General features: G+C 39.5%; 2 protein-coding genes and 1 long non-coding RNA gene across 3 annotated transcripts in view; 1 reads left to right on the plus strand and 2 right to left on the minus strand.

Annotated features, from left to right (window-relative positions):
* Positions 1 to 6,860: 6,860 nt before the first annotated feature.
* Positions 6,861 to 53,110, minus strand: NUFIP1 (nuclear FMR1 interacting protein 1). Its single transcript, XM_082435396.1, has 10 exons — positions 52,652 to 53,110; positions 50,288 to 50,370; positions 49,033 to 49,131; positions 48,237 to 48,299; positions 47,505 to 47,581; positions 31,278 to 31,370; positions 27,373 to 27,566; positions 17,418 to 17,534; positions 8,505 to 8,737; positions 6,861 to 7,164 (listed from the first exon to the last, which is right to left on the minus strand). Exons 1-10 carry the CDS (start codon positions 53,061 to 53,063, stop codon positions 7,048 to 7,050), a joined length of 1,488 nt encoding a protein of 495 aa, XP_082291522.1. The 5' UTR covers positions 53,064 to 53,110; the 3' UTR covers positions 6,861 to 7,047.
* Positions 53,111 to 53,169: 59 nt separating this feature from the next.
* Positions 53,170 to 82,744, plus strand: GPALPP1 (GPALPP motifs containing 1). The gene is made up of 9 exons (XM_082435403.1): positions 53,170 to 53,372; positions 60,856 to 60,988; positions 61,954 to 62,055; positions 64,655 to 64,760; positions 71,982 to 72,116; positions 72,557 to 72,721; positions 75,637 to 75,735; positions 80,703 to 80,921; positions 81,545 to 82,744. Exons 1-8 carry the CDS (start codon positions 53,285 to 53,287, stop codon positions 80,919 to 80,921), a joined length of 1,047 nt encoding a protein of 348 aa, XP_082291529.1. The 5' UTR covers positions 53,170 to 53,284; the 3' UTR covers positions 81,545 to 82,744.
* A 45,069-nt stretch (positions 82,745 to 127,813) lies between these two features.
* The window catches only part of LOC309647780, an 11,588-nt gene continuing 11,062 nt past the window's right edge, over positions 127,814 to 128,339 (minus strand). Inside the window, exon 2 of the long non-coding RNA XR_014256288.1 lies at positions 127,814 to 128,339. This exon is cut by the window's right edge and continues 1,505 nt beyond it. This is a non-coding gene — a long non-coding RNA (uncharacterized lncRNA).

The raw sequence follows: 128,339 nt of genomic DNA on the forward strand, positions 1-128,339 counted from the left end.
AGGGATAACCAAAGAGAGCTAGTAAGAATACAGTAAAAGTCCTGAGAACAACCTGAGTTAATCTCTAAAAACTCATACATATATCCTCAACCCACCACCTTAGAAAATTCTAGAAAACACAAGAATAGCCAAGCACATAGTGATGACAGCATCACACATTGTGTAGCCTTTGGGAAAGCTCCACTGTACTTTCATAAAAGAAATGAGAGTGAAAAAGGCAAGTAATGTCTTAGCATTAGGAAAATAGTTTCAATTTCATAGCCTCCACGAAAGTGTCTTAGACACCACCAGAGGTCCCTGGACCACACTTTGAGAACCACTGCTCTAGTATAACACTGAAAGGGCATAAAGTAATCCATTTCTCTTATTTCAAGTTTCAATTCTTTTTAAAACATATTTTTAGTATGAATGTAATTTGATACAGCCTTTTAAAGGTCATTTGATTTTTGATCCTAACGCTCTTTTCCACAGAAGTATCCAGAGGTGCATACATATACCCATACACACAGAGTGTGTATCACTGTGAATTCAGTAGTGTTCACTGTAGTATCATTAACCTCAGAGAAAAACTGGAAAGAAATTTCCCCACTGGGGAATGATTTAAAAAGTGAAAGCATATGTATACATACATACATATATATATATGCATATATAAAAATACGTGTATATAAATACACACGCACAAACATTTGTGACATATTGTCAAGTGAAAAAATTTGCAAAGCGTTATCTATGATTTTTCCATTTAAACACAAAGTTTATACAAGCATATTTAGATACTTACATGTGTTTTAAATGTCTGGAAATACACACCAAACAGTTAACAGTGGTTCTCTGGGGAATATAAGGGAATAGGACAGAACAAACCTCACTTTCTTATCTTATATACTACTGGATTATTTGAATTTTTACAATGAGCATATTACTTTTGACATTGAAAAACAACAACAATTAAAAACAAGATAACTAAGAGACACTGCGACTAAATGCAACGTGGTATCCTGGATTGAACCATCAAAAAGGACATTCTTGGAAAACGAGTAAAATCCAAATAAAGCCTATAGTTTAGCTTTACAAATTAAATAAAAACATAAAAATAATCAGAAAAACATATAGACACTAAACTGCAAATACTTGACCCAGGAAACGATGGCATTCGCTGCTAATAACCAGAGATGAAGCTGCCAGAAACTGGAATGTGGGAACCTTCACACAATGGGCAAAAGGTCCTGAAGCGAAGACATCATAGTTTCTCCAGGGTGTGTACAAAGACTTGTTTAAGTCGGCTGGGTACGGAAGATCGATAGAAGACACTTGCTCTCTTTATAAGAAGACCCAGAAAGTGTTCCAAGCATGAGCCACGACCGGTGTTTCACAGGATGCACTGCACGGCAGGGCACACAGTCTATGGCAACAGCTGTTAAGAACAGAATTTCAATTTGGGGTCTTTTCTCTGTACTTTCTGAGTATCTGTCTTCTTTATTACTCCATTTAGTCACACTTACTGATGCTCTCCTCTTCCAGTTTTGAGGAAGAAATAATCATTTGTTCCCTAAGCCACTCCCAAGCTGCCTCCAGGTATGCTAACAGGAGACTGTTCTGGAGCACGCCTGCCCTCCAAAGCTCCGCTTCCACCACAGATGAAGTGGCTCATTCCCTCCCGGTGACCACGCAGTCCCTTTCAGCCTTGTAAAAGAGGCAAACAGTCACTGGACAAAGGAAGTGAATAAGGCAACTTTCAAATGCTAATTCAGAGTGTGGGCTGTGGAGGTTAGAAAACCACCAGAAGAAAACCCACCCTGGCCTGTTCCATCAGCCGGGCTCTCTCCTCCCCTCTCCCTGAGGACTCACTGAGCACCTAGCGCCCAGCAGCGGAGAGCTCTACTGCACCGAGCACCACCACTTTCACATTTAAATTCAAATACTGATACATTGTCCACCTCAGAATTTAAATGGCTGTTTTTTAATGGAAAAGAGGAAGGTGTTAGTAATAGTAAATACAAAATTAGGTTGAGCTTTTAAATATGTCCAAAATATAGTCTTCCAACATGGCACTTTTGATATACAAAACAAGGCACAACATGAAATATACAGAATGATCTTAACTATGTTATCATAAAAAGTTACAAAAACTTAATTTGTCTGATTGGACAGTTGATGATCTTAAGGAATTAATTTGTAACGATAGGTGTCTTTTTTTAAATCCCTATCTTCTAGAGATGAATGCTAAAATATATAGGGATAAAATAATAAGATGCTTGAGCATTTGCTTCAAAATAATCTCAGGTGGAGTGGGGTGGGGTAGGGTAGGGTAGGTTGGAATGGGTGAGGTATAAATGAAAACATGATTGGCAACAAACTGATAAAGTGTTGAAGCTGCACGATGGTTGGGAAGAAGGGTATCATTACATTATTCTCTTTTTACACTTCATATACTTTTACATGTGCTTGAAATTCTCCACAATAAAATGCTTTTTTAAAAAGCCACAAAAAGGAGAAAAAAAAATTAAACAAAGATGTTTACCAAAAAAACTGAGGACTATAATGAATAAAGAGATTCAATTAAAAGTCTGGATTAAAACAATCAGGGCTTCCCTGGTGGCGCAGTGGTTAAGAATCCGCCTGCCAATGCAGGGGACATGGGTTCGAGCCCTGGTCTGGGAAGATCCCACATGCCACGGAGCAACTAAGCCCGTGCACCACAACTACTGAGCCTGCACGCTACAACTACTGAAGCCCATGCACCTACAGCCCGTGCTCCGCAACAAGAGAAGCCACCACAATGAGAAGTCCGTGCACCACAGTGAAGAGTAACCCCCCCTCGCTGCAACTAGAGAACGCCCGCACACAGCAACAAAGACCCAACGCAGCCAAAAATTAATTAATTTAAAAAAAAACAAACAATTGACTACTCTCTCCATATGCTCCAAATTCCTTGAAATGATATTTGTAAAAACAACTGAAGATTTACAACAGGGAAGAAATACAAGATAAAGGAGGATATCAGGAAGCCAGTGGTTTTGAGAAACTCCTATAAAATGGTTCTCAAAATGTGGTTCCCCCCAGACAAACCTCATCAGCATCACCTCAAGCTTGTTAGAAATGCAAATTCTTAAGCCACATCCCAACTCCCCTTAATCATAACCTATGAGGGCAGAGCCCTGCAATCTGGTTTTAACAAGCCCTCCAAGTGATTCTGGTGAACCCAAGTTTGAGAACCACTGAAAAACTGATCAGGCTGACAAGAAACAAGAGAGGAAGGCCTCAGCCCAAACCAGCCCCAGAGACAGCAATAGGAAAGGTAAAAGCAATTCCAGGGATACTCTAAGCTGAGTCCACAAGTGACAGAAAGCTGGAGGCCTCTAGCTGCAACAGTCAAGTGCTAACCTTGCCCACCTCCAAAACCAAGTGGTTGGTGGGAGTGGGAGATAGTTCTGCCCGGGATTAAACCTCAGATTAAAACCCTTTGTATTTTGGCAAAGAGATGGGAGTGAGGCCGAGACAATAGCCTAGATCTCTCGCCCACTCCCCATCCGTGTATTCTAAAAATTCTGCGTGAACAAGCTCCCTTTTCTCAGTCAAGGTGAACATCTATGGGAGCAAAGACGGTTTTTACAAATGTGGGAAAAACCCATACCCACGACCAACCCATTAATCAAGTGAATCTCTTTCATATATAAGAGTGATCCTTTAAGGACAACAAATAGTGATAAAGATAATTAGTAAACTGAACAAACAGAACAACTGACAATCAATGGGGAAAACAAATAATTCAAGGAACAGAAAGTAACATGAAAATTCTAATTGATATCTTTAGAAATGTAAGGGTACTACACCTTTGAAAAAAGCAATTAGAACACGAAAGCAATCTTGACTATTTAAAAACAAATTACTAAACTTAAAAACTAAACAGAAAAGCTAAATGATGTAATGGACATGCTTGAAGAGGGAATTAGTGATCTGGAGGATAACATTTCAAGAAATCTTTCAGAATAGAGCAAAAAGACCAAGACAAATTATATAAATCCAGTGAGAGGATCAAGTCAGGAGGTCCCATATTCACTTGATAGGCAGTCTAGAAAAACAAAAGGCAAAATGGAAAGAAAATAAAGAAATCATTTTAGAAATTGCCCTTAATCTAAGAATGGTACAATTCTTCAGAGTGAAAGGACCATTAGGTAAGCAGAATGAATGACATATATTATATTCCACATACCTGGGTGCATTACTGGTGAAATTTTAGGACTCCAAGCATAAAAAGAAAACCCTGAAAGTTTTTCATGAGGGGGAAAAATAAGTTTTTACCAATAAATAAAGAGAGAGAATCAGATTGGTGTCTGACTTTTAAGAAGCAATACTGGATGCTAGCAATCATGTTATAGCTGCAAAATTCTGAAGGGAAATGATTTCGAACCTAACACCCTAAACTGTTTTTTTTTTTAATTGAAATGAGGATTCAACATTTAATTACTTGATGATATGCTGCAGTAAACCAAAACTAACCCTGGGATGAAAGAAAAAGCAGTGAGAAGGAAACAGTGAAACTTATAGCTGTCTAAATAATGATGCATAATATCAAGACACAAACACACACACACACCAAGATAACAGAGATTAATCTAAAACAAATCTCCATGATTACACCAGGAGAAGAGGTCCAGGTGGGGAAGTGACAGAATGCTAAGGTAACTGACTTAATCGGGGGATGGGTGGGAAATATGGCTACTGATTAACTGTAAATATAGGGAAAAAAGGTAACCCTTAAAGGAACAACAATAGGTTGAATTATTTCCAAAGCACTAAGAGGAAAAACAAGGAGAAAAAAAAACGACAATCAATCAAGCCAATAAAATGGTAAAATAAAAACAAGCACGATATTCAGAAAATACAAAATACAATGGTAGGAATAGTCCAAACATTTCAACAATTTCAATTAACATGAATGGATTAAATTTCCCAGAGACTCTTAGATTGAACTTCCCCAAAGCTGTTTTGACTATATTAATTGGGGAAAATAGGAGCCAATGCAGAAAGTATTAAGGACAAAAGAGAATATCTCAGTTATAAAAGGCACAGCTCACCAACAGTCACATAATGCTTTCACATCTCAGAAATCAATTCATTAAACGGACAATAAGAATGTAGAAGGTCTGACAATTAAGTTAAATCCAAAAAAGAACAGGCAAGCCACCCCTCCCCCCGCCAAGTAACTCATAGAATATTTACAGATATTGACTATGCATTCCATAAAGTAGAAACCATACAGGTTACACTCTATCTGCTTGGAAATTTTAAACACATTAAATAATTCCTGGTTTAAATATAAAGGCAATTGAATCTGAAATTACCCACTAGAAATAAACAACAGTCACCACAGCTTAAGACTGTCAGACACAGCCAAGGCAGTACTCAGAGGAGCACTTTCAGTCTTAAGTACATTTATTAGAAAACAAGAAAGATTGAAAATAAAACATTGCACAATACACCTTAAAGCAGTGATTGTCAACATCCCTGGAGATAGAGTGGTTCTTCGAAAGTAGCCTAGGAGTCTGTGAATTCCTTTATATATTTAAAAGCCTATAGAATTTGCATGCTAACCTGTGATAAAACTGCAGACCAGTCAAAATTTGAATATTAAGTCAGTTTGTAACATTGGTTACTTCATCCATCCTGATGAGATGAATTGGGTTAAGGGTCACATCTTTGAATAATGCAAGGCCTTATTCATTTTTCTATCTTTAATCCATTGAAGTAGTATACGAACTGAATTAATTAATGAACTGGACAGATAATTTTCCAAAATATGGGGCTCCCTGGAGGAATAGAGTAAAGCAGAATAAAAAGGTCTGTATGGTGGTTACCAGGTTGGGAAACACTGACTTCAGTATGAATCTTAATCTCAGGTCTGTGATGTCACGGTGTTTCGTGCCTGGTGTTCCAGGATTTGGGATGGCATCTTACAGATGTAGAGGAACAAGAGGGCAGAGACCTGCTACCAGCTTTCTTGCCTTATTTCTTGAAGGCAAGATTCATGGATTTCAATAATCACAATGTCAGATGAAATTAATTTTCCAACTACAACAAGAGACTAATTTATAAAAATCCAGTTCCTTTGGCTGTACGTCAAAAGGGTAGAGCTCTAGCACCAGCTAGCACAAATGACTAGAACATAAGACCAGAACCTCTGGTATTATAGGAGATAAAAAGATCTTAGCAGCTATTTATTTAAAACATTTTAAGAAGGTTCAATTACTATCTTTATAGGACAAATTTTAATTATTTAAAACTCAGGTACCATGATTTCACAAACTAGTGTTTATGCTATAAGAAACTAATTGAACCTCATCAAGTACTATACTTTACATACTTTTTCAAAGGAAAAATTTTTTAAAAGGTCCAATTCTGAACCATACCAAAAAGAAGCACTTCAACTGAATTGAAACACACACAGAGGCCATATCTATAATGTTTCAAATGATCAATATTTGAGCTACTTAAATGCCAATAGGTGAATTTCAAAATGTCCTTTGAAATAAACAGTGAAAATTTAAATTTCAAGACCTTCTCATTATATTAATTTGCTCTGGTTTATTTTTAAAATATCCCCCTTTGCTGAAGTTAAAGAATGACTCTTCCTCTCCCGTATTAAAAACAAAATGACTGTATTTCTCTCCCCAACCTATAGCTCTGCTCAGCTGAATTAAAAAATTTTTTAATTTTTTTCTTTACCACTAAACCAGTACCTTCAATTCTTCACTGGCCCAAGGGCAGACTTCCTTACATGACAGCAATAAATACAAATAAAAAGTAGAATTCTGCCAGCAAATATTATGTATGATCCCAACAATACAGACACAGTCTTAAAAATCAGTTATGTATTTATTTGTATAGAGTCAAACGAAAGACTTGAAAATCCTACATAATAGCCCATGAGGCTTACAATTTAATTACTAATCCAGTTTAAAAAAAAAAAAAGGTTTTCCTCCACAAACTTGAAGATGTTACTATTTTACATGCTTCAGATATGTGTGCTAAAACACCAGACACCTATTCATCTTTAGTTTTTGCAGAAGTAGTATTAAGTCCAAAAAAGTCTTTTTTGATGATGTACCGAACACACTGCAAAATCACGTTTCTTTCACGTCGAATGTCTGGAGCTAAAAGCTAAAAAATGATAAATAAAAAGATTAGCTGGTAAATAAAATACATCCAAGAAACACCATCTAAAATAGCATGTGTGCCTTCTCTATATAAAGAACACAGAACAATAAAAATGTGTATTATATTTACTAATTATTTTACTAAAACACAATGCAAGAATATTTCCTTTTAACCAAAACTACCTAGCTTTAAGCACAAATGTTCACATTTGAGGCCCTTTCTAGGACTATCAAGCAAAGGACAGGAAAAATAGGTTTAAAAGTCTACAATTCTTTAAATCTAAACATCATGTCAAACAGGATCCTCCCAAACCCAAATCTATAAACAGTATAGAAAGTGGTAAGGAGATATGGTAAATATAGTAATAATGAAACTAGCAGTAAAAAAATCCTAACACTGCTGGTCTTTCAGAACTGCCCATTTTTGTGCTTACTGTAATTGAAAGAAAGCTGAAAATCCCTGGTATCTAGAATACATAACCAAGGACTTATATGTGATTCGCCAAAAAGATTTAATGTAACTACTCATTTTACTTCTGATGTCATTAATGTAGTTCAGAAACACCCACACCGGACCTTTCAGTAGAAAGATGATTTAATATACCACTTATAAGGTAAACATTTAAAAAATGCAATTTACTTCATATAGCACCAAAATTTACAAAACAAGAGTACATTTCAGATCAATTTTATTAAGAAGCAACTGTGTCTACATGTATTATAACATGTCATAGAGTGTAGTCACAGAACACTTCAGCTACAGCAGAAGCATATATCTGACCAGGCAAAATCAGACTTTGCACAGAATGTCAATAGATAGTTTTACAATTCCACTAAAAATTTCAGAGTATTTCTATCACTCTTAGATATGAAAGTCTTGGATCTTTGAACAGCTTCGTGTCCATCACTTAGAATCAAAAGAGGCATTGCTTCTTTACAATTTGAAGAAAGATCATAAATTTTTGAGCACATCATGCTGAGAATAAAGCCAATAATGCACAGAATAAACATAAAACCCTTTCTCTCCCTTCAGCCTGCACTGTATTTAGCTGTGCTTTCAACAGGAAAACTTTAAAAAGGTCAGTACACTTCAATACATATTTCTTTACCAACCACTTAAACCTAGATTCCTTTATTTTAAGCAGTTTTGAAAATTGTAATTATTCCACATTTACCGAATATCAGCTATATTTCAAATGCAGCTTCAGAATTAAGATACATAGATAACTCTTCAAGGAGCATATGTCTCTGGTAACCTTAAAATATACACACACAAGCCCAGGAGCTCTATCTTCAAGACACGAGAAGAACACAAAGATCAGAACATAAAGAAAAATCACTTACCATTTCCAGGAGATATGGATGGTGTGTTCTTGGTTCAAATAATGTTTGACAATTGCGATAATTCTTTTTCCTCTTAGGATTTGTGTTTTTAAAACTTTTCTTTTGGCTCTCATACTTGGCTTCTGAGAAATTTCTAACAGTTGCTTTAACATCTTGACTTGGTTTCTTAGGAGTACTGCTATGAAGAACCTGGTCTTCTGCCAGAATGTCTGCTTCAGTCTTGATGGGAGCTTCTAAATGTGATGAAAAGTAAACACAAAAATAAAAAACAAATTAAAAAACAAGGAAAACTTCCAAAGATAACAAAAAAAAACCCCATAATATTCCCCTTCCCCAGCCATAATACTGGCTACTTATTAGTTAAAACTGAGCATGTACAATGTATTACACAAAATTTTTCAAATTGTGAGCTATGACTGCCAATAATTGAGGAGATTACCACAAAGAGCTACAGAAAATGATCCCTATGAAAGAAATAATACCAGATGGAAACTTGGATCCACACAAAGGAATGAAGAGTGCCAGAAAGTCAATATGTGGATAAATACAAAAGACCATTTTTCTCATTTGAAAAAAATTTTAAAGGTAATTGACTATTTAAAGCAAAAATAATAATAACAATGTATGTGGGGTTTATAACAGCTATAGAATTAAAATCTAAGATAACAATAGCACAAAGGAAGGGAAGAGGAAAATCTAAATATATTGCTGTAAAATTCTTAAATTACAGGAATACTTCATTTTACTGTGCTTCGATTTAATGTTCTTCACAGATAGAGTGTTCTGTATAAATTGAAGGTTTGTGGCAACATTGAGCAACTCTATCAGCACCATTTTTTCAACATCATTTGCTCACTTCATGTCTCTGTGTCACATTTTGGTGATTCAATATTTCAAACTTCATGTCTCTGTGTCACATTTTGGTGATTCAATATTTCAAACTTTCACTGTTCTTAAACTTGTTACAGTCATCTGTAATCAGTGATCTTTGATGTTACTACTGTAATTGTTTTGGGTCACCACAAACCATGCCCACATAAGACAATAAACTTAATTCATGAATATGTATGTTCTGACTGCTTCACCTACCTGCCATTCTCCCATCTCTCTCCTCCTTCTCCGCAGGCCTCCCTATTCCCTGAGACACAATATTGAAATTATGCCCGTTAATAACCGTGCTACAGTGGCCTCTGAGTGTTCAAGTGAAAGGAAGTGTCTCACGTTTTTCACTTTAAGTCAAAAGCTGAGACAGGCCAGAAGTTAGGCCTCTTGTACCAGTTAGCCAAGTTGTGAAAGCAAAGGAAAAGTTTTTGAAGGAAATTAAAAGTGCTACTCCAGTGAACACACAAATGATAAGAAAGGGAAACAGCCTTACTGCTGATATGGAGAAAGCTGTAGTGGTCTGGACAGAAGATCAAACCAGCCACAACATTCCCTTAAGGCAAAAACCTAATCCAGAGCAAGGCCCTAACTCTCTTCAATTCTATGAAGGCTGAGAGAAGTGAGGAAGCTGCAGAAGAAAGGTCTGAAACTAACAGAGATTTAAAAGAAGCCGTCATCATGACATAAAAGTGTGAGATGAAGCAGCAAGTGCTGATGTAAAGCTGCAGCAAATTATTCAGAAGACCTAGCTAAGACAATTAACAAAGGTGACTACACTAAACAACAGAGTTTCTATGTAGACGAAACAGCCTTGTATTGGAAGAAGATGCCATCTAGAATTTTCATAGCTAGAGAGGAGAAGACAATGCTTGACTTTAAAGCTTCAAAGGACAAGCTGACTGTCTTGTAAGGGGCTAATGCAGCTGGTGACTTAAAGTTGAAGCCAATGCTCCTTTACCATTCTGAATATCCTAGGGTCCTTAAGAATTATGCTAAATCTACTCTGCCTGTGCTCTCTCTACAAATGCAACAACAAAGCCTGGACGACACAGCACATGTTTATGACATGGTTTACTGAATATATCAAGCCTACTGATGAGACCTACTGCTCAGAAAAAGATTCCTTTCAAAATATGACTGCTCACTCCTGGTCACCTAGGAGCTCTGATGGAGACGTACCAGGAGATTCATGTCGTTTTCATGCCTGCTAACACAACATCCATTCTGCAGCCCATGGACAAGGAGTAATTTTGACTTTCAAGTCTTATTATTTAAGAAGTACATTTTGTAAGACTATAGCTGCCATAGATTAGTGATTCCTCTTATGGCTCTGGGCAAAGTCAATTGAAAACCTTCTGGAAAGGATTTACCATTGTAGATGTCAGTAAGAACATTCATGATTCATGGGAAGAGATCAAAATAGCAACATTAACAGGAATTTGGAAGAAGTTGATTACAACCCTCATGGATGACTTTGAGGGGTTTAAGACTTCAGTGGAGGAAGTAACTGCAGATGTGGTAGAAAAGCAAAAGGATCAGAATTAAAAACAAAGCCTGATGTGTGACTGAATTGCTATAATCTCATGATAAAACTTTCACAGGGGAGGAGCTGCTTCTTAGAGATGACCAAAGAAAGTGATTTCTCAAGATGAAATCTACCCCTGGTGAAGACTGTTGAATGACAACAAAAGGTTTAGAATATTACATAAACTTAGTTGATAAAGCAACAGCAGGTTTTGTAAGGACTGACCTCAATTCTGAAAGAAGTTCTACTGTGAATGAGATGCTATCGAAGAGCACTGCATGATACAGAGACACTGTTCATAAAAGGAAGAGTCAATTGATACAACAAACGTCACTGGGGTCTTATTTTAAGAAACTGCCACGGCCACCCCAGCCTTCAGCACCCACCATCCTGATCAGTCAGCAGCCGCCAACAACAAGGCAAGACCCTCCATCAACAAAAAGATTATGACTCACTGAAGGCTCAGATGATGGTTAGCATTTTTCAGCAATGAAGTATTTTTTAATTAAGGTAAGTACACTGTTTTTTTTAAGACATAATGCTATTGCACACTTAACAGTCTACAGTATGGTGTAAACATAACTTTGATATGCACTGGGAACCAAAAAGTCTGTATGACTTGCTTTATTGCAGTGGTCTGGAACAGAACCCACAATATCTCTGAGATATGACTCTATATATGCAGTGTTATAGTATCATTTGAAAGTATATTGTGATAAGTTAAAGTTGTATCCTATAACCTGTAGACCAACTCCTAAAAAATAAAACAAAGAGATACACCTAATAAACAAATAGAACCAAAAACAGATGAGACAAATAGAAACAAATATTGATAATTACAACACTGACTATAATTATTTGTTTAAACACCCCACTTAAAAGGTTAGGTGGTATACAACCCAGCAATCCCACTACTGGGCATATACCCTGAGAAAACCATAATTCAAAAAGAGTCATGTACCACAATGTTCATTGCAGCTCTATTTACAATAGCCAGGACATGGAAGCAACCTAAGTGTCCATCGACAGATGAATGGATAAAGAAGATGTGGCACATATATACAGTGGAATATTGCTCAGCCATAAAAAGAAATGAAATTGAGTTATTTGTAGTGAGGTGTATGGACCTAGAGTCTGTCATACAGAGTGAAGTAAGTCAGAAAGAGAAAAATAAATACTGTATGCTAACACATATATATGGAATCTAAAAGAAAAATGGTTCTGAAGAACCTAGGGGCAGGACAGGAATAAAGATGCAGATGTAGAGAATGGACGTGAGGACATGGGGAGGGGGAAGGGTAAGCTAGGACGAAATGAGAGAGTGGCATGGACATATATACACTATCAACTGTAAAATAGATAGCTAGTGGAAAGCAGCCGCATAGCACAGGGAGATCAGCTCGGTGCTTTGTGACCACCTAGAGGGGTGGGATAGGGAGGGTGGGAGGGAGACACAAGAGGGAGGGGATATGGGGATATATGTATACGTATAGCTGATTCACTTTGTTATACAGCAGAAACTAATACAACATTGTAAAGCAATTATACTCCAATAAAGATGTTAAAAAAAAAAAAGGTTAGGTGATCAGACTGGTAAACAACAACAAGACATAATGTCTACAAGAAACCAACCTTAAATTGCAGGCAGTCCTTGCTTTGCACAATTTGAACTGAGATTAAGTCTCAGTTACCAAGGAACAATGCAAGGTAAGGACTGCATATATAAAGTCAAAGGTTGAAAGTAAAAGGATAGAAGAAGATACTGTGTATACAGCAATCATAAACCTGGAATGGCTATATCAATAGCAGACAAAGGAGACCTCAGAACAGGGACTATCGACAGCGATAAAGAGGGACAGTTCATAATGATAAAGAAGTCAATTTGTCAAGAAGACAAAACAGTAACACCTAAAAACAGAGTTTCAGTATACATGCAGCAAAAGCTCACAGAACTGAAAGGAGAAATAGACAAGTCCATTATTAAGGTTGGAGACTTGAATACTCTTCTCTCAGTAACTGAAGAACAATGAGACAGAAGATGAGCAGGGATATGAAACACCTGAGTACCATTAACAACCAATTCAAACTGACAACACTTGACCCAACACACATTCTTGTCAAGTTCACATAAACATTCACGTTGTGTTGGGGTATAAAACAAATCTCAATAAATTGAAAAACTGAAAGCATACAGAATATGTTCTCTGACTATAACAGAAGTAAATAAAATCAATAACAGAAAACTATCTTTAAAAACCTTCCAAAAATTGGAGCTGAACAACAGACTTTTAAATAACCAGAGTTAAAGGACATATCACAAGAGAAATTAGAAAATATTTTGAAATAAATAAAAATGAAAACAAAATGTGTCAAATTTGCGGGATGCAGTTAAAGCAATGCATGGAGGCAAATGTATAGCTCTGAATACTTACATTAGAAATGAAAAAAATCTAAAATAACTTATCTAAGTTTCTACTGTAATGAGGTAGAAAGTGAGGAGGAAAGAAAGAGTGAAAGTGTGAAAATCAACTAGAAATAGACAATAGAAAAAAATCAACGAAGCCAGAAGGTAGTTCCTTGAAAAGATTTATAAAATTAATAAACACCTAGCAAGATGATCTGATCAAGAAAAAAGGGGGAAAACCCCCCAATTTATAGTATAAGGAATCAAAGAAGGAACATCACTATAAATCCTACAGATATCACAAGAAAATATCACAAACAACTTTATGCCAATAAATTTGACAATTGGTCAAATTGAAACAAATTCTTTTGAAAAATACAAATTACCAAAACTGGCTCAAGGAAAAAATAGAAAATCTGAATAGTGCTATACCTATTAAGGAAATTTGATTAATTTAGAATCTTCCCTCAGAGAAAATGCCAGGTATAGATGGTTTCACTACTGAATCCTACAAACAAGAAAAAATTGCAGCAATTCTACACAAACCCTTAAAAGAGGAGGAAACAGATCCCAACTCATCCCAAATCCAGACAAAGCCTACAAAAGAAGAAAAACACAGACTAATATTCCTCAAGAACACGGATGCAAAAATCCTTAATAAAATATTGGCAAATCAAATCCAGTAATGTATTAAACAGGTAATACACCAAGACCGAGCAGACTTTATCCCAGGAATACAGGGTTGGTTTGACATTTGAAAATCAATCAGTGTATTACACCATATTGAGGAAAAAAAAAACAACAACCATATAATCAGTTGAAAATTCACAAGTATTAAGATAGGAATTCCCTCCTCTCAGCCCCAAATGGTTTTTCTATATTTTTGATTACCATGAATTATAGGCTGATGTGATATAAAGAGTTCTATTCTAGAAGTCGGCAACTGAGTTCAATTGCCTGGACAAGAGTGTAACAGGCTAATCATATGCCTCAAAACCCTCAACATTCAAGCATTACATAGGACTGAATGTGGACATTACATTTGAAAGGAAGTACAGGGTAAGTGTTAGAAGCACAGACTCTGTTACAAACTGTTAGGTTCAAGTTCTAGATCCAAGACTTCCTAGCTGTGTGACGTTGGAGCAGCTACTTATCTCTGCCTAAATTTCCTCATAAGTAATGGCACCTACTTCATGAGGTTACTGCAATAATTAAATGAGTAAAGCACATTAAACAGTGCCTGAAACAGAGTAAGCACTATATAAGAATTTGCCCTGATAGTGATTTTAATGTGCCTTCAAAGTAATGGGGAAAAGAGGAAAATAAGAGAAATATAACCATAAAACAATGGAGCTAAGAATTCACAAGTGGTTTGCAGAGTTCATGGGAATAATAATTCAAGGCAAAAAAGAAAAACTAGGGCACTATTTTCTATTATTTCCTTTCCCTTCAAAGTATTGCTCTCCCAATCCAGGCATAAAAAAGTCAAATGAATCAGAGCCTATATTGTCAATTCCCTGCTAAGGAATGAGGAACTGGGACCATTTATATGTTTCTTGAGGTTCACAACATTTTCCAGCTTAGTATCATACTTTAATGTAATACTTATCAATCCAAATAGATTTAAAACATAGCCACTGAGTTTTTTCAAACCTAAATCACTCTTTTTTGGTTTGTGGCCTTTTGAATCAGTTTTCAGTATGGAGGTCCCTCAATCATAGCCAAACCTGTTTGAAGAAACACAACAATTTTGGGGAGTTGCAAAACTGTGCTTAACTTCTCATATGGCGCAAACAAAAACAAAAAACTAACATGCAAGACCCAGGATAGATAAAACGTTTGGAAATACTGCTCACTGAAATTTTCTTTCCTATCTATATCTTAATGATTCTGACAGCCCCAGAACCAAGTATATAGCCTCTTCTTTTGCTCAGTCTTTCTGGAAGGACCCTTTCCTTGTTTAAAATTCATTCTGGAAAAGCACTATTTATGCTTAAGATCCTCTACACGCTTCTGTGTTAATTCCTAAGTTAAGACAGGTCTTAAATATGAAAATACGGTCGTTAAAATCTGTGAGAAAGAATCAGACTGCTTCTCTCCATTTAGAGCCCACTTAAATAAGCAGCCTTCTAGATGCTATTTCATGGTTCAGAGAAGGCTCACTTTATTTCCTTGCTTTATTTATTCTGAAGTCCCTCTGTGTCAATATCCTATCCTATCCTATAGCCCAGAATTAACACTGAAAGCTAGAAATTTGCTAGTGACCTGGATGGCTTAATAAAGCTGAATTCAAATTACATAAAATAATTCTTAAGGCTTAGGAATGTGAAGCAAGGACTTTTTCCTTAAGGCAGGACATTTTAGACAATTAGTCAAAATGAATTCATACAAAATCAAACATATCTTTTAACAGACAACATCTGTTATGTACTAGAAAAGAAAAGCTATGCATTACTGTGCAGGAAGATAGCAAATGCCACACAAAGAAAGACTAATGGAAGGCAATATAGTTGGCTTCTTTAGACATTTAAGTCCCTAAACCTAAGCTTTACACCAGCTTTGCCATATACTAGCTTTGCAAACCTACCCTCTCGAAGCTTAAGGGTCTATAAAATGGAGGGTTGAAATCTCAAAGATCCCTTCCAGTTTCCTTTCTTCCTTCTAATTTAAAAAATAGTGGCAGCCTCAAAATGAAGACATGAGTATAAAATGTTTTATCTTAGGAATGAGAGAAGAAAGCATTAGTACAGCTTGTTTTTATGGGATTCAGTAATCTGGTAATAGCTTTCTTTGCTATCACCTGTCATAAATACAAATGATAAGCAGGAAATGTAATATGTGTTTAAAGAATAACTTCATCTTCATATCAGTATAATGGAAACAAGAGTAAAGAAATAAATACTGTTTTTCTGAAGATTAAAAAAAAGAAATAAGAAGAGGCAACCATCTGCTAAGGAATACTCTGATAAAGCCAAAGTAGTTTATATTTCAAAATTCAACTAGCTTTTAGCCAGCTACCACGGTAAAAGGAAAAAAGGAAAAAAAAAAATTCCTGTTAGATAGATCTAAACCTTAACTTTCGTATTAAAGCCCAACTCTTCCTTCAACATCTCAACTACACAAACATTGATTTTCTCTAGCCTAGCCAACATTAAAAGTCCTGCCATCTTCATCCAATTACATTCAAACCTTCCCTTCATCCTACATATTCACTTTTAAGACCCTCTATTCTTATCTTGAGTACAGCCCCTACTGTGATTACATATCTGAGACACAAACTCATGAATTCTCTCATGGTTGGTTGGTGAAGCCTAGATAAAATGACCATGCAGAGCCAGGTACACAGGCACAATAGGACACATGCTTATTCACTAAACAAATGCTGGATTACTGATATGAACCTTGGGTTAAGAACTGCCATACTGCCAAGCCTACTCGCAGCTCTTTTAGGTGGCCCTAAAAGAGACGCTAGTGACTGAGCTGGTTTATTATCACCTTTAAAGGTTAAGACATGTATCCTGAACAACGTTAACTTCTCAGAAAGACTATCTAAAGGATTCCGTGTCTCTCAACCTTTAAAATACATACACAGGCGAATGCAACACAAGTATAGGGTTACTGTGTTCTCCAAATGTTCTCCAAATTTAGATAAATGAGCTCTATAAAGAGCAATGCCCCATATACATGTAAGGAATGTTATTATCCTCTTTGTCCTAAAGGACCTCGCTCCACCTACTAAAGGTGCAAAACATGTTAAGACAAGGGTTCTTGAGAGTAGAGAGAAGTAATTAACCTTCTTCACTATATCTTTTAGAATCTTCTTTGATTTCACTAGTGGATATTATCTCTTCCCCTTCCTATTCTTTCATTATATTATTTTTGCCCTTTTCTCCTAGAGGAGCAATACATTTCCCCATTTCTCTCACTTCGCTTCATCCCATGTTAACTTCTGAATCAAATGAAGAAGGAACCTGAGGATCACAGAATGTGCATGACACATCTGGTCCTCAGACACATACACATGAAAGGATGCTATTGATGCGTAGTGTACATCCAAGGCAACGAAACAAACCTAACTGTAACAACTGAGGCCATGACTTACCTTCTGGCTCACTCTCTGACCCCGAGAGGCTGCCATAGCTGCTCATTAGGGAGCACAGGGCTGGTGTCACTTCCTTAGGTATGACAGCACTTTGTGGTTTCTCCTCTTTATCAGACTCTGGAATAGAAAGACCTAAGAGTAAAACTGTATACCAAAAATATCTACCACCATAAAAAAGAAAGCTGACAGCCCCCCACTCCCTCATGTGTTAGTGAAAAGAAAGTAATTTCTGATCATTTCCTCAATCTTCCCAAAAATGAAATCCAGGAGACTCGAAAAATGTCCCCTTGGTTTAAATCTTTATGGTCAGATAAGCTATCTGCCCCAAAGAGAAAACAGAGGGGCAAATGGAAGCTATACACGACTCAGTTTCTTACCATGCTTCACAGGTTATGGAACTTGGGCCTTCTCTAAATTAACTAGACAGTCTTTGTTATTAATTATTTTATTTTATTTATGCTATTAATTAATTTTATTAAGGTAGCAGGAAGGCCATAAATTTATTTGACTTCACTGGATTAGGATCACAGACTCTGAAAATTAGATTTAGAATAAATAAAATATAAAATATCCACTCTTTTTGTTGTTTTTAAGACTGGTTTAGAGGGCACATATAATATTTCAACCATTCTATAGCTAAAGGCACAAAGAGTTACACTGAACTGAATCTGCCCAAAACTTTTATTATTTAGAACTTCTAAGAACTTAAGTAAACAAGCCAACTATGAGAATTTACCAAGTACTAAGAGCCTGCCAAAGGTAAAGTATTTGATCAGAGCCCAGTAAGCCTAGCTATAGCCCCCGGACACCACCTATTACATTTATTTTTGGCAGCTCTCAAAATGTATTACGTCTATTCTAAATAAGTCAGTAATGCCTGACTGAAGAATGAAGACAGTAAGTAACTTGTCTGTGTAATGAACCAACTCAACCCACAACCAATATGAAATGTTTCAAGACAGTACTTAACGTTTACCAAGTCAGTCTAAGGGAAACCAAAACATGCCAGTAGGCAACAGGAGTAAACTTTTATGTGAGCATGGAATTACCACCTTCTGGTGGATGAAGTGAAATCCTCTCTCCTCCACCAACCCACACTGCCCAGCAGCAGCCCCTCCAAAAACTGCTCCTTGTTGATTTTTAGCTAACTTATTACCTTTTCTCCTGAATTAATAAAGGGAAAGGAAAATATGCAGTTATACATATATAAATAAGTTACTAGTGGATAAAACAGAATCTGTAACAATATTAGTATAGACACTGGTCATCTCATTGTTTGAATGATGATGTACCAAAGTGTAGTATTTCCTTCTAAGACCCAAAGAGAGGCACCAAAAAGTACAATACAGCTGACTATATAATGCTCTTTAAAAGCATGAGCTCATTTAATCCTTTTGAAGTATCACCGTCACTATTTTTTTTTTTTTTTGGCTGCATTGGGTCTTTGTTGTTGCGCGTGGGCTTTCTTTAGTTGTGGCGAGCTGGGGCTACTCTTTGTTGCAGTGCGTAGGCTTCTCATCACGGTGGCTTCTCTTGTTGCAGAGCACGGGCTCTAGGCGTGTGGGCTTCAGTAGTTGTGGCTCGCGGGCTCTAGAGCTCAGGCTCAGTAGTTGTGGCGCACGGGCTTAGTTGCTCCGCGGCATCTGGGATCTTCCCGGACCAGGGCTGGACTGTGTCCCCTGCATTGGCAGGCAGATTCTTAACCAGTGTGCCACCAGGGAAGCCCTGCCTTCACTATTCATTACAGGTGATGAAACCAAAATTCAGAGAATCTGAACTGGATGATCCTTCAGGTAACAAATCTATAGAACACATGGGTCAAATTTAAATTCTGGCTATCTGATTCCAAATACCAATTCTTAACTAGTGGGCTAGAATATCTCCTACAGATATATAAAGTCCTCTTCTTAAAATTAAGTCATCCTACCAAAATGTCTCTATGGTCAAGAATGTTAATAAATGTCTTCCAGCTATAGCCCATTTCTCTGTTCCCTTTCACAGCAAAACCCCAGATAACTATTTATATAATTCACCAGGGAACACCCGGGCCTGAAATTTCTTACAGCTATCTGACACACTCCAGAATCTACTCCAATCTGTCTTTCAGGCCCACCACACCAGTGAACTTTCTTCTTCCAAGTTCACTGGATTCCTCTGTGTTGCCAAAGAGGAATACTTGTTGGTGCTCATCTTATTTAACTTAGTGACGACATTTGACAGTCCAACTGACCCTTGAACAACACGGGCTTGAAGTTCATGGGTCCACTTATACACAGATTTCTTTCGATAGTTAATACTATTGAAACTGATCTGCAGTTGGTTGAATCCATGGATTCGGAACTGTGGATACAGAAAAACTGCATTACGTGGGAGGCAGACTACAGGTTATACTTGAATTTTCGACCACGTGGAGGGCTAGTGCCCCTAACCTCCCAAATTGTTCAAGGGCCAACCGTAGTCATGTTTTACTTTTAAAAACATTTCCTTCACTTGGCTTCCAGAACCCTTTCACTTGGCTCTCCTTTCCCAGTCTCCCTACTAAATTCTCTTCATTGACCAACTTCAAAATTCTTGAATGTCCCTGGGTCCAATCCTCAGCATCCTTTTCTCTTTATGCCTTCTCCTCCTCCTCCTGTTATGATCTCATTTTATCTCAAATCTTAAAGTACTATCTAGATGCTGGTAAATCACAAATGTATACCTCCAGCCTTCAATTATCCCCTAAACTCCGGAATAACCTAACTGTTATTCAACATCTCTACTTGGGTATCAAACAAGCATCTCAAAGGTTAACACGTCCAAAAACAAGCACTTGATTTCTCCTCCAAACATGCCTGCCAGTAGTTTCCATCTCAATAAACGCCAGCTCTTCTTCATGGTTACGCCAAAACCTAGCAATCACCCTTGACTCTTCTCTTTTGCACATACCATATCCAATCTAGCAACAAATACGGTCAGCTCTATTTTGAAAATATATCCAGAATCATACTCCTCCTCATTACTTCACTTCTATAACCCCAGTCCAAGTCAACATTTCTTACCTGGACAGTTCTAGCAGCTTCCTAAAAGAACACCCTGATATGACCCGCCCACCTATGCAGTCCATTCTCCACCTTAACACATCACATCAACTCTCTGCTCAACCTCGGAGTAAAGTCCCAAGTCCTTTCCTGCCTACAAGACCCTACTTGATCTGGTCCTACACCACTTTCTTCCTGGCTTACTCCACTCCAATCTTGCTGTTCCCTGAATACATAAAGCAAGCTCTCACCATGGGGTGTTCGCACTTGTTGCTTTCTCTGCTTGGGAAACTCTCCCCTCAGGTCTCAGCCCCCAATTTTACTCAGATTTCTTAATGTCGCCTTATCATACAGATGCCATTGCTGATTATATAAAATAGCACACCCCTTTCTCCAACTGCCATTCTCTATCCTTTTCCTTAGCTTTACTCATCGTTATGAAGGATATCAACCCCTATTTACTGTAGCTGCCCCAAGCAGAACATAAGGTACAGGAGAGAAGAGGTTTGGCTTTGTTCAGTACTGTATCCTCAGAGCCTAGAACAGTACATAAGTGCTCAAAAAATATTTGAAGAACAAACTCTTGAATGAATGAGTTAAGGACAAGTTCAAAAATGCTAACTGGTACAGAATGATAGAGCTATGCCGAGGTGGTGCCACAAAAGAAACCTGATTTTATCTGGATTCAGAGCTTATTCTTTTTTCTTTTCAATAAAATGATTCCATTCTTCTCAAAAAATCACATACATGTGTATAAGAAAAATATTGAAGGACATAAAACAAAATGTGAGCAGTGGCTGTCTGTAAGTAGGTTGTTTTTTATTTTATGCTTTTCCGTTTTTTCCTCACATTTTCTGCATTATTTTTGTAATCAGAAATGAATAGAAAAAGAAAACATAGGAAAATAAAACCTGGAGGAAAGTGTTTCCTCACAATTCAATTCAAGAAGTGGACCACACAGCTTTAACTGGCCTACGTATCACCCCTTTCTTGCCTCCCTTTTTTTCTAAACTTTATATTTTGAAACAATTTTAGATTTACACAAGTGTTGCAAAGATAGTACCAAGAATTTCCATATACCCTTCACCTAGCCTCCCCTAATATTAACATCTTACAAACCACAGTACATTTACCATAGCTAACAAATTAACATTGGAATAATACTACTACCTAAACTACAGACTGTAATGTAATTTCACCAGTTTTTCCACTAATGTCCTTTTTCTGTTCTAGGATTCAATCCACCATATCACATCACGTTCAATCACCATGACTCCTTGATCTGTGTCTTCTCCAAATCTGTGACAATTTCTCAGTATTTCCTTGCTTTTCATCAACTTGACTGTTTTAAAGACTACCGGTCAGTTACTGTAGAATATCCCTCAGCTGGGTCTGTCTGATGTCTTCTGATGATTAGACTGGGGCTGTGGATTTTAGGTAGTGACCTTCTCATCACATATCAGGGGGTACATCTCAACCTATTACTGGTGATATTAACCATGATCACTTGGTAGTCTCCACCATAATGTTATTATTCTGCTCTTTCATTATTCTATTTCTAGAAACAGGTCACTAAGTCCAGCCCACATTCACGGGGAGGGAAATTAAGCTCCACCTCTTGAAGCAAGGAATAGCAAAGAATTTTAGACATACATTAAAACCACAACGTGAGTGGGTGGTGTACTCATTATGAGGAGTGTCACAAAGTTCACTACACTTAACTGCCTTCCCAAGGGTAAGAGCTAGGAGTTCATACAAATGAACACCTCTTTTCCTATTTCGTCCCCCTCAGTTATGTTTTGGGGACCCACCACATGTAATGACACTTTTGGCACTATCAAAACATCCTCTATGGTGGCTCTTCATCTCAAAAACAGAAGGCTGTTCACAAAGACGCTCAGATCTACTTGGCAGTTCTAACGTAGGCATTTCTAGCAGCCATCTTGGAATGACTATGCCATAGGCAGAGCTGATAAAATAATACTCAAGAAACTTCACCCACGTTTTAATAAAAACAGCCAACAAAACATCTCTCTAAACTAAAAATACCAGTATATTTGCAGCAACATGGTTGGACCTAGAGATTGTCATACTGAGTAAAGTCAGAGAAAGACAAATATCATATGGTATCGCTTATATGTGGAATTTTTAAAGAGTACAAATGAGCTTATTTACAAAACAGAAATAGAGTTACAGATGTAGAAAACAAACTTATGGTTACGGGGGGTAAGGGGGGGAGGGATAAATTGGGAGATTGGGATTGACATATACACACTCCTATATATAAATAGATAACTAATAAGGACCTACTGTGTAGCACAGGGAAGTCTACTCAGTACTCTGTAATGACCTATATGGGAAAAGAATCTAAAAAAGAGTGGATGTATGTATATGTATAACTGATTCACTTTGCTGTCCACTTGAAACTAACACAACACCGTAAGTCAACTATATTCCATTAAAAATTAAAAAAAAAACAGAAACCATAAAAAATAAAAATAAAATAATGAAAAAGATCCCTGAGTAATATTTTAAGGTCTTATACAATTTAATATTAATGTGTGATAAAAATTTTGATGGGCCTAATTTAGGATAATAAAAGTTTCTATAATTGAAAAAAATTAAAAAATTAGGAAAAATTTTAAAAACTTAAAATAAAAATACCAGTACAAAAATAATAGCAATGAAGATTATAAAATCAAACCTTAAAAGCATTATAAATACCAACTCCAATAATATCTCTTACTGTTAAAAAAAAAAAAATAGTGACACTTTTCTTAGGGTAAATCTCACCGCTCTCTCTCATACATACACATCATGTTCCCAATGACCAAAAATTTTTTTAATCTAAAAATTATCACTAGACTATGAGTTTCTTGAAGGCAGGGAAAGACTTTACTGAATTATAGGGCTGGGCAAGCAAAATGTAGGACCTCAGTAAATCCCTATTGAAATGAAAAAAAACAAACTGCCCTTTGAATGTCTTACCCAACTCTAAACATTAGAAAAAGCTTCTCATCTGGCTTCTTTCTACAACTTTTTTATTTGTGCCACCCTCCTCTCCCACTACTATTTCCTATTGCCTTTATGGAACAAAGCACAATTATATGCTGTAACCCCAAGATGATTTATAAATTCTCACAAAGAAAAAGCTATATATTGAAAAAGTCACTCTAAAAAAATGCGAACTTTGGTTTACAGTTTCCAAACCTCAAAACCAGGTATTTAACATTGGAAATTCATGATTTCTGATGTGCTAGGCCAGCTTACTTTCTTACTTGAATGCCTACCTTTTTAACAACAGAAGCCATCTAGCTTACCTCGATGCATAGTTAGACTGATGTCCCAGTGTTCTATGACAATAGCTATATTTGTTATAATGAATGACTAACAAACTGGATCCTTTCTGTTTTGTGGACACTGAGGCACTTTAGTCAGTGATGCTCAAGGACACATTACTGACCAGCTCCTTTCCTTCTAGCCCAGACAATACTTGTTAAAACCACGCGCCAGGAAAGCCATAGAACCTGCTGTATTTAAACAAGAGCAGAGCACCACCAAGCAAATCTAGTGACAACAGGCCATACTCAAAACTCATAAGTTGAGAGACTCCAAATGACAGGCTTTCCTTTTGAAACAATGTCAATTCCCAATTTAAAGCATCGGCACAGGGACTTCCCTGGTGGCACAGTGGTTAAGAGTCCACCTGCCAATGCAGGGGACATGGGTTCAATCCCTGGTCCAGGAGGATCCCACATGCCGTGGAGCAGCTGGGCCCATGCGCCACAACTACTGAAGCCCGTGCGCCTGGAGCCTGTGCTCCGCAACAAGAAAAGCCACTGCAATGAGAAGCCCGCGCATGGCAACAAAGAGTAGCCTCTGCTCACCACAACTAGAGAAAGACCACGCGCAGCAGTGGGGACCCAATGCAGCCAAAAATAAATTAATTAATTAACTTAATTTAATTTAAAAATTCTCCATCTTTAAAAATAAATAAATAAAGCATCTGCACAATTAATGAGGGTTCACAAACTACCAACTACCATCAAAAAAAGGTGGGCTCAGGCGTGATTTTCTAAACATGACATGAGGTTTATAGAGATTCTCAAGAACTACTATCTTGTCTAAATGTGAATGCTGCTGTCTAGATAAGGTTCTAAGCCCAAAAAAGGCAAAAATAAAAGAAATTGGGATCTTTATTTTCAAAGTGAGCTTAGTGCTGAAAAGTGTCAACTGCCACATTGGAGCATGAATAGGGCCACGTTGTCACAATGCTGCCCTGCCACCGACAACTTGAATAACAAGCACAACTAGATCTTAATGAAGGTTGGCCGGCTCTGGCCCATGTAAAGGAAGCTGCCTCCAAACAAGGTAAAACTGATAAACTGCAAAGTCGAGAAGCTGAGAATATCTAGGGCATGTGAAAAAATGGTACATATGGTTTTCTGTAGCTATACCTGGAGTGGAAAGTTGAAAAACCAACACTCTGAAACATTGATTTGGAAAATGTGAAAGTCCAGAAGAAATCCCAGGTAAAGAATAACATAAATTTAAATGGAATCTTTCCTACAAAATTAAGCTACCATAATTTGATTGTGGGTATTTTGGTTTCCTCAAAGAACAATATTATAAATTTACAGCTTACTTTTAGGATTTTTATATTCAAGACTTACATTTTCATCTCTGACCTTCAGAATAGGTAAGAGTTTCAACATTAAGCCAAAACAAAATTACTTGCTACTCTCATTCAACTGCTCCTAGATCTGACTGAATGCTTTCTACCATGAGGATGAAAGGCATTTAACTATTGTTTCTCAGGTCTAAGGTGTCCCTTGAAGATCTAGATACAAATAGAGGCAAGATATACTCATCTTTTTGTTAGTGTTTCACCAGATTGACACACTGAAACACTTCTTTAAAAATGAGAAAACAGAATAACCCAACCAAAGCTAACAATGCAAAAACAGAGTATTCAGTATTACAGAATCCTTCAAATGTTCATTTAGAAAATTGCATAAAGGGAAGAATTATGTAATTTTCAAATTAGTAACACTGTTTATAACAGTAGTCTTCACATTTGTGTTTCAAGTATTTTAACAACATGGAAGTTTATATTTAGGTACAGATTGTATTTCATCATCAAGGTCACAAACTGTAAGTTTGAAGAAGTATGTGGGCTCTATCCAACATTTTTTGAAGGAAAAAAAATCAGTGCCCAAGAGTAAATTCAGCCCTGGCCCAAAATGTCTTCTGTCTTTGCCTTGCTAGCAGCAAGGATAAGAAGATGCCTTTTTAAAACTCTCTCCCACATCTCAACTATCCTAGACTCCTACAATATTTTTTTGGCCAAATGCAGACTTCACGTGTAGAGGTAGTATAGTATACGAGGAGTTAGACACCTAAGTTCTAATTCTGGCTCTGCCATTAACTAGCAGCATGACTAAGGTAAATTACTCACTCTAAGTTCCTTGGTTCGAAAATGGAAGTAGCATCTGTACATAAGTAAAACGTTGTCATGAGGAAAAGAGCTAATATATACAAAGCATTTAGAGCACAGTAAGTATTGGGTTGGCCAAAAAGTTCGTTTGGGTTTTTCTGTAAGATGTTACGGAAAAACCCAAACAAACTTTTTGGCCAACCCAATACCTTACTCAATAAGTGTTAGTTGGTGTTAAAATAATTTATTATTATTATTCCTAGTAAATTGTATCTTGTCACTCTTAGCCCAACATTCCCTTATGCCAAGATCTTTTCCATCCTGATTTAGTCAATGCAGTAGTTATCCCCCTGTTTCTTCCCATCCATAAATTCAGTCATCTGCCACGGGGCTTCCCTGGTGGCGCAGTGGTTAAGAATCGCCTGCCAGTGCAGGGGACATGGGTTCGATCCCTCGTCTGGGAAGATTCCACATGTGGCGGAGCAACTAAGCCTGTGCGCCACAACTACTGAGCCTGAGCTCTAGAGCCCGCAAGTCACAACTACTGAAGCCCACGTGCCTACAGCCTGTGCTCTGCAACAAAGAGAAGCCACCATAATGAGAAGCCCGCACACTGCAACGAAGAGTAGCCTCTGCTCGCTGCAACTAGAGAAAGCCTGCGTGCAGCAACGAAGACTCAACACAGCCAAAAATAAATAAATAAATTTATAACATAATCTGTGATTGTCGTAGAAGCTGCTTTCCCCCAAGCTGAGCAGAGCCTGCTAGCAAACCTGCAATGTAACATCAATAACACCCCTTTGCAAAAGAAGAATCACTAGCAACTGGATAAAGCCTCACATCGTTATTGGAAGGAAAGGTGGTAAAATATTTACATAAACATTTTTATTTTTCAGAAGAGAAATGAAGCCTTAGCGGTATCTTTCTGTGACAGCAACATTTTGGTCCTTTAATTTCTCAACTTATAAGCAACAGTAAACTTATCTCTTAAATTCTAGAAGGAATTTAAGAAAAAACAATAAACACACATAAATATATTCTATGCTCTGAGGAAGAACAGTATTATTTAAATATATGGAATTAATATTATTTACCCAAAGAGACCATGTTCATGCTGAGCAGCATAAATACTGGCTTTCATTGGAATTCCTGCTTTCTAGGTGGGAAAATTCACATAATGGTGCAAATATGAATCTACAATATCTATACATTCAAAATAATCTTAAGAAAATTTCCAAGATTATATGATACTAAGGAAATTATCCAATAAATATAATCTTTTTCCCACATTCTGCCTGCCTCATGCATTCATTCCCAAGATTCAGAAAAAATTTCTTTAAACAAGGTTTTTGACAAAACACTCCTATTAAGAACAAAAGCATCATTCTACCTTTTTACATTTTTGCCATTAAACTCTCCCCAAACAAGGATGTGAAGAATCAATTTCTGCATCATTGGCTATACTCTTAAAAACACGGTGTTTTCTTATTTAGCTTACCGGAATCGGTGTTTACCAAAACACCCAAAGGGTCTGAATTTGCCTCGGGTGTACTTTCAGGCTTTGAATCACACAAGGGATTGCCTGACTCAATGGCTGCTCTCTGTCCAGCACGACCATTTTTCCATTTGTGACGTTTGCCAGGACTTCTGATTTTTGCCATCTGTGAATGTCTGGCCATCCCCTTCATCTTGCTGGAGTAAGAAAAATGCAATTCTTAATATAAAAGGCACTGACCTTTCAAGAAAAATTTGAAAAAGATTACTGAATGCAAAAGAAACTTAGCCGTCAAATAAATCACCTGTCACCTAGTACATTAAAGAGACCAGAAAAAAATAAATTCAATGACTTCCAAAGTAGAACTTTAAAAGGATAACATACCACAATATACCATACTTTATCAATTCTAAATTGCACATTTCCTCCCATAATGTAATCCCTCTGAAACTGGGCTATGTTGTACAATCAACAGCAAGTGAATTTAATTGGCAGCATTCTTTCATTCCTATTATACATTAAGATAAAATGTTCCTTAGACTTTACAAAGTGCATTAACTCTTATCTTGTTAATTGTAAGTAGTCTTAAAGTTTCTGATGCTTTTACAAATATGCTACCTCGTTTCTTGTTTAAACTTCATGGTAACTCCTTGAAATAGATTAGACAGGTATTATTCTCTTCACATTACAGGAGGATAAACTTAAAGATCATAGACCAAGCACAATTTCACAGCTAGCTCAGATCAAGCGCCCTCTCAAACCACAGCAATTACTACTCTTAGGAGGAAAACAAATACTTATGTGAGCACATGCTTATGTAAACTATGCATAGGAAAACAAAGACCATTTTAAAAAAAAGGTTCATTACGTATACTCTCAATGGACAATAAAACACAGTAAGAAAATAATACCAAGGCACATAATAATCAAATTGCTCAAAGCTAGTGAAAAAGAGAAAATCTTAAAAGCAGCCAGAGATAAAAGGTATTTTATATAGAGGAACAAAATGATGACAGCAGATTTCTCTTGGAAACAATGCAAATAAGAAAACAATGGGGCAACATCTTTAAAGTACTATAAAATTTTTAGAAAACTGTTAAGCTAGAATTATGTATCTAGCAAAAATCTTTCCAATAGGAAGGTAAAATAAAGATCTTTTCAGACACACAAAGCTGAAAGAAGTCATCTCCAGCAGACCCTCACTATAAGAAATGTTATAGGAAGTCTTTTAGGCAAAAGGAAAATGGTATCAGATGGAAAGATGGATCTACGCTAAAGAACGAAGAGTGCCACGAATAGTAACTATATAGGCATCCCAACCATCAGCTAACCAACCCCCAGCTGTGACTAAGCCTTGTCAAGATCACCAAATAACCCCCAGCTGACCCCAGATATCTGAGCAGTTAAGACTATCATATGGAGAGAAAAAAAAAAAAGACACCTATTAAGGGTAAAAAGGCAAGCCACAAATTGTAAGACTATATATATCTGCGCTACCTATACTCTATGCAAAAAAGGATTTGTATCCAAGTAAATAACTCCTACTAATCAAGAAAAGCAACCCAATTAATAAGTGGTCAATAGCATTTGTGTTTGTTTTTGTTTAATTTGTGGACAAAGACTTCTAGACAGGGGCAAAAATAAATCCTCTTTTGCAACCCAGAACTCATTGTTCAGTATGAGTTTTGATACAGGTAAGAAGGAACATGATACCTAAAAGAGAATCAAGTGCTGGGGGTGCACTGATAAACATAAAGATTGCTTCCAGGACTATAGAGCTGATAATTTCCCTCATATCTTAAGCTTTTAAATTATCAGCTGTATTGATTTAGTACTCTAATTTTAATGTTGACATGAAACAAAGATGGCTTCTTTTTTTAAGCTTTTATTTTGAACACAGTGTCTGGATTTTAAAAACGTATTGGCAGATCCCAATGATCTGTACTGTTCTAGGGTGTGATGGCTTAGGAGTGAATATGATTTGAACCTAACACATTTTTAGAGGATGTCAAATTCAGAACCAAGCAGATCCATCTCCTGACCCTAAACACTGTCCTAAAGCAAATCGCTTGAGGAAACTGGATCCCAAAGATTACAGGTGTGGAATTTTGAAGTGTGTCCATATTCCACTGGAGATCAAAGAAGCCCAACTAAAAGAATTGTGGGCTAACATGACAACTTCTTTTTGAAGGGCTATTTTATCTTGAAGATTATGAGTTTGGAGGAACTAAGGTGATTGGCAGTGGAAAGAATCAGAATACATGAAATTCCTTAAAAATTTATTGACTTAAATAATTTTGTCTATGCTACACATAATTTAAAAAAAACCCTTTTAAAAAAAAAAGTGGTCTAAGACTTGAACTGGCACTTCACAAGAGAATATCAACATGACGGATAAGCATATAAAAAGATGTCCAACATCGTTAGTCATGAGGGAAATGGTATAACATGAGGAAAAGATATAACAATACTATGCATTGACCAGGACACACAGCAATTAGATGCAGAGTCAGTAGGAGTATAAATTAGTACAAGTGTTTTGGAAAACTGTTTGACTGTATCTATTACAACTAAATATCTAGTATGACCTAGTGTGTGTGTGTGTGTGTGTGTGTGTGTGTGTGTGTGTGTGTGTGTGTGTGTGTGTGTGTGTGTGTGGTCAATGTAAACAAGAAACAAGTACTTATGTCCACGAAAGACACTTAAAAGAATGTTCATAGCAGCTTTATTCATAAAAGCCCAAATTGGAAACAACCCAAATGACCAATAGTAGAATGAATATGTAGTCTCACACTTAAGTTCTATATAGCAATAAGAATGGATTTACAGCTATACACAACAATACGGATGAATCTCACAAGATAATTTTGAGCCACAGAAACTACACACTAAAGAAGACACATCAATACTATATGATTCCACTTATACAAGGTTCTAAGAACAGGAAAAATAAATCTATGATGATAGAAATCAGAAAGGAGGTTACCTTTGTGGGGAGGCATGGAACTAAGGAGGGCCTAAGAGAGAAAGCTTTGTGAGGTAAAGACGTTGTACATATTATTAATGTGTGGAAGTTACATGGGTATGTAGGTATGTGAATGTATATAAATTCATTCAGCTGTACACTTCAGTACAAAACAAAATGGAAAAAATTCTATGAAGGTGAGGCATTGGGGAAAACGGGATGTCTCATATACTGCTGGTGGGAGAGTAAACTACAATAGCTTCTATGATAGGCATTTGGCAGTTAGCTATCAATATTATAAATACACATGTCTTTTGACTCAGCAAAACCACTTCTAGGAGTCCATGCTCAGAAATATCTGCACATGTGTAAAATGTATGTACAGGGCAATAATGGCAACTTTTTATTAGTAAAAGACTGGTGAAAACTTAAATGTCTGTCAGTAGAGAATTGTTTTTTTTTTTAAAAAAAAGACCCTGTGGGATATTCTTATGCTTCTTACACACCCTCAGAGAATGAGGAGTCTTGTTTATATGTCAACACAGGACAATCTCCAAGTATATTATTTGGCTAAAAAAAGCAAGATGTACAATAGTATCAAAAAAGGAAAAAAAAGACTATTATCTATGTGCTATATAAAGATGAAATATCTCTAGAAAGATAAAATGGGTTGCCTCTGGGAAGGAGAACCGTTTAGCTAGGAGACAAAGACAGAAAAGACTTGTTACTGTAAATCATTTTGAAAACCACATAAATATAGGGTACTACTTATTTTAAAATATAATTTTAAAATTTTTAAGTAAAAAAGTTACAAAAGCAAAGATTTCAGAATTGAAAGTATAGAGGTTTTAGGATTTGGGTGTATGCTCTTTTTTATTATTTATAAGTACATACATTCATTTAAAATAAGCATTGAGTGTACAAGCAATTTTAAGGAACTTACCCATACTGTGTCGTTGTCAACACTGCTCCTCGCTTTTCCTTTTCAATTTTTAACTTTTTCTTCCTTTCAATATTAGCCAGAGTTGGGTAATTTCTAGAGAACAATAAAAGTCCATTATAAAAGGGCTTTTAGAGTAAATTTTAATTATGCAATCAAGCAATTGCTGCATTTAACAATTTTTGTTTAATGACTAATACAGTAAATTGATAAAAACTTTTAATTCCTTCTAGAATTTTTTTAAGGGTGAAAAAGTAGACTCTAACAATGCTACTCAAAGTGTATACCAGCTGCCAGTCCAAACTCTGCTACCAGTCTGTTACCAAGTAAGGAGCTTACAATAGAATTTAAATCAAATACATCATATAATGTGCTGAAACTGATATACAGTTCATTTATTTGGCACATACCCGTAAATACTATAAGAAAAAATGTATTTTCTTATGCATCTACTTATGCAAATACATACTAGGAGGTATATCCAAAGTTACCAAAATGAGGAAGAGACAGTTCTTAAAAAAAAAAGCTACAGTCTACCAGGAAGGTTAAGAAAAGCATGGTTATTTCTAAAGACTAGTTAAAACAAAAGACAAAATATAATAAGCACCCTAAGGAGTATAAGGGAGGGTAGGAAGGAAAGATCATATCTAGATGGAGAAATCCACAAAGAAAGGAACATGAAAGACACTGGTCTTAAATGGTGTTAACAGACAAAAATCTGATGGAAAAGCGTCAGCATGTGCTTTTTTTTTTTTTTTGGCCGCGCCACATGGCCTGTGGGATCAACCAGGGATCGAACCCATGCCCCATGCAGTGGAAGCACAGAGTCTTAACCACTGGACTGCCAGGGACCTTTTTTTTTTTTTTTTTTTTTGGTCAGAGTGTTCTAAGCAAACAATGCAGACAAACCAAGGCCTCAGAAAGTGTGAGAGAATGGCAAGTGGTTCATTCTTAAAGAAATAGTTACAGGCAATCAGACCAGAAAGGGAGGCTGGGGCCCAAATGTGCCTCGAATGCCAGACGAGAAAGCTTATTTTTAATTCAGTGGTGTTGGGGAGCCACTGAAAGTTATGAACAGGGAAAGATATGAACAAGGCAGTGAAAAAAATTAAATCTGACAGCAGCGTGCAAGATGAATTGCTCTGACAAAGCTTTCTTTGTTCCTTAGCACAGCTGTGTGGTGATGGAGGCACCAAACTTTGGTGGTGAGAGGAACAGATCCGAGGAGCATAAAAAGCACGAAAGGAGGGGAACACAGACAGCCCTCTACCACTCAGCCTGGCTGCTCATTAGAGTAAATTTCGAGAAACATCAACACATCACATTCTGCCATCATTTCGAGGACACTGTCTCTACCCCCTTCTTTTTTTAACATCTGCATCACGGACTGGGATAGCACAGACAATAGAAGCCCATGGGCTGGGCACACTGGAAGATAAGAATAGAAATGACATTGAGTAAGTGGTGAAGTAAGCAGAAAAAGAAGGCAATGAATTTCAGTGAGGACAGTGCAATGCAATCTATCCAGCCAAGAAAAATAAACTCTACAAATAAAAGATGATTAATGTGCAAGTTATAAATAAACATAAGAGGAAAAGATCAAGGTCACAGGAGATAAAAATCTGACAGGCAGTCAGCACCACACGAGTACAGTTTTGGAAAGCAAACATAATCTAAGGTGATATGAAATGGACTCTGGCACAGGTACAAGTGTGAAATCATCCCCTCATGACACTCAAAGGTGATCAGAAACTCTCAGGGCACTGCCATCCAGTTTTGTACTTCTAAACTGAAAAGGAATGTTAAGGAAAAATAAAACTTGGAGGGGATTCAAAAGAGACTCAAAGCTGATTAACAGGATGAAAAAAGAAAACCTCTGACGAAAGATGAAAGGAACTGGAACTATTTGCAGCCTTTAAAAGAGGAAGAGAAGTGACAAAAAATGGTCTTACAGAGAAGATGGCAGCCAGCTGTTCTCAATCTGAAGACAAACTACACAGAAGAAGAAATGATGAGGAAAAGGTGATGACTTTCACAGGCACCACAGTGTCTAGACGTGTAACTCACAGCTAATCAACACTCTTCACACCTCTGAAATTCACTTATTCTTACTTATTCTTAAAAATGTTAAAGAAACACAAAATGTGTTTCTTTAACATTTTTCTTCTGAGTGTTACAGACCAACCCTTAACATGTTGGGCCATATGCTAAGCATAAAGACTTGGTCCTACAGTGTTTCATGTATAAGCAATGAGCTATGTAAATGCTTCTCAATGATAAGGAATATAAACAGTTTGTTACAGCAAGTGGATTTTAGGTGAGATATAAGAAAGAATTCCTTAAATGAGACATCAAGAATGTTGTGGAAACTCCTTTGGTGGAAGTCTTTTAAAACAGCTCACTTTTTCTTTCTGGCTGACTAAAGTATCACTTTCCTAAAGGTAGGGGATCTTTATATCCCTTCCAAAGTTATAAGATTCTATTTTTCAGTGCTTAAATTAATAAAATTTTCTTGCAAAAGTTATACCATTCTTATTTACATAGAACCTAGAGACTAAAAACTAGGGAAAACAAGGGTACCAGAGAGCAAATTATCCCCCCAAATGGGAAACCAGAAACACAAGACCTAGTTATACATACAACAATAATCAGAAGCCCCTTCCAGCAACATACTAGTGAGATACAAGAATCAGGAAAAGTCTGGATCTTTGATAAAGGACACAGTTCAGGTTTCTAAAGTACGCAAATCCAGAGAAAACTGTTGAAAAAAATCACAAATTGTCTTACATTGCACAATACATACCAATAAAATTTAGTCCAATACCTCCTGGTAGAGAATGGATGTTATAAAGCTATAAAGACTGTGACAAGTGGTATTTTCACAGTTGGTTTCTCTATTTTTATCTGCTAAAATCACTTTTCTCCCTACTTCCATCTTTTCCCAACACCCCAAAAGGAACTGGCCCTGAAACCGTATGCTCTTTATCTTGCTCTCTTCTCCCTCTTTCATTTCTTGCCCCCTCTTTGTCTTCCCCTTGCCTGAGCCTTAAGCCTCCAGTGACAATCCTTAAGCCCCAGAGTCAATAAATTGGCAACACGGAACCAACCATTATCTTAGCACATCTCATTCTGGTTACCTTTCTCTTTCCTTAGCCACAAATCACCACCCACTCCTTGGCTTTTCCCTTAAGCCTCTTCTGTAGAAAAACACAATCCCTCTTTATTCTCCCTGAATCACGGCTACTTCAACACTACTGCATTTTTATTTAAAAGTCTTTCCAAGCTTCAAAAGGATGTAGTATTCTTTAGGAGCACAGCCCCTCTGCTGGAATTCTGAAAGAACTGGGGACACAGCAGTAAAGTGTTTCCTCAGAGCCATGGTAACCGCAGTATTAAAATAAATGACACAACTACTCCACCTAGTGGACTCCCAATCTGCCGTGAAATATGTTTCAATGCCTCTAAAATAGAGCTTTGGGAAACGAACCTCTACCACTCATTTTTCCTAATGCCAAATCATACAGCATTTGTACCCGACAGGACAGGAATTAAGAAAGAATCACTACGGGTTTTTTTGGCTAGGGTTTCTTTTTTTGCAGGTTATTAGGGGAAAGGCTTAAAGTTCTTAATTAAACACAACTATGGATGTTTGTCAGAACTATGCATTAAAAAAGAATAAACATCACCTTCAAATAAATTGGGGGGGGGAGGGGTGGCACGACCCCTCTCACAAGAAGCCTTGCAAAACGAACCGATTGCCCTGCCTTCCAAAGACGCCAGCTGCCCCTTGACCAGACCGTTATCCCCACACAGCAACAATTAACGCTTCAGTTGCCTGTGCTCTCATGGCCACCTATGGGTATTCTTCCTACGCCTCCCACTACAGTGAGGGTCTTAAAGGCAAGAGTCTACTCCTATCTCTTCTCAGTAACCTTGGCCATATATAAAACAATCTTTGCCTTTTCAAATACTGAATGTTCACCTCTAATTTCAAGCTAAACTCTTGTCAGGAAGTTATTCAAAGCTATAATGTACATCAACATAAATTCAAAGGTGGCTGAGATTTCTCGATTACATTACAAAACCAAACTAGTCTTCTACCAGGGACTTTATAGAAACACGTACTACCTAAGCTAGTTTGCATCTTCAAATGTTAATATTCCTTAAGTTTCTCTAGCCAGTGGAATTTTTTCCTTTAAAGCGCTTGTTGCACAAAACCACAAGCTGGCAGAGTTCACGTTCAAATGGGGAAAGCTACTGTAGAAAGTAATACATTCAAATACAGATCAATTTGGTTTGTCTTGGTGATGATCTGTTCTATGTGGTGAGAATTTATTGTTCAAAACCACAGCAATTTAAGTACCATTAGTTATATTACTGAACTCCAACTACAGTTATTAATCAGATCAACATTGCCCAATTTCTTTAACAATGACAAAGGTATAGTTTAAAACATAAATTAAAAATATGAATCTCAGCAAGATTTCTCCAACCACTTACTTGTATATACCAAAATAGAATTACACCCATAATAAAAATATTTTCAAGCCCCATTTACATATATCAACATTTATAAGCATCCCTTCTACCTATGGCCCCATGGGATATAAACAGTCACACAAACCATGGTTCTTACATTTCTAAAGCTTGTAATTTATTTTTTTTAAAAAGACACATAAGCAAAACAGTTCATCAATAGGACCATAATGAGGGGCAACTACACTAAGGAGGCAGAGGGGATACCACATTCAAAGAGGGACAAGATATCCCTCTAGGCAGATAAGGAAAAATACTCCCAAAATTTCAGTCTGGCAGGATTTCAGTTGGACTAAAGCAGTGAGCAGAACTTCAAGGATGGAGAAGGGAGGATTTTCTGGAAGCAGCATGATCAAAACTGAGGTTAAAAGTTCAAAAAATTGTTTGGGATATGAAAAAGAAAAAAACCAAGTCTGGCTGGAACAAAGAACTCCTATAAGCAAGTAATGTGGGATTAATCAGGAAAGATGTGTTAAGCCCACATTACAGTACCCTGACTGTCAGTTCTAAGGTGCTGTTTTCACTGGCATTTTAGCTGGCTAAAATAAAATCAGTTTAACAAATTTATTTTTAAATTTTATTCTACATAGTCACCTATGTAACTAAGAAATACATGCATACTAGCATCTCATTTTCATTTTGCATGAAAAAAAACAAACACAAACAGAATAGCCTAACCTCATTGGTCAAAGTCAATTCCTTAAGTGTGATCAACACTGCTGAGCATTCCCCTGCAGAGTGTACTTCAACTGTGTGGTTTTCTTGAACAACACTTAGCAACTGAGCCAGAGCTGAGATTTTGCCAGGTGGGTGTAACGAAGGGCAATGGGATGAGGCAGCTGAGCTGCTGAGAGTGGTGGAAGTGACTTAAACTTGGCAGAGAAGCAAAGACGGAAGGGGAATGAGAGAAAAAGAAGGTAAAGGGCGTAAGAGGTGGGAGGCCTCAACTAGTCCGGGACCAGGTACAGGTGACAGTGAGACAGTTGGATGGAATGAAAGTTATGACCAAAGAGGAGTAAGCCCAACTTCAAAATTTCTGGGGCAGAAAGTCCAGAAGATAAGATCCACAGGGTGGCCATGAAAGTAAGTGGCAGAAACTGCATGGAGGTAAAGGACACTGGAAATCGGAAGGTAAAAAGGTGCCAGATGAAACTCTTTATTGTAAGCTGTGAGTCTCAAAAAGTCAGCAGAATTCAAAGGATATACACTTCTGTTGGACCATCTATATATATGCCAAGGGCAGGGTGGCAAAGGCAACTGCAATCCGTCTTGTTAAGAATCACGGGGGAGGGACTTCCCTGGTGGTCCAGGGGTTGAGAGTCCACCTTCCAATGCAGGGGATGTGGGTTCGATCCCTGGTCAGGGAACTAAGATCCCACATGCTGCGGGGCAACTAAGCCTGCACGCCGCAACTACTGAGCCTGTGCACTTTAGAGCCCACACGCCACAACTAGAGAGCCCACGTGCTCCAACTACTGAGCCTGTGAGCTCTAAAGCCCATGCACCACAACTAGAGAGAAGCCCGCATGCAGCAACAAAGAGCCTGCGCTCCGCAACAGAAGATCCCATATGCCACAACGAATATCCTGCTGCCGCAACTAAGACCCAACGCAGCCAAATAAATAAATAAATATTAAAAAATAAAAAAAATCATGGGGGAGGCTGTCAGAGCTGCAGAGAGGTGTGGAGACAGATGGCAGGAAACTCCAAGAAGAAGGGCCAAGGAGCAATCATCTGGAATCCACGTCAAGGGGGCCCTACAGGTCACAAAATCAGTCACTTTTTGTTCTTGTTTTATTTGACCTTTCCACAGCAATCTGCACTGATAATCACATCTTCCTTCTTGAAATCCTCCCCTCTACTGGCTTCCACGACAGGTCATATTCTGAGTTTTCTTCTACTTCTCTGGCTCTTGCTCAGCAGGCTTGTTGGTTTTAACTCCCTTTTAGGCTATCTTCCCTTTCCACTCTACCCTCTCTCTGTGGGGAGTATCTTCTGCATTCATGGTTTCATGATTTTAAAATATCTATCTCCAGCCAGTCTGGTCTGAGTCCCAGTGCTTACACAACATCTTCAAATAGTTCTCTCAGAATCTCCTCATACTCAACGATGTCCTAAATCAACACCTCCAAACCTGATTCTCTTCCAGGGTTCCCTGTCTGAGTAACAGGCACCACCTTTCACAAAGGTGCTTTCACAGAGGAACCTGGACATCTCCTCAAAACCTCTTTCCTCCTCAACCTCACAACTGTCCAATTACCAAACAGTGCCCATTTTTATGTTCTATATCCACCGAGTTCTCTCTGTCCCCACAACTGCCATCTTTCAAAAAAGCTTCTATCATCTCTTACCTATATTCAAGTTCCTATACTCATGCCAATCTGTCTGTGCACTAGCCCCTGCCTTCCCTTATTTCTTCCTAATTAGGTCTAAGTTCAGCTCAACTGCCCTTTGTCAAGGAACACCCCACTCCTCCAGACTAGATGAGGTCCTTCCTCTTATATGCTGAGGAGGGTAGAGTGGAGGATTGTGGGAGAGTAAAACAGTTAGAGACATAGTAGAACAGAATCACTGAAGCTGGCTACCATTAATTTAATAGTGGGTCCAATTTTCCCAGTTTATATAATGACTTAATTTAAACACTCGTTAGATATAAAAGAACCAAAGTTGGTTAATCAGGAACTCATTTCAGAACTTCCCTATTGCCTTAAGTGAACTCAAAACTTGAGAGATTAAACAGCTTACTTAGTTAACTTCTCAGTTGCTTTATAATCATTGCTGACTAGCAGCCATCATCATTCTCCTCAGAAGAATTAAACATATACAACAGCGGCTGGCACCACTGAGCTGCAACAACTTCCAACTGACCAAAGTCAGGGCAAAGTACCAGGGAAAAACCTTTGCAGGTAGGCAATTTCCAATCCATCTAGCAGGAAATAATCTTCAATACTGTCATCACCAGCTCTTTAAAAACTATCAGGAAGTGGAGCTAACTCTTCTTGTTTGATTATTCCTCTGTGCAAAATAGTAAGAAAAAGATACACCCAACAGATAAAAAACAAACAAAACAAGAACCCAGAGTGAAGTGGAGTCATGAGAAGAAAAAAATTGTACCTGTAAAGAAGCCACCTAGAGGCAAGGAGCTTTATATGAACTTCTTCGAATTCTTCACTAAGTCAAATCACGTCACGGTCCCAACTCCTTTGACTTCTAAGTTTGACCATGCAATTGGCTAAGGCTCTTTATCAATGCCAAGACTGGTTCTTCCCATACTGCACCATTTAACAGTAATTCAGTCCACAAATATTTATTCTCCACATACTAAATCCCAGGTACTATGCAAAGTGCAGCAGAATCAAAAATGTCTAAGACTAGGGCCACCTATAATATAACGCAACAAACGCTATTGTGTTTCTATTAATAAGCTATGTATTCACACAGGAAGTAGTGAATAATGCTTTAGGGGAGGTTGGTCTGTGGGCTGGCAGCCAATCCACACACTTACGTCAGGGTATAAATCAGCTATGTCCCTAAGCAAAATATATTTAGTTCAGCTGAACATTTTCTTCTTACCAAGACTTTCTCAATGAAGGAAGTAAGGTATAGATTTATATTCTGGTACAAGTTCCTTATCTTGTTACAGACTAGCACTCTGGCAGCACTGAGATAGAGGAAATGAAGAAGAAGAAGAGAATGACCAATCAGGTGACACTTAAGAGAGGTCTTGGGACTTCCCTGGTGGCCCAGTGGGTAAGACTGTGCACTCCCAATGCTGGGGGCCTGGGTTCAATCCCTGGTCGGGGAACTAGATCCTGCATGTATGCGGCAACTAAGAAGAAGTCTGTATGCTGCGACTAAGATCCAGCGCAGCCAAAATAAATAAATAAATAAATACATGTTAAAAAAAAAAAAACAAAAACACAGGTCTTACAAGATAAATAAGATTCTGCCAGGAGATAAAGAGGAAAAGGCATTCTAGTATACCCTACTCCTGGTGGCCTAGATTCTTACCCTAGATTCTTACATTTGTTAGCCAAGGATGCTCTTAAAATTCTATTAAATCCACTGAGTCCATGTTGACTGCTGACTGGCTGGACCCAGGTTTACTTGCTTAAGAATTAAATTCCTCTGATTGTCCTTCAACCTCATCCAACTCTTTACAGAGTATTAACAATGGATAGTTACATACACATTTACTGAATTCTATTTGTTCTCGGTTGGTTCTAAATCTTTATCTTTATGCTGGTTTTCCTCAGAATTACCTTTCAAGCTTTAAAGGGCAGTAACTAACTCTCTCACATAACAGTGCAACATTTCACACAGTTCTTCATATACACACATACAGGGGCTTTAAGCTGAAAACTTTAAGTTGAACGAAGTACAACTTTAACCTGCTGGTTAAAAGTTTTTAAGCATCTTTTTTGACCTTTGAAGGTAACTCTTCCTATCTCAGGCTCTCCTCATTTTTTAATTCCAGAAAAACAGCTATTGACTTAAAAGTGCTGCTGACCATCCTAATAGCTCTGACTTGGTCTTCTGTTTCAGGCTGAGGTATCCTGGTCCTATCCTGAGACAACAGCATCCTCATGGGATTTTTCATTGGTAGATTCTAGCTAGACATCTATTAAGCTTTCTTCCCTAATAAGTATAAAGCTACAAGTCACATGGTAAGGCTCAAATTTCTCAGACTTTAATTACAGGAAAACATTTCTCATCTTTTTATGGATAAGGGCAGGCCCGTGTGTATCTTGTCACTGCTGTACTCCCTCTGCCTAGCACATCCCAATCATTCAACAACTTTTTTAAAGTAATCAAAACAATAAACATAGCAAAGCATTATACATTTTTTTTTAAATAGCACCCACCCATCACTGCCTCAGTATTGGAACATTTAACAGAGGGGGCATGTAGTGGCTCCCCTCAAAGAGCAACATCCCAGTATGACATCAGTTATTTATGAAGAGTTCCTATTCGGTCTACCAAAAGCTACATTCAAATAGCCTCATATAATATAGCTTACAGTCCTATTCCCTAGTACCAACATTATAATGGAATGCAATGAATCAAAACTGCAATAATAAAAGCTGTGTGTTTATCATACGTCAAGTAATGATACTCCCTAAGTCACTATATACCAATTCTGAAGAATGACAAAATTAGGACTGGTCATTTTCCATTGAATATCTGCAACATTATAAAAGACCAAATTTCCATGGGTGGGCCTAAACCAACATGGTGGAGTAGAAGGACGTGCTCTCACTCCCTCTTGCGAGAACACCAGAATCACAACTAGCTGCTGGACAGTCATAGACAGGAGGACACTGGAACTCACCAAAAAAGATACCCCACATCCAAAGACAAAGAAGAAGCCACAATGAGACAGTAGGAGGGGCGCAATCACAGTAAAATCAAATCCCATAACTGCTGGGTGGGTGGCTCACAGACTGGAGAACACTTATACCACAGAAGTCCACCCACTGGAGTGAAGGTTCTGAGCCCCACGTCAGGCTTCCCAACCTGGGGGTCTGGCAACAGGAGGAGAAATTCCTAGAGAATCAGACTTTGAAGGCTAGTGGGATTTGACAGCAGGACTTTGACAGGACTGGGGGAAACAGAGACTCCACTCTTGGAGGGCACACACAAAGGAGTGTGCACATCGGGACCCAGGGGAAGGAGCAGTGACCCCAGGGGAGACTGAACCCGACCTACCTGCTAGTGTTGGAGGGTCTCCTGCAGAGGCGGGGGGTGGCTGTGGCTCACCGTGGGGACAAGGACACTGGCAGCAGAAGTTCTGGGAAGTACTCCTTGGCGTGAGCCCTCCCAGAGTCCACCATTAGCCCCACCAAAGAGCCCAGGTAGGCTCCAGTGCTGGGTTGCCTCAGGCCAAACAACCAACAGGGAGGAAACTCAGTCCTAACAATCAGCAGTCAAGCGGATTAAAGTTTTACTGAGCTCTGCCCACCAGGGCAACAGCCAGCTCTACCCACCACCAATAATCTCCCATCAGGAAACTTGCAAAAGCCTCGTAGATGGCCTCATCCACCAGCGGGCAGACAGCAGAAGCAAGAAGAACTACAATCCTGCAGACTGTGAAACAAACACCACATTCACAGAAAGATAGACAAGATGAAAAGGCAGAGGGCTATGTACCAGATGAAGGAACAAGATAAAACCCCAGAAAAACAACTAAATAAAGTGGAGATAGGCAACCTTCCAGAAAAAGAATTCAGAATAATGATAGTGAAGATGATCCAGGACCTCAGAAAAAGAATGGAGGCAAAGATCGAGAAGATGCAAGAAATGTTTAACAAAGATCTAGAAGAATTAAAGAACAAGCAAACAGAGATGAACAATACAATAACTGAAATGAAAACTACACTAGAAGGAATCAATAGCAGAATAACTGAGGCAGAAGAACGGATAAGTGACCTGGAAGACAGAATGGTGGAATTCACTGCCGTGGAACAGAATAAAGAAAAAAGAATGAAGAGAAATGAAGACAGCCTAAGAGACCTCTGGGACAACATTAAACGCAACAACATTCTCATTATAGGGGTCCCAGAAGGAGAAGAGAGAGAGAAAGGACCTGAGAAAATATTTGAAGAGATTATAGTCGAAAACTTCCCTAACGTGGGAAAGGAAATAGCCACCGAAGTCCAGGAAGCACAGCGACTCCCATACAGGATAAACCCAAGGAGAAACATGCCAAGACACATAGTAATCAAACTGGCAAAAATTAAAGACAAAGAAAAATTATTGAAAGCAGCAAGGGAAAAATGACAAATAACATACAAGGGAACTCCCATAAGGTTAACAGCTGACTTCTCAGCAGAAACTCTACAAGCCATAAGGGAGTGGCACGATATACTTAAAGTGACGAAAGGGAAGAACCTACAACCAAGATTACTCTACCTGGCAAGGATCTCATTCAGATTCGAGGGAGAAATCAAAAGCTTTACAGACAAGCAAAAGCTAAGAGAATTCAGCACCACCAAACCAGCTTTACAACAAATGCTAAAGGAACTTCTCTAAGTGGGAAACACAAGAGAAGAAAAAGGACCTACAAAAACAAACCCAAAACAATTAAGAATATGGTGATAGGAACATACATATTGATAATTACCTTAAGCGTGAATGGATTAAATGTTCCAACCAAAAGACACAGGATTGCTGAATGGATACAAAAACAAGACCCATATATATGCTGTCTACAAGAGACCCACTTCAGACCTAGGGACACATACAGACTGAAAGTGAGGGGATGGAAAAAGATATTCCATGCAAACGGAAATCAAAAGAAAGCTGCAGTAGCAATACTCATACTACATAAAATAGATTTTAAAATAAAGAATGTTAAAACAGACAAGGAAGGACACTACATAATGATCAAGGGATCATTCCAAGAAGAAGATATAAAAATTATAAATATATATGCACCCAACATAGGAGAACCTCAATACGTAAGGCAACTGCTAACAGCTATAAAAGAGGAAATCGACAGTAACACAATAATAGTGGGGGATGTTAACACCTCACTTACACCAATGGACAGATCATCCAAAATGAAAATAAACAAGGAAAGAGAAGCTTTAAATGACACAATAGACCAGATAGATTCAATTGATATTTATAGGACATTCCATCCAAAAACAGCAGATTACACTTTCTTCTCAAGTGCGCATGGAACATTCTCCAGGATCGATCACATCTTGGGTCACAGATCAAGCCTCAGTAAATTTAAGAAAATTGAAATCATATCAAGCATCTTTTCTGACCACAACGCTATGAGATTAGAAATGAATTACAGGGAAAAAAACGTAAAAAAGACAAACACATGGAGGCTAAACAATACGTTACTAAATAACCAAGAGATCACTGAAGAAATCAAAGAGGAAATCAAAAAATACCTAGAGACAAATGACAATGAAAACGCAACGATCCAAAACTTACGGGATGCAGCAAAAGCAGTTCTAAGAGGGAAGTTTATAGCTATACAAGCCTACCTCAAGAAACAAGAAACATCTCAAATAAACAATCTAACCTTACACTTAAAGGAACTAGAGAAAGAAGAACAAACAAAACCCAAAGTTAGCAGAAGGAAAGAAATCATAAAGATCAGAGGAGAAATAAATGAGATAGAAACAAAGAAAACAATAGCAAAGATCAATAAAACTAAAAGCTGGTTCTTTGAGAAGATAAACAAAATTGATAAACCATTAGCCAGACTCATCAAGAAAAAGAGGGCAAGGACTCAAATCAATAAAATTAGAAATTAAAAAGGAGAAGTTACAACAGACACCGCAGAAATACAAAGCATCCTAAGAGACTACTACAAGCAACTCTGCCAATAAAATGGACAACCTGGAAGAAATGGGCAAATTCTTAGAAAGGTATTAACCTTCCAAGACTGAACCAGGAAGAAACAGAAAATATGAACAGACCAATCACAAGTAATGAAATTGAAACTGTGATAAAAAATCTTCCAACAAACAAAAGTGCAGGACCAGATGGCTTCACAGGTGAATTCTATCAGACATTTAGACAAGAGATATCCCCCATCCTTCTCAAACTCTTCCAAAATATAGCAGAGGGAGAAACACTCCCAAACTCATTCTATGAGGCCACCATCACCCTGATACCAAAACCAGACAAAGATACTACAAAAAAAGAAAATTATAGACCAATATCACTGATGAATATAAATGCAAAAATCCTCAACAAAATACTAGCAAACAGAAGCCAACAACACATTAAAAGGTTCATACACCATGAACAAGTGGGATTTATCCCAGGGATGCAAGGATTCTTCAATATATGCAAATCAATCCATGTGTTACACCATATTAACAAATTGAAGAAGAAAAACCATATGATCATCTCAATAGATGCAGAAAAAGCTTTTGACAAAATTCAACACCCATTTATGATAAAAACCCTCCAGAAAGTGGGCATAGAGGGAACCTACCTCAACATAATAAAGGCCATATATGACAAACCCACAGCAAACATCATTCTCAATGATGAAAAACTGAAAGCATTTCCTCTAAGATCAGGAACAAGACAAGGATGTGCACTCTCACCACTATTATTCAACATAGTTTTGGAAGTCCTAGCCATTGCAATCACAGAAGAAAAAGAAATAAAAGGAATCCAAATTGGAAAAGAAGTAAAACTGTCACTGTTTGCAGATGACATGATACTATACATAGAGAATCGTAAAGATGCCACCAGAAAACTACTAGAGCTAATCAATGAATCTGGTAAAGTTGCAGGATACAAAATTAATGCAGAGAAGTCTCTTGCATTCCTATACACTAATGATGAAAAATCTGAAAGAGAAATTAAGGAAACACTCCCATTTACCATTGCAACAAAAAGAATAGAATACCTAGGAATAAACCTACGTAGGGAGACAAAAGACCTGTATGCAGAAAACTATAAGACACTGATGAAAGAAATTAAAGATGATACCAACAGATGGAGAGATATACCATGTTCTTGGATTGGAAGAATCAATATTGTGAAAATGACTATACTACCCAAAGCAATCTACAGATCCAATGCAATCTCTATCAAATTATCAATGGCATTTTTTACAGAACTAGAACAAAAAATCTTAAAATTTGTATGGAGACACAAAAGACCCCGAATAGCCAAAGCAGTGTTGAGGGAAAAAAATGGAGCTGCAGGAATCAGACTCCCTGACTTCAGACTATACTATAAAGCTACAGTAATCAAGACAATATGGTACTGGCACAAAAAAAGAAACATAGAACAAGATAGAAAGCCCAGAGGTAAACCCATGCACCTACGGTCAACTAATCTATGACAAAGGAGGCAAGGATATACAATGGAGAAAAGACACTCTCTTCAATAAGTGGTGCTGGGAAAACTGGACAGCTACATGTAAAAGAATGAAATTAGAACACTCCCTAACACCATACACAAAAATAAACTCAAACTGGATTAGAGGGGCTTCCCTGGTGGCGCAGTGGTTAAGAATCTGCCTGCCAATGCAGGGGACATGGGTTCGAGCCCTGGTCTGGGAAGATCCCATATGCTGCAGAGCAGCTAGGCCCGTGAGCCACAACTACTGAGCCTGCACGTCTGGAGCCTGTGCTCCGCAATGGGAGAGGCCGCAACAGTGAGGGGCCCGTGCACCACGATGAAGAGTGGCCCCCGCTCGCCAGAACTGGAGAAAGCCCTCACACAGAAATGAAGACCCAACACAGCCAAAAATAAATTAATTAATTTTTTAAAAAAAATGGATTGGAGACCTAAATGTAAGACCGGACACTATAAAACTCTTAGAGGAAAACATAGGAAGAACACTCTTTGACATAAATCACAGCAAGATTTTTTTGAGCCACCTCCTAGAGTCATGGAAATAAAAACAAAAATAAACAAATGGGACCTAATGAAACTTAAAAGCTTTTGCACAGCAAAGGAAACCATAAACAAGACGAAAAGACAACCCTCAGTATGGGAGAAAATATCTGCAAACGAATCAACGGACAAAGGATTAATCTCCAAAATATATAAATTTATATTTATTATAAATATTAATTATTAGCTCAATATTAAAAAAACAAACAACCCAATCAAAAAATGGGCAGAAGACCTAAATAGACATTTCTCCAAAGAAGACATACAGATGGATAAGAAGCACATGAAAAGCTGCTCAACATCACTAATTATTAGAGAAATGCAGATCAAAACTACAATGAGGTATCACCTCACACCAGTCAGAATGGGCATCATCAGAAAATCTACAAACAACAAATGCTGGAGAGGGTGTGGAGAAAAGGGAACCCTCTTACACTGTTGGTGGGAATGTAAACTGATACACCCACTATGGAGAACAGTATGGAGGCTCCTTAAAAAACTAAAAATAGAATTACCATATGATCCAGCAATCCCACCACTGGGCATATACCCAGAGAAAACTATAATTCAAAAAGACACTGCACCCCAATGTTCACTGCAGCACTATTTGCAATAGCCAGGTCATGGAAGCAACCTAAATGCCCATCGACAGACAAATGGATAAAGAAGATGTGGTACATATATACAATGGGATATTACTCAGCCATAAAAAGGAACGAAATTGGGTCATTTGTTGAGACGTGGATGGATCTAGAGACTGTCATACAGAGTGAAGTCAGTCGGAAAGAGAAAAACAAATACCATATGTTAACGCATGTATGTGGAACCTAGAAAAGTGGTACAGATAAACCGGTTTGCAGGGCAGAAGTTGAGACACAGATGTAGAGAACAAACGTATAGACACTAGAGAAGTGTCTAGAAAGTGGTACAGATGAACGGGTTTGCAGGGCAGAAGTTGAGACACAGATGTAGAGAACAAACGTATAGACACAATGCGGGAAAGCCACGGAGGGGTTGTGGTGGTGGTGTGATGAATTGGGCAATTGGGATTGACATGTATACACTGATGTGTATAAAATTGATGACTAATAAGAACCTGCTGTATAAAAAAATAAATACACAAAAAATTTTTAAATAAATAAATAAATATAAATAAAATTCAAAAATTTAAATAAATAAATAAATAAGAAAAGACCAAATTTCCTTTTACAAATTGCTCCTTAGGGCGAGAACGGTCATTATTTTCAAGTACTCAGCCTTGCCACAGTCAAAGAAAATTGTTTCACTAGTTCTTAACTCTTTACTCACTTTCTTCTTTCTTCCCTCCATCTTGCAATCTCCTCTGGAGTGTCTAACTTGATTTTCTTCATACCAGGAGCATGCGTCTAAGGGGAAAATGTCTGCTGAATATCAAGAAGCGTATTGTATGCTTTTGACTAAATCTCAAATATTATGGGGGATAATGGAGACTGTGTACCCAAAAGTAAATTTACTAGCAGAGACAATTTTAAAACTAAGTAAGCAGGTTTTATCTATCCTTATTATGACTTTTCCTTTAAAGGAAAAAGAATTTTTCTCTTGTCTTTAGATTAGTACTACTGATAAGAAAAAAGTCATAATATCATTTTGGTTACAAAGAAAATGTCACTCAATACTTGATTGATATTAAATACCCAAATGAATTACCTACCAACCAAAGTTGAGAAAGTTAGCTAGAGAAATAATGAATACACCAAACAATTTGAAACAGCATGGTATAGTAAAACAGAATTTGCCATCATGAAATTCAAGTGCAGGGGTCAGTTCTGAGACCCTGGGCAAATCATTTCACCAATCTGTTAAATAGGGCCAAGATTTATTTACTTTACACAGTGGCTTACGAGGATAAAATTGAATAGTAAATGTAAAAATGCCTTACAAAGTACAGTGTTCTGTGAATGTTACTTATTAGTAGGCTATGTAAATAGAGAGCTATGAAGATAATAAATCAATGAAATAAAAAGAGCATGTAACAAACAAACAAACAAAAAAAGAACTTACATTTCTCCAATGGAACTGGACAATCTTCTCATGTGCACTAAAAGAGCAATCTACCTCAGGGCACTGTAAGAATTTTTAAGAAAGGCTATTCAATGTTTTCCATAAAAAACTTACCTTACTACTATATATACAGACATATTCTGGTCATATTACATAGTATCCCATCTATGTGGTGTTATCACTGAATACCTAAAACAAAAATCCCTCCAAAACAGAACTGCACTCTCAAAGTACATAGTACAGTAATGCATATCATTTACTTCTCCACTTGAGTGAATGCACGACATCAGCAATGTTGTAAAATGTTCTTAATTCCTAAAGTTAAGGGGCACGCCTACAAACTGAAAGAGAACTTTTCCAAACTAAGAACTTTCTTTTTAACTTTTTTACTTCTCAAATATCCTGGTTAAAAGTACTTAATAAGGTCTAAACCATCCGTAGAGGGTGCTGGGCCAAGGCAAATTACACTGTGTGGTTAAATAGTCAAGGGCAGCCTTAAAGGTGAAAGAGGCGCACGGAGCAACCGGAGGGGAGGCCCAGCCTCTCACAGAGCAGAGGAGGCGCATACCTACAAACAGCTGCCAGACCTCCCTTCTCTTTTACTGCCATCTCACACTTCCTGAAGCAGTGGGCTTCCCACCCGCAAACTGCAAATCCCAGGGTCACTGTCCCAATTTGTCAAGTCATCAAACAACATTTCTATGAAAACTATAAACTTTTAAGGGAAGAAAGCTTAGAATTTCTACCAAATACACCATTTTGCTAAATAAATATCAGGACAACTAAGAAAACCTACTTTCATATGTTCGGACATGTGTTTATCATACTTCTCTTGATTTTTAAAACCACGATCACAGGTATCACAAAAATAGTGAAAAACTGGTTCCTTTCTTTTCTGCAAACAAAGATGAAGAGGCATTAGGCTTTTGGTGAGAACTCTTTAATCATCAGTAAAAATATAGCACATATTTTGATTTTTCACACAACCCTTACAGGTGGCAAAAACTTCTGAATACATTTCTAATCAAGGGATGATTCTGTTTTTATTTTTAACAAATACGTTAGGAAAAGCCAGGCTTGTTAAAAAGTTTTAAATCTGAGTAAAGCTAATATAAATTGTGAGTAGATTTCAAATTGGTAATCTAATTAAAACTTAATAGAGCATATGTCAAAATGACCTAAGAATAAATATTCAGGGTAAAAACAGTATTTCTTCTTTTAGGAAAAACAAGTGTGTGCGTGTGCATGTGTATATTTTAACTACAGAATGAGAAAAAAAGAACTATTTAGGTAAATATTAGTTTTTTTTAATTCCCAATTTACTATTTTTATGTTTAAACATAAAACAAAAATGATTATTACAATGATAGGCTATATAGGGCCCCAATTGTTCAATGTTGAGATTATGTTAATAAACATACTTTCACAATATTTTGTTAATATTAGTTACATAGTTTTGATGCCAAAATGAAGGGTACTAATTTCATGCTGTAGATTTACTCAATTTATTCTAAACTAATAAAATTATTTACACATCTTAAAAGTTGAAAGACCAGATTATAAGCTACATCAGAATAAAAGAAGCCTATTTTAAGACTCAGTTTCTGAACATAACGAAGGGTTGTTCCTCATTAAAAAAAACAAACACTTTTAATTTCATCCTTCTCCTCCCAATATTTTAGTAAAATAAATTAATTAAATATATAATATATATTATGTATAACTTACATATATTATACTTTTGTTTACTTCATTGAAGTTTAATAACATTTACATTTATCTGTAATCATAATTCTCCATTATATTTACTCCTGATACTGTACTGAAATGAATTAAATGTTTTCTTTTTCTACAATTTCTCCATTTATTTCTCAAAAATATTTCGCTTGAAGTTTTTACTTACAGCCAAGACTCTTAAAGATCCTTTTATGCACGGCTCTGCTGTGTCAATAATGAATGCAAAACACAGAGACAGTTATGATAGAAACACAAGATATGAAACAGTGACATAGGGACCAAACTGTCACATTCAAGAAAATCTTAAAAAATACCCTTTTTTTCTGTTTTCTCCTGGGAGAGATGTTGAAGTCATTGACCTTTGCATCATGTTTTCGTGGAAGATAAGAATGTTTAACTGAAAAACAAAAAGGGATCCAGAAATGTTTGCAACTATACAATTATTTAAAATTTTGCTACAGAATGTCATAAATACTTGAGTAAAAACAGTGGTAAACTACTTCTAGGCAGAATAGTAATTCAAACAAATTAACAAAGATTAAGACTAGTTTACCAAATAAACATTTTTCAAATTAATACATATTGGTAAGATTACATGTCCATAGATGCTTTGGATGTCTAAGTAAAGGAATGGACAAGCTAACCTGGTAAAATTCCTTGTAGTTATTTCAAACATTAGAAATGTAAACCAGGGACTTCCCTGGTGGTCTAGTAGTTGACTCTGTGCTCCCAATGCAGGGGGCCCGGGTTCAATCCCTGGTCAGGGAACTAGATCCCGCGTGCCGCAACTAAGAGCCCACATGCTGCAACTAAAGATCCCACACGCCGCAATGAAGATCCCATGTGCCGCAACTAAGGCCCAGCGCAGCCAAATAAATAAATAAATAAAAATATTTTTAAAAAGTAAAAAGAAATGTAAACCATAAAATCCCTAATGAAGCTCTTTCAGCATCAATTTTACACCAGGAAAACAGACCCTTGTGAAATACATTTCTTCTCAAATATTTTTCCTTTCTTATTGACATGACCCAACTCTGAAACCTTGATCTTTCACCCAGATCACTGTGACAGCCTTCCAGACTGGCTTCCACTTCCTAAGCCCTCTCTTCCAACAGACCCTGCACACTGACACCACAAAAATAATCCTCCAGTCATCACAACCCTGCTCAAGACCCTGGAAGCAAGTAGCTTCCTAGAGTCCTTCGATGAGATCCCACTTTATTTTTTCACCCTGCTCTTCCCTGTACCTTCCACATACTATGCTTTAGTCACACCAGAACATTGCAACCTTCAGAACTCACCTTGCACTGACAGCTCTTTGCTTCCATCTAAAAAGTATCTCTTCCAGAATATTAAACATCTCCCAATACACTTCTTCCAAAAATTTTCCCCAACTTTCTCCATACTCTGAAATTTCCTTTTATATGTCTCTATCACCAGTCACACTGAGTTGTGATTTATATTTATGAACCCATCTCACCTCGTTTGGGACTGTCTTAGGCACATTCATATCCCCAGCATTAGGCATACAGTAAACACTGATTTGGATTCAACTTAATGTAAATTGAATTGTTCTAAGCGAACAATTTCATGGCTTTAAATATGATCTCTATGTTAATGACACCCCGATTTACAGCTCTAGCCACAAACCTCCCCTGAAAGTACAAACTAATAGCTAACAGCCAGTTCAGTATCTCTACTTGACACAAATCATATTCCAAACTCAACTCCTGGTCTCCTTTCCAAATCTACTCCCTCCACATCCTTCCACTTGCTTGGCAAAAAACTTTAAGTTATTCTCGTCTCCTCTTTACATCCCATCCCACATCCAATTCCTCAACAAATCATGCTGGCCCTACCCTACCTTCAAGATATATCTAGAATCCAACTACTTCTCATCACCTCCTGAGCTCCACCTTGGTCCAAGTCCCCAGTATCTCTCACCAGGTTAACTGCAATACCTTCTTAACTCATCTCCCTTTCTGTCATTTCCAATTAGTAGCCATATTAACCCTTTGAAAACATAAATCAAAGCATGCCACTCCCCTGCACTAAACATATCATAACAGTAGAAGTCCCACGATCTACAAGGCCCTCTTCCTCTATCGCCTACAACTCCACCCCAGGCTCAGTCCTTTCTTGCCTCACTGGGTTCCATTCTGATCTATAGCTTCTGCCTCCAGGCCTTTGTACTTGAAGGTCCCTCTGCCTGTATCGCTATCCCCCAGATACATGCACTGCTCTGATCCCTCACCTCCCTGAAGTCTTTGCTCCAATGTCACCTTACTTACGACTGACAATGACATTTAAAACTGCACTGCCTGTCACTCTGCTCTCTCGCCATAGCACTCACTGCCTTCTAATACACACTGCTTTCTTTTGTTTATTGTCTGTCTTCCTACACCAGGAGATTTAAGCTCAAAATAAGGATATTTGTATGTTTTGTTCACTGTTATATCTCCCCTTCCTGGTTCATAGTTTGAATTCAATAAATAATTGTTAAACTGAATGCACAGGCAGGAAAAACATAACTGTGGAACGAACTGTGAGACATTAATGACCAGACTCCAAGAGTTCAAGGCAGTATCAGAAGGGGAGAGAGCAACAAGGGTGGAAAAGGAGAGGGAAGAAGGGAAAAGGAAAGGTAAGGGGTGGTACAGAGAGGGGTAACAACCTACCCGGAGTGTTGTGGGGCTGCCGATGCCAAGGAAAAACACCAGGAGACTGTGTCCAGTACCATGATGTTGAAGCCTGGAAATTCCAAGAAGGCTGGCCATTGAGTTGACGCTGAGAATCAAGGGGGGACTGGGCGTCGAAAGGGGGCTGTGCCCCGGGAAGAATCTGGGCGTCAAAGGGGGGAGGCGCCTCGGGGAGGCTCTGGGCCTCCGCGGGGGGCTGAGCCTCTGAGGAAGGTTCGGACCCTGCTGCGGGAAGCGACGAAGGCGGTGGTGGCGGCGCCGGCAGCATCGCCCAGAACATCCAGTTGTCCGGCAGCGAGGCACCGTCGCTCAGAGGCTCCAAAGTGGGGGTCACCTCGGGAGCTGAAAAACACCCCGTGCGAGTCACGAAACCACTTGCCGGCTCACCCATGCCATCCGCCTAGTAAGGAAGCCAGCGTGCGAATGTGGAGCAAGCCTTAGACGTCACTTCCGCTATCGTTAATGACACAGGTCAGCCAATCACAGGCTGCTACGTCATTGGTCGGCGCCGGAAAAGCTTCCCTCATTTTCGGCGTATGGCGGGCTGTCTAGTGGGGAGGTTTGACTCGGTGTGGATACACTTGTGTGCGGGACCAGTGTCTGCCACCGCGTATGGCGAGGGATCTTATCGGGCCGGCACTGCCGCCCGGCTTCAAGGCCAGCGGGTCAGCGGAGGACGAGGAGCGGGACCCCAGCCCCGGTAAGCGGCGACGTGTCCCCTGCCCGCCAGGCCCACCCACCCCGTCTCTGGCCCGGCCCTGTTCTCGGAGTACTGGTCCCGAGGCCCGGGAGGGCGGAGGAGTGGCGAGTGGGCGCGGCCCCACCCGAGCTAACTTTCCTTCCCAAGCGTGGCCGTGGGGGCTGTAGAAACGAGCTTTGGCCTGGTAATCATTATCACCAAGAAGTATTCGCATTTAGTTCTCAATGGGCTGGACGCTGTGCTAAACGATCGATACACATTCAGTGATTTAATACTCCTGGCCGCTGTATAAGGTAAAGATTATTATTTCGTGTTGCAAATGGGGACACTGAGGCCCAGGCTGTTGCTCATACCACACAGTTAGTTAAGTGGTGGAGCCCGACTTAGAGCGAAGCCCGTACTCCGAACCTCTGTGCCTTCTTGCCTTCTAACGTGCAATGAATGCCCTTGGCTCTTGCAGAAGATGCTCTGAGCCCTAGCCCCCGATCTGCCTTCCTAGCCTCTCGTCCTGTCCTGACACACACGGCTCAGAGCTCAAACCAATCCGAGTTTCTGCGCAGTTCTTCGATTCTCTAGGCTCCTTCGGCTGTCGCCCTGCTCTTTTTGACATACCTGACAAACTCCCACCTCATCCTTCAAGCCCTAACTTCAGTGTCACCTCAGTGAAGGCTTTCCAAACTCTCCCAAGCATTGTCACGCCCTCCTCTTTACCCACGGGTTTTTTGCCTACTTAATTACATCACATATTTAATATACACTGTTTTCGAATAACTTGCTGACATATCTGTCTCCACCATTGCACTATAGTCTTCTAGCCTTAACACATAGCAGGCACCTCGCATTTGCCAAATAAATGCTTCTCAGACTCCTCCGTGATGAGTATCCATCCCTTTCATGTTTGTACTAATTTGTAGCCTGGGACTGACTGAAGTTGGCAAAGAGCAAAGCTGGAAGAATAACTCTTCCATTTCTGAATCTAATTTGCATTCTTTGACTACGCAGAGGCCAAGTTTCCACCTAGAGGTTTCTTTCCAGGTCTTGTTTCTGCTATAGCTGTTAAAATGTTAGGCTTTTATTTTAGCAAGGAAGGTTCCATTCAACTAAGGTTGAAGAAAAGTGGGCTTAACCAAACTTTTTATTTAGCACACAGGTCTGAGATGGACCAATTTAATTTTATTTCAATACTCTGGAAAATTGAGTGCTGGGAAATGTCCCCTGAGATCATGTTGAAAACACGGGGGTGCAGATGTTTTCTCAAGACCAGTCTGCATACTCCAGACACTGCTTTGTGTAAGCTGAGTGGAGCCTGGGCTCTTTTGACTCTGACTTTATTCTCCTCGTCTGCGGCAACCTTCACGCCACTCATCCCAGCCACGTTTGCAGTCACACACTGGATCCTATTCCACCTCTGAAAACTTTTTTTTTTTTTTTTTTTTTTGGCCGTACTGTGCAGCTTATAGGATCTTAGTCCCCTGACCAGGGATTGAACCCGGGCCCTTGGCAGTGAGATCATGGAGTCCTAACCACCGGACCGCCAGGGAATTCCCCCATCTCTGAAAATTTAAATTCAGACCTTATTATCAGCCAGAACCCCTTATTCATCCATCATTCTTACTCAGTTACTCTCATTACAATTTTTTTATTTTTTATTTTTGTTTTTAGTCTCATTGAGCCATGTGATCTCTGCCTCAGTCCGTTTTGGCCTTAAATTTCCTTTAATTACTTCTGTCCCTGCTCAACTTAGCCTCCATGGTCCGTCCTTTCGTGCCTTCTCTTGCCAGTGTTTTCAACTGCCTTATCCCATTCAGTATTCTTTTTTTTTTTTTTTTTTAATAAATTTATTTATTTATTTATTTATTTATTTTTGGCTGTGTTGGGTCTTCGTTTCTGTGCGAGGGCTTTCTCTAGTTGTGGCGAGCAGGGGCCACTCTTCATCGCGGTGCGCAGGCCTCTCACTGTCGCGGCCTCTCGTTGCGGAGCATGGCTCCAGACGCGCAGGCTCAGCAGCTGTGGCGCACGGGCTTAGTTGCTCCGCGGCATGTGGGATCCTCCCAGACCAGGGCTCAAACCCGTGTCCCCTGCATCGGCAGGCAGACTCTCAACCACTGCGCCACCAGGGAAGCCCCCCCATTCAGTATTCTGTTAAACCCATCTAGCAAAAACTCAGCCCTGGATCAATCCAGTCGTTCACCTGTGGTGAGCCCACACCCAGGCTTCCAAGTGCTGCTAGAAGAAACCTCACCCCTCCACAGGCTAATGCTGCTAAAAACTATAGTCTCCTCCCTGGCTGGGTCCGCAGTTCTGCCCAGCCATCCTCAGACGTTTCCCCACGCAGGTCTCCTCCCCCATGACCAACCATGGCCTTTTAAAACCTTCTCTTTCTTCTTTACACTCTCTCCATCTACTTCGCAGAAAAAGTAGATGCCATCTTAAGAGAACTTCCTCACTTTTCTGGCACAGTACCTAAAAACTTTCCCGAACCTCTACCCAGCTCTTTCATCTTCCCTTTGATTATAATGGAAGAGGGGAACTACCTCCTTCCAAGGCTAATCCTTCCATTTTTACTCGGAACCCCTTCCCTCTCTTGTCCTGGGGGCTCCTTGCCCTTAGCATTTAACCAGAACATTCAGATCGTTCCCATCTTCATGAAGACTACTCCACATCCCCCAGTAGCTACTCCTCTTTCTCTCTGACCAACTCTGGATCCTCCCCGTTTTCTCCTTAACCCACTGCATTCTGGCTTCTGTTCTTGCCAATCCACGGAGACCACTCTCACCAATTTCACTGTGGAAATAAATGAAGACCACCCACCAATCATCTCGGCACCTTTTTGCTAAATTCAAGGCACCCTTTTCAGTCCTGACCTTGTTTGACCTCACAGCCACATTTCCCGCTGGTGATCCCTCCTCTCTTTTCTTGGTTCCAGCCACTCTGAACACATTTCTAGATGTGCCAGGCCCTTAGGCTTTCAGTTCTTTGCAGATGCTTTTCCCTCTGCCTGGACCACTCTTCCTCCAATCCACACTCCCTTTGCCCAGCTAACTCAATCTCATCTTTTAGCCTCAGCCCAACCATCACTTTTTTTAAAAATTGTATTTATTTATTTATTTTTGGCTGTGTTGGGTCCTCGTTGCTGAGCGGGGGGGCTGCTCTTCATTGCGGTGTGCGGGCTTCTCATTTCAGTGGCTTCTCTTGTTGCGGAGCACGGGCTCTAGGCGCACGGGTTTCAGTAGTTGTGGCACGCGGGTTTAGTATTTGCGGCACACGGGCTCTAGAGCGCAGGCTCAGTAGTTGTGGCGCACGGGCTTAGTTGCTCCGCGGCATGTGGGATCTTCCCGGACCAGGGCTCGAACCCGTGTCCCCTGCATTGGCAGGCAGATTCTTAACCACTGCGCCACTGACGTCACTACCTACTCCCATCAAAAGACAGTTGGATGCTCCTTATTGACATTTCCATGACAATCCTGTCACAGGATCAGCAAGCTTTTCCTGAACCAGATAGTAAATATTTTAGACTTTGCCAGTCAACAGGCAAAATCAAGATTATTATAAAAATATGCATATAACAAGAGAGAAAACAAATTTCCACAAATCTTTATTGTTGAAATTCAAAATATAATATAGCAGTATAATTTTTTTGTAGTTTAAGTCTACTAATGAGAAGAATGGAATTGCTTTGGAGGGAATAATGTTTTGTTTAATTGGGGTTCAGAGTCAGTGTTTCCTATTATAATCGATTGCTGATCTATAATGAGATTGAATGTGCTTTATACTGAGTACTTCTTTTTGTATGCATAATTCTGTGTGATAGATATCACAAGAGAAACATAATGAAATATATGACATAATCTCTATTTTCATGGAAGTTGTAATCTACTTGTAAAATTACCATTGCAGTAGAAGAGCTACCTTAATGACGCGCATCACTGCTTTAGTAGGAAAGAGATGGAATAGTTCATTACAAATGCCTAAAACAATTTTTTGAGACATTTTATATAGTTTTGAAGAATGATACCTATAAAAAAAAGTGAAGCTAGGGGGCTTCCCTGGTGGTGCAGTGGTTGAGGGTCCACCTGCCAATGCAGGGGACACGGGTTCAAGCCCTGGTCCGGGAAGATCCCACATGCCGCGGAGCAACTAAGCCCACGCGCCACAACTACCGAGCCTGTGCTCTAGAGCCTGTGAGCCACAACTACTGAGGCCACGTGCCACAACTACTTAAGCCCACACGCCTAGAGCCCGTGCTCTGCAACAAGAGAAGCCACCGCAACGAGGAGTAGCCCCCGCTCGCCACAACTAGAGAAAAGCCCGCACGCCGCAACAAAGACCCAATGCAGCAAAAAAAAGAAAAAAGAAAAGAAAGGAGCTAAAAAGGAAAAAAAACTTCTGTCTTTAATACTTAGGAGCAAGAGGAAGATGGAAAGAGCCAAGAGTGAAATGTAATCCCCTAGTCTCTTTCATGTTAAACAATAACCGCCTAGAATTTTGAAGAAAGGGATATTTATGGAAGGTTGTGTGCTCCCTTGCTATATTCTAAAAGGTGCTTTCTCTAGGAATTAGTAGTACATACAAAGATAAACCAGAAATCAGTAAAGGCATTATTCATTACGGTCAGAAGTCAGATATAATCTCCACTTATAGTTGGGGAACATTTACATACGAAGACATTAACTGTTCTTCAGTCTTAAACAGCAGTTGGAGATATGAATTTTATCTTTTAATTCTTATTGTTTTCCTCTTTTGCTCATTGATTGTTCTCTTCTAGGCATGCCGTATTACCAGTTTAGCTTTTTTTTAAATATATAAATTTATTTATTTTTGTCTGCATCAGGTCTTCGTCGCTAGGCATGGGCTTTCTCTTGTGCGGCGAGCGGGGGCTGCTCTTCATTGCGGTGCGCGGGCCTCTCATTGCTGTGGCCTCTCTTGTTGAGGAGCACGGGCTCTAGGCACATGGGCTCCAGAGCACAGGCTCAGCAGTTGTGGCGCATGGGCTTAGCTGCTCCACGGCATGTGGGATCTTCCCAGACCAGGGCTCGAACCCGTGTCCCCTGCATTGGCAGGCAGATTCTTAACCACTGCGCCACCAGGGAAGCCCCAGTTTAGCATTTATTTTCTATAATTCCTTCCTTTATTTAATGATACGTGGGAGAATGTAGAAAAAATGCATCCAATTTTTTAAGATAAAAGTTTGGATATTTTAATTCAATTTGTTGTGTATTGAGCACTTGTTCTATGGTAATACAACAAGGAGCAAATAGGAAAAAAATTTCAGAAATAGACCAGTGGTTCCAACACTGAGCCTGCCTTCTCCCCTGGGTTTTATATTAATATACCCAAGTACCACTGAAATTTCTAATGGGCATGTTAAACTGAAGATGTGAAAGCAAGCTCTTAGCTCTTCCCCCAAACATGCTTCCCTTCTAGTCTTCTCCATATTAGAGAATAGCATTACCATCCTCCTGGCTAGCTAATCAGGCCAGAAACCTGTGACATCCTCAGTTCCTTTTTGGCTGTCACTTCTCACATCCAAACCATTAGCAAATCCTGCTTCTTCAAAGCAGTTGCAAATCAAACCATTTCATATCAGCTTTCTAACTCATCTCCCCTACTCCTGATTCCCTATTGTCCACAAGCTGAGTTTTTTGTTTTTGTTTTTGTTTTAATAAAAAAGCTAACTCAGATTATATCTCTCCAGACTTAAAACCTTGCAGTGACTGCCTGTTATAACTAAAATCCAAACTCAATTACCACAGCCTATGCTCACATTTATGGAGTGCCTACTGTATGCCAGATACAGTGTTATATGCTTTGCAGGTATAATATGTATTCTTCACAACAGCCCTATGAGATTGGAACTACTGTTAACCTCACTTTACAGATTAAGAGAGTAACACAGGAAGGTTAAATAATATCCAGATCACACAGCTAGGAAGTGGCTGAGCTGGAATTCACAGCTGGAGTCTGGCCCCGAAGCATACAGTGTGGCCCCTTTGTACCATCCAACTTTGTCTTGTCACTTTGCTTACTTTGCTCTAGCCGCACAGGCCTTTTTGTCCCTCAAGCACATCAGGCTTGTTCTCTCCATAGGACTTTCGCACTAGTGATTCCTCCATCTAGAATGTTCTTCCCTCAGATTGTTGCATGACCACTGTCATCATTTAAGTCTCCCTACAAATGTCTTCTCAGGAGAACCTTCCCTGATCTCTGTCTTTAAAATTACCCTCCCACGTATTCAGTCACCTTTTTTTATTTGTTTCTTTTTTAAGTTGTTTCTCCAGAAGTACTTACTCAATAAATATTTGTTGAATGGATGGATGTTGACTTTGTTGAATGTTGTTTAATATAGTGGTTAAGAGGTTCATATCCTAGCTCCACTATTTAGTTGTGTAAAATTGGGCAAGTTACTGTCTCTCTGCCTCAGTTTCCTCATCTGTAAGATAGAAGTAATACTGCTTTCCTAATAAGGTTGTTGTCAGAATTAAATAGGGAAATGCATGTAAATCTCTTTTAAGTTTTTGTTGTTATTAATACTGAAGCAATAGCATACCTGGGAAGCTCTTTGGAAAATCATATTTCCAGGCCCTACTCCAGGCCAACTAAGTCAGAATCTCTGGGGCAAGGGCCCAGGAATCTCTTTTTTAAAAATATTTTGGCAAGTCTGATAAACACCCAGGCTTGGGAACTATGTCAGTAGAGTTTTAGCATCACTGCTGAGGATCGACATAGACAGTTTTGTCTATGTGACATCGTACAATGACATCGTGTAATAATTTATAATTTTGCTAAGCCATGAAGTGAGAGCAATTCACTCTGGTGAGTGGGCACAGAACACCCTTACCTCTTCCTTGGCATCTGCATCCCAGTGTGACCTCATTCTCTTCTCTGAATCTTTACTAGTAGGCAGGAGAATTTAGAGTGCCTCTACTTTTGTTTCTGCTTAGAAAATCATCTTGAACAGAAAGCTAACTGAGAAGTTTGGTAATTAACCAATAAAGATATTTTTAAGTGGTGATTCTTAGTCAGAAACCAGAATGGATAATTTTGATTTTTACTATGTTAGACTGTGGAATGGCAAATTTGTTGTTTGGTTAGCTCCGTGATATAAATATTGTATACCATATGCTGTCCGTAAGGAAAAAACAAAATCATGAAACCGTTTTGGCAGTTGCACCAACCAAAATTGCAACCAATGCAAAAATTGCAAGATGTCAGGGAAATTATGTGCTATTGCTATATTTATAAGTTTGGGTAGTAAAGCTTTTGTGAATCTCATAGTTAACACTGTGTAAGACATGATTTCTGCCTTCCTGGAGTTGGAAAGACAAACCCACTGTACACAACAGGAGCAAATGAGATTAAAATCCATAATAAATGATAGCCAGCCCGTGCTGAGAATTTCAGAAAAGAAAGTGTGAAATGTCAACTAGGGAGTTCATTGAAACAGTTGTGGCTACTTATGACATACACAAGACATCTTCTTTAGTTGCAGGACCAGCTCTGCCCCCTAATTATAAAAGCAGTAGTTCAAAGTCATCAGACAGCGACGAGGACAGTAGTTCTTTGTCTGAAGAAGGAAATCAAGAATCTGAAGAAGATGACACTGGTCCAACTGCAAGGTGAGTCACTTATTACATTAAATGGTAAACCAAGCTTCAAATCTGGTGTACGCTGGCTAGAACAGAGAGCTAGTAAGGGGATATCATAACCTGCATTTATACAGCACAGGAAGAAATTACTTCATTTGGCATTTCCTCATGAACTATACCTTTCAGAAAGAAATTTATTTTAGTAGTATATAGCTCTGGAGATATCTAGAATTTCAATAGAAGTCTTATATAAAGGATTTTTCCTTAAGGTATTATTCAAGTGATTAAATATTCTAAATGGACCATACATCTTCTTTTTCAAATTATGTATGCAGGGAACTCCCTGGTCGTCCAGTGCTTAGGACTCCATGCTTCCAATGCAGGGGGCACAGGTTCGATCCCTGGTTGGGCAACTAAGATCCCACAAGCCGCACAACCCAAAAAAAAGAATATGCTTTAAAAAAAAAAATTATGTATGCAGTATGTGCTTTTTATTTAAGTAAATGAATGATTCCCTCTGACCTAGCTTTACTCACCACAGGTCGATGTAAATAAGAAGTCGAATCTTTGTTTATTATTGGATAGCAAGGTCTTTTTTAAAGCATTTTAATGAGTAAGAGACAGAAGTAGCAACTTAAAGCTTTTACTTAAGTGAATTTAAAAACCAGTGCCATAAACTTTTTGCTCAAAAATATCTAGCAAGTAGAGTATTTGAAACTTCATTGAATGGACTCTTAAACAACACAGAAAATATAGAAAATTGATATATTACTGCTGTAAAGAAGTAACCAGTCTCTATTTTTAGACCATAAATGAATTTCAAGAAAAGATTAGTATAAGATCTGTGGTAGATTTTTTTTTCTTATTTGGCAAGATTAATTTATTGTTTCAGTGTTTGTACAACTAGTTGAAGTTAATGTTCTTTTAAAAATGGAAATTTCTCTATGAAGAAAATTTTGACACACATGCATAAAATTACACTACCGTGTTTTCAGAAAACAGAGGAGAAATCAGGATGACGATGATGATGATGATGAAGGTTTTTTTGGACCAGCCCTTCCTCCTGGATTTAAAAAGCAGGATGAGTCTCCTCCAAGGTGGTAACGTATACTACTTCTGGCCAATCTTTTCTAGTGTCCGTTAATTCATTAAAGAGTTGTCTGAAATTGTTCTTTAACTCATGTGTTTATATAACATTTGAAATAAATTTGAAGTAAAAGTAACTGTAATTTTAAAATTCATATAAGGAAAATAATTATTTACACATTTATGACACTTTTATAATTCATAAAAAACTTCCACATCTCTTATTTGATACTCACAAGAGTGTTCTGTGGCAGGCTGGCTGAAACATGACCCTTCTTCCCCATTTTTTTTTTAAACAAGTAAGGTTGCACACATAGTCAGTGGTACACCTGGGGCTGGAATCCCGGTATTTGACTTCCAATTCAGACGTCTTCTTAATTATTTATTGAAAGAATAGACAGATTCCTATGTGCCAAGTTACACAGTTAACTTCACCGAACCTCAGATTTGTCATCTGTGGAATAAGATAGCAACACGTACCTTACAGAATTGTCCTGGTGATTGAGATTTCATATTTATACGCATATATATACATGTGTGATTCTTATATAGTGCCTGGCACAGAATAAACATATAGTAAATACTGATTCCTGTCTTCTCGGAATTATAAAATATTTAACTGCTGAATATGAAATTGTACACCATGATGTTTATAATTCATAACACTGTATCCCAATATGCAAGAACAAGTAGAAAAGGCTGTTGTACATTTTATATTCAGAGGTTATAATCACACTTGTCAGCTTCTAATTTTCATGTAACTTTTGGGGAGTAACTGCCTCTGACTTCAACTCAAAAAACACTTTTTGTTGCGAATGTAGTCAGTTTCTGTAATGGCGTCAGCAAGTAAAGGGATGCTTATTATTGAAGAAAAGAAAGAAGAAATAAGAGGAATAGGCAGTCCACTGCCTATTTTTGTATGGCCCTGAGCTAAGAATGATCTTTAGGGGGTCATTAAAATACAAAGACGAATATGCAACAAAGACCAAATGTGGCCCTCAGAGCCTAAAATTTCCTGTCTGGGTTTTTATGGGAAATTTGCTGACTGCTGGGATATAACACTCCTTTCAAGAAAATAGATTATTAGATACATAGCAATTTCTTTCTATTTTGACAATAGTAAAATATATGTTTGAAATAAACAGGTGGAAGCATATATTGGAGGCAAAACCTCATACACGTCCACAGCATGTGCCGTGGTTATGTTCCTTTACTATATTTTAAGATTTTATGTGTTAGTGGTTTTATCCTCACAAATTCCCTGAGGCCAGAGAATTGAGCTGTAATTGCATTTGTAGATCTGCTAAAAACTGTACTCAGAAAAAAACCCATACAGCACTTCCTTATACTTTATAAATGATAACTAATTTGATCTTTCTAACAATGCCACACTTCCGCATTTTTCAGTTGCAAAATTGTTTTGGTTCATAGCAGTTTTATGAACCAAGACAAGAGATAATTAAATGGCCAGGATCAGACCCCAGACCTTGTGACTCTAGTACTGTTTTTATCCTACTGGGAAACCTGTCTGTAAGACTCTAATTGAACATAGTGCAATCTGGAAAATTCAACTTAGGGCATCAGTGCCATCTTGGTTGGTAACACTTGCACAGGGACATCTCTGGAAAAAACCAAAGAATGGAGAAACTTAACAGTATGAAAGAGAGTAGAAAGTATCGTTCCTCTTTTGTTTTTTCCATACATAAAGTAGGACTTTTTCTTTTTAAGGCCCAGAATTTAGGCAGTTTTCTCTTTTGAACGGATGTCTGTTCCCTCAGAATGTGGCAGTAGGGCAGCTAGAAAGAAAATGAACTTTGGCATCAGATAGACCAGGGTTCAAACTCCAGCTCTGCCACCTACTGGTTCATGTTGTGCTTGGGTGTTATTTTGCTCAGATAGAAAATGGAGTGACTTATACTAACCAGGGTTTTTTGAAGGAAACAGAAAAGTACACTGGTTGAAATGTAGTTAGCGTACTACCTTTTCCTTTCTATATAGGTCTTAAATGAACTGTTTTCCTTCTTATATGCTTCCACATCATTATTGGATTGTTAGTTAGGATGGTGTTTAGGTTTTTATACTGCCTTGGCACACATAACCATAAATTACTAACATCTGTTGTATGCATTTGCTATATATGTCCTTAGAACTCAATTCATACTTAAGTAGTTCTGACTATAAATATAATGCCACTAAGGTATTTTTCAGTGGACGGTGAATATCAAAACTGAAAGCCAAGGCACAAAATAAAAAAGATCTTCACAGGCTTTAGTCCATAATAAGGACTTTTTTTTTTAAGTTATTATTCTTATTTAACATAGTTCTTTTAGGAAGTGGGTATACACCATTGCCACAAAGATTGAGAATTACTGGTTTAGCATCTAATCATTGACTAACAAATAGAAAGTTAAAATACAAAAAATTAGATTTTTATTTTTATGATACTCAGTGAAAAAATACTAGGTTATAGAGTAAAAATAATATGTTGAATAAGATTCTCATTTTCAACATTTGTTATTATCTGGCTTTTTATTATTTGTGTGAGCTTTTGTTCTGAAAGCTGACTTTTTAAAGTCAGAGAGAATGATAAAGGTACATTTTATTTTTCAGGCCTATAATAGGTCCTGCATTACCACCTGGTTTTCTTAAATCTGCACAGAAAAGTGACAAAGGCAGAGATGATCCAAGACAAGTATCATCGTATTTCAACTCTGAGGTTTGGAACTTTTTCTATTAAAGAATAAGATGTAAGAAACTCAAGACTTTACATAGGAATAACTACAATCATTTGACTCAATCATATTCAAACTAATTTAGGATTGTAGCTAGGTAGATGAAATCAAAAGCTGTCACAGACCTGAGATTCTGTTAGAAAAATAACAAGGCAAATTACATGTGACAGGGTGTTACCTATTCATGCTTCTCGTCATTGAAGGGAAGCTTTAAAGTACTAGAAACTAGAACATGATGAAAAGTTTAAAGAATCACTGTGATTTGATCCAGAAGAGAACAAGCTAAGAAAATTTTTAATAGTGAAATAATTATTATAAAATATTGAAATTAACTTTCTCCTACCCAGCTCTCATACCATTGTATAACAAGGGCACTAGTGGATACATGATGTTTTGAAAAGAAAGAACAAGTAATTTTGAAGTCAAGGAGGAAGCCTATGTTCTTACAGAGGGCCAGTCCTTAACAATAGCTGAGATTTGCAAAATACTTTATAATTTGTAATGCATTTTCCCCACATATGCAGTTTCAGTTTCTCCAAAGCCTTATGAAATAATCATGATCTGTATCTTAGAGATGCTAAAAGCCAGAGAAATTGGGTAACTTAACTCCAAATCACACAATTTCTACTTATCAAAAGTCAAAGCTCAAACCCAGTTCTTAGGATTTTATATCACCTGTTCAGTCTGCTAATCAGCAGTGCCTTCCTGTATATGAATTCATATACTCCTGTGCATCTCCACTGAGAATTCAGCAATTCCACTGAGCTTGTTACTAAAGGAAATATATAATGCATAATGCAGTGGTTAAGCTTATGAACTCCAGAGTCATTTACTCATTCTTTCAGCAGATGTTTATAAAACACCTACAGTGTGTCAGGCCCTTAGTCAGAGAAATCAGTCTGACAACAAATTCTGTTGTTCCCACCTTCAAAAACGTCCAGAATCCAGCCACTTCTGCTGCTACCCTGATCCCAGTCAACATCATATTTCACCTGTTTCATTGGTCTTCATGACTTAGCCTTTGTTCCTCCGCTACCTCTTTTCAACACAGCAGCTAGAGTGGCCCAGATAAAACAAAGTCAGATCATGTCATTCACGCTCAAAACCATCAATTTGCTCCTCCTCTGTCTGCATAAAAGCCAAAGTCCTTACAGGGCCCTCTGTAATCTGGCCTCCATTAGCTCCCTGATTTTCTCTCTAATTTTGATCTGACCATACTGCGCTCCTTGCTCCTTAAATATGCCAGACAGGCTCCTACTCCTGAGCCTTGATACTTGCTATCCAAGTCTCTCCAAAATGGTTTTCCCCTAGATACTTACGTTGGCTTGCTTACCACCAGCTAGAGTGCTTTTAGCTGCTAATAACAAAAAATCCAACTCACAATGAAATGTAGTCTTAACCTTGTTAGTTAACAAATTGGTTGTTTATATAATTTCCTGGATGGTCTGTAATCTGTATTCCCCAAATAAGAAAAATGTGTTTCATACCTAAGAAGAGGTCTAGAGGAAGGGTCATTCCAGGGTTGGCAAATTCAACAGACTAATGAGATCATCCAGGACCCAGTTTTTTCTGTCTTCTCTATCATTTACAGTATGTTAATTCCTCTTAGGCTGACCAAGTGCTGAGATTAACATGCAGATGGCAGTGTCCAGACATAGGGTCCCTATCCTGTGCCCCCTTTTTAGAGAGAGGAAAACCTTTCCAGGTTTCCTGTAGACCTCTCCTCACATTTCTTTGGCCAAAATTGAATCATATGCCATGCTCAAGCCAATCAGTTGGCCAAGAGGAATGAAACCAAAGTGATTGGCTTAGAATTATCAGCATTTTTGCCCAGGAATTAGAGAAGGTCCCAGTTTCCTGAGAAGCACGTGGTTCCAAAGAAAATGAACAAAACACAGGGTTCTCTTAGCAATAGAGTAGTTATTGGTTGGAGCTGTTACAATCCCTCTCTGAAAGACAAACCACGGCCTAGAAAGATTAAATAATATGCTTGACAATCTTGAGAAAGAAAAATGGAGCTGGAGGAATCAGGCTCCCAGACTTCAGACTATACTACAAAGCTACAGTAATCAAGACAATATGGTACTGGCACAAAAACAGAACTATAGATGAATGGAACAGGAGAGAAAGCCCAGAGATAAACCCACACACATATGGTCACCTTATTTCTGATAAAGGAGGCAAGGATATACAGTGGAGAAAAGACACCCTCTTCAGTAAGTGCTGTTGGGAAAACTGGACAGCTACATGTAAAAGAATGAAATTAGAACACTCCCTAACACCATACACAAAAACGAACTCAAAATGGGTTAAAGACCTAAATGTAAGGCCAGACAGTATAAAATTCTTAGAGGAAAATATACGCAGAACACTCTATGATATAAATCACAGCAAGATCCTTTTTGACCCACCTCTTAGAAAAATGGAAATGAAGACAAAAATAAACAAATGGGACCTAATGAAACTTCAAAGCTTTTGCACAGCAAAGGAAACCATAAACAAGATGAAAAGACAACCCTCAGAATGGGAGAAAATATTTGCAAATGAAGCAACTGACAAAGGTTAATCTCCAAAATTTACAAGCAGCTCATGCAGCTCAGTATCAAAAAAACAAACAACCCAATCCAAAAATGGGCAGAAGACCTAAATAGACATTTCTCCAAAGAAGATATACAGATTGGCAACAAACACATGAAAGAATGTTCAACATCACTAATCATTAGAGAAATGCAAATCAAAACTACAGTGAGGGATCACCTCACACCAGTCAGAATGGCCATCATCAAAAAGTCTACAAACAATAAATGCTGGAGAGGGTGTGGAGAAAAGGGAACCTTCTTGCACTGCTGGTGGGAATGTAAATTGATACAGCCACTATGGAGAATAGTATGGAGGTTCCTTAAAAAACTAAAAATAGAACTACCATATGACCCAGCAATCCCACTACTGGGCATATACCCTGAGAAAACCATAATTCAGAAAGAGTCATGTACCACAGTGTTCATTGCAGCTCTATTTACAATAGCCAGGACATGGAAGCAACCTAAGTGTCCATCGACAGATGAATGGATAAAGAAGATGTGGCACATATATACGATGGAATATTACTCAGCCATAAAAAGAAACGAAATTGAGTTATTTGTAGTGAGGTGGATGGACCTAGAGTCTGTCATACAGAGTGAAGTAAGTCAGAAAGAGAAAAACAAATACCGTATGCTAACACATATATATGGAATCTTAAAAAAAAAAAAAAGGTTCTGAAGAACCTAGGGGCAGGACAGGAATAAAGACACAGATGTAGAGAATGGACTTGAGGACACAGGGACGGGGAAGGGTAAGCTGGGACGAAGTGAGAGAGTGGCATGGACATATATACACTACCAAATGTAAAACAGATGGTGGGAAGCAGCCGCATAGCACAGGGAGATCAGCTCGGTGCTTTGTGACCACCTAGAGGGGTGGGATAGGGAGGGTGGGAGGGAGACGCAAGAGGGCGGAGATATGGGGATATGTGTATATGTATAGCTGATTCACTTTGTTATAAAGCAGAAACTAACACACCATTGTAAAGCAATTATACTCCAATAAAGATGTTAAAAAAATAATAATATTATGCTTGAGGTCACAGGGCTGATACAGTGGCAAATTGAGGCCTTGAAACTAGGTCTAACTCTGCAGTCCAAACTATAAACCAGTAGGGTATGTAATTTCTATTATATTTCTGGATAAAATATTATAACTCACCTTTTTAAAAAAATTTAAATAACTCATCCAGGACACCAAAATGATTTAATACCTAGATTGGATTTAGGTTTGTGATTCTGGGTTCTCTTTTTATTTTAGTGTATTGGGCCTGATTTTGTTTGTTCCTCCATCCACGCATTTAGTTTCTGTCTCCCAATATCCTAAGTGATTTTTATTTCTAAAACTTTCAGGCATCTACCTTTGTAAAACCATCTCTTGTTGGATGGGAGTGTAACTATCATTAGCTTATCCCATCATCCTAAACTTCAACACTATATTGATATCATGTCTCTTACAGTATTAAAAGTTTATTATGTCTTCTATATCTGCTCGTTTTATGTCACCACGTATTATATTTGTAGGGGGCTATAAATATGTTTAAGACAATGTCTTTGCTATCAAAGAGCTTACTGTTGTAGAAGTAAGCTATAAACATTTAAAGTTAGATCATTAGCAGTTGAAATAAAGAAAATAGAGGGGCTGCTGTAGTATAAGTAGAAAAAATACTGGCCCTGATCTTAGAATATTGGAGTCTTAGATTCTAGTTTTATAACCTCAGACAAGTTGTTTAACCTTTCAAAGTAGGTTTCCTCAAAAAGAAAACAGGAATAATAATGCCATTTCCCAGTCTTCAAATGAAGCAAAGTCCATAGTTATTGAGAGAGGGAGAGTGTATGTGTGTGTGTGTGTGTGTGGCTTAGAATAAGCCGCAAGACAATATGGGATTATCTAGTTATTTGTACTAAGAGCAATTGTTAGAAGGGTTCAGAGAAGAAACCACAGAAAGTTAACCATTAAGTGGTTAGCAGGGAAAATGTAAAGAACACAAATTAACTTGCCTAATCCTGGTAGTTTGAAAAAATAAGAGGAGGAAGCTTCCTGTCACAGCTGGAGGACAAACATCTTATTGTTGTTCATCTTGTTGTTTATCTTTCTCTCCTCATTGAGGACAAGGACTGTTTTATTTACTTTTTTATACAGCAGGTTCTTATTAGTTATTTAGTTAATACATATTAGTGTATATATGTCAATCCCAATCTCCCAGTTCATCCCACCGCCACCACCCCCATGCCACTTTCCCCCCTTGGTGTCCATACGTTTGTTCTCTGCATCTGTGTCTATATTTCTGCCCTGCAAACCGGTTCATCTGTACCATTTTTCTAGGTTCCACATATATGTGTCAATATACAATATTTGTTTTTCTCTTTCTGACTTACTTCACTCTGTATGACAGTCTTTAGATCCATCCACGTCTCTACAAATGACCCAATTTCGTTCCTTTTTATGGCTGAGTAACATTCCATTGTATATATGTACCATATCTTCTTTATCCATTCTTCTGTCGATGGGCACTTAGGTTGCTTCCATGACCTGGCTATTGTAAATAGTGCTGCAATGAACATTGGGGTGCATGTGTCTTTTTGAATTATGGTTTTCTCTGGGTATATGCCCAGTAGTGGGATTGCTGGGTCATATGGTAGTTCTATTTTTAGTTTTTTAAGGAACCTCCATACTATTCTCCATAGTGGCTGTATCAATTTACATTCCCACCAGCAGTGCAAGAAGGTTCCCTTTTCTCCACACCCTCTCCAGCATTTGTTGTTTGCAGATTTTCTGATGATGGCCATTCTGACTGGTGTGAGGTGATCCCTCATTGTAGTTTTGATTTGCATTTCTCTAATAATTAGTGATGTTGCACAGCTTTTCATGTGCTTCTTGGCCATCTGTATGTCTTCTTTGGAGAAAGAAAGGGCTATTTAGGTCTTCTTCTATTTAGGTCTTCTCCCCATTTTTGGATTGAGTTGTTTGTTTTTTTAATATCAGCTGCATGAGCTGTTTATATATTTTGGAGATTAATCCTTTGTTGATTCATTTGCAAATATTTTCTCCCATTCTGAGGGTTGTCTTTTTGTCTTGTTTGTAGTTTCCTTTGCTGTGCAAAAGCTTTGAAGTTTCATTAGGTCCCATTTGTTTATTTTTGTTTTTATTTCCATTACTCTAGAAGGTGGATCAAAAAAGATCTTGCTGTGATTTATGTCAAAGAGTGTTCTTCCTATGTTTTCCTCTATGAGTTTTATAGTGTCCAGTCTTACATTTAGGTCTCTAATCCATTTTGAGTTTATTTTTGTGTATGGTGTTAGGGAGTGTTCTAATTTCATTCTTTTACATGTAGCTGTCCAGTTTTCCCAGCACCACTCATTGAAGAGACTGTCTTTTCTCCATTGTATATCCTTGCCTCCTTTGTCATAGATTAGTTGACGATAGGTGCGTGGGTTTATCTCTGGGCTTTCTCTCCTGTTCCATTGATCTATATTTCTGTTTTTGTGCCAGTACCATATTGTCTTGATTACTGTAGCTTTGCAGTATAGTCTGAAGTCAGGGAGTCTGATTCCTCCAGCTCCGTTTTTTTCCCTCAGGACTGCTTTGGCTCTTTGGGGTCTGTTGTGTCTGACAAGGACTGTTTTAAACGCAAGTGCATATAGCATCTAACACAGTCTTACATGAAAACCCTTTAATAAAATGATTTACTAATGGGACTTCCCTGGTGGCTCAGTGGTTAAGAATCCGCCTGCCAATGCAGGGGACATGGGTTCGAGCCCTGGTCCAGGAAGATCCCACATGTCACAGAGCAACTAAGCCCGTACGCCACAACTACTGCGCCTGCATTCTAGAACCCATGTGCACCGCAACTACTGAGCCCATGTGCTGCAACTACTGAAGCCCACACGCCTAGAGCCCATGCTCCGCAACAGGAGAAGCCACCTCAATGAGAAGCCTGCACACCGCAACGAAGAGTAGCCCCCACTAGCTACAACTAGAGAAAGCCCACACACAGCATTGAAGACCCAACGCAACCAAAAAAAAATTAAAATATAGTCACTGTTCTTTAAAAAAATTAATTAACTTAAAAAAATGATTTACTAAGAACTACTTGAATTCAATTATTGCAATAATATTGTGTCTTTGGGGTAATGAGAGAAATACTTTGGGAACCAAATTAACTCGTTCAGACCAGTATTTTGTAAGGCTTTGCACAGCATTTCTGTTTCAGTGGACCGTACGAAATCATGAAGGGTGATACAGCTTCCAAGAATGTCTTATTTGTGTGCATCTTATTCCAAAGAGCTCTTTCTGTACCAGTAAAGAAAATGGTTTCAACTTGTGTCATCTCTGACGAATCATTAATAATTCTCTGGAATATTACAGAGAAATTGTGAGGCCACATCTTTGTCCATCAGGAAGAGGACTGAGATGAGTTAATGAGCTCTGCCGTGGACATAGGGAAGAGGTGGGACAGTCCACAGCCCCTGGGTTTGTCATTTTTGTATGGTGCGCTTGAGGAAGGCACAGGAAAGGTGCTCAGTGATTAGCCAGCAACACAGTGTTTGCTTTTTGTTCCGTTTCTAGGTTATCAGTCACAGTTAAATTTTAAGTAATTTAGGATCATCTTCTTATTTCAGAAGGAAACAGGTAGCAGTGAAGAGGAGGACGTTATTGGGCCGATGCCTGCCAAAGGACCAGTTAACTCTAGTGTAACGACAGAGTTTGAAAAAAGGGCCCAGAGAATGAAAGAAAAACTGACTAAAGGAGATGATGTAAGTTTTCAATACATAGTACACTTTTCTCTGAGAAATTGACCAAATATATTAAAAATCTCAATTTTAAAAACGGACATTAAAAAATGTATATGTACATATGTAAGTGTATAAAAATTTAGGCTCTAGGTAATTCAGAAGCTATAAAAGGAAAAGAGTAGAAATTTTGCCTACTTAAAAATTTCTGTATGGCAAAAGCTAACATTAAGTCAAAGGAACAATAAATTAGATAAAAGTATTCATAACATATATGACCAAAAAAAAATAGTCTATTAAATCCTTTCTCTTAAAGTCTGTTAATTAACTTTCAAGCCTCAGTTGGGAAGCATAGTCACTCATACAGTATTCTGCACACATACACACATACATGTGCACACACGCACACATATACACATTTTCCAAGGCTACTTTTTTTTTTTTTACTTTTCATTTCTCTTAAGGATTCATCTAAACCAATTACAAGAGAGTCTTGGATGACTGAGCTTCCTCCGGAGCTGAAAGACTTTGGTCTTGGGCCCAGAACTTTCAAGAGAAGAGCTGCTGACAAACCTGGAGATCGATCAGTCTGGACAGATATGCCAGCTGACAGGGAAAGGAAAGCTAAGGTAAGAGGGTTTGTTCCTGTATTTTTGTCCATGTTGACTCTATTTTGAAAAAATAGGAGGCAAAATTATTTGAGTACTGTTTTTTAAATTATGATTCCAAAGGGAAAAGATTTCCCCTGAAGGAGAGTTAAAAGGAAGTGACGCCAGTTGCTTCTTGTGTATTTACTTACTATTTACCAATAAATTGTCTTATCTAAATCTCAAGAGAACCTGGAGACATAGGTTTACTGACCTCATTTTATGAAGGGAGACACTATCCTCTATGAGGTCACCTTTTCTGGAATTAAATGCTGGTAAGTCATGAACAGTAATTCCCTTCTAGACCTTTCTGACTCCAAATCCCCTGGTCTTTATACATCATACTATCTCCATGAAAATTTCTTTTAAAATGTCTTGAACAAGCCAAGGCACAGATTAACCTAGCAAGTTAAGTGATACATAGGGACTATCTCTCAAAATAACAGTAGCTCAAGTGCACTAAACTTCATATTACTGTCAAGATAGGCAAAAAGCCCTTTCATTAATACATTGAATAATTTATTTAAAAAATACCCACAAAAGTATGCATAAAATATTACTGTTAGATTTTCTTTTCTTGGATCTCTCCGTTTATTGTGAAATATTCCATTGTAAGTTAGGGGTCCAACCAGTATCCTCAGCACTAACTCCTTAAATTCACTCCATCCCAAAGTTTCAGTTTCCTTGAGATGTCCCATTCCAATCTTAAATGCTTGACTGATTGGCACCTTATGATTATAGCTTTATCAGTTCTGACTTAAATTCACACCCCTAACTCTGTTTATCTTGTTCATCAGTACCTAGAATTATGAGGATTTCCATCTTCATTCTATAACTGTAAATTGAATATCTCCTCTGCCAGGTATTCTGTTTGGTAACAGGTAATAGAAAAAGCTCCTTACGGCGCTTTCATTTTAGTGGAGAATTGGTTGTGAAATAGTGTCATTCTTAAAATGTGGATGATATGTGGCAATCTCCACATTTTAGCAGAATATGTGGCAAAATCATAAGTTCTCCTTTGCCCGGAGTATTCAAGGAAATCTGAGAGTTGTAACAGAAAGGTGAGGTAAACCAACACACCTGAGGGCAGAAGAGACAACAGAAGATACAGTATAGAAGCGAGCCACACACCGTGAATGACTAGTGTTGGAACGCCTGTCTGCTCTTTCTTAACTGGTCTTTTATAAAAATAACATACTGACGTTTTTTATAATTTAGCCTTTAAGATTGTCTCCAAAAAGACATTTAATCCCCTTGCTTACATGGACTTTTTATTTGTGCTTTTTTCAGTCCTTGTGTTCCTCATTGTATGTGAGTAGATGTCTAGCCTACAGCCAGATATGCAGGGAGTCTTCCTCAAAGAAGAATACCACAGAAAAACGGAACAAACAGAAACTAGCCAGTATAATTTGAACTCAAGTGATTTTAGGCCCTGTTACTGAGTTCTTTAGATCTGGTCATTCTTTTCAGGGCTGAAAGTGTTTTGTTCTGTGTTTACAACAGACTCCCAAAGGGATGACTAATACCCCTTAAATTTTATGTGACACTGTATTACAGCATATAATACCACAGACTTATATTTGTGGTACAAATTATATAGTGTCACAGAGCTGTCCTGTATAAAGGTCATGGCTAATTTTTGAGTTTTGTAACAGATCTTAGTCAAGTTTCCTTTTTTATCTCTCTCCAAATTACCTTTTTGTAGATTTTCTCCACCACTTCATCTTACTTTTTTATATTTGATTCCCCAGCATTCATCTCTCATACCACTAATGTTCACACATTCACTTAACCAGCATGCCCAAATGAAGTAAGATTGCTTTTTAGAAAGAAATGGCAGTGTTATGCATAAATTAATTGAATAAGACCTGTTATGTTCTCATCTCCCAGTCTTGACTAGATTTACTAACTCTTAACTGGTCAGGTTTTCACCTCCGTCTTATCAGAACATCATTTTTTCTCTTAATATTTACAAGTAAAAGAATCTTTCTGGGGAAATTTTTATGGAAAAATAAGAAATGAGCTACTCCTATGTTTTTTAACATACTTTATTAAGTACAATGTTGTTTTAGTCCATCATTAAGATAAAAATGGTGTGGGGACCTCCTTGGCTTTCTTAAGCAAACAGCAACAGTATAAAAACATGCTTTGAGGAAAGTGGTTTTCAGCTGATTTTATATGGGCCTTCTTCTTTCCTGGTTGGGACTATATTCTCCAGAATACTTTTCTTTTCCTTCATTTCATTTGTATTTCATTTGTGTGTGTGTGTGTGTGTGTGTGTGTGTGTGTGTGTGTGTGTGTGTGTGTGCTATGGTAAATGGTATTTCTTTTTAAATTTCAAATTCCAGTTGTTCATTGCTGGTATATTTTGTATGTTGACCTAACATCCTGCAGCTTTGCTACACTTATGCTTACTAATGCCAAGAGTTTTTTAATAGATTCTTTGGCATTTTCTACATTGCCAGTCGTGTCCTCTGTGAATAAAGATAGTTTTATTTTTATTTTTTCTGTACCCCATTTATTTCTTTTTATTTTTTTTCCCTCAAGAGTGTTTTTCCTAGCTTTGAAAACAGATAATATAAGATCTCTTTTTAAGCCTTATTTTCTCTTCTACATTTCATTATTGTTTGTCAGTCTCATCTCTGAGTTTGATAAAATCCAGTTAGTTGATTGGTTGGAGGCTTTTTGGGGTTTTTTCTTGTTTTCAGGCAAATGTTAGAGTAGAACACTAACAGATACCTTATCAAGTATATTAACATCTCTAATGGGAAGAGATTCAATGGGCCTGGCTTCGTTTAGTCTCCTATTACTCAATCTGAGTTAAAATAATAGTATTTCTTTTTTATTTTCTCTTAATTATATGGTTTAGTAATGTGTTTTCTGTGTTCGTTCCTCAGGAGACACCAGAAGCAAGAAAGTCATTCAGTAAGAAGGATGAAGAACATATATTGACAGGAATGGAAAAGAGATTGGCCGAGCAGGTATCCGCATACAATGTAAGTCAGGGGGTAAAATATATGGCCTTTCATTTTTTCCCATCTTTTAATGCTCTTCTCATTTTTTCTCTTTTTCTTGTTTCTCTTTCTTAGTCTTCCTTTTCATCTCAGTCTTTTTCTATACATCTGTTCTGAAAAATACTCTTGTATGTGTATATGTGTGTGTGTGTGTGTAGTCCTTTAGTGTAGGCTTTTTTAATGCATCTCATAACATTTTCAGTTCACTTTTTACTTAAGTCATATATCAGAAATACAATTCCTAGAGATGGGTAGCACATGATTATAAAGAAAGAACCCTACTAACTCCTAGAGAGCCCAATTCATACATTTTAAATTGTAAGCTGATTTGGAATGTTTGATGTAATGATTTAAATATGGGAGAAAAATATAAATCTATATAAATATAAAAATTTAAAATATGGTTCAATTTAAATTTATAAACTAAACAGTCAGTATTCATTGGGCATATTATTATTTTGTAATAGTCTCTTACTCATAAAACAAAAACAAAAACAAAAACAAAAAAAAACACTAGTGTTCCAGCTCAAAGAATAAATGTAAGCCATTGAACCCTTTGGTCCCTGAAAGGTATTCAGGAAAATTACCTTCTGTTCCTAGCGTATTAGTTCATGAAAATTTCCATAAGCATTAAAAATATAGTTAGCATGATTTATTGGGCATATGTAGACCAGTACCACAAACAGTGAAGCATACATGAAACATAGTTGGAAACTGACCAGAAACCCAACCCAAATGGAACATCTTTGAAAACTGACCAACTCAAAGCCAAGTCTCAACAAAATTGAAAGAATCACTATCATTCAGGCACCACAAAGAATTTAAGTTAAACTTCAGAATAACTTAAAAGCCCTACACAACTGGAAATTAGAAAATTCAAAATTTAAACTTTACATCAAAGAAGACATGATAATGGAAGTTAGGAAATACCTAAACCTGAATGATTAAAAAAATATTCAGTACAACATATCAAAATGTGTGAGATGTAATATAAAGTGGTACTTAGAGGCAAAATTTATAGCTGTAATGAGTTATGTTAGAAAGGAAGAATAGCTGAAAATTAACGAGCTGGGCCTTTTTCCAAACAGGCATTTCCTATAAAACCAAACGAACACCTACCCTATGACCCTGCAACTCCACCCCTGGGTGTTTATGTAAGACAGATGAAAACATGTTTTCACAGACTCGAACGTGTTCACTCATAATAGCTTCAAAAAGACTTATACAGGAATGTTCATAGAAGCTTTATTCATAACAGCTAAATACTTCAAGCAACCCAGCTGTCCATCAGTAAGAGAAAGAAAAAGCCAAACTGTGTTCATGATAAAATACTACTCGGCAATAAAAAGGAACAAATTACAAATAAATGCAACAACGTGGATTAATCTCAAAGTCATTATGCTGAGCGAAAGGAGTCTTACGCAAGACTGCCTATCCAAGTACTACTGTATGATTCCATTTATACGAAGCTCTACAATAAGCAAAATGAATCTATGATGGGAAAAAAATCAGAATAGTTGTTGTTGGAGTGGGATTGTGGAGGTGGACTAGGAAGGGGCATACAGAGCTTTCTGAGGTGATGGAAATATGTTCCAGAAATTGCTAGGAGTTTGAATTGTAAAACTCAGTGAATGTAGTATTAAGATTTGCACATTTCATTGTATGTAAATTTACTTTAAAAGAAAAAATTGTAAACAAATATTGAACTCTAGTTAGTGAAATCATGCTGAAATACTAGGGATACATGTAACAGTGTCTGCAATTTATTTTAAAACACATCCAAAAAATTAGTGTTCTAATCTTATGCTGAAATTTTGGTTACCTATGAGATATAGTTTTCAAAATATTAATATAGTCTTAAGACTAAACCATCTTATAACTCTTAGTACTTATAAATTGAACACTCTTTAAAATATTACCATGAAGGCAAAATAAAAACCAAACAACTAGAATCTTAGCATGAATTTTCAAAAACTGCTGAAAAACTAGCCCATTCAAAATAAATTGCCCTGGCTTTTTGTAAATTAATATAAAACCTACACACTTTTGTTAAATGATTAAATTTGGTAAATCAGCAAACCAGTCATTTAGCAAATTGATCTCTACATGAATTGGCTTTTGGTGTGATTTCTAGTTACTTACTTAAACCTTATAATGATCTATTAACAAAAAATTATTATTAATGATCTCTCAACTGTCAACTCTCTCTCAACTTTGATTTTTTTTCACATTGGTCTTTTTTTTTTTTTGCATTCAGAACGGCTAGACATTTAGTAACTTCTCAGCTGAGGACCGTTTTCCATCTGTTTTCCAAAGGGCACAAGCTGGCAGCATTGCCACCCTACTGGATACTGAGGGACAGGGTAAAGAGAGTGAGGAAGGGCTATAGTGCCCTGACTCTCCAGCCCCCCTGACCAGGGCTTATTTTCTCATTCTCACTTTCCAAATCTGTATAATGGGAATAATAACATTTAATTTATAGAGATGTTGTGAGGATTACAATATAGTATGTGCTCAGTAAATTGAATACTTAACATTTATTGACTGATTTTTTTTTTTTTTTGGCTGCGTTGGGTCTTTGTTGCTGCACACAGGCTTTCTCTAGTTGCAGCGAGCGGGGGCTACTCTTCAAAGCGGTGCGCAGGCTTCTCATTGCAGTGGCTTCTCTTGTTGCGGAGCGTGGGCTCTAGGCACATGGGCTCAGTTGTTGTGGCTCGTAGGCTCTGGAGCGCAGGCTCAATAGTTGTGGCTCACATGCTTAGTTGCTCCGCGGCATGTGGGATCTTCCCGGACCAGGGCTCGAACCCATGTCCCCTGCATTGGCAGGCGGATTCTTAACCACTGCGCCACCAGGGAAGTCCCTTGACTGATTCTTATGAACCCCGCCACACTACTAAATCCTTTGTATTCATTAGATTACTTAACTCCTACCTCATCCAAATATTTAGACATTATTACTATTATGATTTATTATCTTACAGCTGAGAAATTGAGGCTTAAATAACTTGCCTAAGGTCACCAGTGTTGAAAATGTCAGCACCGTCATTGCTAACCAGATTTTTCCAAATGCAGAACTTTAGTTCTTAACTGTTTCTCCATGCCATGTGTATTGATAGGTTATTTTTTCTTAGCAACATTTGATTTTTTTTCACCTCCAGTTTTCATTAAAAATAAAGAATTCGAAAGCACTTAACTTGCAAATCAATTTGTTTCCTAAAGACTTTACCAAGATTTATGAAATGACCAATTTATGAAATGAGAGGGATTGAGAACATGGAAATAGTGCTAATTCAAATAAATATTTACTAATACAGCGTCCAGATAGAGCTCAATTTATAGGAAATAGCAACCACATAACTTAACTGATAAAGTCAGATCTCATTGTCAAATCAGACAGATGATTGAGACTGACTTTCTATGAGAAAGTCTGACTTCATTTCTCTGTTCAAATAGATGTGATTATGATCATTCCTATGACACTTCTGAATTGTAACATAGGTGGGTAGGTACCATGAGTTTGTCTTCTGATAAAATAAGATGCTGCCACCTTCATCGTTTCTTACCAGTTATTTTGCTCTTACTGAGCTCTCCTCATGTCTTTGCTCTCAAATATATTCTCTGACAGGAGGCAGGGCCTGGAAGAGATGTGATTGTTAAGCAAAAATTGTCTTTTCTTTCATTGCCCCATTCTGCAGTATATCTGCATTCAGAACATCCCAACAAGAGCCAAACTACCCATTCCGAAAGGACATTACGCTCTTCAGAGAAATATGTTTGAGACACAAAAGGACACAAAGCCTCCTGTGTTTACAGTTCCTTGATTAGAAGAAGTTTCATTCATACAGTATTTCAGGTTTTTATTTGATGCTCTGGAGACTTGCTGTCCAAGACAATATTCTGTAATAAGATTCTGAAAGGCCTCTCCTTTGTTAAATGGGGAAGGGCTGTAATGAAAGGGGAGACATCCTCACGAGATGCATTACCAGGCAAGTCAGCTTTAAGTGAGGCTAAGAAGTTGAGAATCATGGGTAGGTAACGTTGAAATTCTCCATGCCTCCATACCCTGTGGAATCCACTCCATGTGGCCCCCAAGGATACATATATCGCAGTTTGATGGCTGCTGGTCTGTACTACCTGCATCTACTCCTGCATCCCACTCCCTGCTTCTCCAATCCAGGGCTGTTCTGTCTTTTAGTTTAACCAATACCGAAAGGTCTGTAAAGAATCTCTAATTTATGCAACCAGTTGACTTTGCTCAGACCTCATCCTACTAGATATACTTGAAAATGTGAAACCAATAGATTGTAAATAGCTATACTTCAATTTAAGAAAAAGGAAAAGAAAAAGAAAATGTGAGCACCTACCCCAGCTAAAAAGAAAGAAAATGAAGGAGATAAAGCTGAAAGGACAAAAATTCTCTTGGCACACAGACTATGCCAGCTTTTCCTGCACCAGCCTTGGATTTTGTCATCTCTGTGCCGTGGTTTTTCTGCTTTGCACTTGCTTTAGCTTCAGCCTGGCAGTGCCCGTCTCTTCAGTTCCACCCTTTCAGAGTTCACGGACCAGCCCATCCATGAAGCTTTAACCGGGCTCCCAAGTGAGAAAGTAATTGCTCTTCTTTCTCACCTGTGTTCTTGGTTCAGACTCTAATGTTGACTAATCACACAATGATTTTCATGATGGTTATTTAAACATTAGTTTACTCTCCGTCTTGCTCTTTTTTTATTGTGTGGCATATAGTTGGTAGATACCTTCATTTTGGTCTAATTGAATTTGCCTCTGATAACACATTTTCTTCAGAGATGCTGTCTTAGATTTGGAAAAACCTATTGGGTTTGTAAATAGCCCTCCTTAATGTTTACCATTACTACTTCATTCTTTTGTTTCATGATTATATTCTGTCAATGATCTATATAAGATTTTTCTTTCTACTGTCTTGCTCTCCCCAGGAATCAAAAAGGTCAGAATCTCTTATGGACATTCATCAGAAAAAACTAAAGAATAAGGCTGCTGAAGATAAAAATAAGCCCCAAGAAAGAATACCATTTAACCGTGATATGGATCTCAAAGTTCATCGGTTTGATGAAGCTCAGAAAAAAGCCCTGATAAAGAAATCTAGGGAACTAAACACCAGGTTTTCACATGGCAAAGGCAATATGTTTTTATAAGTAAGTATATTTCAGTGAGGTATATTTTCGTACTGATACATTTGAACTTTTCTAAATACTCTTATATATAACTGTGTGTAAAAATTTATTTCCTTTTATAATAAAGTAGATTATAAACCTGCAGATCTTTATTTTCTAAGTAAACTGTGAGGTTTGAAAATTCAGCCTTGTGGGATAAAAAATGTTGTATACTGGGAAAGTAGACTTGTCCTCATAATAACCTAACAGGGCATTACTATTCAAAATGCTAAAATAAAAGCTTTTCATTTGTGAGACATGGCAAAGGGAAGTGTGGTTTGAAGCTTGGGTAAATATGCATGCTTTATTAAAGAATGAGGTTTGCTAGCAGTCTTTTTATGTTAAACAAGATCACAAAAGATGTTCATTGCTTTTGAAATGTTCTCTGTAAGTTAAGGTTCAAAACCATTACATCACTCATACATAGCCCGAACTGACAAGGGTTCGTAATGGTGATTACATAAAAGCTAAGGTTGCTTCTTAAAATCTTTGTGATTTTTAATTGTATGAAACCTACATCAATATTAAAATGTGACTTTCAGGGAAAATACGGTTAAAGTGAGAAATATTTTCCAACTTACTGAATTTTCTTATTCTTACTTCAGGGGGATTTCCCTGTGCAATGAAGAAGAGTTGAAGAATACTCTTTTTTTCTGTCTGTCCATCTTTCTTCCTTTATTTTGAGTTTCTTAAGGTTAGAGGATTACTTTAGTCTTACAAACCACGCGTCCTTTAAAGTCACGTGGAAACATGAAATCAGTGTGTCTTACGTAGAGTAGAATTTTATGTGTCTTTGGCTTCTGAGGAAATGTGGGCTTTTCTTCAAATGATTTTTTTGAGGATTCCCCCCCTCCCCGCCACTCCCTGATTTTTGTGCTGTCTCACAAGTGCCCTGTTAAGATCTGGTCAGGACCATCCACTGAGTCTCTCCCACAGCTCAGACCCCCTCATCAGGTATTATGAACTTGCCCTGAGTGAGTGTGTCGGGTCCTCACAGTGAATCCATGAATTTGAAATTGTTTGGGTTTCCCTCTAAACTGCAGCCAGTGAATGCACAACATTTACTTGAAAATAGAGGGTATGGAGGTTTTGTCCATTTTGTTATCAATTTGCTTGTTGTGGCAATCAGGGCTTTTTATTTGTGGTTTGGATTTTTTGGTTTGTTTGTTTCTAAGGCAGAAAGAGGGACCTCTGCATTATTTCATGTGCTAAGGAAAAACTATTTTGATTTTTCCAACTTCAGTAAGTATTTCTAGGGAAGGCAATCTGAGGGACAAGAGAACACCATTAACTGTTACCAGTGTGAAGTCTGAGACCTGGTCTCTGTGATCTCCACCAAAGCTTTCTAAGTCTTTAACCTGCTTTGGGATGATCTGACTTGATTCATTTATATTTAACATGCTTTAGCTAATTTATTGGGGACAGATTTTTTATATCAATCATAAGTAACTTTTAAAAAAAATCGAACTCATAATCCCTGAATACAAAAATGGAAATGGAAACTGTAATCAAAACCACCCTGATGTAAGCTGGGACGAAGTGAGAGAGTAGCATTGACATATATACACTACCAAATGTAAAATAGATAGCTAGTGGGAAGCAACTGCATATAGCACAGGGAGATCAGCTTGGTGCTTTGTGACCACCTAGAGGGGTGGGATAGGGAGGGAGGGAGGGAGACGCAAGAGGGAGGAGATATGGGGATATATGTATATGTATAGCTGATTCACTTTGCGATACAGCAGAAACTAACACACCATTGTAAAGCAATTATACTCCAATAAAGATGTTAAAAAAAAAAAAAACACCGATGGAGTATTGTAAGTTTGTGATGCTTTAAGCACTGCCCCTTAAGATATTAAACAAAACTCTGAATAGTTAAAGCTTAAATTCAGATTCTGGAAGTTATGTTTCCTTACAGATTAATCCCGATTGCTCTGCTGGTTCTGTGCTCTAGTTTTGATGAAGCACACGGTTTTAATGAAAAAAGATGCTGAGTCCTAGCTCATCTAGGCTTCATGAAAATTGAGTGAACTGTTCAAATTATGTGACACATTTTTCTCCTGATCATAGAAGTACAATGATCTTCCATAACAGTAACCTACTCAAAGAGTGTTACTATTTATAAGATTAATTTTTCTCCTAAGCAAATTGAAAAAGTCTAAGCAGATTGAACAGAGCTACCTTTTGACCAAAGATATCATTTTTAGTGGATGATGTTTTCTGAACACAAAACTTTGTACAGGAGCATCTATTACTTTCATTAATTTTGTTATGATTTTTTCCCCTGATGAAAGGAAGAAATGTTTTCTAGTTCCTCATCCTTATGTAAATTCCTAATATATATTTTTGAGAAATTTTGGTATTTTTAATGTAAAAGTGTCATCTTTGGATACTTACTTTCGCTTTGCTTTCCTCACCTGAAGGTAGATAGGGATATTTCTCTAGTACGTATTTACTATTTCTTCCATCACCCTTGGAATGTCTGTGACCTTAACAAAAGGGAGAAAATATTAATACTTTCCATGAATGACCACCTTACGTGGTACCTCAGGTCTAATGCTCTTTCATGCCACCCTGAGGACAGTTTTAACGAAATGTGAGGCCAAGCCAGAGGTTTTTGCCCCATGGAGAGACCAAACCCAATATAACACCATTGACAATAAAATATCTGAACAGGATAGACAGGTGGTCTTCATTTTATTCCCTTCCCTCTTCCAAAGCTGCAAAAGTCCTGGTAAATCAATTCTCCTCTCCATTTGGCAGAAAATTGGGATTGTTGACATTTTCTGCTAAAAACTTTTAAATTTTCTATACTTCTTGGCCAAATTTTGTAGAGCTGTGACCTCTTTTGAAACTTAAAAATGAAGAAGAAAAAAGAACAACACTAAGTTCAAAGAGGGGAGCAGACATTTTAACATTCTTTACTGTTTGGTGAAGGTGACATTTAAGTTCATTGTCCCTGAAATTATATGATTTTGTTCAGCTCTCTAAATTGTCATCTCAGGTAGATTTTGATGCTTCAAATAATAACAACATTACTGGTAAATAAATGGCTTTAGCAAGTGGGGTAATTGGGAGGGGAGACAAAAGGTGAGAGGCGGTAGCTACACCCATAATAAGGCTGTCTCATCTGATAAATTTTTTTGTATTGGGAAAAGTATCGTAAATTAAGCCCTATGCCAAAAAGAGAAAGAAAAGAAAAGCTACAGTGTTCTAAGAATTTTTTATCCTGTTCAGATGTAGCAGCTACTTGACATTTATCACTTGAACATTTTATGGTTCTTTGAATTAATGATATTTTTTTAGAAGTAAGGTTGGGCTTTAGATGGTACTGAGGCCTACCTGCTCCAGAATAGATTAACAGTTATCCTATAAATTATTTGATCCTGAAACATCTTGGCACTTTTTGTTTCTTATATAGGGTGGATAATGTTAACATTATATATTACTTAGAAACGTATGATTGTGGGAGATAGTTTTTAGACTATTTACAGGAGCCCTTATCACTTCTCTTCACTTTTTTCCATAGCAATGACAAGTATTGTTCACAAAAAACGGTCTCTGTTGAGTTGTATACCTAAGAGGAAGAGTCAACATGGGGGAAGTAGCTAGGATAGTACCCATGTAACATCAGTGCCAAGTCTTCTGCTTCAGACTGTTAATTTTTTTACTTTGGCTTTTGACACCATCATGTGATTTTAGTCTGCAGTTACAAAAGGTCATGCATTTCCTATTATAGGAGAGGTATATTTTTTTGCAGCTTAAATATTTAACCATGACTAGAGTATGTACAAAATTAAAAAGCTATACACTGCCCCTTTCAATCTTTTCCTTTTGCACTTTACAATTAAAAGACTGTTTTTAGAAAAGAAGAATTCCTGAGGTGTGATTTTTTTATGTATGAATAAAGTTGCATCTATATCTGAGAAGTTGTCGTCTTTTATTTTTGTTTTGTTTCTTTTAATATTATTAGCTTATCTAAAGCAGGCAATGTGCATAAAGAGAATATCCTGTAAAGATTTATTCTAACCAACCAGATCATTGTGGGCTGTTGTGGGTTAAAAAAAAAAGTCTTTCACTCCAACTCACTTGCCAGATTTTCATTGTCCCAATATAACTACAAATATAAACTATTTAGAAACACAAGACAGACAAATTGGAAATGCTCTTAAGAGCACCATGGCACAAGAGGGGCTGGCACTGGATTTGTAACCAATATTCCATTTTTATGTGACAGTTGGTGGGTTTTTTTCTGGATTGGTTGATTATTTTACGGTTTTTTGTTTTAGGGTTTTTTTTTTCCGTTTTTCTACTTCTCAAATTCTTTCAGGAAGTATGTATTCTTTTATAATTCCAGGGGAAATGAACCTCTTTTTTTTTTTAAGTCCCAATTTTGTATTATATAGGATCAGAGTTAGAAACTGAATTACTAAGGAGACAGGACTTGGGATTTCTCTCTTTTTTTTTTAATTTTTATTTTATATTGGAGTATAGTTGAATAACAATGCTGTGTTAGTTTCAGGTGTACAGCAAAGTGATTCAGTTATACATATACATATATCATCTATTCATTTTCAAATTCTTTTCCCATTTAGGTTATTACAGAATATTTCTCTCTTCCTTAACTGGGGAAGTGACCAGAGAGATGCTTTGCAATACAAAAGCTAAGCATTAAATGATAGGAATCTGGACATACAGGATCCAAGGAAAGAAAGCCCTTGAGTTTTCAGATCATTTCCCTATAATAAGTATTTCTTGAGGAGATAATGTGTTTGTTCATTCAGTAAACATTTGTTAAATACCCGGGTGTGTCCTAGGTGCTAAGAACACAGTGGTGAACCAGACATTCGTAGCCCTCGTCCATGAGAGGAAGTTCTGTGCTAGTCACTACAGAGTGTTCACAGGTAAGTAACGCAGATTCCCTGCCTCGCGAGAAGTGGGAGAGCAGAAGATCTCAGTAAAAAAGACCAAGTAAGTGTATATCATGATGACTATAGCTAATACTGCTGTATGGTATATAGGAAAGTTAAGAGAGTAAATCCTAAGAGTGCTCATTCCAAGGAGAATTTTTTTTTTCTTTTTATTTTGTCTATATGAGAAGATGGATGTTAGCTCAACCTATTGTGGTATCATTTAACAATATGTAAATCAAACCATTGTGCTGTCCACCGTAAACTCATACAGTGATGTATGTCAATTCTCCGTAAAACTGGGGGGGGGGGGGTGGGGACGCCACAAACTGTGGATAGTGTTATAAAGAAAACAGGGTAATGGGACAATCCAACAGGTAATTGAGGATGGAAATCCTGCCTGAGTAAGGTGATAAGGAAAATCTGTCTGAAGAGATGTTATTTAAGCTGAAACCTAAAAAAATGACAAACTAGCAGTTTGAAAAATGACTTGTTACCAAATCAGGTCTGGCTGCTCGCTGCTCAGTCAATACTCGAGAGAGAGGCAAATGTCGCGAGAAAGGGAAGCTGCTTTTAATCAGAATGCTGGCAGTCTGGGGAGGTGGTGGACTCAGTGTCCCCCCTAAAACCACGTCCGAAGATTCTGCTCAGCCATGAAAGTTTTTAAACGGGAAAAGGGAAATAACCTCAGTTAATCATTGAGATGGGGGGTCAGAGTCGTCGCCATCCCCCTCTGTGCAGGCTTGTCGTGCAGGCTTATAGATGCTGTCTTGTTCACACAGTTGGCTTCACACAGTTTGTTCGTGAGATTACTGAAGGGGAAGCTAGGGAAGAGATCTGATCATCTGTTAATTACGTTTTCTTCATTTCTACTTGTTTGATCCATGGAAAGAACAGGTTAGGCAAGGTATTGTGTGATCAAAAAATTGAAAGGTGTGCTGGGACCGGAGTTGAGTAGAGCATGGGGCTGCTGGGTTTAAGGTAAGTGATAAGACGAAAGGGGCCTCCTGCAGAGACTCCTTTCCTGCAACCAGCCCTTTCCTGCCAAAAGGTGCTTACAGACTGACCACGTATGCAAAAACCCTGAAGCATTCGTTCTTTGGTGTTTGAAGAATCGCACCAGTGTGGGCGGTGTACAGTGAGAAATACGCTTAGGGTTGGTCCCTGTGCCAGCAGATACTAGGAAGCCCATGTAACTGCAATTAACCCGGTGTTAGAAGGTAAAAGGAGCCTCCCAGAGGAGAGTGACTCGGTCAAGTCATAAACATCGCATAGGAGTTGACCTGATGCATCCTAACATCAAACATCTACTTTGCTGGCCTTCCAGAATTTCCTAAACATATCTGAATTCATACCTTAGGCCCCTGCTCTGAAAACCTGTATGAATCCTCACTAATAACAGTCATCAGTTATCAGAATATTAGTACATTGAACTCCTGCCTATACTCTATATCACCAAACCTGCAATTATTTAAGAATTTGTTATAAATGATTGTTCATTTCCTTCTCTTAGGCCTAATTATTGAGGATTACATACAGCCTTTTTAAGAGCTAAATAACACCAGATGAATTCAATAGATATCGATTGATATCAATCAGTTAATTAATTGATAGCAATTAATCTTTAGAATTCCAGGACATGGCAGAACCTTTTCATTTGGGGACTGGAGAATACAGTAGACCTGTTTCTTAATTTGAGAGCCTTGAACCACCTCCATCAGAATCACCTGGGGAGCCTGTTTAGATGCAGATTCCCAAACCCACCCCTATCGAATGGGGATCTTTGAGGTTACAGTCAGGTAATCTCCATTTTTAACAATTATCCCCTGTGATTGTGAGCTCAAGTTTGAGAATCACCGCACTTATCATATATGTTCCTATAAACACTCCCTTCTCCCTTGTTCATGCGTTCCACTTTCCTATATGAAATATTCTTAAATACATAGTCATTTTATGTTACATGGCTATAATAACCAGTACTGATAATACTTGCATTATGAGGAGTGGATTATCATTTCTTTTTTCTTTTTTTTGGATTATCATTTCTGTTGAGTGAATTGATGCTTAAAAGTTTTCATTCTTGAAACATTTTTTACCAGCCAGGTGCTACAGGGTTTAAGATTATACTGTCAGTGGTAATTCAGTCTAATTTCATTAGACTTTGCCTTCTCTTGGGCACCTTTTAAAATGGGAGAGTCCCTGGGAGCAATAGTTAGGTTATAAGATCCTTGTCCCTGGCTGCCTGGGGCCCTGTGAGATCACTGAATGCCCTGGAAGTACAGAACATTGAAAGGGTGAGGGGGCTCAATGGGATGCTAAAGATGAACTTCAGAGTGGGTGCCTTGTGACTATTTTCCTTGGGGGAATTAATCAGTGAATGTTACTGAAGTATTTTAAAGTCTTAGGTAACTGCTTTGGCAGCTAAGGTATTATTTGAACTAAGCTAGCAAATGTACTTTTAGATATCAGTTTCTGCATTTGCTAATAAAAGATGACTATAGATAATGGCAAACAGCAAAGGTACATGATTGTATTAAGACTGAAAAATGTCCAGAACCTAAGCTAGAATATTGAAAAGCATTTCGAAGCTCATTTTCAAGTCTCTGATCACCTCCTTTCCACTGTGCAGCCCTTTATAGAACTTCCATTTGGTTTCCTTAGGATGGGTTAATGTTGGCTGAACAGACCATATGATCAGGTATTTTGTCCTCAAGTTTTCTCTTTACATAATCAGCGCTCTGAGATAAAAATAAACTTGCTCCTTTTATCACTGGACAGAAAAGAAGAAATGGAGTTGCCTATGAATATAACTTAGGATGATTTTTATCTTTTTGAGTAATGCTGAAAGCAACACATCTTGCTCTCCTAAGAATACATAATACTGTAAAACCTCATCCACACTATACGCTTCAAGAAAGCAGTTTATTAACCTAAGGTTGCTACTTTTTACAACAGGTACAGACATAATTAATTTGACACTGGCCAGAAAAATCAATCTAGAAATTGTGGCCAATTTTCAGTCTTCATTTTAACTGGATACTTTATGGTCTTTTAAATGTCTTTTTTTCCCAACAGCCTGTACACTGGTTAATAAAATTGTCATACTTGGAAACTGAGACTCTTAGAGTTAAAAATGTTTGCCAATCAAACTGGTTTGTCAATAAAGACAAGATTAGGACTCACCCTATCAATGTATGTCAGTTGACCCATTCATGATACTGTGGTCCTTCTAAGAAAACATGAAAAGATGGATTCAGAGCATTTCCTTTTACCAGCTAATCATAAAGAGCTTTTTAAAAAATCATATTTATATTCTTTTTTTTAATAAATTTATTTATTTTTTAATTTTGGCTGCGTTGGGCCTTCATGGCTGCATGCAGGCTTTCTCTAGTTGTGGCGAGCAGGGGCTACTCTTCATTGCAGTGCGTGAGCTCTAGGCACGCGGGCTTCAGTAGTTGTGGCACATGGGCTCAGTAGTTGTAGCTCGTGGGCTCTAGAGCGCAGGCTCAGTAGTTGTGGCACATGGGCTTAGTTGCTCCGTGGCATGTGGGATCTTCCCGGACTAGGGGTTGAACCCGTGTCTCCTGCATTGGCAGGCAGATTCTTAACCACTGCGCCACCAGGAAAGTCCTTATATTCTTTCTAATTAGTGCATATCAACACCCAGAAGGACTGCATCTTTAGTTCAGCATTTATCAGAACTGAGTAATACCTAGGTATAGAGGGATGAGGGGTGATAGTTGAACAAACATGGTGTGGACCAATTTAGACAACAAAATCCTCTAGGTCAATGTTTTTGAAATCAGTGTTCATCAGAATCCCCTGAGAGCTTATTAAAAATATAGATGCCCTCACCTCATTATGAGAGATTTTGATTCTGTCTGTAGGTTTTGGTGTGAGCTCAGGCATCTGTTTTTGACGAGCTCCCCAGGTAATTCTAATGCACTCCAAAGTGTAAGAACCAAACTTGGTTTGGTCCAAACATGGCATATTAAGATTTCTAGAATCAAAAAAGTCAGATTGCTGTTATGCCGTGGCCACTGAGCCTCTTGGTTCAAAGAACAGAAGGCAAAACTCATTTCCCAGCTTCCCTTGCTGCTAAAGCACAAGTATGTGGCCTGGGCTCAGCCAATCGGATGTACCCACATAGGACTGGGATTCCAAGGAGAGAAAAGTAAAGAAGCAGACATTCCCAGAATCATCTTGTGGTGGAGGTGGTTAGATTTTCAACAGCAGCAGAGGTGGCATTTCTGGTACCCAGTCCCAAGCATCACTGTTGTGACCTGCCACGTTGGAGGCCTGTGATGTGGTATGGAACGGTGGTAACACTGGAGCATTGCAGTGAGGCTGGACATATCCCTGGTTATATAGCTTCCAGACCTGCTTAAACTGGCCAGGTATATTATTTTGTTTGCAACTAAGAGCTCTGAGTAACATCAGGGAGTTATACTCTGCTAGTTAAGAGCAGAAATTTTGGAGACAGCATCTTGGGATCAAATCCTGGCACTGCCACTAGCTGTGTAAACTTGAGAAAGTTTCTTAACCTATCTCTGCTGTAATTTGTCTTAAAATGGGGGCACTGATACCTCATAGGGTGTTATGAGGATTACATGAGATTACACATTTAAGCAATTAGCACAAAATCCAGCAATAAATGCTGGTTATCATTATTGTAGACCCCTGGATAACAGACCCACTCATTTCTTACGACCTCAGAAAATTCCTATATTTATCAGAACTCTTGGCAGCAAGTGGTAGAAACCTAACTCAAACTGGCTTAAGCAAAAAAAGATAACCCCGGCTTGAGGTACAGCTGGATGTGGGTGCCCAGTTCATGTCACCAGGATCCTGTCCCTGTCCCCCAGCCTGCTTCCTTTGTGTGGACTTCATCTTTAGGTGGGCTTCCCAGGTGGTGACAGGCAGAGATAGCAGCCCCTCTAAACTGACATCCTACCAGCTTAGCAACCAATGAAAAGAAAGCCTCTCTTTCCCACTAGTTCCAGCCAATAATGCCCAAGGGCTAAGGCTAATTGGCTCTAGGGACCAGCTTTGGTCACTTGTTTACCCCTGAATCAATCATATGGTCAGGAGGTCACCCAATAGCCCAGGCTGGTTCACATCTCTACCTTTGAAGCCAAAGGGTGGGTTAAACCTGGTCTAAACCACATAGGCTGAGAACTTGGGAGGGTAGCTCCCTAAAAGAAAGTGAAAGTGCTGTAACTGGAAACAAGGTAACGTGTGCTACAAAGGACAAAACATCTGATGCTTGCAATAGCCCCCATCTCATTTTTTATTCCCACCAATTTGTTAATGAGAATACCAGTGTTTTATTTACAAAAATGGAGTATCACCCATCTACCTGTCTATTCACCCCAGGTTCACCTTTGTGAACCACCCCCCCTTTTTTTTTGGCCATGCTGCACGGCTTCTGGGATCTTCATTCCGCAACTAGCGATCAAACCCAGGCCCTCGGCAGTGAGGGCTCAGAGTCCTAACCACTGGACCACCAGGAAATTCCCTTTTGGGCTTTTTTTTTTTCTTTTCTGTGAATCTCCTTTTCATTAGGTAGCTTCTACCAGTTCTCCTGGTTATGAATCTTTGTGTGGGAGGTTTGGGGAGGGAACAAACACACACTGACCTGCTTTAGAGATGACTTAGCGTCGGTAGGTTCTGCCCAGTAAGACAGCACTTCTTGTCCCCTGCTTATTTGGTTCCATGAAATCCTCTGACATCAAGAAGTACATTTAGCACAAAGTAGATAAAAAATGAGGCTGTCATAGTTTATTCACCACATTCTGCTGCCATGTATAAATCACAACACAACTCAAAATGATTTATTTAGCCTTTCCATTTACAAACAAGACAAGAAAAAAGAAGAGAAGGAAATGAAAACATATATAAAGGATTGCCAGCTTCAACCCAGTCAATAGCGAGGAAGCTTACCTGCCATTGCCAATTTATCATGTATCGTGATAGAAGGTGTCCAATATCTGAGGCAGCCCTCAAGAGGTGTTAGCCAAAGTTGGGGCCACAAACTCCCAAATCACAAAAGTAGGAGGAAACAGGAAGGGGAGTAGGAGATTCTCAGATTTACCTCTTGAACATCTGCAGAGCTGGGTCTGGAGGAGTGCCAGAGGCAAGTGTCATGGGCTGGATAGTAGCCCCAAAAGGCATGTCCACCCGGAACCTCAGAATGTGACCTTATTTGGAAGAAGGATCTTTGCAGATATAACTAAATGAAGGATCTCAGGATGAGATCATCCTGGATTTGGGTTGGCCCCTACATCCAATGACTGGTATCCTTACAAGAGAAAGGAAAGGAAGATTTAAGACACAAAAAGACACACCGAGAAGAAGGCCACGGGAAGATGGAGACAGAGATTGAAGTTTTGTTGCCACAAGCCAAGGTACTCTGCAAGCTACTAGAAGCTGGAAGAGGCAAAGAAGGATTCTCCCCTAGAGCCTTCTGACACCTTGATTTCACACTTCCAGCCTCCACAACTGTGAGAGATAAATTCTAAGTTACCAAGTTTGTGGTAGTTTTTTTTTGCAGCAACCCTAGGAAACTAATGTAACAAGACAGGAAGCAAATTCGCCTTCGCTTCATCAAGCCCAAGATGAGGCCTAGTGTTAGCAACTTCTCATCAGCAGTCGTCATTGGTTGAGGACATGGTGGCCACTAGATTTGTCAGGTGCTCTGAGGGTTCTGGCCTCCATGCATAATGGTTCCCTAGGAGAAACTGGAGGGATTGTTATCAAAAGAAAATATATTCTGGGCAGGCAAAAATTTGAAAACACAAAAAACACTACAATCAGTAAAAGGCCTGATATGGAGTAGCTAGAAATGGATTTTTTAAAAAAGAAGTGTTGTCAAGTGAAGATAGTTCATTAATAAATTGTTTAAAATTAGCAATCAGATACGTTGCCATAGTGCTGCTGGCCTCCTATACGTGGCAATTAGATCATGTGTAAATGTATCTTTCTAAAGAGAAAAACGGTAGAATATTTTTCCTTACATAGGTAACTATTTCTAAATGAGCTTTGTACTGCCTCACAAGCAATTAAGGTTCAGTGTGGGCAGTAATGACATTAATTTAGGCGATGATAATACAAATTATACTTACTAGAGTATGAGCTTTGAGTTCTCAGTTACAAGGCAGAAAAGGGTTCAGGAGTCATTCAGACCGACTCAGTGTGTAGCTATAGCCCCAAAAAGCTAGTAGAGTATTGGATAATATAAGAGAGAAAAGAAATATAAGAAAAAGTTGTACTGCTTCCTGTTCTAGTTTCTATACCTCAAGGAAAGAACTCAATAGAGAAGAAGGAAGTCTACAGAAGGAGAACTAAATTAAGTCCTGTGTACAAATATTTATTGAACTCCCACAATGTTCGAGCCCCTGGTCTAGGGATACAGAAATGATTAAGATGTGGTCCTCAACTTCACAGCCTAAAGGGAGAGACAGATACAGAGAAATAGCTGTGATAATGCAGCACGGCAAGTTCAGGACAGACATGCACACAGGACACCAGGAGATCACAAAGGAGACAGCAGGACCTACCAAGGTTGAGCTGAGAGCAAAACAGAGAGCAACACAGGGGCTTGGGTGGTGGTGCTGTTATGTGTGTTTGGGATTGAGAGGGACCAGTTTGAAAGGAAAGACAGTGGAAGGGAGAGATGGGGAGCTAAGAGAAAATAATCTCGCTGAAAGGGGGGAGTTAAAGGATGATGAATAGGGATTGGCCTTAGATAAACAGGAAGAGAGATCCACATCCTCTGAAAGTAGAAGGAAATGAGGGCAGTTACGGGTATCAATAGGTTTTAGGTAAAGTTCAAAAGGATAAGGGAGATTATTCCTGGCATACTCAATTTGCTGAAATCGAGGTTTTTCTAACCTTTGGGTGTGTTGAGAATATGATGAACACTCTGGATGTTTCACCTCTTAAAAATGCACATTACACAGATTCTTACATATAATTTCAGTTTCCCAACCTTTGAATCCCAACCATGGACTCTGGATAGAAAACCTGCATTCCATCCAGAAGAGACAGGTCATTTGCTGAGAGGAAGGGGTCAGGGGCTGGCAGGTTTGGAATAAACCCTGTGGGCAAAGGATACGGTCCTACACAGAGACCAGTGAAAGATGAGTCATGGCGTTGATCCACGTTGGGATGTTAAGAGAAGTGGAATCCCGGGTGGGAACACAAGCGATTAACACACATTCCAGACTGAGTGGGGAGGAAGAGAGGCCACGAGGAGACTGACAAGCTGGGAGGGGGGCTCTGTGAGCTGGAAGGGAAGATGCCTCACGTCATGCAAAAAACTTGCTGGGGAAATTCCCAGCACGCACTCCCCTGCCGGAGGTGGGCACGCGATCAGCGCTTTGGAGCTGCCGTAAATTGCCCTGTTTTCCCCTCACGGCCCATTTGTGCCTCCTCTGCACACCTGCACCACCTGCTTCTCCCTCCACATACAAACTTGCTCAAGTCTCTCCCCTACTTAAAAACAAAACAGCAACAATGAACCTTCCTTCAAGGACAAGGTCGCCCAGAACGGTCCCTGTGTGTAATACGCCCGCAAATTTTTGTTGAATACGTGGGCACGTGAAAGGAGCTCAAAGCAATAATTGGAGTCCACTACCTTTTCTTCCCACTTCATTCTCATCTTTCTCTCCCCTGTTTTCTTCTCTCATTCCCCTCCTCTCTGGGCACCACCCCGGCTCCATTCCTGTGTCCCTCTCCATTTTTACTCCTTCCCAGCCTCTGTCCCAGAACTGCCACTGGCCGCCAGGGGTGCCTCAGGACTGGAGGCTGCTTGGCCCATCTTGGGGAGGTTAAGCTAACAGAGGGCAAAAAGGATGGTAAAGAAGAGGCCTCCTAAACCAGCCCAGGCTTGGGGAGGAGCCCCCAGGCCCAGGACTTCCGAATGGTCAGAAGAGGTCTTTCTCCCACTGCTTAATGGATTCACTTTGGGTTTCTTGGGAGGAGGGGAAGATGTAGAAAAAGGGCAGTTACCTCTTCAGGAAGAATATAAATGGTCCAAGTTGTATAGTATTTGTCAGTATTTTTTTTTCTGGAAAATTCAAACACACCAAGAGAAAAACTTACTTAAATAAAAGACTTTGAAAATGAAAAAAAAAAAAAGGACAAGGTCGCAAATGGGATTAAAGCTCACATGTCATAGAAAGTTTTGAAAGAGACACAAATATAAAGAAGGCATTTCAAATCAGCTGGATGAGGGACTTCCCTGGCCGTCCAGTGGTTAAGACTCCGCACTCCCAATGCAGGGGACCCCGGGGTTCGATCCCTGACCAGGGGACTAGAGCCTGCATGCCGCAACTAAGAGTCTGCAGCGAAAGATCCTGCACGCGGCAACAAAGATCCCACGTGCCTCAACTAAGACCCGGCGCAGCTAAATAAATTTAAAAAATATTTTTTAAAAAATCTCAAATCAGCTGTGGCAGGGGGTGGCATAGATTACTCAATAAATGATGTTGAGACTCTTGCGTAGACCCATGGGGGAAAAGATAAGTTGGATCTCTCACACTGTAGATCAAAACGAATTCCAGAAATATTAAATATGTATATGTAAAAAATGAAACTGTAAAAATACTGGAAGGAAATGTAAGAGAATTTATTTTAATAATCTCAGAATGGGCAAGGACTGCTTAAGGATAACATAACATCCAGAAGCCCTAAAATAAAACACTGATAAATTGGACTATATTAAAGAAAAATTCTGCATAGAAAACAGTCAAAAGACAAATGAATATTTGCAACTCACATCACAGACAAAAGCCTGATTTCCTTAGCATTTGAATATCTGATAAAAGTTAATAAGAAAAATTCGAACAAGAAAAAAATCAGCAAGCCTATTGGGCAAAGGATATGAACTCATGAGTCACAGAAACAAAACAGTTCTTAAATATATGAAAAGAAACTCAACCTTACTCATAAAAACGAAATGCAAATTAAAGCTACAATGAGAAATCACTTTTCAACTAATAGATTAGCAGAAGTCAAAAAATGTTAAAACACCCTGTGTTGGCCAAGCTGGTGGGAAATTCATTCTCTCATACATTGTTGGGAGGAATGGAATTTGATGTGGCCTCTTTGGCAATTTGTTGATATTCATAAAAATTACATACAACAGAACCTTAATTCCACTGCTAGGAATTTATTCTACAAATATACTCACATAAGTGTAGAATGACATGTCATATTTAATTGAGCATTCTTTGTAATAGCAAGAAATTAATGCTCATCAATAGGGGACTGGTTATAAATAAATTGTTGCCTTCGTTCTATGAAACATAACACTGCTGTTTAAAAGAATCAGTCGGGGGCTTCCCTGGTGGCGCAGTGGTTTAGAATCCACCTGCCAACACAGGAGACACAGGTTTGAGCCCTGGTCCAGGAAGATCCCACATGCCGCGGAGCAACTAAGCCCGTGCGCCACAACTACTGAGCCTGCGCTCTAGAGCCCGTGAGCCACAACTACTGAAGCCCGCGTGCCACAACTACCGAAACCCACGCACCTAGAGCCCATGCTCCACAACAAGAGAAGCCACCGCCATGAGAAGCCCGTGCACCACAGTGAAGAGTAGCCCCCGCTCACCCCAACTACAGAAAGCCCGCGCGCAGCAACGAAGACCCAACGCAGCCAAAAATAAGTAAATAAATAAAATAAATAAATTTAAAAATAATAATAATAACATGGCACTGGGAATTCCCTGGCGGTCCAGTGGTTAGGACTTGGTGCTTTCACTGCAGTGGCCTGGGTTCAATCCCTGGTCAGGGTACTGAGATCACACGAGCTGCACAGCGTGGCCAAAAAACAAACAAACAAACATGGCAGTTCCTTCAATAAACATGGCAAGGGGGGCAGTCAATCCCATGTGTCCACTACAGGCCTTCATAAGTGTCTTTCTGTCTACTCACCCTTTGAATACAAATGTTCTTCAAAATATTCTGCTCTTTTCACCTATGACTTTGCTTTTCCTTGGGATACCCAGGACCCTTAAGGCAGATTGCTTTCTTTAACCCCAAATCCCCTGCTTGCCACCCATCTCCACTTGGAAGTTCCACAGGTACTTCAAACCCCTGACCAACATAGAATTCATTATGTGCTTTAAATCGAAATACGCTTCTCTGAAAGAACACACAAGAAACCAGTAGGTGTAGCTGCCATGTTCCAACCTCTCCTCCTAGATAGACTGTCATGTCTTTCTGTGAATGGGCACCACCATCAATGAAGTCACTCAAGCCAGAGCCCAGGCGTCATTCTTGACCTTGGTTATGAATATCATGCCATAAAAATGACTTTTGTAACATACAAACTTGATTATATCACTGCCCTACTTAAATCTTTCAATGACTCCATAGCCTTCAGGTTAAGGTGCCATCTCTTCTAATGGGCTCACAAAGCCCTCGGCGCTAGGGTGAGGGCGAGCGGTGTCTGTGCCTTCCCCCTCACCTGTATTTGTGCCACTCTGCGTGCACGCGCACGCACACACACACACACACACACAACACCCTCTGCCCAGTGAACAGCCTGGACCTCCCAGGAGGTGCCTGTCACCTCTGCTCCAGGTGCCCCGTAACTGTCAGCTGATGATGCTGTGTTGCAGTTTGTCTGATATTGACAGCGTCTCAGGTTTAGGTTTTTTTCAACAGCACTAAGTCTTTGTAGTTGCTTCTGACTGCAGAGCTGCTTTGAAGGTAGCAAGCATATGAACCCAGATAGAGACAGCTGTTACTACATTTTATACTCTATTTTGATAGCAGAAACCCCTATTTGATGAAATATTGTCATTTTTTTTTTAATCTTGCAACCTTGAGGGACAGGATCCTTGAACATCCAGCTTAAAAATGTCTTCTATCTCGATAGCTTACACAGCTTCCCCAGCCAGTGGGTCCCTCCTTCTGTCATTCTCCCATAGCTCTTTGTACTGTTAGGAGCTGTTCGCTTATTTTGTCCCCTCCCTATACCCCGATAGATTGTGAATTCTGTGAAAAAAAGAGCCTGTATTTCTTATTAATATCATTTCCAGGGCCTAGCTGAAATATAATAGATACACAGTAAAGTCTGTGGGAGAGAGAGGGTTGGGTGGAAGGATGGACGGATGGATACATTAATACACGGAGAAAAACTATTTTTGCTTCCTAAATACTAGCAGTAAAAACTTCAGGTTTTTCCAGAGTGAGGCAGAGCTGGAAATGTTAGAGGTACCACAAGGAGGCACCAGAATTCCACATGGGTTCCCTCTGCCAAGAAAAGGCAGATCCAAGTGTCTTGACCTGGGCTGATGCCTTGTGACAGATGCCTGGCTGAGCCCGAATGGGCCAAGAGGGATGATTTGAAATGGGGACTGAGGGGGAAATTAATGCAAGGCGATTACGGCGCAGCTATGGCAAAGAGGAATGATCACTTTAAAGGGACTCTAACGCAGAAAGACCCCCTCCACCTTTGGAAACATCCCACCGCCCTGGGAAGCCCTGTCATGTTGTTGCCTCTCCCATTTTCCTCCTCCACTAATTAAGCAAAATACTCAGGCTCATAATACAGCGATTTCATTCTACGGCCACGATACTTCCCCGCTGAATCCTCTCTTCCTCATTCAAGGAGAATGAGGAAAACAGAACTGTCACAAATATTATTACCATTTCCCCTTTTTCTTCCCAAGAGGTCACTGAAACTTTCATCCCAGACCTTGGAACCCTGGATTTCTGTGTAGGCTGTCAAAGAAAAGAAAAAATCCTTTTAAATCTCAAATATATGTCTCTAACTCCTGTGAGGGACTGGGAAATGTAACCATGGAAACCAGAGCATGCCTGTAACCATGGAGACCCATTTAAACCAGCTGGGCCATTACCGTCTAGAAGCTGGTAAGGCTTTGGCTGTTAGGAGGACAGTTAATATGGTTGAATGATTTCAGTTTAGGTGAGTGTTTTACAGACAATTAAGTAATTTCTGGATACTGTCAATACTGTAAAATGTTAGAGAGAAGGCCTTTTGATAGGATTTCCTCTGTTAGACTAATTTCTAAAGCATCTCCCAAATCTTTCTCCCTCACCCTCCAGAGCCATCACTTTATCAGCAAACACACGTTAATCACCTTGGTGTGCCGGGCACTCTGCTGGATCCCACCATATATGTATCCCAGATAATATACATTCTCTGTCCCATCAGCTTTAATGTTGAGGCAAGTCCTTGAATAAAGGATGTACTTATCAAAAGGCTTCTTGGGAATTCCCTGGCGGTCCAGTGGTTAGAACTCTGTGCTTCCACCGCAGGGGGCCTGGGTTCAATCCCTGGTTGGGGACTAAGATGCCGCATGCCGTGCGGTGTGGCCAAAAAAGAAAAAAAAAAAGACTTCTTTACCAGAACCCATCGGAATTTGGCTTTGTATTGCCAGTACGTGAGATGTGAACTAGCCTATTTTCATTTTGAAGGAAACTGTCACTAGCCAATGTCTTAGCAGTGCTTCACAAAGTTCATAAGCATTCTGTTTATCCGTTTCTTTTGTTCTTTCCCTGTGTGTGTTACAACTCCATTATCGCCCCTGCAACCACAGCTTCAAAGACCTGATGACAGTTTGGTTTGTGAGCTGCTCTGTGGCATGTTTTGTACACCAGGGTGTTAAAAGGCAGAGCACTGGAGTCAGATCCCTTGTGTCTGCCACTCACCAGTGTGTGACCCTAGGCAAGTGACTGGACCTTTCTAAACCTAAAGTTTCCCCATCTAGAAAAGGGAAGTAAGACCCATGTCTCATTATTATAGGTTATTCAGTAATAACTTTGCACACCTCTGAAGATTTACACTGTTAGCAAGTTTTATCTCCTGGTCTTATCTGTATCCCCCAGCATCACTCAGCACTCTTTCATGTTCTTAGTCCCTTCTCCTATTTTACTCAACAGCTGGTCCAAATCTTTACAACCTCCAGCTTGCACCCAAAACCCTCTGGCTCCACAGATAATGATGGTGCAGAAGATGATAATAACAATAAGTGTTATACGGTGCTGATTATATGCCCAGACTGTTCTAAGCCCTTCACATATTTTAACCCATTTAATTCTTACAACGATCCATTGAGGATTATTATCATCTCCATTGTACAGATGAGGAAACTGAGGCACATGGTGTTTGGGTAGATTTCTCAAGGTCATAAGCTAGTGAATGGCAGGAAGAGAATGTGAACCCCAGCGGTGCCCCCAGAGTCTGCACCACTATGGGATGGTCACCCTCCCTCCAATGATGGTGTTTCGTAGCTCACTGAGTGTAGAGTCCACGGACACAGGCTCCCTCAAACATCTCTTGGTCAACCCCTACTCTCGCCACTACTAGCAGACATGTTCATCAGCACCTGTCCCCACGCCCTTCCTCGACGTTTCAGAGGAAAGGATCAGCCTTCCTCCAATCCCGCAGTCCCTTCAAATCCCTCGATGCCTTGATTATCCCCTTCCTTCCTGATCCTCAGTCCCTCTCTCATTTGGCACTTTCCTCTCAACACGTAAGTAGGTCCAGTCTGTTCTCATTAAAAAGATTTTTTTCAACTCTCTCTGCTCATCATCTTCTCTTTCCTTTTCACAACCCAACTCCTAGAAAAAGCTTTCTACCTTTGTCTTTAGGCTTCCTGACTCCCACTCCACTGCGGTTGCTCTTCCAGTGACCCCCCAAAGTTGCTAAAATACGTAACTTTTTTTAAGGTCCTGCTTCTCTCTGCAGCATTTAACTTTATCCACCACTTTTTCCCCCTTAAAACTTTCACCTGGCCATGACCTTCTGTTCTTCCTCCGTCTCTTTTGCTGGCTCCTCCCGCGCTGCCTATTCTTATGTCTGTGTGTCCCTGGAGATCCTTAACCTGCATCACCTCTCCCTGGGGACTGTCAGTGTCGAGACTGTATCTTTATTTATTTATTTTTTTAATATTTATTTATTTTGGCTGCGCCAGGTCTTAGTTTCGGCACACAGGATCCTCGCCACGGCATGCGGGTTTCTTAGTTGCGGCACACAGAATTCTTAGTTGTGGCACGTGGACTTCTTAGTTGCAGCATGCAAACTCTTGGTTGAGGCATGCATGCGGGATCTAGTTCCCTGACCAGGGATCGAACCCGGGCCCCTTGCATTGGGAGCGTCGAGTCTTACCCACTGGACCACCAGGGAAGTCCCGAGTCTATCTCTAGCCAGAACTTTCTTCTGAGCTTCAGAGCAGTAGATAAAAATGCCATTAACCATCTTGACTGGAGGATCGTGGACTCCTCATCCTCAACTCATTACCACCATCCACCCAGGACACCTAGTCACCAAACCAGAAGGCATCCTCCAGTCCTTCTCTCTCCCCCACGTCACCAGGACCTCTTACATGTACATCTTAAAATATCTCTTCTTTCTGTTCTTCATCCATCCCCTCCACCAGGCTCTCATCCCTTCTCTCTCAAAATATTTAGATCACCTCCTCACTAGTCTCCCTCTACCTTAAGCCTCAACCTCTGTCAACAATAATGATACCAGCAGGCTGTCTCTAATATGCATATCAGTCCAGTCCTCAAAATTCACTAATGCTAGCATAATGAAAACCAGTGCCTTTGCATAACAAGAAAGGCCCTTCATGACCTGACTCCTGCCTTTCTCTCCAGCCTCATCACTTGCGTCTCTGCCTCCGTAACCACTTCCTCTCTTGTGCTACGGCTGCAAAACAGGATTGGACATAATGACCACCAACATTTCACTCACGCTTCCTCACTTGGCACATTCCATCCCTTCTTTCTGGAACTGCATCCCCAGTTTGTCCATCAGGCAAACCCCTCCCTCATCCATATTCTCTACCTGCTCTGTGCCACCACCCATCCCCTCCCCATCCTCTCACTGGCCTGGCTTCCCTTGTGCTTTCCACGCACTCCCATCCAACAGTTTATCTTATTGTACTGTATTTATTTGACTGGTCTATCTCCTTTTCTAGACTTACTAGTTCCTTAAAGGCAAGTACTATTTTTTTTTGTTCTGGTATTTTTGTCCCTCCAGTGTCCAGCAAAATGTCTTCAAAATAGCCGACATTTACTAAATATTAGAAATTAATATTGTTATCAAGAGGATGGCAGAGAAATTCCCTTGGCAGCTAACACTTTTCATCATGATCATAATCATCAGCACACACTGAATGCTGTTGATAGGAATATTACTCAGCCATAAAGAGGAACAAAATCATGCCATTTGCAGAGACGTGGATGGACCTAGAGACTGTCATATAGAGTGAAGAAAGTCAGAAAGAGAAAAGCAAATATCGTATAATATCACTTATATGTGGAATCTGGAAAAATTATACAGATGAACTTATCTGCAAGCAGAAATAGAGACACAGACGTAGAGAACAAACGTATGGATACCAAGGGGGGAAAAGGGGGGTGGGATGAATTGGGAGAATGGGATTGACATATATACACTACTATGTATAAAATAGATAACTAATGAGAACCTACTGTATAGCACAGGGAACTCTACTCAGTGCTCTGTGGTGACCTAAATGGGAAGGAAATCCAAAAAAGAGGGGATATATGTATACGTATAGCTGATTCACTTTGCTGTACAGCAGAAACTAACATAACATTGTAAAGCAACTATACTCCAATAAAAATTAATTTTTAAAAAATGCTGTTGATAACTGAACAAAGAGCATTGACCATGAAATAGTGTAGAGCCAGAGGGATGTATTAGTATAGATACCCACATGGATGACAGAAAATCATTGGCATACAGACATCATAAATTCACGTACCAGGTAAGGTCTTACACCAGATGACTTCTAAGGTCTCTTCAAACTCTGACATTCTCTGAATGCAGGTATCAAACAAAGACATCCAATCTATCAGCCACCATAGAGTGCCATTATGTGCAAACTATTTCCCTAAATGCTATAATGAATGGAATGGAATCTCACCAGCACTTAAATCAAAGATAAATACAATTAAAGGGCATTTAGATGTGAGATTGGAAGAGTTAAATAGGGGGAGACAAAGGAAAGCAGTCATTCAATTTGTTCAGCTAACATTAGGGACAGGCTCCATGTCTGTTACTGAACCAAATTCGGGTCCACTCACCGGACACGAAGCAAAGCCAATCTACTGACACTGGCTTGTGGTGAAGGAAAGTATAGCGTTTATTGCAAGGCCAAGCAAGAAAAATGGGCAACTCATGCTTGACAGACCCGAACTCCCCAATGGCTTTCAGGGAAGGGTTTTTAAAGGCAAGATGAGGGAGAGGGGGACTTCCCTGGTGGTGCAGTGGTTAAGAATCCACCTGCCAATGCAGGGGACACAGTTCGATCCCTGGTCCGGAAAGATCCCACATGCCACAGAGCAACTAAGCCCATGCTCCTCGAGCCCGTGATTTGCAACAAGAGAAGCCACTGCAATGAGAAGCCCGCGCACAGCAATGAAGACCCAATGCAACAACAACAACAAAAAAAAGATAATTTAAATAAATAAATAAATAAATAATGAGAGAGAGGGTTGCGGGGTACGTGATCAGCTCGTGGACATGCTTCTGACTGGTTGGTGGTAAGGTGACACGGTGGTATTTCGGGGGTTAACATCATCAACCTTCTGATTCCAGCTGCTCTGGGGCCTGCTTGCTTGTGGTCAGCAGGCAGTTAACTTCTTCCGCCTGGTGTGGGTTTTAATATCTGCAAAACAACTCAAGAGTATGGCTCAGGATATTATCTATATCCCTTGAGGAGGAACTAAAGGTCCTTGACTTTGTTTTATGGCTAAACTATTATTATTTTGTCTTGCTAGACTGTTTTCTTTTGTTTCTTCATTTTCTTCTCTGATTAAGTTTGCTCTTTGGAACTCGGGGAAGGCCTAGAGAGCTAAAGCTTTTCTACAAACAAAGAGATGGGGGACATGGAGGGAATCTGTTCCCAGGAAAGCCCCACAGTGCCCTGCTCAGTTTCATGTCAGAAGCTGGGGTATAACAAAGAAAACCATGTGTTCTGTCGTCAGCGTGCTCATGCACCAGCAAGGCAGACAGACACATGACTGTCAAATACAAAAGGCAGGGGGAAGCTGCTGTGATTGATTCTGCCTGGAGAGGGAACGCAGAAGGGAGCACAGGTCTCAATACATTTCCCAGTCGTGGCATTTGGTCTGCCTTTTGAGAGGCAAATGTGGTTTCTCAAGTGGAGAAGGGAGAGTTCCACACCGAGAGGACTGAATGAACAGAAACCCACAGGGTTCGAAGCTGAGGCACCTTGGAAACCATTGATTTTTCTCCAGGACACATAGAGCAACAGCCGAGCTGCTTGCTCAGAACTCCATAGGGACTTCCAGAGCCCGAGTGATGATGCATGGGTGGTTCTGGGGAGAGTGATGGGCAGTGCTATGTGGCCGAAGCACAAGATGTTAGTTGGGAGGTGGGGAAATAGAGCAGGGTCACAAAAAGTTAACTGTTTAATCTACCACTGATCTAGCCTGCCTTCTCTGCCTTATCCACACCTTTGCCAGGTACAGAAGTAACTCTATATCTAATACAGTAATTTGACAATCCGCATAGGTAACCTGTGGTTCTCAGATAGCTCACCTTGCCCTCTGCTTTTCTTCCTGAAGGAATATTGAGTTCCATGGTTTTTACAACCTTATCATGGCCGGAAAGAGCTGGGGACTTCAAGAACCTGGGATGGCATCTCTTTTCCCTGGGGTGCTGCCTGCCATGCTGGCATCTGAGACTGAAAATCCATGGCAACTCTGGTCTAACTCAGCTGGACCCAGCCCAGCAGCGTTCCCTGAACTCTGAGCCCTCACTGGGCCCCCGTTGCTCTGAGGTCTGTCTGTGACTTGCCATAAACCCAGGCTTGGGTGTTTTTCCCTGCACAGATCTTGCACAGATCTTAGCTGCAGAACTACCGCTCCTCCACCAATCAAGCTTCTCAGCCTCACTCGGATTTTATCCGTGCTGTACTGGAGTTGAGGGAGGCTTTGGACAGCTAAACCTCGGCGACTCCCTCTGCCTCACCAAGATGAAATGGTTGCACCCACAAGCAATTCAAAATATTTAAGAGCCCTTGAAGAGATATCTGCACTGTCATGTTCATACACAATAGCCAAGAGGTGGAAGCAACCCAGGTGTCCAATGATGGGTGAATGAAGGAAGAAAATGTGATCTGTACATACAATGGAATATTATTCAGCCTTCAAAGGAGGGAAATCCTGTCACATGCTAAAAACAGTGGATGAACCTTAAGGAGATTATGCTGAGTAAAATAAGCCAGACACAAAAGGACAAATACTGTACGAATCCACTTATATGAGGGACCTAGAGGAGTCGAATTCATAGAAACAGAAAGGGGCTGGAGGGAGGGAGGGAAAGGGGAGTTTTGTCTAATGGGGAGAGAGTTTCAGATTTCCAAGACTAATAAGTTCTAGAGATCTGCTTTACAACAGTGTGAATATACTGAATACTACTGAACTCAACTTAATAATGGTTAAGATGGCAAATTTTTTTTTTAGGCCACACTGTACAGCGTGCAGGATATTAGTTCCCCGACCAGGGATCAAACCCATGCCCCCTGCCTTGGGAGCACGGAGTCTTAACCACTGGACCACCAGGGAAGTCCCAAGAAGGTAAATTGTATGTCATGTGTTTTTTAACCACAATTTTAGAAAACAAAAAATAAAAAGAAAATATTTAAAAGCCCAGCGAGGACAAACACTGTGCAGCCCGAATGGACACTGGTCCTTACGATCCCCATCAGGCAGTCAGAACTGGCTGCAAACTCCCAGCACGGCTCCATGGGTGAAGACCGGCACAGGAGTGTCCTCTGAGGCCTCTGCCCTCCCCAACCGATCTATATTCCATCTCCTCACCAGGCACAGTTCTGCCCACTCTGTTCTCCTCTCGCTGCTCTTATTCTTCTCTCCACAATTTCTCAAGCCTGAGGAGGCTTATATTTCATACTTCAAATACTATGCATGCACAGTTTTCACATGCAAGGAACAGAACTGACTCTGACATAGTTAAGGAGCAAAGGAACTCATCAGAAGGACATTGGTAACTTGCAGGGTCCCAGGGAGTACCAAAACTAGGCACCGAGGCTCTGCAGCCAGGAATGATGCTCAGGATAAGGCCTTAGAGACACTGCTGTTGCTATGGACACTGGACCCCACAGCTTACTCCACTGAACACTGGACACTGGATGCTGCCAAGGTCACTGTCATCACCCATCACTGTAACTGACTCTGCACTGCACCTGCTTCTTCCAAATACCAGCTTTCGAATCAAAGTTGGGGTAGGTGTATCTGCCTGGCAAGTGGTGCCCTCATGTAGATTTAAGGAAGGCTGGGAAAGCAAGTATCTGATACTTTCTGATTCTACACTGAGTACAGGCTCTGCTCAAATAGAGAAAAGGGCTTTAAAGTTTGGCTGGTCAGTATGATTAGCATGCCCTAGACTTCCTTCACATCTTATTTTCCTATTACTGTATAAGTAGTACTTGCCTTGCTGTCCTAGATCTTAGGGGTACGATTGTCAAGTTTAATAAACAAAAATACAAGATGCCCAGTTAAATTTGAATTTCACATTAACAATGAATAATTTTTTTGGTATAAGTATGTCCCATACAATATTTGGAACAGACTTATACTAAAAAAAGTATTCCTTGTTTATCTGAAATTCAAATTTAATGGGGCATCCTGTATTTTATCTGGTGATCCTCCCTAGGGATATCTTTTTTATATTTCACTATACTTTCCTACACTATACCAGGGCCTGCTTCCTGGGTTTGCTAAGCATGCTAATGTACAAAATCCATATTCAAGACAATAGCTTAGGGACTTCCCTGATGGCACAGTGGAAAAGAATCCGCCTGCCAATGCAGGGCACGCGGGTTTGATCCCCAGTCCGGGAAGATCCCACATGCCTCGGAGCAACTAAGCCCATGTGCCACAACTACTGAACCTGTGCTCTAGAGCCCATGAGCCACAACTACCGACGCCCGCAAGCGTAGAGCCCGTGCTCCGCAACAAGAGAAGCCACCGCAATGAGAAGCCTGCGCACCGCAACAAAGAGTAGCCCCCGCTCGCCGCAACTAGAGAAAGCCCGCGTGCAGCGACAAAGACCCAACACAGCCAAAAATAAATAAAAATTAAATCTTTAAAAAAAAAAGACAGTAGCTTAGCTGCCAAATCCTGGTTTTGAATTCCAAAATTTGGAAACTACCCTGTCTTTCTCTCAGCTTTCCTCCCATAAAAGATTTTCATCTCCTCCAAATCAGATACATACCTTTACTAAGGTGAAGGTTATGTCCTTGGGAAAGCAAAGGAGAGAAGCACATTAAAACTCAAAAGCAAAAACAAAAACGATTACCCAGTTGCAATAAGGAAAAGTGGAGTAAACAGTGCAGAAAGATTTCATGAATTTTTTATACTGGGCTCTCTCAAATTCTAGGACCTCAAGTTTACTATGACTCACACTTAACAAGGCTTTAATAGGAGGTGAAATTATAAAGTAAATGAAACCAATTTTCCTGTGCAGCATATGGAAATGAGTCTCTGTGAGTCAACGATTATTGTTGCTCTCACCTCCCACAGGGCAAGGTGGATTCATTACCCAAATGCCAATTTGTTCCTTTCATGCAAAAAGGCAAATGATTTTCAAAACACTGAATTTCAATATATTATAGACAAAAATTCTAGGACCACATCCTAATGTTACTTAAAATAAATGTCACAAACCAGGTGCACAACTTTGTCAAATTCTTCTAAGAAACATGCTCAAACATTTCACTCGTTTACCCAGGTCTTATATGAGGAATAGTTAGACCTTCCCAAACCAGTATCAGCTTTCTCTGGGCTGCCAGACGAACCGCAGTGGGATATTTCCAAGCCACAGAAAATAAATGGTTTCTTTCAGACCATTAGGCATGCACGTTAGAATATATTTCACTAACCAGCCTCAGATCCTTGGGAAGAGAACGAATTTATGTATTTGCTTCAATTACACCTTTTTTCAATTCCTCAAATATGCCTTGTGCCTGTTCTTCGTACATGCTGTTCTCTCCTCCTGGAACCCTCTTCCTTGCTCCATCTAATCAAGTCCTGTAGATCTCTGCTGAAACAAGTCAATTCCCTGACTCCCCAGACTACAACAGGGCTTCCTTTTCATGCTTTCAGAGTTCACCCTACCATTCCTTCATAGGTTTTATTTATTTATTTATTAGTATAGGTGCTGCCAAAGCAAGCACACTTGGTAGGATTTATAAATCTATAGCTGTGTGGTCTTTGGCTTAATGTCTGTCTCCCTGTATGCTTTAGCAATGGAAGTTTTAACTGCGTGCATGCCAGCCAGAGACCACACTTCCCAGCCTCCCTTGCAGCTAGATATGATCCTATGACTAGAGTCTGGCCAATGGGTTGTGTTCAGCTTCTGTGTGTAGCCCTTAGAAGGAATGGAGCACACCCTCCCCATTCCTTTTCCTCCCGCTAGCAGCCAGGAAGGCAAATACAATGATGAATGGTCTTTACTGATGCAGGGATGAAGGGATGGAAGAACAGCAGGATGAAAGTGGTGAGCATCGCCAAAACCACCAGATCAGCCCTCAACCAATGATCAGGATTATTACATGAGAAACACTTAAACTATTTTCTTGTTTAAGCCACTGTATTGTGTCTCTTATTAACGCAGCCTATAGCCAGCAAATGCAGATTTGAACCCAAGGCTGCTTGACCCCAAAGAAAGCTTTTGGGGGTTGCAAGCCCCCAAAACCACCACATGATGTCTTTCCACACCATCTACCTCTTCTCTGTATATACTTTACATCATATATCACAGATCATATAGTAGAACACTTTGATGAAGGTGGTTCTCACGCCCTGGATCTACATTAGATCTCAGAGTGAATAAAAGATGGTACCCTCCAGGAGTTTTTTCCATACTTCTTCCTTCTCACTCCATTTTCATATTTTACCTGTGGGAGCTTCTTGTAAGGTCCTGAGGACCACCTTAATGTCTATTATTATAAATAAGTAATTTGGCTCCCACATGCCAGGCAGCAGTCCCTTCCCCCATCACAGCCAGGCGAGAGGCAAGCCAGCCATTATCAAGAATCTTAATCTCTCTTAGAGGTCAGTATTGCTTAAGGCTGTCACTCCCTCTGCTAGTAACATGAATATTTCAGAGATGATGGAATCAAAGCTAAAAAGCAGCCCTTGACCTAAGGAAAGACCTGCATAATTTTTTAACTTAGTTCTTTCCATATCATGTATAATTTTACATAAATATGTATCATGTGCTATTATTATTTTGGTACAGTACTTTTTCTTTTTTCTTTTCTACTTGGTTTCCTCCTTCCTTTCCTCTTTTTCTTCCTCCCCTCCAACACCAGCCATTCCCACACTAACAAACACACAAACCAGGTCAGCAACCAAGTATGCATTCTCCCACATTTGTCTCCATGCTCACAGAAGCATATACAGAGATTTGGAGGGTTCTTGTCATGGGCAGTGGGGAGGGGGGGTGCTTTACAAAAGTGAGATCATATTATACACACTTTTCTGCATCTTTCTCTTCTCATTCAACAATAATCTCATAAAAATCTCTCTAAGTCAATTGGTTTAGATTTAATTCAGTCTTTCTAATGGCTGAATAATAATTCATGGTGTTGGTGTGCCATAAATTATTCAGCCCTGGGCTTTGTTTCCTGCTTTTTGTCACAACAAATAATGCTACAATAGCTATCCACGTACATGTGTTTTTATGGTGGTTTTATCTCTGTAGGATAGATTCCCAGGCGTGGGCTTGCTGGGTCAAAGGGCATATGAATTTTTAATTTTAATAAATATTATCTTCAGTGGCAATTGATAGCTTCCTTACAGCCAGCACCTCGCAGCTTGTGAGGTCTTAGTTCCCTGAGCAGGGATCGAACCTGGGCCCTTGGCAGTGAGAGTGCAGAGTCCTAACCACTAGACCGCCAGAGAATTCCCAGAGCCAACCTTTTTTTCCCTTTGCTCCCTATAACTCTCCTCTTTCCCCACCTTCTGCTACATCCTTTCTCTCTTTCATTTTCTATAATTAAAAGGCTGACATGTTCATTTTAGGTCTAATCTTATAGGCTAAAGTGTCATTTGTTTGTGCTAATCTGTGAAAATACAATGAATATTATAAAATTGAAAAAAAAATAATTGTCGTTTTAAAAGCCTCTCTCAGGAAGAAGCCCTCTTCTACAGGGAACCAAGTGATTAATAATGTGACCAGAGATATATAACACAATACCTATTTTCCCTTTTTCTGTATTTAATCAAGATACGTGTTCACAAACATCCAGGCACTATGGTATGGCAACTGAATATTAGCAGTAGCAAATTTTGTGACCCCCTGCCAATGTTTTGTAGGTCGGTCACTATATGCAGTACTGCTTTCCTGAGGCATAATCTGCCCCCAAGTCCTGCTCCCAGGACCATGTATTCACTTGACAAATATTTACAGAGTTACTCCTATCTGCTAAGCACTGTACTAGATGGTGAACACATAGCACTGAATAAGATGGACAAGATCCCACTCTAGCTCCAGGGAAAGATGTTAAACAACTAATTACCCATGTGTTTGGATAATTTTTTTATTGTGATTAATATACATGTAACATGAAACTTGTTTAAGCCACTATACTGTGTCTCTTAGTAAAGCAGCCTGTGTCCAGGAGTGCAGAGTTAACCGTTTCTAAGTATACAGTTCAGTGGCATTAAGTACATCCACATTGTTGTGTAACCATCAACAACATCCATTTCCATAACTCTTTTACCTTGCAGAACTGAAAATCTATACCCATTAAACAGCTCCACACTCCCTTCTCCCCCAGCCCCTGGCAACCACCATTCTGTTTTCTGTTTCTATGAATTTGACTACACTTACCTAAGTGAAATCACACAGTATGTCTTTTTATGACTGGCTTATTTCACTGATCATAATGTCCTCAGGGTTCATCCATGTTGTAGCATGTGATAGAATTTCCTTCCTTTTTTTTTTTTTAAAGCATCTTTATTTATCATTATACATTGAGATCCAGAGTCAAGTAACTATTCAGGTTTTTTTTTAACGGTTGCTCCACGTGGCATGCGGGATCTTAGTTCCCCGACCAGGGATAGAAACCCACGCCCCCTGCAGTGGAAGCACAGAGTCTCAGCCACTGGACTGCCAGGGAAGTCCCAGAATTTCCTTCCCTTTGAAGGCCAAACAAGATCTTATTGTATGTGTAGATACTTTGTTTATTCACCAGTGGACCCTTGGGTTGCTTCCACCTTTTGGATAGTATTTTTAAACTTTTTTCCCTTTATTTTATTTTTTATTTTTTTAAAGGGATTTAAGCTCCCACACTAGACTTACAGAGCAGGTAAAGACTGGCAAATTATATCTCCCACACAACTTTCACTACACATTCCCAGAGAGTAAACATATGTTTGAACTACTATTTTTAAAATATTAACCAATGTTTTCTCTCTCTAGTGATTTCCTTGCCTCTCCTTGCTTTCTCCCTTTGACATAGTGAGGTTGTGTGCATTGCCCCAGAGGAGGTGTGGCAGGGCACAGAGCTTTCCAAGGATCTCTCTGACTGCTGTTGTTCAACAGCCGAGGTGCCTAAGGAAAGAGAACCAGACAGGACTCTGGGAATGTTAGCAGACAGCTTCAGGGACAGATGACACTAAAGACAGAATGACCACCCTCAACACTTCTTTTCCTCCCCTTCCTCTCTCCAACTATAGAACTTTAGTCCTTCAGAACTAGGGAAACTTTGGGGACCCCCAAGTTCACTGAAACTATACTTCTACCACCGTGGTTGAATGGTATCTTGAAGTATAAATTAAGTTATATTTCTTGCTCACCTGAGCTGTGGACTATCTCTATGCCTATACATAATGAATGATTTGTTACAATGGTATCACATGCTGTGAAAGAAGGACTGGGTTCTTTGAGAGCCTTATGACAGGGATGAGGGGAAGGGGATGGCTGGAGATCAAGTTAGATTTCCTTGCAGTTTAGCTGAGAGCTCAAGGATGAATAGGAAGCCCTTAAAGAGGATGTGGAAAAATAAAAAATAAATTTAAAAAAATAAAAAGGGGGCTTCCCTGGTGGCGCAGTGGTTGAGGGTCTGCCTGCCAATGCAGGGGACACGTGTTCGAGCCCTGGTCTGGGAAGATCCCACATGCCGCGGGGCAACTAGGCCCGTGAGCCACACTTACTGAGCCTGCGCGTCTGGAGCCTGTGCTCCGCAACAAGTGAGGCCGCGATAATGACAAGCCCGCGCACCGCGATGAAGAGTGGCCCACAGTTGCCGCAACTAGAGAAAGCCCTCGCACAGAAACGAAGACCCAACACAGCCATAAATAAATAAATAAATAAATAAAAAATAAAATAAAATAAAATAAAAATAAAAAGGATGTGGGCCAAGCACTTCTTATCTCCAATGCCGCTAGATCGCATATTCCCATGTTCTCTGCCTGGAAGAAAAAAAAAAAATCCCCACCATTGCTTTGTTACCAGGAAAATTTGTCCAGCACATCCCCTTGCAATAGCCCTAGTTTCCCAATTTTTATTAGTATTGTTGAGATGCCCAAAGCTCCTTGTGGATGTTATCATTTTCTAGGAACTTTAATTTGAGAATTCTCTAGATGTTTCAAGATGCCATCTTGGTCTTTGCAGCATATCTGTTAAACATCTGAGCATTCTTTATACAACACAGACATACCAGCTGACATATTTTTTCCCTTGTGGCATTCATATTCAATCTTCACACTCTATCCTTTATCATGCAAAGCCATCATGTTGAAAAGCAAATAAAGAAAATATATTTTTCCCACGTCATTAATTACTCCATATTTAAGCAGAAACAAACACTTTTCCTCTTTGGCTTTGGAACAGCTACTATGGCTGCCAGCTGGGACTCCCGGGGGCTTTAAGAGCCTTAATCACTAGAATAAGCTTTGTTCTTTTTAAGGAAAATAAGACTAAATTAAAGGCACACTCAGACATTTTCCTCCTGGTTAGAATAGGCACAAAATTTGGTGATTAATTTCTCATATACCCACCAGTGATTTTTTTTTTCAGTTACTATAATTTTAATAAATTTTTATTGAAATACAAGCAAATGATAATTTAACTGTTTAGCCTAAATCTGTTTTCTGAGCTTCAAACTCATTTCCAGTTACCTACGACATCTCCCCTTAACTATCTCATGAGCATCTGAAGGGAAAAATTTTCTAGACCCACATTGCTTCTGATGCCAAATGTGTTAGTTCTTTTCCCCACACCAAACAATTTTCCAGTTCTCTGTGGACGCCAACTAGGTGTCCTACAACTCATTTCAGTTCTGACACTCTACCTGGAGTTAGCGTCAGATGCCACAAGTTAAGGGTTCGGTCCCACAAGGGCCCTCACTTCACACACCAATCACAAGTCCCAGGTCGCCACCTGTTCTTCTGACCAACCAGCTAGAAGTTAGGGTTGTCAGGACCCCCTTCTGAGGTGCATAACTCGGTAGAATGGCTCACAGAACTCAGGGAAACATTTTACTTTCTATTACTGGTTTTTTATAAAGGATACAACTGAGGAAGAACCAAGTGGAAGAGATGCATAAGGCGAGATAAGGGGGGAGGGGTGCATGTGTGCCCTCTCTGGGTGCGCCACCCTCCCAGTGAAACTGTTACCAGAGGGGGACCCCTTCCAGGGCCCAAGAGTGGGCTCTTGTCTAACACTAGGAAATGAATTATCCGAGGAGACACACATACTGACAAAGCAAAAGACTTTACTGGGAAGGGGCGCCTGGGCAGAGAGCAGCAGGTAAGGGAACCCAGGAGAACTGCTCTGCCACATGGCTCGCAGCCTCAGGTTTCATGGTAATGGGGTTGGCTTTCTGGGTCATCTCTGGCCAGTCATCTTGCTTGTTGCCCGTATGTGGTCTGACTTGGGTCCTTCCTGGTGGTGCGTGCTTCTCTCAGCCAAGATGAAGTCCTGTGTGTGGGTTTCTGGGAGGTTAGCAGGACATATTATGGGCTGGCGTCTCCTCCCTCCTTTTGGCCCCTCCTGAATTCTCCTTCCTGTTGTGAGACAACTCATGCAAGCCGTTATAGCGTGCCTGGCCAAGGCAGGCGGGTTTTTGGGGGGGGGGGTTTCTGAATATTTGAACTTTATTTTTATTATTATTATTTTTAAATTTTATTTATTTATTTATTTATTTATTTTTGGCTGTGTTGGGTCTTCGTTTCTGTGCGAGGGCTTTCTCTAGTTGCGGCAAGCGGGGGCCACTCTTCATCGCGGTGCGCGGGCCTCTCACTATCGCGGCCTCTCTTGTTGCGGAGCACAAGCTCCAGACGCGCAGGCTCAGTGGTTGTGGCTCACGGGCCCAGTTGCTCCGTGGCATGTGGGATCTTCCCAGACCAGGGCTCAAACCCGTGTCCCCTGCATTGGCAGGCAGATTCTCAACCACTGCGCCACCAGGGAAGCCCTGAATTTTATTTTATTTATTTTTTTATACAGCAGACTCTTACTAGTTATCTACTTTATACACATCAGTGTATACATGTCAATCCCAATCTCCCAATTCATACCACCACCACCAACCCTGCCACTTTCCCCCGTTGGTGTCCATACGTTTGTTCTCTACATCTGTGTCTCTGTTTCAAGGCAGGTGGTTTCTGTCAACGGTTCATTAACAGAACCACACCTCAGATGGGACCCGAACCCAGTCGCACCTCAGATGGGATGCAAACCCACAATCTTCCAGCTGAAACCGCTCAACTCATCTCAGGACTTAATGAAGCTCAGGTTCTTTATATCTCAGTGCAGAAAGAATTCAATGAGAGACAAAGCGATAGGTAAGAAGTGGATTTATTTAGAGAGATACACATCCTATAAGCAGAAGGTGGTCCATATCAGAAAGTGAGAGCAGCCCTGGGAGATACATGCACCCTCCACAGACAGAGTGTGGGCCATCTCCGAAGGCAAAAGAGGCCCCGGAGTGCGTGGGTGGTTAGTTTTTACAGACTGGGTAATTTCACAGGCTAAGGAGTGGGAAGATTATTCTACTAAAATATTTTGGGGAAGGGGCGGGGCTATCCCAGAATTGGGCTGTCGCCCACTTTTTGGCCTTTTACGGTTGGCCTCGGAACTGTCATGGCACCTGTGAGTGTGTTATTCAGCAGATGCTAATGTGTTATAATGAGCGTATCATGAGGCTCAAGGTCTACTGGAAGTCCAATCTTCCTCCATCTTGGGCCTAGTTGGTTCTAACCAGTTTATGTTGTATCCTCAACAGCTCTGTCATTCTTTTAATGGTTGTGCCCTGCCCCCTTCCCTCCTGTCTCACCAGCACCTCCTTGAATTCACCAACTCAGAAGCTCTCTAAACCCTGTTGTTTAGGGGTTTTATTAAGGCTTCATTACATAGGCATGATTGATTAATTAATTGGCCATTGGTGATTAAGTCAATCTCCAGCCCCACACCCTTCCCCAGAGTCAGGGTGGGGAGCTGAAAGTTCCTACACCCTGGTCACAAGGTTAGTTCTTCTGACAACCACTCCCATCCTCCAAGAGTCACTGCGTTAGCATAAACGCAGGTGTGGCGGAAGGACTTACTGTGAATAACAAGGAAGTTACAAGGATTTTAGAAGTTCTGTGCCAGGAGCCAGGAGCTAAGACCAAGTGTATGTTTCTTATTATGTCACAGCATCTCAAGATAATCATGTGCAAACCTGAAACCTTGATCTTTTTCCGCAAATTAATATTGTTGATATCCCCCATGTGCCGTTTCCAGATTCTGGAAGGCATTTACACACACCATCTTCCCTTCCTGCCCAGAATGCTTCTCCCCACTCCATACCTGATTGGCTTCTACCCATCTTTCAGACTTCAGCTTAAACATCACTTTGTCAAAAAAGATCTTCCCTGACGCTCTCTCAGTCTAAATGCTATTCTCTCAAGTTTCCTTCACTTCTTCATCGCACTTATTGCAGTTTTAAATAATGTGTTTGATGATTATTTGGTAGTGTCTGGCTCCCCTGCTGGTGTGTTAAGTGTGAAGAAACAGGAGACTCGACTCTTCCTGTGAGCCCCCAGCAGAGTGCCTGCTGCCCAGTGCTAAGTGTTTTTGGATGAATGAGTGAATTGTCTACATCTGCAAGCTCCACAGAAATTGCTCTCATGGATCATGATATATTTTTCCCGACTGAAGGGTTCTGCAGTCAAGTAAGTTTGATGAATAACTGAGTCAAACAGAGTTAAACAGGTTTCTGTACTGCAGGATTTCTCAGAGCCTATAATTTGTCCAGGAGCACTGTGAATACAGTACAGGAGAGGGGAAATGAACTGCAGAACCCTTACATCACAGGGCGCCTTTCGAGACAAACATTCTATAGCTCTTAGGGAAAATTCTAGCAAACAGTAATTATTTAGCATTTAACTCAATAAATACTCCTTTTAGAAATGTATCTGTATATAAAATATCTCCATTCTGTGGTCACTAAGTCTTCTGTAGGCATTATTTCATTTACTTTTTTTTCTTTTTTGAGACTTTATTGTTTTGGAACAGTTTTAGGTTTACAACAAAATTGAAAGGAAGATACAGAGATTTCCCATATACCCTGCACATGCATACCCTCCCCATTATCAGCATCACTCACCAGAATAGTGTATTTTTTAACCAAAGATGAACCTACATTGACACATCATCATCACCCAAAGTCCTTAGCTAACCTTATTGTTCACTCTTGGCATTGTACATTTTATCGGCTTGGATAAATGTATAATGACATGTATGCATTTAAGGTTCCTCCATTTCTTTGCATGACTTGTTAGCTCATTTCTTTTTAGTGCTAAATAATATTCCATTGTCTGGAAGTACTATAGTTTATTTACCCATTTACCTATTAAAGGACATGTTGATTGTTTCCAAGTTTTGGCAATTATGAATAAAGCTTCTATAAATATCCATGTGCAGGTTTTTGTCTGGACATAAGTTTTCAACTCCTTTGGGTAGATACCAAGGAATGCAATTGCCAGATCATATGGTAAAAGTATGTTTAGTTTTGTAAGAAACCGTCAAGCTACTCCCAAAGTGGCTGTACCATTTTACATTCCCTCCAGCAATGAATGAGAGTTCCTGTTGCTCCACCTCCTCACCAGCATTTGGTGTTGTCACTCTTCCAGACTTTGGCCATTCAAGTAGGTGTTTATATTTCATTTACTTTTCAGAACATTCCTTGATAGTATGTAATTTATGGAACATCAAACAGCTTATAAGAGATGGAGTCAGGATTTAAATCTGATCGCGTAGACTGCAAAGCCTAAGCTCTTAACTATGCAACAACACAGACTCTCAAAATATCCTCCAGAATCTTCCACGTTATCTGCACACATAGCCTCCTGACATGGAGACAGTTACAGCTTCACATGTAATACAGCAGCATGTCTTGCACAAAAGCTTTCTTGTATTATTATTATCCTCTTTTTTGTGCATGTAGTAGTTTTCTATTTCTGTATAACAAATCGCCACACATTTAGCAGCTTAAAACAACCCTCATTTATGAGCTCACCGTTCTACAGATCAAAACTCTGGACAGGCTTGATTGGATTCTCTGCTCAGGGTCTTATATGATGTATATCAAGGTGCTGGCCCACCTGTGTTCCTTTCTAGAGGCAAAAAAAAAAATTCACTTCCAACCTCATTCAGGTTCTTGGCCAAATTTAGTTCTTTGTGGTTGTAGGACTGAGGTCCCTCTTTCCTCTCTGGCTGTCAGCCAGGGGTTGCTCCCATCTCCTAGAGGCCACCCACATTCCTTGCTACATGGTCCCTTCCATCTTCAATGAAGAACCTTCTTCACGCTGAATTCCTCTCACACCTTAAGTCTCTGACTTCCCTGTCTCTGACCTCTAGACACTGACTTGAAGCGATCATGTAATGAGGTCAGGCCCATCTGGATAAAATCTCCCTATTTTAAAGTCAACTGATTTGGGATGTTAATTACATCATCAAAATCTCTTCACAGCAGTACCTAGATTATTGTTCTATTTACTAGACGGGAGAAGGTGTTTGCACACCAGGGACTGGTATCTTGGAGACTGTCTTAGATTTATGCCTACCACAATGCATGCATGCTTTCTTCACTGCATTGTAAGCCATCCAAAAGCAGGGACCATATTTTATTCTCATTGTGTCTTTAATGTCAGTACTTAGTATAGAGAAGGTGCTCACTTGACACTTCTTAATGCTTAGTTATGACCATCCTGTCACCGTCATGCACAGGATCCTCCTTGTAAATTTTTTGTCCTTAAGTTTTCATTAATTTATTTTGCTATAAGTGATGCTTTTCAAAATAATGACTAGAAAAGTTAAGTTATAAGATCCAAATTCAACTCTTTTCAGTAATTACTCAGAACTTTGATGTCAATACTATAGAAAATGGGGAGGAGAGTTTCAAAACTCAATGACTCTTTCAGAGCAGAGCTGTGGACCAAGATCTAGAAAATTCAGTAATTTCTTCCCTTGGATATTTTAGAGTAAAAATGTCAGAGAAAGGGTGTGCTAGTAACCTTGCATGCTTACATTACAAATTTCTTAAATCCGTGAATATGTGCAAATTAGAAAGAAGAGTGCATTATGTAGTTCCATAATAACTTTCTGTCCACAAAACCTGGTGTCTACAACTGAATGCTATGACATGCAATTTGATAGATGCTGCTCTTAGGACTCTGTGGCTACAAATAACAAGAACCAATTCAAGCTGGCCTAAGCAGAAAGATGGAACTTCAGAAGATGGCAAACTCGCAAAGGCTGCTAGCTCCCTCTCCCAGTCCAGCCCTGCCCTGATAAACTGGATTACAATAATGATGGAACAATTCTGTAAATTTATTAAAATTAAAAGAGCTTGGGGACTTCGCTGGTGGCTCAGTGGTTAAGATCCTCCTGCCAGTGCAGGGGACATGGGTTGAATCCCCGGTCCGGGAAGATCCCACATGCTGCAGAGCAGCTAAGCCTGTGCGCCACAGCTACTGAAGCCCGCACACCTAGAGCCCGTGCTCTGCAACAAGAGAAGCCACCGCAATCTCGCCGCAACTAGGGAAAGCCCGCATGCAGCAACGAAGACCCAACGCAGCCAATAAATAAATAAATAAAATAAAATAAAATAAAATTTTAAAAAAGAGCTTAACATTGTAATAGGAGGAGACAGATAATAAATAAGTAAAATATATAGAATTTTGATGCTAATAAATGCTATAGAGAAAAAGTGTATGGACCTAGAGACCTACAAAGACAGTTAAGAGCTCTTCTCATCTCCCTCTTCGGGAGAGAGAAAAAGTGCTTGTGATCTGGCTGGAGGACACTCAGAAAGAAGGAGGGATCTCCTCTTTCTTCTGATGATTGCAATATAGAACTAAAGCCAGGTGATCCCCAGCATGTTGGAGAAGGAAGCAGGGTTGGCTGGAGACCAGCCAGAGGAAAGCAAGAATGTGGTATCATACTTGTCTTATGTGGGGGAAAGACAGATTTTTTTGTGTGCAAGAAAGTGCTAGGGAAAAGTAAATATAATTAAAGGTCTCAATTCAATTTACCCAGTAGAAGTCTGGAAAGAAGAGATGAATCCAGAAAATTGAAGTGTAGAAAATATAAGATAAAATGTCAAAAAAAAAAGCCAGAAATAAATGAAAATGTTGAACTCACCATTTAGAAGGTAGAGTCTTAAAAAAATTAATAAGATCTAGTAACATTTTAACCACACGAAGAGACACACTTAAAAAGGATCTAGACAGGTAAAACATAAAGAGATGGGAAAAGATTAAGGTATGGGAACTAAAAGATAACCAAGATACCAATTTTAATATTAGAAAAAATAGGATTCAAAGTTTAAATGTCATAGACAATAAAGAGAATGTCACATATTGAAAAAAGGAACAATAGACCATATTGAAAATAGGAACAATAGATCATAGATCAACAATAACTCCAAAATATATAAAGTGTCAATGGACAGAATCCCAGAGAGAAACAAATATATCAACAAGTATTTTTGGAGATTTTAAACACAACACCTCCAGAAACTGATAGAGCATATCGTGGGGGGGGGGGGGGGGGGCGGGGACGGGGTAAGATTATTTGAAAAACTTATTTAACAATTATTTATTGAGCGCCTGTTATGTGCCAAGTGCTTTAGATACTAGAGCTGTAGCAGTGAGCAAAACAGTCAAAACCCTATCTTCCAAACTTATAAAGACAGAAGGAGATCAGTGGTTGTCTGGGACTGGGATGGAGGGGAAATTAAAAGTAAAGGGGCACAAGGAAACTTTCTGGGGTGAGGAAAATGTTCTAGATGTGATGATGATTTATCCATAAATTTACCAAATTAAAAGAACTCACATTTTAAAAAAATTTTTATTGAAATATAGTTGATTTACAATGTTGTGTTAGTTTCAGGTGTACAGTAAAGTGATTCGGTTATACACACACACACACACACATACATATACACGTATGTATTCTTTTTTTTAGATTCTTTTCCATTATAGGTTATTACAAGATATTGAATATAGTTCTCTGTGCTATGCAATAGGTCCTTGTTGTTTATCTATTTTATATATAATAGTGTGTATGTTTCAATCCCAAACTCCTAATTTATCCCTCTCCCCTTTTCCTTTTGGTAACCATACGTTTGTTTTCTATGTCTGTGAGTCTATTTCTGTTTTGTAAATAAGTTCATTTGTATCATATTTTCAGGTTCCACATGTAAGCGATATCATATATCTGTCTTTCTCCGACGTACTTCACTTAGTATGATAACCTCTAGGTCCATCCGTGTTGCTGCAAATGGCATTATAAAGAACTCACATTTTAATGTGGGGAAATAGATGATAAGTGATAAAGAAGGAAAGTGTATGCTATGTTTGATGGTAATAAATGCTGCAGAGAAAAATAAAGCAGGGAAGGGGACCAGAGAGGGAGGAAGAATTGCAAGTTTGAATAGAGTGGGCAAGGAAGACCGCTGAGAAGGTGACATTTAAATGACAATTGGAAGGAGGGGAGAGAGCTTTGTGGAGCTCTGGGGTGGGGGGTGATGTTCTAAGCAGAAAAATAAGAAAACAGACAATCAAAAACCAAAATACTAAAAACACTTGAGCTTAAGAAGTCAGAAAATAAGCAACAGGTCACGCCCAAAGAAACCAGAAGAAAGAAATCAATAAAAATAAAAGCAGAGAACATCAGCTTTCAGAAAACTAAAAGCTGTTTTTTTTAAACTGATCAAGAAAACAGTAGACAAGAAACAACTAAATCACAAAATAGAAAAGTAACTGCAAACACGGCAGTTTAAAGTAATAATAAAATGAGTAACTATTTGACAACCTAGATAAAAGAGATTTGTTCTGAAAAAAAAACCAAAAATGTCAAAATTGATACAAGAGGGAAAAGAAATTTGAAGAGACTGATAATAGTTAAAGAAATTGACATTGTTATCAAGGACATCCCCAATCTTACCCTCAACAATGAGGCCTGCTCTTAACCACTGCGCCACCAGGGAAGCCCCACAGTTTTTTACTCACAGAAAGTGATACTAATTTTCCGTTTACCAAAGTGATAATGCTCCCTTTTAAAAATAAATTGACGTCACAAAGAGGCCCGCTCTACATGGTTTTACTGTTGAGTTTTGATGATTTTCAAGGAACAGAAAATAACCATTTATACAAATCATCCCAGAAAATAGAAAAAGAGGGATAACCTCTTTTCTTGAGGCTGGTATAACTCTGATTTCAAACCCAGGCAGTACCGGGACAAGAAAAGGAAATCTGGGCCCTTTGTACTTCTGAGCATGGATGCAAAAATCTAAATAAAATATTAACCATCTAAATCCAGCAGTATATTACAAATAAGATACATCATGATCAAGCAGTGTTTTTCCTAGGAATGCAAGAGTGGGCAACATTAAACCTCTACCAGTGGGTGACTGCCTGGAGTATGATAAATGCTCAGTAAATATTTTTGGTCATTTATTGATTAGTAATGGTGGTGGGAGCACAAGCTAGTACAATGCTTTAGAAAACAATTTGACATTATCTTGTAATGTTAAACATATGTAACTTCCAACTCAGCAATTCCACTCCTAGAAATATACCCTAAAGATTCTTAATTATGTGCACTTGTAGACATATGCAAGAATATTGTTAGCAGCTTTCTTTGAAATAGCAAAAAAAGAAATTTTAAATTTCTTTTTAAAAGGAAGCAGCCTAGTTCCCTGGTGGTCTGGTGGTTAGGATTTGGTGCTTTCACTGTTGTGGCCCAGGTTCAATCCCTGGTCGGGAGACCTGAGATCCTGCAAGTCACATGTCACAGCCAAAATTTTAAAAAATAAAGACAAAAATAAAAAGGAGGCAACCTAAATGTCCATCCATTGGAAAATGGATAAACAACTTGTGTTATAGTCACAATGGATTGCTATTAAGCGGTGGGATTGAGGTAAGAAAATGGAGGTTGAAGATGAAAGAGGAAAAGGAGGGGGGATTTGCACCATTAAATGAGCCTAGTGTGCTGTAATCTGCAACTGAGTAAGACAGAAATGAAAAGGCAAGGATTTGTTGTAAAGATACGCTGTTACTTCCTGGTCCACGAGCACAGGAATGTGGCTGGGCTGGGCTTCAGAAAGCTACTGAAATTAAGGTCTGCAAAGCTTCTAGGTCTCTTTCTCCATCTCCCATCTCTGCTTCTCCATATGGATTTGTTACACTCCTCTCTCCGAGGACTTATTTCCTCTGCATCCTGTGCAAGTTCACAGTGAAGGTGGCTGCTTCATGGCTGTTAAATTTGTAAGTTGCAGCTCCAGCCACCTAACGTGTACGACCTAATTCTTCCTGGATCCCAATTAAAAATTTCCAGAGAAGAGATTCCTTTACAGGGCCAAGTGCTAGCTCTAAAACCTGTGGATCCTATGATACAAATACAGCTGCCAGAGCAGAGACCAGTGGATCCGGATGGCAGTTCTCCAAAGCAGGGGATCCTTGTGAGCTGAACGGTACTTGCAAATGACCAATGTCAGAATCAAACTGACGGGAAGGGGAAGCTGGGACGAAGTGAGAGAGTAGCATTGACATACATACACTACCAAATGTAAAATAGATAGCTAGTGGGAAGCAGCCGCATAGCACAGGGAGATCAGCTCCGTGCTTTGTGACCACCTAGAGGGGTGGGAGCTCAAGAGGGAGGGGATGTGGGGATATATGTGTATACGTATAACTGATTCACTTTGTTATACAGCAGAAACTAACACAGCATTGTAAAGCAATTATACTCCAATAAAGATGTAAAAAAAAAAAAAAAGAATCAAACTGACATTCATGTACAGGTCAAAGGACAAGGAGCTTGGCTCTGATGCCCAAAATCTGGGTTTGCAAACACAGTCATTTTGCCTACACCCTCAACCAATTCATCATTTGAAGTGATCCAGAGACATCTTCCAGATAGATGTCTGGAAGGGCAGTTTCTAACATTGTCTAACATTGTCAGAAAGAAGGAGGCATTAAATGGACATCCCAAGGGAGGAGTGGCAGGGCCCCTGATGTGGCCTCTGCACGGCTTCCATATTGGGGTCCCAAATGGGGAGGAAGGAAGGCAGAGTACTTGGAGTCATATTGTAAAATATTTTGTGTGCCTGGCATTTGAATTTAATTTTGACAATGGAGGGAGCCCCTGAAGGTTCTAGAGCACAGGGGTGTTGCGTGTGTCCTTTACAGTTAAGGAAAATAAGTGCAGAGGACTTAGCATACTCCTCAAAGTTAAACGATGAAAAACAATCATGGTTCCTGATGGAAATTATTTCTTGAATTTATTCTGGTTTTCACTTAATTTATATTTATTGGCAAATATCTCTCAGATATATCAGAGAAGTTGCTAAGCAATCGTTGCCCTGGACGGTGAATACACAACAGAATCCTCCTCTTCACCGCCTGCAGAACAGAAGGCAAAACACTGCACCTTCACCTGCTGCGTGGTTGGAGGACCTTATAAATAGAGTCTGTGGAGAAGGCTCATTGCATTGTGCCTCCCAGGAAAAGCCAGCACATTGCAAATTCAGGGCGGTCCGTTTGCAGACAAAGAGTAGGAGATGCTCTGAAAGTCAGTGATGTGAACGAGCCATACTTTAAGCCGGGTGCTCTAAACGTGCTGCCCTTCTTCTATCCGAATACCAGTATTTCACCCCATTTATAAGGTCACCTGCCCTTCTGTGCAGCTTATCTTTCCACACTAATTAATTAACATCTGGTTCAATAAGGTTTCACAGCCCATTGACTTTCTTTTTACTGAAGTATAGTTGATTTACAATGTTGTGTTAGTTTCAGGCGTACAGCGAAGTGATTCAGTTTTACATATATATAAATATACAGATTCTTTTCCAGATTCTTTTCCATTATAGTTTATTATAAGATATTGAATAGAGTTCCCCATGCTATACGGTATGACCGTACTGCTTCTCTATTTTATATATAGTAGTATGTTTCTGTTAATCTCAAACTCCTAATTTATCCTCCCCTTCCCCCTTTGGTAACCATAGGTTTGTTTTCTATGTCTGTGAGGCTGTTTCTATTTTGTAAATAAGTTCATTTGTATCATTTTTTAAGATTCCACATATACGTGATATCATACGATATTTGTCTTTGGCCTACTTCACTTAGTATGATCATCTCTAGGTCCATCCATGTTGCTGCAAATGGCATTATTTCATTCTTTTTTATGGCTGAGTGATAGTCCCTTGTATATATGTAACACATCTTCTTTATCCATTTATCTGTTGATGGGCACTTGGTTTGCTTCCATGTCTTGGCTATTGTAAACAATGCTGCTATGAACATTGGGGTGCATGTATCTTTTTGAATTAGTGTTTTCATCTTTTCCATATACATGCCCAGGAGTGGGATTGCTGGGTCATATGGTAACTCTACTTTTAGTTTAGTTTTTTTTTTTTAAGATTATTTATTTATTTATTTATTTATTTTTGGCTGTGTTGGGTCTTCGTTTCTGTGCGAGGGCTTTCTCTAGTTGTGGCGAGCGGGGGCCACTGTTCATCGCGGTGCGCGGGCCTCTCGCTGTCGCGGCCTCTCTTGTTGCGCAGCACAGGCTCCAGACGCGCAGGCTCAGTAGTTGTGGCTCACGGGCCCAGTTGCTCCGCGGCATGTGGGATCTTCCCAGACCAGGGCTCGAACCCGTGTCCCCTGCATTAGCAGGCAGATTCTCAACCACTGCGCCACCAGGGAAGCCCCCATTGACTTCTGACAATCTAATCATGCTCCCATAGTGATAACTCTCCTTATGTCTACATGAACTCATAGTCCATTTCTATTTCCACTAATCCCACAACAATTCTGGTGCAGACAGTTGCCAGAGCAGAACTTGATTTAACTGTGTGGTTCTAAGTAGCTGCTGCCTAGTCGTGGTTCACCCAAGGTCCAATAAGCAGAGCAAGGTGAACACACTGATGGTCCGTGGGAGAATCAGGCAGTTACCACCCCTTAATGCACAGCTTTGCCACTTCCACACGTGAAGGCAGGAAAGCATCTCTCCCTTCTTCTTTCCGTCGGCATTTCCTCCTGTCACAGGCAGGAGGGCAGTTTGTGTGAGGAAAGTCAAGAAACACAGATATATTTTTAAATAGAAATAATAACAGCTTCAATTCCTTCCTCGCCGAGTTATTATGAAGATCCAATGAGAAGCAGTTGAAATTCCTTTGTAAGCTGTAAAGGGCAAACTTGCTCTGTGCCTAAAACCCCCCGACGTCTCCCCCAGGTCCTTGGAATGAAGTCCAGAGTCTGTGCACGACTCACCTCTGCAGAGGTCTCCTGTCTCTCAGCCGCCTCCACCTCTAGGTACCCCACGACCTTTGCTCAGGCCAGTCCCTGTCTGTACCCTTCCTTCCCTGCTCCTCCCTTTCACCCTCATCTGAGTGGGGGATCCTCATCAATGCTTCCTTAGCGACTCGTGCTTTCCCCAGGGCAGCGTCTCTCAGTAGCATCGCTGACATTTGGGGCTGGGTAGTTGTTTTTAGTGAGGAAGGCTGTCCTGTGCATTGTAGGATGTTTAGCTGCATCGATGACCTCTATCAACTAGATGCCGGTAGCACAACCATCCCCCCGAGTTCTGACAACCAAAAGTGTCTCCAGACACTACCAAATGTCTGCTGGGGAGCAAAATTGCACCCACTGAAAACCCCCGCTCTAAGGTACTGCTTATATTGGGGCCAATTATACCCCAGATACTTTCAGACGCTAAGGAAAAAAAGAAGAAGAAAAAGATTCCGTTATTTGCTAATAGTGGTCTGATCTTGCCTTCAAGCCGCCATCACACTAATGAGAGAAAACACTTCAGCTTGCTAGTTAAAGGTACCCTGTTCTCTTCTGGTTGAAAACCATCTCTTTCTTGTGTGAAATGTGGAAAGTTCTTCTCTGAAATTTGATTTCATGTTTATTCATGAATAGCAGCTGCTCACAAAAGTTGTTCACTTTTGAATAAATTATAAGTTTGCCTCTGAGCACATAAATGTCCTAAAGGTATATTGTATCTTGTGTCTCAAGAGAAGCAAGTGGGACTGACTGAGCTGACTGTTGATCAGGTCGCAGGCCTGAGAGGAGGGAACAGGCCCTATTTCTGGCCATCCCTCTGCCTAGATCTATTTCCAGCTCACCACCTAAGCAGGGACGTGATGAATTCAGCACTTACCTAAGGGCACTTAATAATGTCCCAGTATTTACTCAGAAAAGAGAGGAACAATACCCCTTACTCTGAAAACTCCCCAGAACTTTTCCAGTTATTTAAAACCTCTCCCCTCCCCCAACTTTGGGGAGGATGAAGGAGAGGGGGGACCAGCCCACGTGGTTGCCCCCCCTGCCTTCTTTCTCCTCCACCTCACCTCTCAGAACCCAACAGGATTTGTTTTTCCTTCCCTGCCTGCCCGGCAGGGATTTCCCCCACGTCATATTCCCTTCCTCTCCAAATTCCCTGTTCCACTTCCCTGCGGGCATAATGGCAGAGGGGCTGTAGTGAAAGAATCACTACAGGGGCAATAGGAGGAGTTACTTGAAAAGTACCTCCCTTTCCTCACACATCAGCCAATGGTCATCTCTTTCCTTGTTGTGTCCCTTGCAGGGCAGGGTTGTGTTTGCCTTGGGGACCATTGTATCCCCAGCACTTAGCATGATGCTGTGTAACAAATGACCTGGGATGGAGCACCTAAAATAACACATATTTATTAGATCACAGTCTCTGTATCTTGGGAGACCTGATGTGGCGTAGCTGGGTCCTCTGCGCCGGGTTTCGCAAAGCTGCGATCAGGTGTCAGTGCCATGAGATGGAGTCTCACCTGAGGCTCCAGGTGCTCTTCCAGCCTTACCTGCGTTGCTGGCAAAACTCTCCTTGCAGTTATAGAACTCATGATGGCTGCTTCAAGGCCAGCAGGAGAACCTTACACTTTCAAGAGTTTCATCTGATTCAGATCCACCCAGGGAATTTCCCTTCTAATTAACTCAAAATCAACTGATGGGCAAAATCCCTTAACCTTCGCCATAAGTACACAACCTCATCACAGGAGTGACACACGTCATATCCACAGATCCTGCCCACCTTCAAAAGGAGAGATTATACAAGACCATTGGGTGGTCATCTTAGAATTTTGTGTACCACACCCCCCCCAAAATATGTGCCTTTGATTGTGCACCAGATATTCTATACCTTTTCTGTGTCTGGCCCACATTGGCTTCTTTTTCTTCCCTGCCTCTTAATTTCTCCTCATCTATTTATGATCTCTTATAAGCAATACACTTTTCATCTGCCTTTGTGTTGATAGACCCATTTTCAGCACATGGAAACTCCATATTACATATTAAAGTCCCTCTTTTGTAGTATAACATGCATAATACATAAGCAATCATCCCACCACAATTTCACAGCACGCCAGGCATAAATCCAAGGCAGAAGATGTTTGTTTGTATATTTTCATAATTCACTTTAGGCTTTAATTACAAGGAGGCAATAAAAGAAAGATATGAGGACATTGATCTTGTGGCTGGCATCTTTGTCATTCGCTTCGTGTTGACAATTCCCAGTGAAATTCAAGCATCTCTCCACTTCAGCTGCTGTTCTCCAGTCTGCTGAGAGCGTTCAAAACAAGTTACCTGCAGCCTTATGAATATCCAGCTCATTCTGCCCTACTTACTTCTCCTGAGACACAAAACAAAACAAACCTTTAGGGTATTTATGTGCTCAGAGACAGACTTCTAATTTACTCAAAAGTGAACCTCTTTTGAGAGCAGCTGCTATTCATGAGTAAACATGAAATCAAATTTCAGAGAGGAACCCTTTACATTTCACCCAGTTAAGCCTTTTAATTGTGACTTTCTTAAAGCCAGACAAAATGGTAAAGGGACCTCCCGAACGTAGCTAGATTGTCCAAAGGAAGATTTTACTGAGGCGATATGAACATTTGGAACC

This window comes from Balaenoptera physalus (genome assembly GCF_965194825.1).
Source record: "Balaenoptera physalus genome assembly, chromosome: 18".
Lineage (NCBI taxonomy): Eukaryota > Metazoa > Chordata > Mammalia > Artiodactyla > Balaenopteridae > Balaenoptera > Balaenoptera physalus.

Excerpts from the sequence above, each read along its gene's own strand:
- NUFIP1 (XM_082435396.1), bottom strand. The coding sequence starts at position 53,063 with ATGGGTGAGCCGGCAAGTGGTTTCGTGACTCGCACGGGGTGTTTTTCA. Across the intron at positions 17,535-27,372 it reads TTTGGTAAACACCGATTCCG|AGTCTGATAAAGAGGAGAAA; the intron begins GTAAGCTAAATA and ends TTTCTATTCCAG. Across the intron at positions 7,165-8,504 it reads ATCCATATCTCCTGGAAATG|CTTTTAGCTCCAGACATTCG; the intron begins GTAAGTGATTTT and ends ATCATTTTTTAG.
- GPALPP1 (XM_082435403.1), top strand. The coding sequence starts at position 53,285 with ATGGCGAGGGATCTTATCGGGCCGGCACTGCCGCCCGGCTTCAAGGCC. Across the intron at positions 62,056-64,654 it reads CAGGATGAGTCTCCTCCAAG|GCCTATAATAGGTCCTGCAT; the intron begins GTGGTAACGTAT and ends TTTATTTTTCAG. Across the intron at positions 72,722-75,636 it reads ACAGGGAAAGGAAAGCTAAG|GAGACACCAGAAGCAAGAAA; the intron begins GTAAGAGGGTTT and ends TTCGTTCCTCAG.